The 108,315-nt window shown below is 39.8% G+C and overlaps 2 protein-coding genes across 4 annotated transcripts; one reads left to right on the top strand and one right to left on the bottom strand.

Annotated features, from left to right (window-relative positions):
* The first annotated feature begins 12,406 nt into the window (after nt 1–12,406).
* Nucleotides 12,407–72,735, top strand: VCL (vinculin). Of its 3 annotated transcripts, none has more exons than XM_005229746.4 (22): nt 12,407–12,895; nt 32,815–32,885; nt 39,652–39,802; nt 41,759–41,867; nt 44,294–44,416; nt 44,678–44,838; nt 50,736–50,826; nt 52,033–52,180; nt 54,752–54,905; nt 55,899–56,074; nt 57,276–57,466; nt 57,930–58,129; nt 58,636–58,764; nt 59,796–59,945; nt 60,540–60,648; nt 61,645–61,947; nt 62,506–62,630; nt 62,954–63,139; nt 66,128–66,337; nt 68,500–68,703; nt 69,321–69,425; nt 70,148–72,735. In XM_005229746.4, exons 1-22 carry the CDS (start codon nt 12,728–12,730, stop codon nt 70,292–70,294), a joined length of 3,411 nt encoding a protein of 1,136 aa, XP_005229803.1. In that variant the 5' UTR covers nt 12,407–12,727; the 3' UTR covers nt 70,295–72,735. The 3 variants fall into 3 exon arrangements, with proteins under 3 accessions (XP_005229803.1, XP_005229804.1, XP_027645742.1); XM_027789941.2 differs by lacking the exon at nt 66,128–66,337 and adding an exon at nt 19,655–19,854 and having other exon boundaries at nt 12,759–12,895; XM_005229747.4 differs by lacking the exon at nt 66,128–66,337 and having other exon boundaries at nt 12,411–12,895.
* Nucleotides 72,736–76,009: 3,274 nt separating this feature from the next.
* On the bottom strand, nt 76,010–103,073 carry SEC23IP (SEC23 interacting protein). The gene is given in 21 exon segments (XM_055804597.1): nt 76,010–77,076; nt 80,353–80,453; nt 83,995–84,157; nt 85,547–85,732; nt 87,086–87,188; nt 87,980–88,135; nt 88,809–89,015; nt 89,198–89,293; nt 89,736–89,906; nt 90,694–90,812; nt 91,493–91,701; nt 92,992–93,133; nt 93,768–93,857; nt 94,169–94,289; nt 95,557–95,646; nt 95,981–96,174; nt 96,666–96,861; nt 98,302–98,831; nt 102,582–102,753; nt 102,755–102,878; nt 102,880–103,073. Coding segments are annotated over 20 exon segments (3,345 nt in total). The 3' UTR covers nt 76,010–77,076; nt 80,353–80,371.
* Between the last annotated feature and the right edge of the window lie 5,242 nt (nt 103,074–108,315).

Below are 108,315 nucleotides of genomic sequence, written 5' to 3'. Positions count from 1 at the left end.
AGCTTGTCCCAGAGTTGAATCTTTCCAAATGCATGCCATCATTATCACTGTTGTCTTCTTTTCTCATCTTTTCTATTCCTTTTCTTTTCTCGTCCTTTCCTCTTCTTTTTTAAAATTAAATATATTGGCAGCTTTTGATGTTATCACAGAACAACCAAGCCTGGGACACTATGGACAGGTGCTGAGCAGGATTCTTTACATAGCTCTTCTGTGACAAGGGACCTCAACCCTTAGCCTCTGGCACCTGTTGTTCTTCTGGTCCTACATTTACTAGGGAGTTGCCTCTCTGTTCCCTGTACATCCACATTCCCTCTTGTTCTACTCCTGGGCCTCCCAACTTTTTGCCTATATTCAGTTCCCGCAATTCCACTCCTGGATTGGAGAGACCCTGAGCAGAATCTAAGCTATGCAGATTCAGCATATTGGGTTGTTTGTGCGTTAGGTTAGTGGTTTTTATTTGTTTGTTTGTGGATTGTTTTGTTTTATTTGCTGTTTTCCTAATGTTCTCTTAGAGACACAAGTCAAGTTCAGGCCAGAGTTGCAACTCTACTCCTTCCCACTTTGTGGGCGATGGTGAGAACAGAATGGCAGCAGGCAGGATGGGTTGCTGACACTTCTTCCTTCCCTCTACAGTGCTATAGATCATTGCATGAATCAGTATGAGCTGCAGGATTTCAGTGCAAAGGCCACAGTCTCCCACTCATACGGCATCTCTGAGCTTTTCTGCTTGCACCCGCTATTAAAAGCTGTATGAAAAAAGGAAACACAGGCCTCTCACTACTATAATCAGCATAACTGCTTTGAATTTTTGTGCTGTCATAGGTCATCTGTGATGATATTATTTCTTAAAGAAATACCCATGCTTTTTCTGCATTCACTTTTTTTTTTAAGAAGAGTAATGACACTTGTCTGCTAGCGTGGAATGGGACATAAATTTTCTTAAGTAAAGCCTATCAACAAATACAAACCCACAAATCCAAAGACCATGTCATCTGTTGTGTTCTGCAGCTGGTTAGTACTGTGGACATAATAATCTCTCACATTCCATGCAAGAAAGCCCTCATGCAATGCCATCTGTTCCTGCACTGGCAGGTTTACTTCCTACTATAACATGTGGCAATTAACATTTATATCTCATCTTGGCATTAGACATCTGACATGCAATCAAAAGGGTCCCCAGATTGTCAAAGCCCTTCCTGTTTCCACTTGAAAGGTACTTGCTTTTAGGGTTTGAGCTATGTAAATCCATGAACCATGATTCTCTTTGTACTTGAGATATTAGACTGATGTTAATCCCATATTTTGCAACTAGACAGCTAGAAGGAGAACCAGACTCCAGCATCCAGTAGCGAAGGTTACTGTGTTATCCCCAGGATTCTCTCAGTTGAAAGATTTGGAAAGCAACTGTGCCAAGATGATACACTTCATAGCCACGGAATATCACCACGAGCCCTCAGAACATTGCCTGTACAGAGCTTTACTGACAACAGCTAGCACAGCACAGGGCCTTCCCTGCTGATAGTCACATTTGGAGATACACTTAGTGATATTATTTTTAACTCTTCCTGAAAGCTATAGAAGCACTGGTTTCCTACAGGGGCTGAAGGAAGCTGACGTCCCAAGGGTTTTGTGCTGTAGATGCTTGAACTGTATCAACTCAGATGTGGGGGGATTTCTTGAAATGTTTTGCTTCAGTCTAAACCTATATTCTTCCTCTCCTTTATTATTACTTTGAAATTAAAATACAGAAGGTATGTTTCCTTTGCTAAAAAGGAAGTCTATCCTCACTATCATTTGTGGGCAGAATAAAATCTTCTCCTCCCTTCATGAAAGCTGTCAGATACTAAAGGTAGTCCTGTCTGTAGAATGCTGATATGATTTTCCCAAAAGAAACTTTCTCCCCATCTCAGTCTTTTGTTCAGGGACTGTTTTCTTTACCTCATTTTCAGATCTAATTTTCCCTGGGATTCTATTGCATTCTGTTCTCTCTGCCCTCTCTTCCAGGCTCCAAGAGAAATGCAAACCTAATGAAAGACACATGGAATTTTTAGGCTACGGTAGTTTGAGACAGTTAGAAATTGGAAAGAAAACAGGTTTGCATGAGGCCTTGGGAAGTTGTTTCCAGGCTTTTTTGGAAGAGAGATGCCACAAGTTTACTCCCAGGTTACTTGAAGGAGACACAAGGATTATGACACAGAGAGTGTCATAAGTACGTAAATAAGGTTCCTGGAAGTACACAAACAGGTATCTTAAAAAATTTTTTTCTTACAGATCATGTTTTGAGGGCTAAAAGCACACGTGGCAGTTAGAGGTTTGTCCAGCAGGCAGTCTTTGCCACGTGACTAGATGCAAGCCCACTCCATGACCTGACCCACAGCTGTGCCTCTCAGATCACTGTGTCCATGGCTGTCCATAGGGTCAGGACACAATGATGCAGCGTGCATTCTGTTTTCCCTCACATTATCACTGAATTTGAAATAGGAACAGTGCTGTGTTTATACAATATGTATTTTTGTAGTAACAGAGATGACTCTATTCTAGCAGAAGAAAAGCTCAGTCACACAAAAGAGGAAGTAACACCAACAGCAGATAACAAGTTACTTTCATATTCCACATCATCACCCTGAAGTTTCTTATTACTCTGACACCAATTTTGGTCCTTCTTTCTTGATGTGAGGTGTTAGAGCAGAATCATTTTACAGGAACAACATAAAGACACACAACGTCTGGCTGTATTTGTCTTCTAGCACACTATCCCAGCTGTAACAGTGGTCAACAGATGATGTCTATGAAGGTACAAAAGCAGGTCAAGAATAAAATAACAATTCCAAAGTACATATCCAGCTGAAAAATCTAAAGCTGAGGATCTTCTTGAGCCAAAAATAGTGTGTCTGTGTTTAATAGATGCTGATGGGATTATTTACTGAGAATTTGTTCAAATAGCTTTTGAACATTTTGGACTTTTGAACTTTGTTCCATATAAACTTTTGGAATCAATAACATCTTTTTATGATGATATAGTGAGAACAGATCTCTACTTAAGTTATAAGCATGTAACATTCAGAACCCCATATTTTGTCATTTACAGCTATGGACAGAACAACTATTTTATCTTTTTTTTAATCTCTAACTGAAGTCTGAGCAGTTTAAGCATGTACTGCAAGGGAAAGCCGTTTACATCTTTGCAAACTGATTTTCAGACTCTGTGATCATGTACAGGGATGGAAGGTGAAAAGGAGAACCAAATCAGGTGTTAGGGTTTACCTTTGGAGAGGTAAAATACATCTTTCAAACAGCAACCAAAGCAACGTCTTCTTACAGAACAAAGTACAAAATTTCTGCAGTTAGACAGAAATAACATTATCAAAGTTGCAACATTTCCTATTTCAGACAGTTCTGAAAGCTAATGGTGTAATTTAGTAGCACTCCTACTAAATCCTTCACTTGGTGGCACATTAGCTGAATCACTATGACTCAACTTTAACATTTCAATCCTAATTTGAGAGACTTTTGACTTGAAATTTAGAAGTCCTTCCCATTACAACTTGCACATGGTATCTTTATTTTGGCAGCAATGGCAGAGGAAAGGCATGAAGACACACAAGAAGTTGTTTAGAACCTGCAGAGAGAAACATTGATGCTTTTGCCTAATGACATATAAATACTATGCTGTCATATATGCCACCAGAATATACCACCCTAAAGAAACTCAAAATCAATTGTTCAGACAGTGAAGTCAGTTTCAGAAGTTTGAAACATAGTACATTCGAATGTTTTGCTAACAGAACACAGGATACTTCTTTTAGACAGTCTGAAAGAAAAATAGACTCTTCTACCTCCACCTTCACTTAAGAGACTCTCCCAGGACAACAAGCACCCTTTCTCTTCCACAGCCTTTCTTGCCTGAGCTATTCTTCTAGAAAATTCACAACTCTTTCACAATGAGTAAGGGAAAGTAGCCTACAAATTAGTTTCCTTCATAAAAAGCCCACCTCCCTAAGAGGGCTTTTCTAATGGCATTTCAATTTATAAGACATTGACTTAATTTTCCTTGATTATTTCTAAAAGCCAGATTTATCCTCACACTAACAAAAGATCCCAAACCTTGTCTAGAATGAGCCAATGAGGGTACCACTTACAAAGTGTTCTGTAAACAGTGGCTCACTAGAAACATGAACCACTTTGCAGCCTCTACTCTGTCAGACTTGCCCTTGCTGGTTTGTCTCTTTACTCCTTTGGCCTGTAGGCCACTGCTTCTCTCTGTGCCTGGCTGACACGCAGCTACCGCTACTTAGCAGTCAGAAGCCTCGAAATCTGCAACAGCTAAATATAAGTGAATCTACCACCTAGTAGTTGGAATCTGTTGCTCTCTACTTTGTTGGGTCGTTGGTTTTTTTTTAAAGGTCCTCCCTATGTTAAATGCATATTAAAAGCTCTTGTTAAGCCTTTGAATAAGGATTTGCAGAATGTGGCGTCTAAATATAGGTGAATTTAGTTGTGTTGAGACAGTTCTGGCAGAATTTCAACCAGATCTTGTAGCAGACCCCACTAAGACTTCTCACAAGCCTTCTTATGGGTCTTCCTGATAAATCTGCAAACGCAACAGATTTGTATTGGCAGAATATGGATACACATTTGGATTTGGGGTAAGTGCACTATTACATACTGAAAAAAAAATAGCTGCACTTCTGTTGTTCAGACCCTAGGCAGTTAACATTCAACAATGCTTCTTTCTGCTGTCACAGTATTTATATTTCATTCCGTTATTCTGACTAAAGCATTACAGCAGTTACCTTTCTGAACAATTTCCAAGAAGCTCGTGTACTCCCAGCTATTCTGTCCCTTGCTGTGCTGGGGATGGCTTCCCAGACTACTATGGCTGCTTCTCCCATATTTGGAAGTTGGCCTGCAGTACGGAGATCCCTTGTGGGTTTCTGTTTAGATTCCAGAGTCACTGCTGCACATTACCATTTCCTTCAGCTGATGTAAATCAAATACAATATGAGTGAAAAATGCGAGCACAGGCTTGGCTAACTGCTTTGTGAGGGGAAACTGTAACGAATGCAGAAAATTTGTCTCAGGAGAAAATGTTTCACAAGTGCAGCATGCTTTGCACAGTGTGACGTTGCTGAGGCTATTGACCCTCATTTGGCAGCAGTCTGCGCGCACTTCACCGCTGTGTACCACATTTAATTGGCAATACTGACACAGTATGCAACTGCAAAGAATGACACACTCACATGGAAGATACCGTTGCTTTTTCTAAACACAGAGCCCAAAACCTAAACAAGAATTTCATTTCACCCCTGAGATTCTAGGGCATTTGCAGCAAACTTAGTAACCCTTCATTTTTGCTTCTCATCTTCCAGCAACTCCAAGATGGCAAAACCCAAATATCTGCTAGCTTCAAAAAAAGTTAATTTTTTTATTGAGTGTTATTTTTTGTCAGTGAACTGAATAAATGATATCATATGGAATGTAATACTTTAAATAAGAGTGATTTTAAAATATTTTAACAGAACTAACAGTTTAAAGCCAAGCTCCTCTAGGACAGGTTTATGAACCTCTTGTTCTTATCCTCTGAATACTCACCTGTGTAACGGGGTAAAAATCCAGCCCACTAACACTTAACCCCTAACAGGAAAGCAAGGCAAAGGACAGGGATCTTCTCTATGTGTAAGTAATTCACAATTTTGTTCTTAATACTATGAATCTAGCTATAGAAGAGACTAAGAAAAAGATGATCATGTTTTCAGTATACTTCAAAAAGATTATAAAACAAATCTTAGGGGTGCAACATGTCACAAGGACAATTTTTTCAAGCCACCAAGTGTCACATGGATCAGTGTTATTCTGGATTTTTCCCTTTGCAAGAGGGCAAAACTCTCACTACAGTCCTAATCATCTTTAAACCTGTGAGAGGCACAGTGCTGAATACACTGTTCATTCTGTGACACCACTGCCTTTTTATAAGGAACAGAGAACAAAATGTATACATTCACAGAGCAATCTTACAACGGTCCTACCAAATTCTCTGCAAGTACAAGGTCCAATTATGTGACACTAACTGTAGGTTCAGGATCTCAAGGCAGGAAGAAGGAAGTATTTTTGTATTAGGTTAATTTTCTTTCTTTACTGTAATTACTTGAAGCTCCTCTGAGATCTGAGACACTAGAAGAGTTTGAGTCAAGATGAATTAATGCATATGGCACAGACATGAAAGTCAAAAGTATGTCAATGTGACTTATTCTGTGGATTTATACCTCCACTGTACATGGAAGAAGTTTACACATATATACAGAAATTTGGTGCTATCTAGCAACTTCATTTTTAAATTATTGCCTAATGTGGCCATTTAGTTACTTGCTGATTGCAGTGAACTCCTATATCTACTAATAAGGTGCTGCAAGTCTTTAGTATGCATGCTAAATAAGATAATTATTTAAGCCATAAAGAATCTATGAAAGAGTTAAAGACCTTCATGATTATCCAGTTAAAAAGCAATTGCATAGATGCATGTATTCAAAGAGTTCATTATCACCAAATACAGTACTATTTAATTTTAGCCAGTGGCCTTTCCAGAAGTCTTGGCCAGTCTGAAGGCTTTGGCTTTGTGGTGAATTGGAATGTACACAAAACTGCAGAAACTCCTGAGCATGTTCATTCTGCAGTAGGGATATATATAATTTATACGACTCCAAAGCAGCAAAACACTTAAAATTTCAGACTAATCTTACACTTACCAATACACACATGCTTTCATACTTCAGTAAATCAAATCCACTATGAGGAACTACTAGGAAAGGAGTTGATACATACAAACATCTAATATTACAGGGTGAGGTGCTGGGAGGGGAAGCCTGCAGAGGCACTGATAAACGTATAGGCAAGAGAATGCAAGTATTGCACATGTCATCTTACAGGTTGATTCGGATACAGGGGTCCTTGAAATTGAATTGAACATAATTACATGCAAAAATACTTAATCAAGAACTGAGTATCAAGATGTGTTTTTGCAAGGCAGATAACAAATTTGAGAACTTACTGTAGGCATCTCAGCTGAGGTACATCTGTGCATTTCAGTGCAAAGTAAAACAGGGAAGCTTAAACTTATCAAAAAGAGCGATTTAAACCAACCTTCCCCTTTTTAAAGAAATGCGCAAAGAGCATACAAGAAGTCAGTTGCCACATCTCAGCTAGTAGATGCAGTACCTCTGTGAACTGCTTGATCACAAGAATCTTACTGCTCCCAAAAAGCATATTTTTCGAAAAGAATCATGGTAAGCTGAATGACAGCATCCACATAGGTTTAATATTCTTAGCCCAAACACGTTTAACATCTTCAGTTTATTTGCCTCAGTTTCCCTGTGTCCATGTGACCATAAATATTAACCAAAATCACTAGTGGTAAAATGAATGTTTAGACTGGTAAAATGGTCACCTACTATAAATAAAGCACTTAGATTGTTTATCAGATAGTCAATTATATTGACAAGGTCTGAGCCAGCATACATACACTCAGAACACAAGTATACATCTCTCATTGCCTAAAAATGCTATTTCAAAGAACACTTCCATAACAAATGTGATATTTGGTGGAATATATAGGAAGAGTTTTAAAAATTCTTTTTCCTGAAAACTACCTGTTGCTTTTTGAAAAACTAAAGTCTATCATAGGTTCATAATAATGTTGTCACAAGACTAGAAAGGCTTGAAGGACTATACAAAATCATACATGCTTTACATATACATGATAATATATTCTCATCTGGAATTATTTAGGAAAAGTAGGAAAAACTGTTTTTTTGAGCCTCATTCCTAGTTAGCAGTTTCTAGGACAAGCATTAACATATATATGCACACATATGTATTTAATATGCTCATCTTTTCTAGATGATTTATGTTCTTGAAAACATTCCTTGAATTGTTTTTACAGTTGTGATACTTCACAATAAACCACTTAGGAATGCAGTGTAGTTAATAAAATGCTTTGCGTTCAGCGCAGTTGGCACAGTAACTTAAGATGATGAAAAAATAAACTACATTTGCATTCTTGGTTTCTCAGTAGATACTACATAGCTGTGTAGAACTACTAGCAAGAAACTCCTTGACGGAGATAGTGAATTAGTAGCAGCATTCTCTGCAGATCTAAGCCCCGCTGCATTTTAACAACACAACACACCTACAGAAGGGCAGCTAGGAACCAAGCAGTGTTGTGTGATGGAACAAAGTTCATATTTGGGAGGTGGCTGACAACAGTGATTTAAATTTTCCAATCCTAATAGGCTGCTCCCATCTAGCTCTGATAGTGACTGATGATGAGTCATTACAGAAAAATCCTGAAACATTGGTTTCTTGCAGTTCCTAGAACACAGCCAGTCACTACCCAGAACTAAACAGAACCTAACCTAGTTTCATGGCAGGACTCATCTTTATAATGGCAAGGCACACTGACAGACTGTTATGGTGAAATTAAACTGTCATACCTCCTTGGTAATCTGTTCTTTCTTTCCTCTAGGTTGTCATTTATTAGGTGTGAAATGTCTTCCTTTTGTGCCAGTCAGCTATGAGTATAGTACTACCATTCCACAACAAAACCATGACAAATGTAAAATTTATGTTTAAGGCAGACATGACCACAGAAAGGGGAAAAAAAAAATATTTTTTGTTTTTTAACTTCACTCATCCATTGCTTACTCCCCAGATTACCCAAAGTCAATGCTTGATGAGAGGAAGTGCAGAATGCACGGACCTTACAGTCTATGTCCACTGATCAACAGTAGCCTCCAATCCTCCAGAAGCTAAAAAGAGACTCTAATCCCTAAATTTCAACATATGCTTAAATCTTCTTCATAGGACCAAGACAGTAATGCAATTCAGTTTATGCAACATATGAATACAGCTTTTCTGTAAACTTTCTCAGGCAGCTGATGAGGTGTTACTCAGAAAAGTCAGGAGTTGGTGCAGCCAAGGAAAATCAGTTCATTCCAGCGAAAAGTGATTAATCACGGACAAGTGCATCTGCCTAGAAAACCAAATCTTTCTCTGCTGTGGTAGCTAACACTGAAAATAACCACTGTAAAACAGGTTGGTGCTTAGAGCTAACCAGACACATACCCTTCAATGAGGTATTCATACTAGCAAAACCACCTTATAATTACAGACACCCGCAAGTTCGTGAAGCTCTTTGAAAATAGTTCTGTTCCACTGCTCCTACCACTTGGAGCTGCAATGCCATGTACCCTGACTGCAGGACACAGAACTCTCTGAAAGATACTGTTGGAAGAAGCTGCATTGCAGCTACATTGTTTGTAAGCGCAGTGTTCTCCCTTTTTCTATCAAAGCCTATTACCTCTGTATCTGTACATCTCACTTCAGTGGAAGCAGAGGATTTCTTTGCTTCATTAAAGACTTCATTACGTGTGAGAAAAGGAGAATTCATCTGATCATCTGGGACAGAGACACATTATGGCCCTAAAGTCAATGTAGATTTTCGTAAGCAGAAGAGTCTGGTGACATCAAGTTCTCTGCAGATATGGATTTTACTGGACTCAGCTGAGTTCTTATGGAACAGTAAAAGGCATGGAAAGAGCGACTTAAAAGCTAATCCTTTCATTCTAACCACTTTAACTTACTTGAGATGCTAATCACCACTGTCATGCTGATAATAGATACTGCTTCTTAACAATACTAAGATTTTGAGCCCGTGGAAAGGAGGTTCAGCATCTCTTTTTTTCCTCAGTGGAGAATCTATTGTCGCATGTGTAATACCATACTTGAAGAGGACAAAAGAATTCATACATCGCCACGCTGGGCTCAATAAATGGAAGATACTGGGATCAAATCTATTGTTACTTTCTAACCATCTGTTACGACCTGAAGAGTTAATGAAACTGTATAAACTGGAGATGCAATCTCACAGTAGTAGCTCAATTAATGTATAATTACAGACAGAATAGTGCAAAGGGCAAAGGAAACTGATTTTTTCAAAAAAGTACCTGCTGCATAGCTGTTACTCATATGACATCAATGTGACATCTGGATACTGCAAAGGAAAGAGAAAACACTGTAAATGTGGTACTAAAAAAGAAAAAATCCCCCCAAAAGCAGTGCTACATGTATTGCTGTTAGTTGCATGGAATTTTGCTGGATGTGGCTTCAAAAATTAGGTAGCCACAGCAATAGCAGGCAGAGAACTTCAGGGATGGGCCTGCATTATGGTCATGTACTACAGGCAATAAAAATTGATTTTTGCAAAATTAGGCAGAAATAACACCAATTAACCCAAACAGTGAAACAAACTTAATACCGACACAGCCCCAAATACAGACACACATATTTTGGCCCTGTAGATGAGTAAAGTTTCAGAAGGTTACCAAAGTTGTCCATCTGTTCTATATTTTATTTTGACTGTAGTAACTATACCTATTAGAGCCATCAAGATGGCCTTTATAATGATCAGATAACACTTTTTTCTTTAAAACATATGCATGCACATGCATATTTCAGCCAGAACTGAGCATCAAGAACAAGCATACAAGATCCCAAACTTAAAGCAATTAATTTTTAATCAGAGAACTTAGCTTATGTGCAAGTGCCACAGATGACTAAATACATGGTTTATTAGGTTCACATACTTTCACAAAACAGAATTTAGCAGATTATTAGTTCATAACATGGGCTAATTGCTTTCTGTAATTCCCAGCTGCTGCACATTACTATCCAGAAGGATTTTTATGCATGCTCATTATTACTGATCCATAGTATGCTAAAGAGGCACTGCTGGGAACGCGTGTACCAGAAATGGTTAACTACACGCTATTTAGCCAATAGCTAACAATGTAAAATACTCTTACAGTGCATAGTTCAAGTGACTTGCGACACTCATCACTGCTGAGAGGTCAGTACTTTAAGGATGTTTTGAATGCCAATAACATAATTTGGCTACCTGTTATCAAGCCTCTTTCCAAACAAAACTGGATTGTACAAGATGGAAATTCATCGTCTGACTTATACTATTGCAGATTCAATAAATACACACAGGTAAACACAACTCCCAGCATACTAAAAGAAAAGAGAACAACAAAATACAGAAATTCAGAGCTAAAGGCATTACAAAGATTTCTAACCCTGCACAAAATCTGTTTTTCTTAGCTCTTCAGGCCTACAACCTGTAACTACCCCTGTAGCTCCAACTATGGCAACTCCGGTACTAGAAGCCATAGACCAATCCTTGCACGGACCAGAAGCCTTACTCATGTAATTGCTCTGTCTATAGGTCCCGGTGCCTGCTGCTGGGACCAGCTGCGTTCAAAGGCTGCCCAGAAAGCATATACCGTTTGCTCCGGAACACTGAGGGGTGAAAGCCAGGCTGACAGGAACATTGATTTATAGCTGAAAATAGCAGCACCAGGACAGAACAAAAAACTATCTAAGAGCCAGGAATAATTTTCCAAATCTAATTCTGTGCTCACATTATCATGGAAGAAGCACAGACCTCAATCCCTTGCTCCTATGGTTTATTTTATTACTGTGAGTGCTCCCAATGTCACACGAGACACCGGGCAAGCGATGCCAGAGAGCAAGGGCGGCCCAGCACCCTGCATGAGCTCTCACCCTAAGTTTTATTAAGCCCGGCTACGACATTTCCAGGCCTCAGGGCTGTGCTCCTGCCTCTACCAAGGCGGGAAGCGGGCCACTGGCGGCGGTAGGCCGCCCTGTACCGAGCGGCGGGGCCCTGGCCCCTCACCCCTGCTACACCGGGGTCTACAGGGGTAGAAACCTATAGAAACCGCCAGCCGCCACTCACTCTCCCCTTGCTCGGCGCTGCCGGGCCGCCTGGCAACCCCGCCGCCGGGGCGCTGCCCTCTCCCCTCAGGAGGGGCGGGAAGCGGCTTCTCCTCAGCGGGGGCGGAAGCGGCTGGGACCGCGCCCGGGGCGTGCCGGCCCGGTTGTGGGCGCCCTGTGGACAGGGCGGCGGGGAAGAGGAGGCGGGTGACGGGCGGCGGGCAAGGGGCAGCCTCTTTCCTCAGCCACCCCCTCCCCGGACACAGCTGCCACACGCACCCGCCGGGGCAGCTCGCCTCAGCCCAGCGGACGGCGGCGGCGGGGGCGGCGCGCAGGGATCCCGCCACCCTCGTACCCAGCTTTCATCGTCTCCTTATATGGACACCAGAATGTCTGATGTCACCTCAACGCTGGGAAACCAGCCGCCCGCGCAACCAAGCTTAGTTGGGAAGGCGGGAGGATGGTGCGGGAAAGACTGGGGGGGTGGGGGGCGGAGGGAGGTGCTGGAATGCTGACGGACGCGGCGTTGCGCCACTAGGAGCGGCGGTGGCGGCTCGGCCATTGGGTGAGGGCGGCCGAGGGGGCGGGGAGCTGTGGGAGGGGTAGGTTGTGGTGGTTGAAAAGCCGCCGCCGGGCGGAGGAGCGGTGCCAGTGTGGGGTGGGCACTACCAGGGGGAGGCAGGAGGGCAGCGAGTTCGAGTCCCGCCTCCGCCAGCCTGAAGCGGGAGTCGCTGCTCCGGGCTGCTGCGATCTGCTGAGGGACGAGGGGAAGGCCCGCGGGGGTGGCTGTGTTCTTCTTTTTTTTAAAGTTATTTTATTATTTTTTTTAATCTCTTTCGCGGAGGCCGCTGTTTTCTCTGCGGGGCGTCAGCCCGCAGGGACAGAGTTTGCCAGGAGTTTGTGCTGACTTCGGGCCCCGGCCCCCCGCCCCGCCGCCGCCATGCCCGTCTTCCACACACGCACCATCGAGAGCATCCTGGAGCCGGTGGCCCAGCAGATCTCCCACCTGGTCATTATGCATGAGGAGGGAGAGGTGGACGGCAAGGCCATTCCGGACCTCACCGCCCCCGTGTCGGCCGTGCAGGCCGCTGTCAGCAACCTGGTGCGGGTGAGTAGCGGCGGCCGGCCCGCCTCCTCCCGCTTTGCCTCACGGCAGCAACTTCGGCCGCCGCGGCCAACTTCGTGGTCCGGCGGCGCCGGCCTGGCGCCTACAGGTGTGGCTCCGCCACCTCACGGCCGGCCGCGAAGGGGTTAACCCGGGGAGGCTTTCTGGACCTCTGCGGCTCCTGTCTGGAAGCCGCCGCCGGTTGTTCCCGCCCCGGCCGGCGAGGGAGCTCGGCGGGGCAGCGGGCTCCCACCGCCCTCCCGTCGGGGGAAGTCCGCCTGGCGCCCACCTGAGGAGCGGCGGCAGGGCGGGGGGCGCCGCTGCGGTTCGTACTGTCCTGAGGCGCCGCGCAGATGTCTCTGACAACGCTCGGGGCTCTTCTGCTGTCTTGGAAACACCTATTTTAAGTGTATGCGCTATAAAAGGCAAAATACTTGCTGTGATACTCTTCTTAAAAAAAAAAAAAAGAACAACTCCAAACCTCCCAGGCATTTGACTGGGATTTTTATCTTGTGAAGGCAGGCAGCTGGCGGCCGGCGCGGGAGGCGAGGCGGGACAGCCCTGCCGTTTGCAGGCAGGCGCTGGAGTTATAATTTTCTCCGTTTGTTCCATAGCTCCGGGTGTCGGTTAACGGTTAGCTTGTGGGGAGCTAAAGGTGACCGAAAATCGAATCGGCTTGAGTCTCTCCACTTCTTGAAAGCAGCTGTCCGTAGAGTGTGTCTTGTAAGGCTGGAGTATTGGCAGTACGGGCTTTCCAGTTTCAGGTGCAAATGGCTAATAAATTGGAAATGTTTTAGTTGTGTTATACTTTTGTACTGCCTCAAAAGAATAGCAAACTGTTGCAAGGCAGAAATGTCTTCTTTCACTGCAGCATTGCATACTCTTCGAATTCATGAAGAATTACCTGGTAATACTGAACTTGTACTTCTGTTAAGTTCATTTAGTGCTACTTGGAACTAATTTCTGAACATCAGATGTTACTTTCTCACTCTGAATCACGTAAAATTCTTAGTCATTCGTGGCAAGCAATAACCCTTGCCAGCGAAATTTACCTTAATGAATTGGCTACATATAGTTAAAATACTGCGTCAATGGTAACTGATGTATTAGTGCACATTTGAAATAATGAGGCTTGTGGGTATAAGAAGCTGTCAGGATGACTAACGCACGTGATGTATTTATCAGCTTTTGGCCTGTGGAACTTGCTATTGCTAGAATAACATGACACTTCAAGGTTTCACAGTTTACTAGAGTGTAACAACTCTTGGTCCCCATGAATTTTACAGGATGTACCATCTGGAATGTGTGCTTTCTACTGACTTTCACTGAAACTCTGGTTTGGGTGAAAAACCAGTCAGTCTGCAGCAATGAACTGAGGTAATAGGTGTGTTGGCTGTAAGGGTGTGAAGCCTGAGTGTATGGAATACTTTTCCTTGAAAGGAAAACTTTAAAATAACCTTTTGCCTCTCTGGCCTCTCTGATGTTAGCCTGTATCACTGGATTGTGTGGCTATTCCACCCTGAAACCTGATCTGATAAAGTAGCATTTATTAGAGAAATGTAGAAACAGAATTAATTTCTTTGTACAGCTTGCTAATGCCAGCTCTTATTTCACTTTGGACTGTTTCGGAAGCCTCTGCTAGCTAGGTAGAAGGAAAGGCTGTTGAATCATTTTTCTGTGTTAATTCACAAAGAACAGATAGAAGTGGTGTAATCTGAGATGGTACTTAGGGGGAAGATTCCCTGATCTGGTAGAATGCAGCTTTGACTGCATTAGGAAAAATAAACTAAAGTTCTGTTTACTGTCTGGAGCAGTGTTTTCAGGGTGTCATTCTGAAGCGTAAAGGTGATTTGTGAAACTGCAGTGTCACAGGAGCAGGAGTATTTGTGCAGATGGGTTATCTAATTGCAAGCCTTCTGGTGGCTTCACAGGTGACAGCAAGGATGGATTTGCCAGTACCACCAAGATGGTGATGTAGCTGCTAGCTCTTTCTGTTGCTTGCTGTCTGCTCAGGGCTCTTGGCATAGCATGACTGTCACAAAGTAAGTGACAGTAAGTACTGACCAGCAGAGAAGTTTTTAAGATATAACTTGACACACACAGCAGCACCATTCTCTGGCTCCCCAGCCTATAGTAAGGACTCCACAGTTTGGGAGGTGGAATATTTGATTCATAAAACTATTCCATCTGTAAGTAACTGATGGTAGCAGCTGTTCAAAGTGCTGAGACCCATTCCTGTGCAAGGCCTAGGAGATGGGTTGTGTGGAGAAATGGGGTAGGAAATGAGAAACCATACTGACATCTTTCTATATCTCAGTTACTAACCACAACTAGCAGGTCAGGGAAATCATCGGTAAGGATTCTCTTAGCTTATAGATAGCCTGTCTGGTAGTCATGGTTTATCAGATGTTTCCTTGAAGTAGAGCACTTTCACTCAAAGTAAAAAAATGTGGTCTAGAGTAAGATTAAGATTAACTGGGATCACACTTGATGAGAACAACACCCTGTAGCACTAGGTCAGTCATTCGTGTCAGAGGCTTCTGTTGCTTTCTAAAGTTAAGTCTCTTAAAACTACCATCACCTGAAGCCTACTCCACCTAGGGACAACTAAAACAACACAGGTTACTCTCAAAACAGGTGAAACTCCATGCTAGTATGTAGGCAGTGACATAAAATGTAAAACAAACCAACGAAAAACCCCACAAAAACACCCCCAAAACTTTTGAAGGGTTGCATTTGGTGTAGCTGTAGTCAGCTGCCCTATCTCATCCTAGTGGATGAAGTAGTAATCACCTGAAGCAATCTGCATGTTCTGGGTGCATATCCATGAGCTTCTGTCAAGTGAGAGGTTGCCTGGGGTTGCAGGGCCATGCAGAAAGAGCTGTGTGTTTTCCCTGATCAGGCTGTGAATTGCTGACCAACACCTGCAAACAATCAGCTTGGAAATCATCTATAACAATGAATTTGTGAAAAATACAGCCTTCCTTGAAATCCCTGTGATGATTGCAGCAGCAGAAGTCAAATACATGGCTAAACACTTAGAATGAGGAGAAATGGTCAGACTTGTGGGGAGTGGGCAGTAAAACAGCATCTTCATCCCTCAGTTTTCTTCTGGCATAGCTGACTTGCCTGTATCTCATGGTACACAAGAGGAGTGAGCTGTTGAGGGCAGCTGAGTCTTTTTCTTGTATTGAGAGAAAAATTAGCTTGCAGTATTTATGTATCTTGGAATGGGATGGAGAAAGAATTTTCTGCATAGCACAAAAGATGGCTCTCAAGGGATCATAGCAATGTTCTGAATTTTTTCTTGATGTTTGAATCTTGTCATGGGATGTGTATAGGTCAGTGCCTCCCCATCTCCAGGTCATTGTACTGGAGTTTCTTTAAGCTGAAAGAAATGGGTTGTTACAGCAGTTCATCTGAACTCTACAGAAATCAAACTTAGTGACAAGTGAATGGGAGTACTAGACAAGCCCTGATGATCTCATGAGAGAGTAGGTCTTTTTGTTATAGGTGTCTAGGTCTTTTCTGTATGTACTAGAAACTTGTGGTTAGAGTTAGGAGAAACTGTTTTTAAATAATAAACTTCCTTCTTTCTTGAAATAGAACATTCTGCTTCAGTGGACCTACAATTTATTTAGGGATAATTTAGGATATTGTGTGAACTGTGACCATATGCTCTGAGAAAGGGGATAAAAACCCATTAGGGTGTCTGTGTGGGAGGGACAGGAAAAAGATAGATTAATTATTAATTGGACAGAAAGCAACTTTGTAACAACAAAAGACCATCACAAACTTCTTTCTTGCGTTTATCTGTTAAGAATCATCTTTACACAAGTGATACATTAGCTTCTGAATTGAATGGAGTAATCCTTGTTTTGTTGTTAGGCTCGGATGCGTAATTTATACTAGTCTCCTCCATGAGCTTTAAAAGGAATATTTCATTCTTTGTTTCTTTAAATGTGCATCAAGATGGTGAATGCCTCCACAGGCAGCTTGCTTTTTGGGCATAAAAACTGAGGATACCCTTGTGGAATGGATAACCTTAAAGTGGCATTTGGACTAAGAAGTCCCATATGCCAGCAATATGGTGTATACCATTCCTGCTCTGGAAAACTTGACCTATGCTTTCTGCTGCATGAGTGAATTACACTAGCGAGGGAGGAGTTGTTAAACCCATATTAAGGTTCAATGTTTAGCGATTTAGTCTTGTTCCTGACTTTAACTTAAGAGTGTCTTGTAGTTTTGCTTTGTGGTTTGGAACAAGATGACACCCCCCACCCCCCCCCGCCCCAGTGGTATTGAATTGTGGACATGAAATTCCTTTTATAGAGTTTAATAAAACAATGAACCAAATACATGTTTCAGTATGTTCTAGGTTTAGAAATGTGTAGCTTCAGAACATAAGTGGGGTAATTTTCAGGTGTCTTCCCCTTCCTAATAGAGTTGAAATTTGGATTGATGAAGCAAATCTTTGAGAGGATGTATCTGTAGTTAAGCAGTGATTTTAAAGATGCAATTGCAAGCATGTGGTGTTAATGTTAAGTTACTGGAAGTGGTGGCTGAAATCATTAACTAGTTGTTGCAAATGGTAGGGTCTGTCTCTTGTTCCAAATCTGCTAGAAATCTTAAATAAAAACCAAATGACGCTTTTTTGCCATTTTCCAAAGGCAAGAATAGGCCAGTCCTAGTCAGTCCTTGCCTTGAGTGTTGCTTAATTTTGGTAGTGGCTTCACATTTAACTAAGACAAACTTGTTATCCCCACTTCTCTGTTGTACAGCTTGTATGTGTTGTTCCTAAGCTCTTGTTTCTGACTGCATTTTTTTCTATTAAATCTTATTAGCTTTGTATTTCTTCACCTCAAATATGAAGACTAAGTATCAGTCTTCTGCTGACATTTCTCACTTTGAAAAGCAAGTCAGATTGGCACACTAGACCTTTAAGAAACATTGCAATGTAATGTTTTCTTTTCAACAAAAATTCTGTTCTACCACTTGCTCAGTCAAATGCTGAGAAGCAATTAGTCTTATATAGAACTTGCTGCTGTGGCCACAGTTCTCAATTTCTGCAAAATGGTAACCTTCCTGGAATTAATCTTTAAACACAGTGATAGGAGTTCTTGCTGAGGAGCATTGTTGTTACCTAATTTGAAGAGTGAAGTATCTTTTTTAACTACTTAAATGTTATAAGTGCATCAACTATATTGTCATGTTAAATTATATAATTTTGTGATTTTTATGACAACAGGCAAGAGAGAATTAACCCTAAATCAAGCCCTGTAGTTGGAGTTTAAAACAAGAACTTGTGTTGATGCGTGGCAATACACCACAGATTAGCAGCTATTGCAAGTACCTGCACTTCAGAAGATAGTTTCTGGATACAGGCTGACTTGCTGCATGGAATGATGAATTAAAGGCTGGATCTTTTCATTCACAAATATTTCATCAATAGATATCTATTTAAAACATGAGCCTAGCATGCTAGCAGCTCAAAACTGATGTGGTGGGGAAACTCCATGTACATAATATTTGGAAGTAGGTCTAGTTTGTCCCTGTATTAATTTCAGGCTCTAGTGCATCTGTAAGAATATGAAAAACTGGATAGAGAATCAGTGGAGAGAGCAAACCTCGCCTTTGTTTATTTTACCTAGTAATTCAAGTCTACTGAGGTATGACTTGTACTTGCCCATATCCTGAGACTAGAACCAAAGTTTTCTGGGAGAATATAAGGAACAACTCACTTTGGAACAAATCTCTTACTCTGAAGTAAATAATATTCTGATACTTCAGAATAATTATTTACATTGTTATCCATTGAATAGTATGAATAATACTGACTGATGAAAGGGGAAAGAAGGAGGAAAAAAAAAAACACCCTCAACTGCTGAAGGCTTTCCATGATGACTGAAACTGTCAATTCATATTGACTCTTAGTTGATGATGATCTCTTTCTCACTGAGAGAGCACATGTTGGAACAGTTTCTCAGTACCCTGACTTCATGGGTAGGGTAGGAAACTGGTGATTCATGTCAGGGTTATCCAGTAAAGAGCAGGAAAAAAGAAACAAGTCATTCCTGTAGCAAACTTCTGTGTCTTGTTGCTGTTGGCTTAGAATTCCTATGAAGAGACCTATTGTAAGAAAACTGCATTGCATTTTCCATGAATGGTTACACCCACAGAACAGAGAATGTAAGCTGATCTTTCTCAGAGGATCAGTTTTCTTTGTGCCAAACTTTCAGTGTGTCTTGGGGACCTGGATTTGCCGAAGGCAGTTTTTCTCAGTTAAGACTGAGGTAAAGAAGGTACCGAGTGTCAGCCTTTTCTGTGTTGTGACCACCCCCACACCTATTCAGCAGTGTGAATGAAAAGTGAAAAAAGGACATTTTACCTAGTCATGATTTTGCTACTGCTGTACTTCCATAAGCATTTTTCATTGTCCTTCATGTCCCTCACCAGATTTAATTCTGTCTAGACTTTGAAATGGACTCCATTGCTGCATGCTCAGACAGTGTCTCTGTATTCCTCCTGAGTCACCTGCATCATCCATGCAGGCCTCCTGCCACCTTTGCTTAGCTAACCACTTATCAGGGCGAACCATCCCTGAGCTTGGAGGAGGTGATCCTTCAAAATCACCCAGCTGTCCAGAACCTGTCTTATTTCTAAGACTGTATCCCTTGGAATCTCTCTCTCCAAGTAGATCCCTGAAGAGGCTGAAGTCTGTCTACAGCTCAGGGTCTGATTAGTCTTGTTTCTTCCTTTCAGGATTCTGAATTCCACTGTCTCACGGTCACTGAAGCTAAGGTTGCACCTGACCTTTGCATTCCTGACAAGTTCATCCTTGTTTCTAACAGCAGAGTGCCTTCTATCTTTGGCTCCTCAATTTTTATCTATTTGCTGATGAAAGATGATATTTAGGGCTTACAGTATGTGATAGAAGTACAGTATTTCTCATGGCAGTGAAGGTAAGCAGTTTTCATATTAAACTGATTTTCTGTCATGGCCTAAGAAAGTTTGACTTGGGCAACTATCATGCTTAATCCTTGTCCTCAGGTACATGTCGTGCATAAATGAAATGATGAAAAACAGAACTGAGGAAAAAGTACTGATTTGGCTAGTTGAGAAGCTTTATGCTCAGATATGTTTGGGTATGCTGCAACTGTTCTGGTCTCGTTGCTCTACAAATTAAAGTTGTAACACTTTTCAGTCACTTGAGTAGATACAGTAAATATTGTATGGTAATTCCAAAATTGTCTGAATTCCTTAACTGTTGTAAAAGGTAAAGACTACTTCAAGGTGGTCTGAGTTCAGGCTAGCAGTAGGCAAAGACCAAAAGCCTTGTTCTGTAATGAATGTAAATATAACCTGATTTGCAGTTCATAAGGATATTCAGAAGTACTTGGTATTCTTGTGGTGGTGTTTATCCAGCAATGCATCTTTTTTAAAAGGTGATAGAAAAGATGGCATTTTGTCTTTTCTTTTTAATGGGCACACACTGATGGCAGTACCAGACTGTTCTTTTCAATGTTTATTTTGTTTGTGGGAATAGTGATGTACAATGGTATTAAACCTGAACTGCATTTTAGTAGCCAAGTCTTTACATGAATTAGACAACCCTGTCCCTCCTTAAATGCTGAAGAGTGCACAAGGAAATAACTATAAAAATTAATTTCTTAAATGGGTGTAGTCACAGAAGTGCCAGAGTAGCAGTATGAGAAGTGGTGGTTGTTTTTGTAACCCCTGAATTGATGAGGAGCACTCTGGACTGTACTGGATAAGTCGCAAATGTCACCTTACTAAGCCAGCTGCCAGTAAGCCAGGCAAACAGAAATGACTGTTCTCTTCCATCTTTAGTTCTTTTAAATTCTCAACAAATACGTGCTATGTAATGTGGGGAGCAGGTGCATCAAAATGGGAAGCTTATTAAAGGCTGAGCCAGGAAAGTCCATATCAATTTCCTTGCCCATTCTAATCTCCCAGCTGTTTTCTGGCTATCAGCTCTTCAGTTGCAGAAAAGTCTGAAGACTGCCCTTGTCAAGCAGGGAAGCTATTAAAAGCTGTCATCTGGAACTTGAATTATTCCAGCTGAGTTGCTTCCTCTGCTGTCTTGAAACATTTTCCTGAGTTTAGAAGAGACTGTATATTGCAACTGTTTTTGAGGGGGGAGGCATTAATAAAACTTTCTTTTATGCAGGCCTTGTTTTGTTTGGCTGCACAGATCCTTCCATGGAAGGAACAGAAACAGACTTCAGCCAGAATAATAGTCAGTACTTGTGAGAGCCAGTAACTTGTAAGTTGCAAAAGTTTTTGGATTAATTTGGCTCCTGATGACCACAAACTTGGTTATTTCTTGAACAAATGGACTTCTCATGAGTAAAGTGTCTGTCTGTGCATAGGCAATGAATGGTTAAACCGTTAATCTCAAAATGGGATATAGTAGTACATAATTGAATAAAGTGATTAGTGCTAAGGTTTAGTAGTGTACAAGCTGGCATGCTCAATCTTCCTATTTAAACTCTACAAAAACCTTGTCAGTTGCTAATGTACATCAACATAGTCATCTCAGCTTGCTTAGGAGAGGTTTTTGTTACCAAAGTGTGTGATGTACTGAATATTTATATTGAGTTATCACTTTAAAAAAATACATGCTGCTTCAAGCATACAGTTAGAAGTTATTGGGAAGGTTACTTGCTTTGTCTTTTGGCTTTTTAAAAAAAATCTTAGTTTTTTTGTAACTTTGCTCAAGATATCTGATGTTTCCCATTTCAGCCTCTGAATGTATATACAGATGTCTAGATATCCTAAATATCCTTCAACTGATTGAAAGAAGACCCACTCTCAAATATAAAAACACTTACCTAAAAACCTGTAAGAGTTATGCAATAATTTAGGTAAGTAAACAGGTTGGTAAACTGACTGGTGTAGAGGACTACACTAAAAGTCACTTTGACAAGACTAGCTGTCTTTGCAGCTTTTACATCATAATAGTTGTGCTGAGTAACAGAGTTGGACAAATGGAGTTTCTCTCGAACTCTGGAGCAGTAATGAAAAGGTCACTTATTTAGCTTGCCCTGACACAATGACAAAAAAACCCCTGGATTGTGAAGGGCTTAGTAGTTGCCAAACCACGGACTTAACTGTAGCAACTAAAGAAGTGATGCCTGATTCTTTGCAACACTTAGAAAAAGTTCCTATTTTCTCAAAAAAATCAAGGGGTGGGGAGTGGGAACCTCAGTAAGTTTTAGGTAGGTTTCAGCCTGACTTTCTCTGAGGAGGGGGAAAAATGTAATAGCTTGGCATTTCTTTTATTTCTCTTGTTATTGCTGGAGAAAACCTGCATTCCTTCGCCCTCTGAGACTCCACTGACACTTGGGCTGTCAGCCCAGCCAAGCCCACCCCACCTCCCCATGCAGCAAGAAAGAGTGTATTTTTCTGTTGATCTTCCCCCCACACCCCCCTTTCCCAGCTTGGTATCAGTGATTATCATACTTCAAAGCTATAGAATATAAAGTGTTTTATCCCTCAACTGCAGGCTAATTTCTGGCATAAGTTGTGCTGGCAATTTGGGGTGTGTGTGTGCAGGTGGAATGTCTAACCGTTCTCCAGTTATTCAGGACAGTGAAATGCTGAAGAGACTTTGCAACCCTGAAGCAGTGACTGTTACAAAGAGTTGTTTCTTAGCCTTTGTTGTGTCAGACTTCGACTTACTTGTCTGGCACTTTTTTTTTTCTTGCAAAAAGCAAACTTGCCTGCCTGTGGCTTACTAGTTTGAAAAATGTTGGTGATTCAGATAACTAACCTTGGTACTGTGTGACAACGAAGGAAGTAAGCTGTGGAGGGGTTTGTAAGCTTAATGAATCTAGCTTCTGCTTTCACAGTTCAGAGTAATTCCTTTCTTCAGACAGGTTTTCCAGTTTGCTTGTTAGCTGGCCCAAAAACATGTATTTTCTGTTAAACATACTATAATGGCTGCTCTGAGGACTGGTTCTCTTCTATTCCATTGCTTTTAAATGTGGAGCAACTTGCTGAAGTAGGACAAAATGTTGGGAACAATTGTTGCTGACTGTTACATAGGAGATAATTTTAGTCAGATTTGCAGCTGCTGTTTCTCTTTTCAATCACGTTCTCATAGCAGGTAAAGGACCTGCATCTCTAAATGTGTTTACCTTACAAAGATTTAAAGGATTTTTCATTAATTCCTGTTAAACTTCTAAAACTATTTTAACAGTTAGACATGGTACCTATAACTTCTCAAAGTGGTAGTAATGATACTATCAAGTGTTGGTGGCACTTAAATATCCTTTTTCTAATGTGGAGTTGATTTGTCAACCTTTCAATGTGACACAGCAATGGTTTGTTCTTACGTCAACTGGATTATATGTATTTGTACAGTGGCTGGCATAATGGAACTCTAAAATGCTAACAAAATACAGTGGAAATAACTGCTTCTGTTCTGAAGAAGTTGAACTTTCTGATATCTTTTCATGATTTAGTGTAAAACTTATAAAGATTAATTTTGAATACAAGTTTATAGAGGCTTTATTTCCCTATAACTTCAAATTAACAGTGGTTAGGATTATACCTTTTGTGTGCACAAGGTGAAGCCAGGCTTTGGCCAGCTTTGCCAATCATGGGAACTTCATGAAATAAGCAGTTGTAACCTAGATATTTGTATGCACTGGATTGTAACCTTTGTTTGCTTAATTACCTAATTTCCCCCCTTTGCTTTTAATTGAACGTAGTAGTAGCTTCATGTTACAGAGGTACACTGACAAAAGTCTGTGCAACCCCTCAAGCATGTTCAGATGCTACTGTCTACAGCAATAGGGTTAACCAACTCCATGGTACAAAGACATGTCCTGCAGATTTTGGTATTATATAAACTAAGCTTTCCAGTAGGAACAAGAGTAAGAGTAATGTTTTTATAATGCTCTGATTGGGTGAACATGGAAATATAGTTTAATGTATATTGTTAGTCAAAAGCACTGTTTTAGAAGTAGGCTGGCACCAGCACTGTTTTGAGTGGAAGTAGGTTTTAATGACTGAATGTAGACTGTAAAAGAGTAAAAAAGACTGGCTAAGAGTAGGTTCTATTCTAGATGGCATGGGAGATAATTTTTTCTGAGTGAGAAATTAGGTCTGTAGAATTAATCAAATGATTAAAAATTCCTAAAGGAATCACTGACAAGTAGGAATTGGATTACTCTTTATTGGTTATGTCATCCTTTAGTAGGAGATGCTGACTACATTGGTAACATCTGCTGCTATGCTATGGTTTATTAACTTTTACCAGAAAAACATTTAATCTCTTCAAAGAATACTTTTCTTTTTCAGGAAAATTATATATATAATTAAAGCTTTTTTGATGTGTCAAGTAGTTTGTTACCTTACCAAATAGTAAGCTTGAGTTTTATGCAGCTGTTAAAATTAGTTTTTAATAAGTCTTCATTTAACTTGCTGAGTGGCTGCTTTATAATATTTGCAAATTCTTTGTGATGATTCCCCACATAAGTGGGCCATCTTTACATGCTGAATTCCTTGCAGAGCTGGTATAAGTGGTAGTGAGCACTGAAGGCCAAATCAATCTGAAAATAATCACATAATCTCAAGTTTCTGACACACTTAAGCTTTTAATGGTGCTATAAATGAGCATGTCCCTTGGAAAGCAGCCCACTATTTCTGGTTCTTACTCTAATATAAGTAGATATTGTAGCTAATTAAAATGTTGCATTTAACATGTGAGCAGTGATTTACACCACTAACTCATTGTACATTTGAATTAACTGTTAGTCAAGTAAAATGCACAGTTCCTCTTTCAGAAGACTCTCACAATGCTACAGAAGGTAGGTGATAACCATACAATACCGTGTTAGTATGTATTTTGCTGGTGAAGAAACACTTACCGTGGCAGGCCTTATGCCAAAAGAGGAATGCTGTGAGTTTCTGTTGCTTCATCTATTAGTGAGCACACAAAGATATTTTTTAATACAATATTAAACTCAGTGAAAAATTTTACTTTATTGGTAAAGGTAATTATAGATGAGTGTGTTTTGTCTAAGGGAAACAGCAGGATTGAACAAAATCAATAAGGGACAGAACTTTGTCTAGTTCCTGCATTTGCAGATGGACTTAGTAAATAGATAAAGGTAGCCTATCTTACATATTCCTTCTCTGCCTCAATAAATTGTGTAGTGCTAAACCCATTTAGCTTTTGTAACTCACCAAGGTAATGGAGGTAGATACCTGCAGTCTTGTCAAGCAAGTAAATGAGCCAGCACTGATAGCAGGCAGATGAGAACAAGTTCAGTAATTTGCAACAGTGTCATGGGAAAGGTGGAGGGGGTGGTGGTGGTGGTGAAAGTTTCAGAATTGCTGAGAATGAAGGGTGGTATGACAGTGGCTTTGGCAAAATGGTTACATTTAGAATGCCCTAAAAAGCAGGGTCATGTAGTGAACAGACTTCTGATTACCTACTGATAAATGCTTTGCCTCTGTCAGGTGCTAAAAGTGAGTATTCTGATTTGTTGTTTCTTGAAATCAATGATGATTGGTATTCCTCCTCCCCCTGCTATCAGAGGTGTTCAAAACTGCTTTCCTTATATTTATAAATTTTGTCATCCTGCAGGAAACTGTTGCTGTCTTGAACTTAAAAAAATAAAATAATTCTGTTACTCTGGAACCACTGGTGCTAAAGGCAGGAGCTCATAAGGGACAGTGCTCCCTTTTCTCTCTATGGAAGAGGGAAAATCAGTGTTGTGCAGTCTGGTATTCAGAATTCAAGTTTGCATATAACAAATAGAATATCTTAAAATTCAGTGCCTGGTAGCCTACCTACACCTTGGTTTGTGTTATTACAATGCCTCATGTAGTTAGTACTTGTCAAATTAGCAGTGCTTTCAAAAAGTTAAATGGGTTATCAAAAGTAGCAACAGATCTTGTAGTTGTTACTAAACTAGTAGTTTAGTTACTAAATATCAAAGTAAAATTATGGCATCTCTAGTGGACATCTGCCTTGCATCTGATTTGGTCAGACATCTTAGAAACTTGGGAGGAAGAGACTTCTCTACTGTTTGCACCTGAAACTTACTAAAGTAACAGAGAATAAATTTCAAATGAATTTTTTTTTCCTCCCAGTTCTTTGAATATTTTCTGGGCCAACACATGGATAACCAAATACTGATTTAATATTGTTGTTACACAGACCACCGCCAACTCAACTTAATCTTCTGGTAAAGGAAACAAAGCCTAGGAAGAAAGTCTGTTACTACCTATGTGAAACTACAGCTTGGGTTGGTTTAGAGACTGGCTGTACAGTACAATATTGATCTATATTAGAAGCACAGATTTTCACAGGACAGTACTGTACCTAGAAAGAAATCTTTGTTCCACTTGATAAAATTTCTGAACTTCCTGTGGTGAGGCTTTTTGTTATTACTCTGTTACCAATAAAACCAAAAAGGCTTAATCTTAAGTAAACTTTCTAGATAGTTAACACTTGGAAGGCTGGGGTGGATCAGGATGCATCTCAGTTACTGAAGTGGGGGGAGATCCTAATCAAATAAAAATCTCTCCAACATACAGATGTAAGCGGATTGTCAAAGATAATGCAAACCTACCACCAGCATCATGGTGTTTGGCTGCTTGCTTTTCAAACAGGCATCTGAATAATGAGAGAATTTAGTTCTATCACATGTATTATCTTTCAGTATGGTACTAATCTGTGTATACATCATCAGCAGAATTTGTGTTAAGAGGTGCTTTGAAACTTGGTGGTGATTCACAGGTGTAGAAACGAAGCTTTTGCAGTCTGCAAGCTTTTTTGGTATGAGGCACTTAAACTTCCTTGTAAGATAAAAGTAGCTAGTTTCAGCTGTGAATCTGTTGTAGAGGACAATTGCTGTATCTTATTCTTCCAGGTGAGTTTTATATATGCTCTAAGGTCAGAGCTGACTTACTTGACTGAAGTGGTGCTATAATGTCTTTAAAGTAGCTCTAACTCAGAAGTACTGGTTTAGAAGAAGTAATTCTTTCCTTGATAAAAGAACTAATTTTGCAATTATAATGGTCCTGTAAAAAGTCTCACAAGGAAACAAAAGCACATACTGTTTAAGTTGTGCATCCTGTAATTAGTGAAACCACCCAAGCCTCAGCTCTGTACTGTTAGCAGCATGAATAAAAGTATTTTTGTACTGGAATGATGTCACTTTGTTTTCCATATGGTTCTTGTTACATAGCTACGTATTTTACTTGGACAGCAGGATTTCCTTAGCCTCAAGCCAATTGAATTTGTCTTAATCGCTAGTGTAGACAGGTAGGTCAGTTTGCTGCTATTAGGGACCAGATGGCTGGAGTGTTCTAATTTAGTTTTGCTATGCCTGGAATGTAGTCTCCAGGGTAATCATGAGAAAACCAGAGCCTGTGTACAGTTTCCATATTAACTAAAAGGCACAGTGGATAGGCTCTGATTCAGCAGTCTCTTCAGGTTCGTGCCAGGCTTGAAGGAAAAGTGGTCTTGTTGACTGATGTCACTGATAGTATAAGTGTGTTGCTCATTTGGCATAAACTAGAAGCAGGAAGAGAGTTCAGCTGCGTATTTCTTTGAACTTATTTTTCAGTCTCTAATTGCATTGGCCTGTACCCTTCCAGAGAAGTAGAAAAACTTAAAGCTTCTTAAACCAGTGTTAAACTCACTAATTGCAAGTGATGGTATCAATCATGTTTTTAAATCAAAACAAGATGAGAGTGGAATGATGAAGAAATGGGAAATTTGCTCTGTTAAATGCTTCCAAGAGAACCTTTTGAAGGAAAAAAAACAACCAGGTTTGTGTTAGTTATATCTTGTGACAACGGACTTGTTTCAGTAGTACTTAATAAGGATTAGATTGTGAGGAGTGGTGACCTGTAAACCTGTTCTCTTAGACTTTTCTTAAAACACTTCAACACTGCTTGTCTCTTATTCAGTTTGCAGAAAGTTTTATCTTTACTGGAAGCTGTTTGTCATCTGATGATAAATTTTCTGAGTCACTTGTGAAATCTAGGTGCAATCAAGAAATGTTATGTTGTACCCCAAAGCTGTTTGACTTGCATCTGGCAAAATTTTATTCTTTGCTGCTGTGCCAGGATGTATGCAATTATGTTTTGCTAACATCTGCTGCATGGATTATGGTAGCTGAGGGTCGGGGCATGGTAAAATGACATTCACTCCAACAGTTGTATTTCTAAAGGAGCTGAGCAAAATAGCTTGAAACACCAACTGGATCTACTTGATACTGTAAATAAAGACAGAACCAGGGTTGCAATCAAAATGCTGTGACGGACAAGAGTAAAGGTAAATAGCCAAGTCCTGCTTTTGCTTTTGTGCTACCAGAGTTCCTTCCCAAAAGCTTTCTGTGTAACTTGGCTCCAATCACTGATTTTGTAAAGAGGAAAACAAACAACTGTGAAGTAGTTACTGAGCCCTTGCCCCTTATGAACCCACTGAGACGAGCTGTCTCTGAACTCAATTTGAGATAAAGCATCTGCTTTCTAGGCCTTCAGTGGACAAATCTTTCAGAGTTCATCCCACCCTACAAGGCATAGGATGCACAACTGTACCACTAACACTAGTTGTCATTTTCCTTACATTGTCATGTGTACTTGAGTAAGACCCCTCAGTGTGTAACCTGAATTCAGAATGCTTTTGCAAAGGCTTAATTCTCTGCCCATTTTGTATTTTTTAGCCTGGGCTGAAATGTACATAATCTAGGCCAGCAAGGAGTAGCCATAAACTTGGTGTAGCTTTGGCTTGCTTTGACCTCTTCTTCATGGATTGTTCATGGTCTTGACATCTAGGTCAGTTTAGCTTTCTTAAAATGCAGGATGGGGGAAGGATGGGCAGCTTTGTTTTAAAAAGGATTTTGGATATGGCTATGCAATGTAGAAAGTGCTAGCAAATACTTAAGGGTTTTTTTTCAGGACAGACATCAAAAATTGAGAAAAGTTGCAGAGCACTTCATGGAAATGCACTGATGTATAACAAATTTTTAATGCTCCCATTGGAGCATTGTATAACAAGATTTAATGCTCCTGTTGCCTTGTCAATATTCTTCCTGGAAGCTTGCAGAACATGTATGTGTAAACCATCAACTGGATTTTACTGTGAGATGGCTTATGGTAAAGTTGCTTTTACAGCATATAGACTAGATCACTTTGAGTGGTATTCTGATTTGTCAAGCTAAATTCATACTGTAGCTTTTTTCTTGGGAGAAACTGGGGTCTTGGCTAGTGTTAAAGCTAGGGCTGTATGTGTTCACTTGATGATGTGGGAGTATTTTTAGGCTCCTTGCTAAACTGACAGATGTTTTAAATCAGCTTCTGGAGCATTGCAAGAACTAATTCTTCTAAGGTTATCTTGCTTTTTTAACTGGGGAAACCATATAAGGTGCAAGGAAAAGTCTACTTCAGACATCTGGCAAATTGTCAAATTGGTGTTGTCAATATAAGCATAGAGAAGAAACTTTGTGGGTTTATTTTTTTTTAAAACAAACACAACAAACCACCCCTAAACAATAAGCTTTGGACTCTCAGCTGAAATATTTGTGTGTTTTATTCTATATGATACATGCAGTTGGTACTCTCAAACTTCTAGAAGTTAAGATAACTAGCTATTACTGGGTGTTTGTGGTGTCTTTGTTTAAACTTGGAGAATTGCAGGTGCTGAAACTATATCCTCTTCTCACTGAACAGCTATATCCAGCAGGCTAAGAAGATGGGCAAAGGGACTTGGTAGGGTGCTCATGTCTCCTCTTCCCTGCAGCAGAAGCAGACATGACAAAAAGCTGTGAAACTGGTTATAAGGGAAAAGATCAGCCCGGTCAGAAAGTTTTCCTTTTGCTTTTCCATAGAGGAAAATACTCCCCTGCAGAAAGCTTAAAACATACTGATCTGTCAGTCAGTGGCAGATAAGAGTGCCAAAGACCTACAAGCGAAGTTGAAAGCCAAAAGCAGTAGGAAATCTCAGTCTCTTGGCTCTTCTAGCTGTATTCCTAGAAGGCTTCTCAGTGGCCATGTATGTCCTCTGACTTGTGTGTCCCATTTCTTTAAATTTCTAGAGTTGCTTGCCTCTTGCTCCCTGTTGTTGAGTGGCAGGGAAGCAGCTCATTCTTTATTCAACTAATTTGCCTCCAGTCTCCCAAAGAGCATGGAAATGAATATGGATGGGTAGAAGTTGTGACTATGTAACTGTCTTGGTAAACCATTTTACTTCAGAGCTTGCCTTACTCTGTGCTGCTCTGAGCAGGTACGGTGTTGAAGTTCTGATCTCTTTACTGTGTTAACCAGTGCAGTCTCTTTGGAACCATGAGTAATGGCCACTACAGTATTACTTAAAAGCAGGAGCTTTATTTCATGGAGACAAAGATTAACTTAGCAGGTAAGAATATCAGAAACCCAAGTAGGAATCCTGGGTTTTTTTTCCTTGTGTGTGCTGCTGGATAGAAATAAAATACAAGTCTCTCAGATAATTGTTCTGTATTGGCATGAAGCTTGACAAGCCTTCTGTCTTAAATAGGTAATGTGTAGATATTGCATATTAATAAAAAAATCTTTGTTCCCTTGATATTGGAGTATGGAGAAGGTAGTTGAATGACTCTCCATCTTGTCTTAAATTGCAGCATGTCTGAAAACTGCTTAGGCTATAAATTTCAGTCTTGTTTTGAGACTTCGCCTGTTAAATGGTCTGTGGAGCATGTTTTTTTAAATGTCATCTCTATACCTTGGCTACAAAGGCAATTTCTGGAAAGGTTAATAAGTAGCTATGTAAATATTAAATGCTTTGAGTCACAAGGTTATATATTTAAACAGATTCTGTGAAGAGTGTGCCGTAATGGTGCTTAAAATATGGTTAAGAGCTAGTGCTGAGGCTACTGGAGGAATCAGTATTTCTGCTTTGTGATGGACTTAGAACTGTCTGTGGAGTTTAGGACAGTTTTGATGTTAAAACTCCCCACATAACACAGCATAAGAGTTTATTCCCATTTTCACTTTTTCATTTGAAGGCTAAAGATCCTGGCTAGTCATAGAAGGAATGTACATATGTATGTGTAAATATATATAGTGTGTGTATATATATACACACTGATAATTAGTTGATAATGCTTCCTTGAGTTGTGAACCTAGGTATATCCCCTTATAGAAGAGTCCTGTGATTTCTAGGCCGAATAAAGAAATGTTTCTGGTATGGTCTAATAAAACTTGAAGTAACTCTTGATGCTTGATGCATTGTAACTTGAGCAGAAGCTGTTTCTTGCTTCCTTCTGACTGATGAATATAAAATAACAATGATGAATGTTAATGACCTTTAAATTGAAGCCCCACCGGTTGTAAACTTATTTTCATGTGTTCTTTAAAAACTGTATGTACTCAGATATGCCTTTAAAAAATATACTGGTGCATATGCAGATTGGTACAGCTGCAAGAGACAAAGTCTTGAGGACATGGTTCTTTGGAAATGAAGTATTACTCTCCACTTTCACCTGGTAACAGCCTTCTGTCTGAATGATGTGTAGTCCAAAGTTTATGCAAATTTACTCCTTTTCTGTGTCATCTTTATCATGCATGTGTGCATACCAACATGTGAGAAATACAAAGAATGTTTCATGAGTGCAATGGGAATAAAACAAAGCAGGCATATGGTCATGTAATCCTGTCTCAAGTAATGGGGTATGAGATACCTCAAGGAGTGCAATTATAAATGTATTTCCTTGAAGTTTAGGAGTCAAAGCAACACTGCAGTGCTGTGTTCTAGGAGGGGGCATGACTGTTGGTGAGCCTACAATGAACATAAGAGACAGAAACCTGTCTTAAATTTTAAGACCTTTAACCTCCTCTCTTCCCTTTTTTACTTAAAAATAATCTGTGTGGGTACCCATGAGCCTAGTACTAATAGATTTTAAAAAAAAGTAGGCTAGGTTGACTTTGTGTTTGATTCAAGTAAAATACTTGGGCCAATGTACTTCTGTAAAGCCCCTCCAAAAAGGACCAGACTAGGGAGATCGGTTTTGGCAAGCAGCTTAAATTTGCAAGGAAATGGTGCTTCTGGAATGCTGTACAGCATGAGAATTGGCAAGTGCTGTGCCTGCTGGCACACTACAACTTACGTCCAGAACCAGAAAAGCTTTAAATACCAGCTGATAGGGATTTTCAGGGCTATCTTGTCTAGCTTGAGCAGGCCTGGCAGCTCTTAACACAAGCTAGTGTCTGGGTTAAAGACCTTCTGCTTTGTGATGCCTTCCTGAATAGCTTATTCAGCTAGAAAGTACAGTGAACAAAGGAGCTGGAAATATTTTGTCAAGTTAGTGATCTCACAGTTCAGAGAGCCACTGCCAATTATAAAGACTTCTATTGTGTAACAGAAGAGCTAGTGCATAGAAAACTCCAGATCTTACTCTATCTCTTCCTTTATTAGCTTCTGTATAATTATTTTTGCCTAGAGGATGCTGTGGATGTGGGGTGTATTCTCAGTATTTAACTACATATTTCTGATAGACTGTTGAATAGAAAAATGGGGGTAACTTTTTTAACTTGGAACACTGTTTTTGACTGGTGGGGATTAGGGAGGAAGGAAGCCTACAGAGTTCACAGTAATTAAGTTTTTACAACTAAGTGCAGCAGACAAATATATTGCTTCTGGGGAGAGTGGGAAGAGGGAAAAGTGTGTGTATCCCCCAGTTAATTTAGTAGACATGTTGGCAGGAAATGGTGTATGATTTCTGAAGCTAGATAAAGGTAGACTAACCACAATATACGGTGGTCTGAAAAATAGATGCAGCAAAAGCAAACCCAGTGAAAGGAATTAGTACAATCATTAGTACAAATCAATTTCTAATTGCTATTTGTTTTCATCTAGGCTTTACAGTGAAATTAAGTATGATTTCTTTCTCCTGCAGGTTGGAAAAGAGACTGTGCAGACAACAGAAGACCAGATCTTGAAAAGGGATATGCCACCAGCATTTATCAAGTAAACTCATTTTATTGTAAACCTTCTATTGTAGGTACATTAAACCTATTCCAATGATAGATCATTGTTACTAATTTCTGCTGTACAGATTAAAAAATACTGTTGTTACAATAGCTCTTTTGGGTCTTGAGGCTGACCTTTGTCAGGAATGACCTTTCTGTCAGCAGTGAGTTTTCCTGTTAGATTTTGTATATACAGCTACATATCTAGAGTATGTGTTCCTCTAAAAAAAAATAAAAAATCAGATTAACAGTGGTACTTACCTGTGTGCTCTTGTAGTTTTGTCCAATGGTGTCAGAAATAACATGATCAATCTTTTTTTCTATTTACTTGGTTGGTGGAACAGTGTGAATTTGTTAGTATAGGCAGCTGCTGCATGACATAACTGCCTGGAAATCTAAGACATTTGAGGAGTGGTGACTGACACTTAATTCCATGGCTCTGTGTCAAGGACAACTGACTTTCTCCTGCTGCTGTCTGAAGTCTTAAGTCATAACTTCACTACTTGTTGTGGAATTGCCAAGCTTCTTACTGCCACCTGACAAACTTTCATTGAAGTGACTTTGTCCTACAACCTACTAAATGTAGTGACTTCATTAGTGTTGTCCAATGTGTACAGAATGACTGGATATTTTACTGTATTCCCAAACACATTTGATGGGTTGACTTTGGCTGGATGCTAGGTGTTCACCAAGCTGCTCTATTGTTCCCCTCCTCTGCAGAGTGGTGGTGGTGGTGGTGGGAGAAAATAAGATGAAAAAAAACCTTGTGGGTCAAGATAAAGGCAGTTTAATGAAGCAATGGCAAAAGTCACATGCACGGAAGCAAAGGAGAACAAAAGATGTTACTCTCTACTTCCCATCAGCAGGTGTTGTTTGGCTACTTCCCAGGAAGCAGAGCTTCAGTGTGTGTGTAGTGGTTGCTCTGTAAATGAAGAATGCCCCCTTTCCTCTTCTTTCTCCTAGTTTTTACATCTGGCCATATGTCATATGGCATGGAATATCCCATCCAGCTTACTGGTTTGGGGGTGGAGAGATAGCCTTGATGCTGTGAGAACACTGTTTAGCAGTAGTCAAAACACAGGTGTGTTATCTCCACCTTTCCAGCTAACAGTACAAGCACAGTACTCAGGGCTGAGCTAGATCCAGTACCACAGAACAGGCACATACTCAGAACAAGAAAGCATCGAGGCAACTAACAAAATGCTAAAATGGAAAACAGAGATTATGTCTAAAATTAAATTTGTTAGGCAGTAAAAAAAGTATTTCCTTTGTTGCATTGTACATTAACAACATGAATTAACAAAAATAATGCCTAGGACCAGGCACTACTGGTGTAAGAGTCACAGAATGAAATAGCTAAATTTAGTGAGGTACAGTTTCCAACTTGAGACCACCCACTATGTCAGTCAAGATGGTGCTACTGATTGGGAAACTTTCTAGGGGACTCTGAGGAACAAGAGCTTTATAGGTCTGACATACCTTTTGAGCAAATCACTAGACATTCTATACTAGAGAATTAACAGAACCCAAATGCCAATGCTTTGTTTTGGGTGAATTGACAGCATTTCCATGGAGGGAAATTCTGCCTTATAAATCTGTTGGTGTTAGGAATACCATAACGGGGATAGGGGTGATACAGTATACACAGGTTTCTAAACTTTTTGGCAAAGTCTGAAGGCTTTTGGGAAAATTAAGTAGCCACAGGGTAATAAGAAGGGTTCATTCTTATTAGTGGAAGGAAAAATTCCTTGGGTTAACCCTGACAATAGTAGGAGGTAGGCAGTAGGACTGTACAGGTCTCTGCTAGGATTGTGCTTTTCACCATGTTTACAAACTCCCTGGAAACAAGCATGAGCTATGAGGCAAAAGTACTTGCTGAGAACTTGAAGTCTACACAGGGCAGTGAGATTAATGGGTGACTGAGAAATTACAGCAGGACCTTATTAAACTGAGTGACTGGATATCAAATGTGAATTAAATTATTTTGAAAGTTTGAAATAATGAACCTATGGGAGAGCAGCAAGTCTAGTATTAAATAGGATGATTGACTCTGAACTGACTGTTACCAATAGTGAGCAAGGTCTTGGAGCTGTGATATATTGGTGAGAGCATCCATTATATGCTCAGTAGTGGTCAAAAAGTAAATGAAAATTAGGTTTATTAGCAAAGGACGAGACCAACATGTCACTATTTTTTGCTCCTGTAGCTTGAATACTGCATGCACTTGAGGTCCCTAAATTTTAGAAAGGCTTTAGTAGAACTGGAAAAAGCTCATGGAAGGACTTTGAGAACAAAGGTATGGGATTACTTCTGTATAAGGCAAAGCTTAAGTAGGCTGGAACTCTTCAGCCTGGGAAAGGTGACAGGGGGACCTGAGACCCTGACAAAGGTCTAAGGAAGTATGAGTAGCATGGAGGAGATGGGGATTGGTACTTCTTTTGCTGTGCAAGAACTTGATGGGGGCATTGCTTTAAGCTGATAGTTTGTAAACCAATAGGGAGAGCTGCTTTGGACAGCAAGTCACGTACTGTTGAAATTCTTTACATAGGTTTGGAGGTTAATAGATAAGCACTTAGAGGAATCCGTTGTGGGTTATCAAATAGACAAGCTGCAGGAAATCCCAAGAACTGAAAACAGTTGAAGGATGGGAGAGCGCCCAGAGGAAGTATGATAAATGCTTATTCTGTGCTTAACTTTGTTCAGGCATCTACTTGCAGCTACTTTTGGAGGCAGGATACTGAGCTAAATGGGGCCTTTGAAACAATCCTTGCAGTATTTATTATGCTGTCTTCCTGGTGTGTGATCTTGTTTGGCTGTAGAGGGGGTTGATTTTTTTCTTTTAATTTTTTTTTTTTTGAGGGGAGTGTTTATGTATTGAAATGAGACCAAAGCTTTTTTCTTGCCTCTTAATGAGTTGTATATAAACATATAACTTTGATTGTGCTAATTTTCTGGGACGTGTGGAGGTTTTAGTTAAATTCCAGCTTCTTCTTCTTCACCTAGACAAGTAAGGGATGAAGGAAAAGAGATGTTTTTTAATTGCTGTCTGCATCCAGCCTTTGATCAACACTTAGCAGTTTGTGGAGACTGAAACAGTTAAATTACTGTAGAAATGTAATACAAGCACTGCTGAATAGTACCACTTCAGGCGGGGTGCAATAAATTTTTCCTGCAGTAATTCATGACTGCTTTTATTGTGACATAATGAAAAATGGGAAACAAAGCTACCTGTTACAGTAATGTAACCTACTTCACATAGCGCTTACTATTCTAGATGCAATAACGTGAATTAGGAGTATTCGGTGGCCTTTTATGAATTGTATTTGTTGGGTTTTAAGTATCTGGAGTTTATATCGAAATAAACTACTATATGTTGACGGTTCCTTGTTAGTACTATGGAGTGTGTTCTCACCAATACCTTTGTTGTAGGGACAAGTGACAGTCACAGGTGAGGTAAGGGATTCTCACCTTTTCCAGTGTTGAAGGACAGGATTTGGATGCAGGAAGTGAAACAGATGAGGGTGGTGTGGTTTTTTCCTCTTCTCTTTCCTGAGAGGAGGGATTTTTGTTTCTAAACTGTTAGTTTGGGAACTGGCATTGCTCTTTAAGGGGGTGCTCCAGCAGAATTTGTACTGGCACGTGAATGATGGGGTAAGGAGCAGTGCGCATGCACTAGCGCTGCATTTCCCGATGGTATTTACTGCGTTCAAGAGGACCACCAGTCTTGACAGAACCACTGGTGGAGGATGAGGGAGAAGATCTGTTTATTCTTTTTAAAGACTTGGGGCTTGGCTTGTCCTAAGCCTAGTGCTGAGGTTTCATAATGAGCATGTATGATGGTAATCTGTATAAGTTTTTTGGTAGGAGTGTGATTGTGCAGCAAAATAGTTTTTTGGCTTCTGAGAAGCTATCATGCATCCCTTTGCTTGCTACTGACATAAACCACGTTGGAACTATTGACCTAGAGTTAAAAAATGCTGTTCTTTATCTTAATTGTCTTAATCACCAGGGAGTATGAGTAATGCATATAATTTACATCAGATGTTTTGCAGCGTGTTCATATTACTTGTTCTACTTCTTTTGTAAGGAAGGAAAAATCTCTAGGCAAAGAACAGAGTAAAACCCTATTTGTTTACACTGAGAATTTGTCTGTGCTTAACTTGCACACACAAACCCATTTAACAAATCAAGCAGTAATGCTCGTCTATATTAACATCATTTTGGTAGCCAAGCTGGGGCTGCGTTGCTGGTAATTGTATTAACAAATTGACGTTAATGTACAATATTTGCTTTTTAATTTGTATTTCTAGAACTGCAAGTGATCTAAACTGTAGTGAGTAAAGTCACTACAACTTAAGCGATTAGAAACTGAAATGAGCACTGTTCAAGCATCAAAGGCATGGTCTGGTGTTTTTGGGCAGGCAGCTCCAGGAAAAGTAGAAGTCAGTCTGAAAACCTAAAACGGTAGCTAAGCATAAGCTTCAGTGTTTTCCTCGCATTTCATAAGGAACACACTAACAGGAATGAAGCTGACTGACGACCAAAAGTAGTATGGTTGGAAATATCATGACCTTTGTCTTCTCCACAAAGAATTTGGCTGGTGTTAACATAGCTTTGTTGTAATCATGGCTCAAAAAAATATTTTTTTTATAAACGTGGGATTTTTTTAGGTTGTGATATAATACAAGGAAGAAATGATAGCAATGAACTTCTATTCAAAACTTTTGATTCTTGTGGTAGACCAAGCAGTTCATTGCAGTCAATATTTTTAGTGTTTTTTGATACGGTTTGGTGATTGTTGGTTTTTTTTTTTAATTTATGTAATTGAATTACTTTTTTCCCAAAAATCTGATCTTTTGTTTCTTAGCATGTACGTTTTGCAGAGGATGGAGTGTGCCTGGTTTTTAAACACTACTCTGCTTTTTTGTACATAGTGCACACTCCTGATGTCTTTCAAATGCCTTGGGAAATTTATACAAAATGGGCAGTGTACAAGTAAAATGCAAGTTCGCCTCTCAGAGCAAACTCTAAAAACTGTTAAAGAAAATGCTGAATCTTTAGAAACTTTATTTTTGTTAATTACAGAGATTTCTGGGGTAATACACATTTATGTTAATTCCCTTCTTTACAAATGAAAAAGCCAGCCTTGAGATAATTATTAGTGTTAAACAGATGACCATGAAATTGAACTGGAGGAAATGAAGTATTTCTGAGCCTATAGCTCTGAGCTGGCTGAACAGGTGATTTGTTTAATCCCTTTCTTGGCAGAGTTGAAAAGAATAAAATTGAGAAGCAAGCACGGAAATCTAATTTGGTGAAGTCAGTTGACTTTGATAATACAACTAAGTACACTGCATAGTAATGAGCAGACCGTTCCCACTTTCTGCTTGAAGTTCTCCTGTATTTTCTTACTCAGTTATGAGTTACCACCATCTGATGTGCTGAGCAGATGTCTCACTAATGAGCAGGTTATGATAGGGTCAGATGGCCCAATTTGATCTACTCTAGGGAGCCATTAGCTGAAAACTTTACTTTCTGAATAACAATAATGTTTTCCTGTAATACGTGTCTTATTTCTAGCATAGTTAAATTTAGATGTAACCATTAAGTTCTGCCATTTGTGTTAATAAGGAACATAAGGGAGAAAATGTGGTAACTAACTTACCAATAGTACTTAACTGAAAGTATGGTAAAAGAGTGTGTCCAAGTGGTCAGTAGAAAATGGGCTAGACAGTATTGCTTTAATAAAAGGTTTTAATGTTTGTCAGAACCTAGTGTAACTTGAATGAGCACATGGCACTCACGCATAGAGCCTATGTATTAGACTGCACTTAAATTTCTGTCAGAGAAACCGGAGAGAATGGAGGCAAGTCACAGTGAGGTCAGTAAGTACAGTCATGAGTAGCATAGCTAACGTGGAAGTGAAGTCTGAATGTTGTATTTCTCTAAGCTATCATGAAGCAATTACAACAAGAGAACAAAACCAGAAGCTTTTCAGTGTTCCAGTTCTTGGTATTTTAAAATTGTTGTGTTAAATGGCTTGATGGACTAATTTCAAAGCTCATTTGTTTATCATAGTACCTTCTGTGTTACTGTAATTGCATAGTGTAATGTCTTGCAAAACTCCCTTTTTTAAGCCTGAAAGTGCAAGCTGCATTTAAAGTTTATACCTTATCACTGAATCATGTGGCTATTTAAAATGCTGTTTCTGTCATGAGTTTTAATACTCTGAAGAACTGGACTACAGCTTCAATGAACAGGGCACAGTGTCTTGGTTTTCTTAATACTATGTTCCTTTGTCTTAATGCATAGCTATCATTTAATATTTATTAATAGCAATTGCTTATTGAATGACAATGGAAATATAAGGCTGATAAAGGTTAGCAAGTACTTTGATTGTGAAGTCCTAAAAGAATAATTGTTTTTTCCCCTGTCCTTGTCATTAAGAATGAAAGGTATTTTGCTATCTTGGGACCTCTCCCTAATGACACTGTATTGACTGCTGCACGTGGGATGCTTTAAACATTCCCTGCACTGGAAGATGGCATGACTTCTGAAAAACTGTGTCATACAATTGCTGGTTACTTTCTTGTTAAAACACGTGCAATGAATACTCTTGCTCTTTAAACTGTAAAGGTGTGGAATGATCCGCTTGCTTGCAGTGCTTTAAGTAGGAAAGTTGAAAACAAATCCAGCATTTTCTCAAGTGTGTTGTCGTACAGACCGAAAATAATCAGCAAGTTTTGTCTGATGACTTTCCACAGAGTGGAGAACGCCTGCACCAAACTTGTTCGGGCAGCCCAGATGCTGCAAGCAGATCCTTATTCAGTACCAGCTCGTGACTATCTAATTGATGGATCAAGAGGCATTCTTTCTGGAACGTCAGACTTACTTTTGACATTTGATGAAGCAGAGGTAGGAATCCCAACATGACTGACATAGATATCTGCGCAATAGTATTATAAATTCAAATATCCATATAACAGAATTAGCTAATCTCAACTATTGAGTAGATGAATGTGGGTTTGGTGGTTTCAGCTTGATTGGAAGCATATTTTGCATTGCTTTCTGTCAGAAGGAGCTCAGGCTTTTTGCTGTTTTGTTAAGAGCATCTTTGTTTGACATAATGTTTAGGCATTGTTTGTGATTGTTCTTTAAAAAGGCCAGATCCCATCAACCCTGTCTTAGATCTTCCTGACACTTTCCTGTATTCCCTTCAGCATACCCATTACTAATCTTTATATTCTCTGTATCCCTTCACTGAAAAGCCCTAGGCTACTGCCGAACATGTCTGTCTGACTCATTAGCTTTGGCAGTTTAATTGGCCTTGGGGCATGGGAGGTAATACAAACTTGGACTGTCTGGCTGGTCAGCCAGAAGATGTGTTCTGTTAGATGTTAACAGTTGCTACATTTTGGCTGCTGCACAAGCCAAAAAGTGGCTCTGAGGTGCTGTTTGTCCATCCTCATATGGACAAAAGTGCCAGAGTTGCAAGGAAACTTAAAAGAGAGGTTTTGTGTGTCTTTTGAAAACATTTTGAAAACGTTTCTTTGGTACAAGTCTTGCTCTTGTCATCGTCTTTCTGGGAATGTGGAGTCTTGCTTGTTTCTAAATATCATGCTACTATAAGGAAATTAAACTCACACTGTTAGAAATGCTGATGTTAATTCTAAACTGTACCCATGCAACAATCTGTTAATCTATGAAATTGTGTTGCTTTTCCTCTAGTTCTGAGTAGTCTAACATGGATCCTTGTCTCTCATTTAATCGGCTTATGGTGCTGTTAGCATGTCCCTCTGAAATGAGGAGAATGCTAGGGTTTCTCTGTTGCGCTTGTGATTCTCATTGCTTTAAGTGTTTTTTAATAGATACTACAAAGTGTTATGGGACAGAATTGCAAGGAAGTTAATAGCTTTTAATCTCTCTGCTTCCAGTGTTTAGGAAATGCGTTGACTTCCGTGGAGTTAATGGTTTATTGAACTAGTCTGACAACTGCATGTTAACTGAAAGAAAAACACTGGTCTGGAATGATTGACTTCTCACAAACACAGAAGTTGGCATGTCTCTGTCCTACCATGTTTCAAGATAACTAACATTGGGACAAAACTGAAATGAGTTTTAGAGGAAACTATGATCTGTTCTAGGGACTGAACACTGCATGTGGTTGATACAAATTAAATGGTAATTAACTCATTCTTCAACGAGAATTGTATGTGGTGTTGTCAGAAATAATGCTGTTCAGGAGACTAAAAGATTAACTGACAGAGAACTCTGTTTTGGAATCAAGTATGAACTGAAAAAGTTAAGCTGAAGCAGATGTCTAGAGGTAAATAAAGCACAGTCTTCACAGATTTTTCTGGAAAGCTTAAGATGTTGGAACTACCTTTCCCACTGGAATGCTGTATAATGCTTTATCCATATGTACAGCTGTATGGTGAATAATACTTCCTCTGAAAGCTTGGAGTCTGTTTTCTATGTCGTGTTGGTTTGTGATTTAAGTTAAATATTCTTTACTGATAAAATTGCAATGAAAAACTTTGAAATGAAAAAGCATACCAGCACACTGAAACGCACTTCCTTATAACCTAATTTCCCAATGCTATCCTTCATTTAACATACAAAGTGAAAACACTGGAAGCAGGATTTTGCATTTCTGAGTAATAGAATGCTGATTAAATACTACCTTTGTCAGTACAGCACTGTTGAGTAATGACATTTTGGGTAACTTAATCAGTATCCCAGACCTTTGTGATTGGCCTGTACGTCACATTAGCAAATGCTGTATGTATTCCATTCTAATAACAGGCTTGCATTTCTAATTCAAGTGTAACTTGGCTTCATCTAACAAATGATGGAATGTTCCTCTTTTAGGTCCGTAAAATCATCCGTGTCTGCAAAGGAATATTGGAATATCTGACTGTGGCGGAAGTAGTAGAGACTATGGAGGATTTGGTGACATACACAAAGAATCTAGGGCCAGGTTTGATTTGCTACAGCCTATCATAAACATACTAAGTATAGTCTTTTCCACTACCTTTCCCCCCCACCCACCCCCAGCACCTTCCTCACCCAAGTTTCAAGTGTTGGGACAGTGATAAAGCAGTTGCTTTGAATGCATCTGTTGGAAAGAGTTTTAAACTAGAGTGTGAATGATGACTATTTTCTGATTCACATTCTCTCTTTAAGAATGTAGATGAATCAAGATGTGGGTAAATACTACACAGATACGATGTGCACTGTGCTTTTGCTACACTATATTATATGAGGGAAGTAAGCATGCATTAGTAAGAGTAAAACAAACTGAAAAAGCTGTGTAATTAAGTGCTCACAGCTATAAAGTCCATTAAGCTGATAAAACATCTGTACTAAGTGAGATGGTTAGGCCTAGCAGGAATTTCTTGGAGTAGGCAAAGCTATGTGTCATAATAGCATCTTAATGAGGTTGTAGAAATAGCTGTCTTGCAGTATAATACAAAAGCCCAGGTACTACAGTTCTTTTTGTTCCTTTTTTGATGCTCCTTCACTACTTGTTACTACACTGTGTTAACTCACACTTTCACTGGTGGAAATTAAGTGAAGTACTGGGTTGCTACAGAGGAAACCTACCATTAATCTCTGTCATCTGCTACTCCAAATGCTTTAGTTTCAGCAAGCATAAAGTAGTTCAGGTACTTAACAAAAGCAATGTATAAAATCTAGATGTTGTGGTGGTATTGTAGGAAGATGTTGGAATTAATGTGACACTGAACTAAAGAATGCTTCTATAAACAGAGAAGGAACCTCGTTAGTACTTTGTACATATAAATAAGAATAAATATCTAGTGTAAGAATAGCTCATAAATTGACTAGCAGCTCATCCTGTTTTTGACATATGTACACTTTACCTTGTTTCTAGATGTGAAAAACTTTTAAGTTCTGTATGAAGGTATAGTGTTCTCTAAACAAACTTTTTTTTTGTCCCATGGGGAGTTACCTTCAACTAAATAGAATTTGCCTCATTTTGAATAGGAAAAGATGAAGCCAAAAGGGCAATCTTCTCTTTCCATGAAACTTATTCTTTGATTTGGTATATACAAATCCAGTTTCTCTGTGGTTATTGTCTTCTGTGTCTTTACAATGGAAGTTTCCCCAAACTTCAGACTGCTTTATTTGGCTTTCATTGAACCTTACAGACATAATTTGCTATTACATGCATACGATAGAGGTAACAGGTGATGGGCAAGTGTCTTAATTTCTGAGTGAAATGTAGGCTTGTACCTTTATTGCAAATAATCTTTTCTAGATTCTGCTGTTGTGAATAAGTAGCTAGTCTTGTGCTTCTGGCATGCTCTGGAAGCACTGTCTTTGCCTGAGCTAACCTGTAGCTCGTTTGCTCAACACTTACAGCCCAGGCCCACAAAACTTTTTATGCCTGTAGTCCCTGTTCCCTTCAACTGTATCAATGGACATCTGAACATAACTGTTAATGTGAGCTCTATATAAATAACAGGATTATGAGTATGTACACTTAAAATCAACAAGCTGCTTATAGGTTTTATGCTGGAAGTAGAGAGGAGAACATGATTACTTATTTAGGCTTTTGTCATTTGAAAGGAAAGGTGGTTCAGAGGACATACATACCGGGATTCTACTACTTTTCAGTGTTGCCATTAAAGCTCATTTACCCTTTTTCTTATATTGAGATGCCTAAGATGCTAACCAGCAGAAAAGTTATTCAGCCAAAGAGTATAGATCTTTCTTCCAATTTTGTCCCCTGTAGCAGAGAGAGTAGGACCACAGCAGCAGCAATTTAAATCAGCTGAAATTTTTATGAAGCTGTGTCTGAAGTTTCCACATGTGCTGTGTGGTAAACCTCACAAGTCTTAGCTATTGAAAACAGATTTGCTCTAGAATAAATTGTATTCTTTCCACACTTCTAGAGCACTGAAATATTTCTAGCAGAACTGAAGTATAAGTAGATACAATTCTTGAATTATGGTAGAACCTCAAGGCAAACAAGACCCTGATGTTTCCTTTTTCTGCCATTCACACTTAAGTCTTGGATCAAGTCTTAATAGATAAGGAAAAAACCCCAAACATTAGCTTTCAGAGTTCATGAAGTGACTTCATGTCCTAAAGCAGTCATTTCAGGTATTTTCCTATTCTATTGCTGAGATTTTAAATCAAGAATTTTGAGGAGACCATTCTGCTTTGCATAGTGGCTAGGTTTTGAATCAGTGGTTTCTCTGAAGCATCTGGAATGTGTTTTAAGTAACAGCTACTAATATAAAAATTGTTTTAAACTTCAGTATAGTTGTCATAACTCACTACACTTTGTTCTTGTTTAGAGAAAGCTCAACTGTTGCAAATTAGACTTAATATTACATTTCTTTATTTATGACTATGTTAAATTACTTTAATCTGTAGGAATGACAAAGATGGCCAAAATGATTGATGAGAGACAACAGGAATTAACTCATCAGGAACACAGGGTTATGCTGGTAAACTCTATGAATACCGTGAAGGAGCTATTGCCAGTACTTATTTCAGGTATTTTTGGCTTTAATTTTTCATATCACTCTGAATTGCTGTCCATTTTGAGCTGGAGTTCCAATGTCTTATGATTATTAAAAGTAACAGCCTTGACGCTGCAAATAACTGTGCTTCTTGAAATAAAACTACAATCTCTTTGAGATAAAACAGTCCATGCAAAAAAAAATGTACTGCCTCCACATAAATGCAGTATGAGATCAGATTCAGCATGGATCGTAACTTGCATGTACCTTTTTTGAATCTGTGGTATTTTCACAGCTATGAAGATTTTTGTAACCACGAAAAATTCTAAAAGCCAGGGAATAGAAGAGGCCTTGAAAAACCGCAATTTTACAGTAGAGAAAATGAGTGCTGAGATAAATGAAATAATCCGTGTATTACAACTCACTTCCTGGGATGAAGATGCCTGGGCAAGCAAGGTACGTTTCCCACCTGCATTTGTTTATAGAAGTCTAATTTTTACCTGCTGTGTCATATGCTTGTAAACTTGTGTGTTTGGAGACTGTTGAAGTACCTATTTGTGCATCGATTTTGTAACATTTGTATGATTATAATCTCTTCAAGGTCAAAGAACATTTTCAGAGATGATTGTATTAATGTATCTTTCAAAATTAGCTTTCTCTCAATAAGCTAAGTTAAAGGATCATGGCATTTGAAGGTGGCTCAGTGATTTGCTGCAACTGAATGGTCAAACAGAAGACAGATTTGTTCATTGTTTAGTTTTGACACTACTAGCAAATCCTGGAATACAGTGTATACCTCTCAGAGAAGGATTTTTTTTCCCTATATGTAGCTACCCTATATAACCATATTTGACAAAGTTAGGTATAAAAGTTATTGTTCTACATATTAAACTAGTTTTGTAGCTAGGCATTCATAAGTGAGATTACTTGAGATTTTTCTCCTGGCCGCTACTAAAAAGATAGGCTGCTGTCATATTCCTTGTGCAAAAGGCCTGAAGTTGAGAAATTTTAGTGAATTTTTGGGGGTCCCTCCTTGAACACCACTTCCTTTTCCACCTGCCTGACTTCTAGTCTGGACATGGGAGTAAATTTCAAGTGTTTGCCTTGTCTCAAATAAATATATGTTAGACTGAACATCCTTTCTGGGTTAAGTATGATGTCTGTGAAGCTGACACATGGACAGTATTTGTTCCTTACAACTCGGTGTTAAGTGACTGCAGCCACTTACCTGGAGTTAAATGGTGCTCTTAAGTGATACCACTGAAGATATGTCTAGGAGACCATAAAGCAGGTCTGACAGACAAAATCGTAAAAGTGTTGTTGTGAGCTTACAAATAAATGTAGCTGCATAACTGAAATTCCTACCTATTTTTTGGGTACCTTGAAGTAAATTGCTGAAGGGATATTCTGAATGGTTAGTGCTGTGAGCAGCAAGGAACTGTAAATATATATAAAGAAAAACATTGAGACCTCAAGCTGGATGTATTAACCAGTGAAATCTTGCAGAAAATCTAACGTTGATGTCATCTAGGCATTAAAATCACTTTGGCCTATATTGTTTGGCACTTGACCCTTAGTTTGCCTTTTGAGTTATTTTGTCACTATCACTTCCTTATTATGACTACTTTATGCATCTTTGTTTTTATTCTCCTGTTTCTTACCCTTTTCTCACCTTTAGAAGGTAAGCTTTCTTCCACACCCTACACATCTACCTTGTACTAAACCCCAGAAAGCATGTATGTGGGATTTTGTTCTGTGTGCAGACTGTGTGCTGTGCAAATTCTTATCTGTGTGCCAGCTGTGACACCATACTTACATATATACACGCAGGAGTTTTAAAAGGACCTTAGTAGCTCTGTCTAGCTCTGTGTAGAATCGGCTGTCGCTGAGAGAATGGTAACCGCAAGCTGAACTGGATTGACTGTCTTTATGAGCCTGATTAGAGTTACCCCAAGATTTCAGGGCACATTCTTGCTGAATGCTTTTGTGTTAATTTATGTTACTAGTCTCTGTAGCTACAAATAAAGGGTCCAGTCATGCAGGAACAAGCTTTCTGCATGCCCAGAAAGCTTTATTAAATCAGGAATTTTGTCCATTCCATAGTATTTCACCAGCAGGCTTCCTTCAGTTCAAATGGTTTGTGTTCTTCGGGTCTAGGCCTAAAACATCAGTTTTGTATGTGCATTTTTTCCATTTAGTTTTATTTTTTTATTTAAGCATTCCTGTATTTTATGAAATACAAATATGGTTTTATTTTACACAAGAAATTTGGAAATCTATGTGGTAAAAAAATGACTGTTGCAAAAAGCTGGCAATTTAGTCTTAGGAAATGCTTACTCCTCTTGCTAGTGAGGCAGATCAACAAAGGAATTTATTAAGAAAATAGTTGCTGTATTGGCAGTATTTCTAAGTGGAAAGTACTGGTCATTAGGCATCATGTATAAATATGTTGTGTGGACTAGTATAATCAAAACATCATTCTGTTCCGAGTTGAGAACTTCTTAATTGTGTTTTGGTTTTCAATTAATTTTAATTGACAATTTGAAACTGTAGCAATGGGCATTAATCAAACAGTTATGACAAAGAATTTGAGATTAAAATTGCAGTGGAATGAAGAAGCAGGAACTCATTTGCTAATGGCACCTATCACAGACCTTTTCCTGTATTTGCATATGTATCTAATGGTTGATTTACTCATTTTTTCTGGAACGGAGATGGAGGAGCTCTTTAATTCTGCTTGAGATTACTGCTGCATGCATTTTGTGCCTGGCGGTCAGGGGAAAGATAATTTTCCCCATGCTTTTCCCCAAGCAAAGTAAGGTGTGCTTGGGGATGTACAGCCTTGAATTTTTACTTGTGTGGTACATGCTATTGTTGATGTTGGAGTTAATTTTATGTTTATTATTTATCTTTATTTGTTTATACATTGAAGTATCACAAAATCTACCTAGGATAGTGGAGAATGAACAAGTGTCTGGAGCCAGAGTTGCAGGCTTTTTTGCAAACTATTTTGTTGGTCTTTCAGGACTCTGAAATGCACATTACTGTTAATGGATTGCAATAACCTCTGTTTGCACCAACACTGATTTTTTTAAAAATAGTGTGCTGATTTAGAATTGAAATACCGGGCAAATACTGATCTCTGACAAAATCTTGGAGAGGAAAAAAAAAAGTAAAAAAATCTGCAATTACTTCTTCTGTTCATAGTTTTGTTCCTTTTTTCCTTGAAAGTCTCATTTTACAAAGGAGTTTAGCTTACTTTGTATATTCCTAGTGTTTGTTTTTAAATAAACTTGAAGTAACACTCAATTCAAACATCTTCCATTTCTCTAGAAATGGAGGGAGTTTAAAGTTGGAGGAAGCTGAGAAGTATCTTGCATCTTGCAGCATTGAACCCAGGATGGTGACTAAGCTATCTGTTCTGCCAGAAGGCTGGCTTTGCCCGTTTCCTTCAACATTGCCTTGTTCGGTAATGAAATGCAGATATCAGTAGGCTAGACCACTTAATTGAGTCAGAGGTTGTGTTTTATATTCAACAAGGCATTGTGCAGGATTTATTTTGCTCCTTCTCAAAGCAGTGCCAGTCCCACCTACTCCCTGAATAATTTCAAAATTCTTGGTAGTGGCAGAAGTGATGCATAAAGGTATCTTGAATAAGTGCTTATTTGCTTTTGGGAGCTGATTTACAAAACACGAGCTTGCTCTTTTCCCTTCAGAAAACATTGCCCTATTGGTTTAACTCGATTAACTTAAGTTTTTGTCTCATCTGAAAAGGTAATACTGCTGCTTTTGTTAATGAAATTCCTTTTGCCAAAAGGGGAACTGTGGGGAGAGGACGGAAAGAAAGCTTTTTTACTGATAAAATTACTCTATATGAAACTTTTTTGCAGGATAGCTGTAGGTTTTGGGTTTTTTTTTCTTACTAGCAATTGATATTCTGCTGGCAAATCCCAGGGAGTAAAATTTTAAACATTTAGCTGTTCAGGAAGGAACAAGATGTTTAAACAGCTCCAGAAATCAGGAGTATCAAGACACTTTCAAGCCAGTAAGACCTTGAGCAAGTTGCTTTGTTTTGTTTAAATCGAGTATTTCTACTTTTATCTTCCTGCTTAACAGCCTGAATTGGTGGATAAGTCCAGACATTTCAGGATTGCTACACCCTTGTCACTTGCAAGGTATCTGACACCAGACACAGAACAAACCGTCCCACTGTGGCAGAAACAAAAGTGCAATGCCAACAAACCTAGCGAAGGATGTGTTCTAATTACCTATGTAAAAGCTGTCTCATTGCAATGAAAACTCCTTATCAAGCTAAAGCTGAGAAGGATTCCTTGCTGTCGTAGTTTGAGCTGTGAAGATGAGCAATCTATGCTCTAAGAGCAGATGTCCTCTAACACTGGGGTTTCACCAGATTTTTTTAAATAGGAAAAAGGGATGGTACCGTGCAAATGCAGAGGCACACAGGAGGGCAAGCTGTACGCTGCAGAGCAATCCAGTTATATAGCTTTCATATGATAGGGCAGATGGCTCCTGTTATTGCTTGAGAAGTCCTAGCAATTACAAAATCATGAGAGTAAAAGCTAAAATGCCCTTGATCTTATCCCCTGATAGACGAATTTAGGTTCAGAGGCTTCTGTCTAATTTTGCTGAAACTGCAGCTCTGTGGGCAGCTGAGACAACACAAAAGCCTGTTAGTAGAAAGGGAGGGGCAAAGACAGTTTTCCCAACACACTGGTTTGCTCAACCATCCCACCTATCATCTCATCAGCACATGAGGCAATAAAAATTCAGTTAGTTCTTTGTTTCGAATGATTTTGGGTAGACAGGCCTGCAGTAGACCATTCATTGCGAACTAAAGTAGCGTCAGCCCATATATAAAAAAACAGAAAGCTGTAACACCTACCTTCATAGCTAGTAAGGTTTTTACATACATTTGAATACTTAAGTGATTATTTACTTGTCTCATCATCATCTATTAAATGCATAATTCTCAAGCTATGGAGATGATGACTTTTAAAACAATGTGCCCACCTCCCGCCCCTAGCTGTGTATCCTACCCTTTGGAAGTTTTTTCAAAGAAGGTCCTGGCCCAAGCTCTGAGACCCAGTTTCTAGATTTGAGAACCAGCCATCCAGGTGAAAATGCTGCTGCTTTTGGTGATCTCTCTCAGGCTGTGATTCAAGAGCCCTTAAAAATATCCAGCAGAGTGTTTCATGACCTTTTAGAAAGTTGGTTGCTGAATTACAGCACCATATGGATAGTTGACAGACCAACTTGTCTGAATGAAAATGCCAAAACGTTTACAGTGATGTATCTTTGAGGCTAAGCATGCAGAATGAACAACTCCACAAAAATGTGGCAGTTCTTTAATGTCAGGATATCATGTGCTGTACCAGTTACTGACCATTGATGCTAGTAGGCTCTTTGTAAGAGTTGGACATGGACAGTTCAATTCAGTTAATGCAAGAGCCAGGCTTCTTTTCATCATCTGTACGCTAATCAAGGGACGTTAGATGTATTTCAAATTATTTTAATACCATGTGTGGTAAAAAGCTATTTTGGCTTTTTCCCAGCTTTCTACTTAAGGTACTTGTTATTCTTTGCATCGATAGAAAACTTCTGGCCTCTAGTGGTCAGATGACACATGAACAATTAACAGTGTGCAGAGAAAAGAGAACTGGATGGTTTTATCTCCTTCAGTGAAAGAGGTGTTCGATAATAGCAGCATAATAGTCAAAAGCAGCAGCCTCTCTGATGCTCCAGCAGAGAAGTTCTAACTTTAAACAACCACATGTGAATAGATGTGTTTGTCTCCTAAGACATGAAACTCCGTATTTGAGAATTCCAGGAATTAGCTGGCAGTTTGTTCCTCTGCAAACAGCAGTTGTTTGACTTTAAGCAGCAGAGCAGGTGAAAAATGCAGATGTGCAGCCTTTTACACTGAAGTAAGTAGTAAAATTCACTGGCCAATTTTCATTTTTTTAAAAAGTTTACTCATCTCATTGTTGCAACTTTTTTATGTGCCCTGCTGTACGTTAAGGAAAAAAAAATGAACTAACTCCAAGATGTGTGCTTATTAGAGCTCTGACTTTAGCAATTAAAACACTAGTAAAGGAATAGAAAAATCACTAAAATTGCATGCATATTTTCTGCATTTTGAGTGAAATTAAAATGTCTGTCTTAATTGGAAAGAAGTGATTTTGACCTGCTAGTTTGAAAATGGGTTTTGAGCTGCTTATACAGGTGTGTTTCTGTAAGCAGACTTTGCTTTATAGAATTTCTGTTTGCTTTGGCTGTGTTGACTGTGCTTTGATTTTTTTGAGAATCATTTTGGTGGTTTCTCTTTTGTGAAGGACACTGAAGCCATGAAAAGAGCTTTAGCCTTAATAGATTCAAAGATGAATCAGGCAAAAGGTTGGCTGAGAGATCCGAATGCACCTCCAGGTAATATTTTAAAAAAAGACCCCAACAGCACAAAGTATTTTGATTTTTAAAGGTCTGAATAATTGTGTTGCTTAAGCCAAAATTGCCTTTAGGCATTAATAACCCATACATAGTGGATCATGCTGTAGGAGCCTGTATTTATTCCTTTCTGTGGGTACTGGAGATGGACAAGTTGTGTCTAATGACCTGGAAAGTGTGGCTTCTTTTCAGTTGCCTATATAATATACTGTGTATAACATACATGGTTTTTCTTTGCATCCCACTAGTAAAATCAAAACCCTGTAACTTGCATTGAACAGTATTTAACGGCAGTCATTGCTAATACTTAACATTCCTCCTTTTGTATTTTCAAATTTGTGTAACCTCAGATTTGCCTAACAGAATCTCTTTAAGCATTTTTCTTTCAGTCTCGACATAAGATTTTTAACATGAAAATCTGCCACAAATACTGTAACTACAATCACCTTTACTTACATAAAGGTTTTTCGCCTTTGTGTGCCTCTTTAAAACATATAGAACCGGATATAAGTCTGTTCTATTTGGACTTTGAAAGTCTGAAAGACTCTCTCTGGAACTGAAGCCAAAATAATATAGTTGTAGAAGTTGGACGTGAATTATTGTTATCTGTCGAGCTGCCGCTTATACTACTTCTGACCTCATTCCCCTTGCCACACTCAATTCCAGAAGCCTCAAAGTTACTTTCAAAGCCTTCTGTCATCACCACTGACAATTCATGAAATCAACTATTAAAAATTCAGTAGCTAAGGACAAATGCAAATATATTTGTAGAACTTGCTGCAAATCAGATTTTACTGGCTGTGTTACTATGGAATCAGGGTGGGTTGCAAGTAAATGGAATGGTCTTGCATCTTCTTTAGCCAAAATCAAGTCAGATGCACAGCTGAAGTAAACTCTACGTGATCTTGCCATGTTGCTCTTCCTGAGTTACAGATTCTATGAGCTATGATAACGGAATGATTAAATTACTTCAAATACATGATGCACATTAAGGTTATGCTGTATTGTTTCAGAAATATTGTCACATTGTAATTATCACATTTGGTGTATATCTCATAGTTTTTGATATATGTATTTTCATGGCTGAACCTAGTGCAATTAATGTGATGGGACATGATGAGACTAGCAGTTTACTGATACATGTCAAGGAATGTCTTGCTTGTTTTACTAACTAACTCTGCGTCTTAGGTGATGTTGGTGAGCAGGCAATCAGGCAGATCCTTGATGAAGCGGGAAAAGCAGGAGAACTGTGTGCAGGCAAAGAACGCAGAGAGATTCTGGGAACATGCAAAACTCTGGGCCAGATGACTGATCAACTGGCAGACCTCCGAGCAAGGTAAATCTATTACTTTTAACACACAATCTTCCAGTACTGTTAAAACAGTTTTTCTGAACTTGCAGTTGTGTCACTCCCTCACCTGTAGGAGTGCAGGCCAGTAGCTATATTTTGCCTTTTTTTACTTCAATCTTTTCTGAAAATATTAATATGTTCTAATATGTGAAATCTTAATTATGTAATACGATGAGCAAAATTGCTCAGGTAGATAATTTGGAGTTTTTTTAATGTCAAACACATAACCTTCCTCCAAATTAGGCAGAAATGAAATTTTAAACTCTGTTAAATCTGTTCTCCAATGAGGATATACCCCAATAACTATAAGATAGATGAATATTCTAGTTTTTAGGTGTTTGTGGGGATGTTAGACTACAAGCAGTAGTTGTTGAAGTTGTCAGGCACTGATAAATTCTACTGAACTCCATGTGCGTTTCTTGCAGAGTTTTGTTTAACCAGAGCCTGTTATCAGTCTTCTGCCTCCTCATTAGAAATTGGTTATTCTTTCACAATGGTGTTTTGAATTTAAGGGGTTTTGGTTTTGGTTTTAGGCAGCAGATGAGTCTCTTTAAATGTACTGTATATTTTTAATGTTGGGTACTATGGCCTTTTGTTCTTTGGCCAGAAAGTAGGAAGCATGATAATCCCTTGTGAAGGCATAAAGGCAATGAGCTAAGAAATAACTATTCCATGTAATTTGAACACTATAACCCTTCCTTTGAGTATAAGGAGTTTTTCAGCTGCTTATCAATGTAGTAAATCGTTAAGCTAGAGTTCTCTAACACTGGTTTCTTTATTTTGTTTTAACACTTCTCCCCACCCCTCTAAAAATATAACACTCATACCCCAGAAAACTACTAATTGCGATCCATTAGGGATATAGGTAATGGTCTTGTGGTATTATATTTTATCCTAAATGTTAATGTGTCTTTCAATTAAAGAAAGCAATGCAAGTTAGGATGTTTTTATTTATTACAATAAAAATAAAGCTTTTAGGTCCTGCATGGCATCCTTGTCTCTAAACTGGGGAGACAGTAGCTGTGGGTGCCCCATCCCTGGCAGTGCACAAGGCCAAGCTGGACAGGGCTTTGGGCAGCCTGGGCTGGTGGAAGGTGCCCACGGCAGGGGGTTGGAACTAGAAGATCTTCAAGGTCCCTTCCAATGCAACCCATTCTATGATTCTATGAAAATAAGCAGCTTTTCTGACTTAAGGCTCTTGTGAAGTGCAGGATGTGAGCAAATGCAAAGTGTCTGGAGAACTGTGTTTTGAATTACCTTAAGAACAGATTCCCTGCCATCACTTTAAATCCATAGACTGCCAGGCTCGCAAGTGTTGCAATGATACGTACACAAGCTTGGAACAGTTCTATAACTTAATTCCATGAAGAGTGGTTAGTTTGCTATATAAATGCAAAACAGGCCAAAATTTAGGAACACTGGTTATAGTCATTAAACTGATGTATATTAGTTATAACAGTGGTAATGGATGGGAAGCTGGTTATAGTTTATCTTGGATTTCCAGCTGATTGATCTGAGAGAACGTAAGAGCTGCTGTGTACCCGTATTTGCACGGAGTGTTGGAAGTTAGGCTAAACTCTTGCTTTTCTTGTAAGGTAGCAGCTGGTGTCAGCTTCGTATTGTGTGAAATATTTGGAGGTGGAGCAAGAGACAGAACTAAGTATTACTAACAAAGAAGTTTATTTGCTGGTTTAATGTGTAAATAAATTCAATGCAGCCTGTGAGAAAAAAGATTATAAAGAAACGTATCTTGAGATTCTGGCCTGACTGTGTAAATACACCTTAGCATCTCAGAGGCATGCTTTTCATCCTTCCAATTACTATGGTCTTTTTAAAGTTAGTAGTTTGATAAGGTTAACACGCTCAAAAAGCTTTCCAGTAGTTGGGTTATTTTGGAATGAAGTATGAGATTTCTTATGCAAAACTAATGTTCTCAGGCATATGTATCTGAAGTTATCTTTCTATCCAGCGTTTAACTCCTAAGCATTTGAACAAACAGTGGTAGTGCTCAAATTGTTTTTTGCAGTCCTGTAAATTTGTATTGCTAGCTCCCTTTTCACCATTTTAAGAAGTTTTACTGACAGCCCATAACCTTTAATCTACTTTGTCAATGTGATTGAGGCAACTGAGGCATCTTGTTTTCACTTACGGACTTGCTGTCCTCCCTCAGGTATGGTGACATCACTCCTGCATGTTCTGACTGACTTGCAGCGATCTATAAATGAGGAGATAACAGGCCTTGCCGTGGGTACTTTAATGGACCTGTACCCTCAAATAACCTTCGTTTGGGACACTTGAAATATTCATTCTTCTGAGGATGCTATAAGTCCAGTTCTGGAAATGAGAAAATATGCTATTAGTTTTAAACTCTTCTTATTGTGGTGTTTCTCCTCAGTTATTTTTGTTTTCCCACAGAAAAAAAATACCTGATTGAATACTGTATCTCTTGCAATAATTGATGGGAAAGCTCGTAAACAGGTTTTGTTGCCTCATCATTAGAAAAGAGCTTTGTTCAATCCTGAGCTGAATCTGTGGTGCTCTTTTTGTCTCGGGCAGAGGGCAGGGTGCGACACCCATGGCTATGCAGAAAGCACAGCAGGTCTCTCAAGGTCTGGATTTGCTCACTGCAAAAGTGGAGAATGCAGCCCGCAAACTGGAGGCCATGACGAACTCGAAGCAGGCAATTGCTAAGAAGATTGATGCTGCTCAGGTACCACTAATGATTTAATAAATACATCAGAACATGATTGCATTACTGTTGTTAGAGCTGCTATACTGAACTATGGTAGTTGTTTCCAAGCACAACAATTACTTGTTAGGAAAAACGTATAGGAGATACTTGCTTTTACAAAGAAAAATCTTAAATTCAGTAGTTTACAGGGTGCTATGAGTTTTTCTACAGTTTATGATCATTTTTTTGTAATTTTTCTAGCATTGCTAAAAATTTCAAGGTTATGACATTAAAAAGAGGAAACACCTTAAATTTGGACATAAACTGATCTTTATTAAAGAAAAGAGGAGTTTCAGACTGCACAGATTTACCTGTGAGCCCTTTCCTTGGGCAATGTTTTGGGAGCAGAGTTCAGGATTTAGAACTTTGTACTCATGACAAAACCAAAACAATGGTAATGAAACTACTTTTTCTTTTAGTTGATCCTTTCTTTTTGTAACTCTTAAATTTCTCTTAGTGGTCAGCCTATTACCCAGGGATGATGTTGGTCATAAAATAATGAAATTCTATATATACCTTATCTGAATGTGTATATGTCTATATAATTATAAATATATATATAAAATACATTAATATTATTTATAATATTGAATAAAATGATGAGACTTTTTAGGAAAAGCTTTGTAAAGAGCATCTGCGTTTTGTTTTTTCTTTTACTGAAAGCCAGATCATGAGTCTCTAGAGCCACTCATTAAATTTTACTTCTGAAAAAACCGTTGGCGAATGTTGGAGAGAGAGAGAGAGAGAATGTAAAATCTTTCAATAGATACCATCTAGTTTGACATCTTTTTCAAAACATAGGATCTGTCAGACAACAGAACAACTTCATGGTATCTAATAAATTGTTTTTGAAATGTATTTTCTGTTAAATAAAGTTTTGAAAGCTGTATTGGTATTTATTTTTGTTTAAAAGTCTCTATAGAAATAATGTTACTATTTATCTTCACTCGTACGCAACTTCTTTCTTTTAAGAATTGGCTTGCAGACCCTAATGGGGGCAGCGAAGGAGAAGAATGTATTCGGGGAATTATGGCTGAAGCGAGGAAAGTCGCAGAATTATGTGAGGAGCCTAAAGAAAGAGATGATATTCTTCGTTCCTTGGGTGAAATCTCTGCTTTGACAGCTAAGCTGTCAGATCTGCGACGACAGTACGTATTATTTTATCACCATTGATTTATTTGAATTACTTTCATTTGCAGCTCAGAGTGCTGAGCAAAATCAGATGATTGAAGATTAATTGGAGAATATATTTTCCTCTGAAAGAGGAACTGGGAATGGACATCTTATACTTCTGAGTTTCTGTCCTGCATTTAGTAAAAACTGAATGTGAAGAATTTTACACTTCCTGGAGGGGGAAGCTAACTTTTTAATGTTCTTTAAGAAATTCAATTTATAAAATATGGTATCCTTTTTAATGCTTCAACCTAATGAATTCTATTCCAAATCCCAGCTTGCACTACCCTCCTCAAAAACAAAACAAAACCCCCAAACCCCCCAAAAACACCAAAGAAAGTAACCAGAGTGGTATTACATAGAAAATATTTTCTTGCTCCTACCTGTGGAATATTTGACAGGCAAACTGAAGCCGAAAGTGAGCTCCTTTGTACTGTCAAGGCAATTCAAAGGAATGAAGTAATGGGAAATTTAAGTTGGTTTATACAGACAAATGTCATCACTTTTTTTTGCTAAGCAGTTCACTAAATGGCACATTGGAATATCTACCACTTCAGTCAGTGTCAGTGTTCTAAGCTGCAACTGCAAACTATATATAAGACATGATATTTCTGTATCAGTTCTGCAAAGAGGATGCTTGAGAATGGAAGTGGAGAAACAGTTATTGTAGAAACTGTGATCTTCATCTATGACCAGCTGCAACATGGAGAAAATTTTTTCTTTCTTCACCAGCTGAAAACTTTAATCAAGATTTTCATGAGATTTAGCTGCTTGAGGCCTTGACGTGCTTACCTCTTTTCAAGTTTATATATAGCCTTGGGTCTGTTGCTGTATACTTTTCTGCTTGTAATATGTGTGGCATTATTGCAGTTGCTAATAAGACAGCCACGAGTATGAGAAATCAAAGTCATAAATCAGCATTATCAATGACAGTACCATGCCTTCCCCCATCTCAGGGCTCTGTTGAACATACGTAATATCCAGGTACCGCAGCAGAGAAACATGAGGTAGGGGTTTATGGATGACAGATCTGCGTTATTTGCTTGGAGACTGAAGTGTCAAATTTTACCTTATTTAAGCAGATGAAGTACCTTTCGTTGTGCCTTCCTGCTGAATTTGGGATAAGCTGTAAATGATCTTTATGTGACTATCCTTTTTTTTCTTTTTAATCCTTAGTGGGAAAGGTGACTCTCCTGAGGCCCGTGCATTGGCTAAGCAAATAGCTACATCACTTCAGAATTTACAGTCCAAAACAAACAGGGCTGTAGCAAATACTAGGCCAGTTAAAGCAGCTGTCCATTTGGAGGGAAAGATTGAGCAAGCTCAAAGGTGGATAGACAATCCTACAGTTGCTGATCGGGGAGTAGGTAAGTGCTTCTGCATGCTCTTCCCACCTTGGTTTTAACGTATGTTTTCTACTTGGCTTTTCTCCCCCTCTTCCTGCTCTTCTGATGACTTGTAATGATGCGGAGATGAATTGCAGTGCTTGGAATTTCCAAGTGCTCTCTATTGGAGTCAATAGGCTAGTTATGTAGGAGTACCTGACAGCCGTCATGGTTAACTCCTGTCAGACCACCCTAGTTCAAAAAGATGCATCTCTAGCCAGAGTTGCTGTAATAAGCAAAAAGAACATAATGAGAATTGAATTTTTCTATGGGTTTGAACTGCAGTTACTCAGTGATAAACTGCAGAAGATCCTTTCCACTACCTAGAAAAGTGTTCTTAAACCCAAGAATTCTGAAACATCACTTTCTTCATGGTGCATCCAATTTATGCTTTTAATTTTTTGTTTCACCGTCTGTTAATGCAACACCACTTCTTGCATTGTAGGCCAGGCAGCAATTCGGGGTCTGGTTGCAGAAGGCCGTCGTTTAGCCAATGTCATGATGGGACCCTATCGTCAAGATCTGCTTGCCAAATGTGACCGTGTAGACCAACTGGCTGCCCAGCTGGCTGACCTCGCGGCCAGAGGGGAGGGAGAATCCCCTCAGGCCAGGGCGATTGCTGCTCAGCTTCAGGACTCGCTGAAGGTAAAAATCTGCTCCTGTGCAGTGAAACACATGACATGCTGAAGTATTTGCACTCCTCTGATAAAGTGCTTGTGTGTGTGAGGCATCAATAAAAAACAAAGTGCAGCAAACCCCCAGTTGGTTCACCTGAGATGCTTAAAGCTAACTTTCTGCGGAGGCCGTGATATCAAGCGGTAATTCCAAATGAACAATTACAGAAGTAAAATTTAAGTTAATTTTAAAAGAAAATAGCATGCTAACATTGCAGATTTGAGGGGCAAGGTCTCAAATCGTGCTGTTCATAGCTTCTGATGCCACTTCAAGGAGCGGTACGTAAGCTTCTTGTATTTCAAATTACATAAAGAATGAATCATTGATCATGCTTTTAAGATCATTGTATCTTAATGGCTGCCATTGTTTTGGGCTCTTTTTTTTTTTTTTTTTTTTGTAGAAGAGGTTTTATGGGATTTGAATACCTACAAACTTAATATTCCTGTACTCCTTTTTTTTCTTTTTTTTTTCCAAAGGACCTTAAAACACGGATGCAAGAGGCAATGACCCAGGAGGTTTCTGACATTTTTAGTGACACCACAACTCCTATTAAATTGTTAGCAGTAGCAGCCACTGCTCCCTCTGATGCTCCCAATAGAGATGAGGCAAGTATACCCAGGTGGTCTTTCCCCCGTGTGAAACTTCAGTTATTGTTTAATTTTGCCTGAATTGGTCTTTTGAAAAATGAAGCAGTATTTTGAAAAATGGATTGATACTTTTTTTTCTCAAGCTTGTGATACATGCTTATTAATTCTGACAGCATAATGATTGCCATGCAAATCTCTCGGGACTCTTGGAGATTGCAAAGTATGCTGTACACCCCTGGAAACTGTATTGTCTCTGACTTTGGTAAATGTCAAAGATTTCTCCCTGTGATGTTTGTACCACGTTGCCTTCAGCAAGCTAAAAATTCTTGTGCAAAAATCACTGACATACCAGTTAGGGGACTGTATCTCTCAGCATTATATAAGCTGATTATAATAGTCAAATTTATGCCAGGATTGATCAACAGATTTAATCTGTTCTATTGCTGGATAATGTTGCCTGTACTTCAAAGCTGCTGGGTGCATAGGAAGTGTCTAAAACTCTGACTGGCAGCTCCGTTTGGCTAGTTGATTTAAACATGGTCACAACGATTCCTAAGGCCTTGGGGAATTTAGCTTTATGACAGGATAGCTTTTTGTCGAAGTATTCTGTGCCTTGAATAGCTAAGGACTGTGGAGGGAGGGAGGTTTTTTCCAATGCGAACCTTCAATTTTTTAGGGTAAAACCCCATATCTGTCTTTCAGATGTAGTTACTTTTGAATTATGGATTTGTAATGTCGGTGAGCTAAAATGGTTTTAACGTGGTATGTGTTAAAGCAGTAGTCATCAGGAATTAGTGACCTTAATATCTCGAAGCTATAAAGTGTGGTAATATGCTTTGTTGCCCAAATGAGTTAGTAAAGAAAGTCCAGTAATGTAAAGATTAAAAAATTAGAACAGCTTCAAAGCTTTTGTGTCCTCTTTCATCCTCTCAGGAGATGAATTAAGTTTGGATGTTACGAAGGTGTCTCTGGTATTTGATAATTTGAAGAAATAGTATTCTCTTAGGGAAGTTAGGCGGTTTTAATGGCTTTTCTCTTCTGACAACTAGGTGTTTGATGAAAGAGCAGCAAACTTTGAAAATCATGCTGCTAGACTGGGAGCTACAGCAGAAAAAGCAGCTGCAGTTGGAACTGCGAATAAAACTACTGTGGAGGGCATTCAGGCGACAGTGAAATCGGCAAGGGAACTTACCCCGCAGGTTTGCTTCCTTTGTCTTGAAGGGCTTATGTTAAAAGGGCTGGGAACAGCTTCTGTGGACTTTTCTTTATGCCTCTGTTCTAGAGAAATGTTAACACCAGCAAGGAACATAGTGCTGACGCCCCTAAAAGGGAATGGCAAATATTTGTGTATATGATACCAAGCAGAACAAACTGATTAAATGACATGCCTAACTCTTCACCTTTTGGACAGAAGTGTTACTGACTTATCCTTGAACTACTTTGAAGCTTAGTAAAATAAGTGGAAAAAATGCTCTTCAATTAATTTTTTCCAGATTAAACTTGCATCTCAAATTTTGGCAGTGTAGGAAGTATTATACTTTAGTGCTTTCAAGAAGTGGTTTTAAGATATATTACGTGTAATTGGAGTTCCAGAAAAAAAGTATTTGTATCAACAAATTCCTGAAGCAGCATAAATCTTTGAGCAGCTAGATGTTGAACTAGAATCAACGAACTAGTTTTCCAAATGAGGACCTACATGTGCAGTCCTGAAAAAAACCCAAGCATTTCCAAGACTGTGTGCGAAGTCATTACATACTGATACTTCTATAATTAAAAACGGTTTCCATTGGCAGGTAGTATCAGCTGCTCGTATCCTCCTGAGAAATCCTGGAAATCAAGCTGCCTATGAACATTTTGAGACCATGAAAAACCAATGGATTGATAATGTAGAAAAAATGACAGGTAAACTAAGAATTTTTGTTGAAGATTATGCTTGTGGCTAACTAGCTGGTATAGATTTTCTCCCCGTTCTGTTTGGATTGATGAAACATGCCTAAGAGTAATGACTGATTAAAAATAAAGGGAAGTGGGAATGAGCTCTCTAAATCCAGAAATATGTATATGTTACAACATAAACAAAATAGCTTGCTTCATACATGTTAATTTTGAGCTGCAGGGGAGCAAATTTGGCTTTAGTTCTTTTGTGGGAAAAACAGAATGGCGTTACTCCCTCCTGCGATTGCTGTGCTAGCAGTGTATCACTGTAGAAACTGGGGGGGGTTTCCTGCAGAATCTTGGTACGTTGAATGAGGACAGATAATTAAGTGGGGGTAAGAAAACATGCTCCGAATGATGCCAGCTTGATGAAAGCAGTGAATAAAAGAAAGCTGCTGATGTGCTGAATCTTGCTGAGGCACTTCAATGTTTCAGTCCTTCCAAAGTGCGGATCCTTCGCACTGGTCTGCTAATCTGACTGTATACTACCTCGTTCTCCAACCCCCTAATTAAATCGTGGGTATTTTAAATCTTACTGCCTTATTGCTATATATCACCCTTAAGTAAAACTGCAGCCGGAGGGATCTTTCCTTATGAATGAATGGGAGAGGTACGGAAAGTACTGAATATGCTTAAAGACATTTGGTGGGAGGAAGGAATCTCTGCTGCATATATGGTGTAAGCCAGTTCTTGACTCAAGCAGCATTCTGTGGTAGATGGGTAAGAGCTTGGGAGGTCATTGGTGGGAGCAAGCTTGAGCATGGTTACTGTGACAGAAGTGCCACATAATCACAAGTAAAACTGCAGTAATACATTTGGTCTGAATCCCATGACCCCTTCCGCCACTCCCCACCCCCTGAGTTGGAAATACTTACTTTTATGGCTGTGAACAGTCTCTGGAATACCAAATATCCCTTTCCACAGATGAAACCAGAATATTAACGTGTCTAACTTTTATTCTAGGGTTAGTGGATGAAGCCATTGATACTAAATCTCTGTTGGATGCATCAGAAGAGGCTATTAAGAAAGATCTTGATAAATGTAAAGTTGCAATGGCCAACATGCAACCTCAGATGCTGGTAGCTGGTGCCACCAGCATTGCCAGACGAGCGAACCGCATCCTACTGGTAGCAAAACGGGAGGTTGAAAATTCAGAAGATCCTAAATTCCGGGAGGCTGTTAAAGCAGCCTCTGATGAGCTAAGCAAAACTATATCACCGATGGTAATGGATGCTAAAGCTGTGGCAGGAAACATTTCTGATCCTGGTAAGGGTTCAGTCAGCTGATTTCAGGTGTGTTGTTTACTGGCTAAAGATGATGTGAAGTAGTGCTCCTTTTGTCTTCTACAGCTGTGTGTCACCTTTTACGCAAATATTGTGTACGCTCAAATCCCAGAATGGTGAAATCGGGGTTGTACCACTAACTGCTGAAACCTACTCTTTTAAAATGCAGTCAAAGACCTTTGGCATATTCAAGGGAAAAGGAATCAGCATTCTAGTTAATTATGTGATTTCATAATCTTCAGTAGAAGTTTTGTTATGAGTTATCAGCAGTACTACTTCATATAAGAAAATATTACATAATTTCTTTTATTCTAAAAGTTGTTTGGGGAATTACTTTGGCTTTATCTTATGCATGTTGCATATGACAATAACATTTCAAACATGTAAATTCATGTGAACAATTTGGTAGCTTTTAAATGTATTTTTTTCCCAGATATAAGTGTACTTGGCACGGTATGATATAGAAATAATTTTCTGGGGTAGTGTTGTAGTTCTAAATATTACAAGATGGTATTAAACTGGTAATGGGATTTTTGTTAAGGTTTGCAGAAGAGTTTCTTGGATTCTGGATACAGAATTCTGGGAGCTGTGGCCAAAGTCAGAGAAGCCTTCCAGCCTCAGGAGCCAGATTTTCCCCCTCCTCCTCCTGACCTTGAGCAGCTTCATGTAAGTGCAGCATAGTTTGTAATACAATACACAGTTGTCACTGACATGTGGATTGCATGCTGACACTACTTGAGTATATTTTTATTGCTTAGAAATAAAATGCATTGTCTGGCCAGCCATGCATACAAGCAACCTTAAGTCTAAAAAAATACCAATCCAGCTTTCAAAAGAAGAGATTTAAAGACTGTATTTCCTTTAACAGGGCGCACTTGAAAAAAATGGATGAGGCATGGGGCCACGCAATCACATCTTGCCGTGACACTATCCTTTACTCAATCTATATACTATTCCATTGCACTAAGTAACATTTTTGCCTTTCTTAGCTGACTGATGAACTGGCTCCTCCAAAACCGCCACTTCCAGAAGGTGAGGTTCCCCCACCCAGACCACCACCACCTGAAGAAAAGGATGAAGAGTTCCCAGAGCAGAAAGCAGGAGAAGCTATTAATCAGCCCATGATGATGGCTGCTAGGCAGCTGCATGATGAAGCCCGGAAATGGTCTAGCAAGGTAAGATGTTGTTACAGCTGTCTTGTGGCAAAAGGAATTTTCTTTTCTTTTCTTTTTCTTTTTTTTTATTTTTTTATTAGTGTGTTTGGTCCAAAGTCAGCTGTCTCAATGACAGAGAAAGCCTTTTATAGACCAAATAGTAAAAACACTGCTGAAGGAGGAATTGGAAACCCTTTCAATGTTGGAGTGAACTAGGGTCAAACGTTCTAATACTCAGAATTGCTCGAATGCTTCATTATCATATCTCTGTGAAGGCAAATATGCCTTGTACGCTAAGCTGTTTGTGATCCTTGGTGCTGGTATTGCCTAGAGAGCCACTAATACTTACGCCTTTCTCGGCTGACAAGCTCATTGCTATATCTAAGTGACTTTGAAAAGTCTGTATGGATGTTGCAGATGCCAGCTGCAGGAATCGTGAGCTGGTTTGTCTTAATTCCAGAAGGAGCTGCAAGTTACTTTGTAGTTAATCTGGTACATTTATGATTGGAAAAATGACCATATATAGATAGACTGGTCTCATTCTTTTTTGTAGTGAGTCACACTTGCTGTCAAGGTCAAAATCGAAGGATTTAATTTACCATTTCAGTGCTATGACAAAGCAGCGCGAACTCATCAGTATTATAAACGCTAATATAACTTTTTTGCTTACACTCTTTTTGTTCCCCCAAGAGCTACATTCTACCTCTGGCAACAACTGAGTAAGAACTCCCAAGATTTAGGCTTCTGCAGGTATAAATTAAAGGTCAAAATTTGGCTTTTACAAATCTCCACTTTTTTTCTCTGCCAAAGTAGGCGGTGAATGAGAAGATGAACTTGAATGGCTTACAGCATCAACCTCAGTGCTTTGTGCTTTGAGAACATCTCTTTTGGAAGGACAGATAAAACACTATGAAGTCGTCCTGCAAATCTGTTTGAGTGTCCCTTCCATAAAACAAAAAGCTCTATTTTCCCCATACTTCTGGATATACCAAATACCTATTTATCTTACTGAAGGGATAGTACTGGAACGTATTAGTCATCTCAGAAGGTAGTTTTGAGGCCAAAAGCCTTAATTTCAGCTTCCTAAAAGTGTTTTGATGTTTGAATCATAAAATGGTAACAACAATACACAATAGGTTATAAAATGCTTTTACTAGATACACGCTAAATTACTTACACATACTATACACAAGCTAAATTAAATAGCACAACTGTTAAAATATTTATCAGAGTCAAGCAGCAGACCTTAAAACTCCTTGATTATGAAAGCTCTAAGCTTAGTGCCTTTACTTTTATGAACCACTGTTTTCATTGCTGTTTCTTTGATTTGAGACCTACGTTTGTCCTTTTAATTCTTTTTTAGAAGTCCCATTTTAGTAATGAGTACAGTTACTCTGACAGTAGTTTTGGGGGAAGAAGTTCTTTTTAAAAACATTTTTGTAGTCTCTGAAGTCACTTACTGGGTGGAAGAGGGACTGATGGACAGTGGTGCTGAGGAGTATGGGTTAGACCTGGAAAGACGGAAATGTAAGGTCTTGCTCATACTAAATCGCACCAGACTGTGTGTCAACTGTCTTCTACTTTTTTTGCCCAATTACATTAGTCTGCTGGGACTTCATCATGTGTTACGCTTATAGTGGGGACGAACAAGTGCTTAGTCTTAAAAAAAAAATTGATAACATTCTTCATTCTTGTAAGATTTAAAATGGATTTAGTTTTTCTCTATCTTTACAAAAGCTCTGCTGTGTGGATTCTGGGCTTTTGTGTACGCCATGTTTCTCCTGGAGCACAAACTGAACACTGCCTATTGCTTTAGCTTCCCCTGCCTTTCCACTCATCCGGATAAATCACAGAATGAGGGATATTTGGAAACTTTTCATTAGATTAAGACATAAACAGAAGTTGTCTTTGAAGATGGGTGAATTTGGCAGTATGTAAAAGTTACAGCTTCCTTCCAAAGCTTCAATGTGTTTTTATTCGTGTAGATGTTTTTTCTATAAAAGGCCATATCTTAAGCAAAACACAGCTGAAAACACGTAGTTTTTGGTAGGGGTAGTTTGACTTCTATCGCTCTTGGCTTTAGTCAAAAGAAATACAGTTAGCAAACTTGTAGAATGTTTTTGTATTGAAATGTTGCTGTATTATAAATGTCTGTATTGTTATAACACTTACCTCTTCCTTGGGATCTATCCTAACACAATATATTTAATATATTAATATATTTTATATTTATAATATACTTGCATCCTCTTTTTTCTTTAAGGTAATGGATACAACATATTGTGGCAAAACAGTATCACATGCTTCATAATCCTCTTATTCTACTGATTCTGTACCAGTCTGGTTTTAAGAACTGTAATATCTACAGCATTAATAGCATTCAGCATCACCTCCTCTTCCCATAATACTTTTTTTCTTTTCCATATTATCTGCGGTAGTTCAATACTCGCTTCTACAGTGTCCCTTGTCCCACCTTTTTTTCTCTTTTTTTTAAACCCTACAGCAAGCAGCGTCCGTGTTTTTTCTGTTATCATGCTGCGCTCTCTCCTTGCAACATACACATGAACGGGTTTCCATACAAAGCTTTATATCGGCACAGATACCACAGTCATCGGCTGCTGTGCCTGCTTCTATGCAGTCGAAACGGCTTTCATGGAAACGGAAACTCCATTCATTTCACCATTGTCTTGCCAGTAAAATGTTGTTCTCCAAGCCAGCCTCTGTCTGTAGAAGCTGTACGCTCTGATGAAAACTGTTGCTGCATCTTTGAACTGTAACTTCTTAAAATTTTTGGTAACTTCGCTTCACAGGTGAAATGTTTGTTTCCTTCCACTCATCTTGTATTCCTTCCCCTCCTCCCTCTGACCTGAACAGAGAGCTGCCGTATCAGATCCTGGGAGACCAAGAGGATGTTTTGGTCACTAAAACAGCTCAGTTCATGCTCTTCTACCAAATTCTGCTTCTTGTACTAACTGTCCTGTTTCTCCACCCTTGCTGCCACCTGCAAAGCCTGATGTGACTGTGATTAATGAAGCGGCTGAGGCTGGTGTAGATATAGCTGAGGAGGATGATGCAGATGTTGAATTCACTCTCCCCTCTGACATTGAAGATGATTACGAGCCTGAGCTGCTGTTAATGCCAACCAATCAGCCTGTTAACCAGCCCATTCTGGCTGCTGCTCAGTCTCTACATCGGGAAGCAACCAAGTGGTCTAGTAAGGTACTCCTGAGTCTCCCCGGGGACTGATCCGTGTGCATCCAGCCATTTGGAACGCTGACACATTTGCATCACTCTTGATCCCTGCTGGGCCCGGCCATTCTGAATGAATAAGTGTGTCTGCACTTCATTCTAAGGACTGAGAGTGGCTTCACAAGTTGCTAGATCTGTTTGTCAGTGCCGGATTGAAGCTTGATTTGGGTCACTTATTAATATTCAGCGGCTTCCTCTCCCTTTGCACCTGCCTGTTCTTCTCTGTTATGGCAGTTTTCAGACTGTTGTAGGGGTCGTCTTCCCTCCCCCTGCCCCGTTCTTTTTTTCATTCGTTTGGGCTACCTGGGAAGCCATGGTTAATGGTTTCTTAATGACTTCCAGATACAGCAGAGTATACAGCAGTCAAGAAGTCATTTAACGTGTCTGTTGTGCTTTGCTTCCATTGATGCCAGCAATTAAAATACCTTCCAAGGAGGAATGGCTTTGTGTGGCAGTGTTTATGGAGGACGACTGACTGTCTGCTGGCTTGCACTTGGCTGTATTGCAGTTGCTGGTCTTGAGAGAATTCTTTTATGAAGAAGCTGCACTGAATGCTGGTAGCTGCTGAATTGAGGGTGTGTTTATATGGAACCCGTGGAAATCTAACTGAGGTTCAGACATTCACAAGTAGCCTGTCTCTTCTGTCTGAACACAAATGTTTGCAAGACTGGTCACTTTTCATATAGCATGCTGCAAAAAATAAGGTTGGTGTCCCATAACAAAAAAGGGTTAGGGATGTGTGTGTATGTATGTGTGTATGTGCGTGCATATGTTGACGTAGATAGACATACTAAACTATTCTAATAAAAAGGGCTTTAAAATTGTTCTTGTCCTTTTCAGATTCTGATGCTTGGATAACTTGTTAGAGGGCTTCGTAAATGACACTGGTCCTCATTTCTTGGTCCTCCTACGTGAAAACATGGAAAAGCTTTGTGTTATGTCATTTGTATCCTGTCTGGTTACACTAGCAAACTGTTTAGCTTTTAGGTCACGGTAACAAATAGTTCAGCTTTTTGTCGCCTGTATTTGTAAAATATCTGGGATGACTTGAATTTGCTGGTAGTGAGTCAGGGAGGTATGTCCACAGGGATAGAGAATACATGTGCTAAGCTGGGTTCTCACTGTGTACTCGCTGCTGCGAACTGCATCGGTCATTAGTTGTGCAATTATGCTGAGGAAAGAGCGTGCTAATACTTAAACTCACCCTGCTGATATTTCACCCACACAATAGGGATGCTTCATGGCACCAAAGAGTTCGCTTTTGTCCCTACATACACTAACAGACTACTAACAACTGATCCTCTGGGTCTGCTTGTCCTTGCACTAGGTTTCTCTCTGGAACAGTGTAGAAGGAATGGTTTAGCCTCAGTCCTACTTAATCTCTCAGGAGTATTTCTGTGACTGTAATTTTGATGTACAGGAAACCTGGATTTTAATGAAGAAATGTCTCTAGATTATCTTTTGAGCGCCTATGTTCTTCTCCCCTGGAAGCTTTATTTTAAAGGGGGAGATTTTGTCAAAAAGGAAGACTTACTTTCAAGAAATAACCTTAAAAAAAAAGTAATCGTTGCATCTCCCTGTGACAAAAGTTTTTGTATGTTACAGATTCTCTTCCATTTGTCCTTTAGCATTATAGCAACATAGCTCTGATGCTTTCACTGCTTCAATTTCAGATGTCACTGGAAATTTTATGCTTGACTGTTATGACTAATTATTTAACTTAATTAGTGCTATTTAGTTTAACAAGCTATTTAGCACCTTTTTTTTTTAATTGAAAAAAAAGCCTTTTATGGGAAATCTGGAATTTCAAATGCTAATAACATGCTTTATCTTAAAACCTAGCCAGCAGAGCAGTAACTCTCATTCCATGGACAAACTAACACTTTTTTTTTTACCACTTCTTTTCCAGTTTTGAAGCGAACCTTTTTTCCTGAGTGTTAGAAAGAAAAATGTCAGAAACCTATAATTAGTACAGATCTTTCCTGTTCCTTGAAGAAACCTCTTCTGTCACAAATGGTTCTTCCATCCTTAAGTTCTTGAAAGGGTTGCTACCAAAATGTACGCTGCTGTTGTCGTGACGTCTGTGAAGCTTCTGCCCCGGCATGAACACTAACTCGTGTTGTTCTCTTCAGGGTAATGACATCATTGCTGCCGCTAAACGAATGGCGCTGCTAATGGCAGAGATGTCGCGCCTGGTGAGAGGAGGCAGTGGAAACAAGCGCGCCCTTATTCAGTGCGCGAAGGATATTGCTAAGGCGTCGGATGAAGTCACTCGATTAGCCAAAGAGGTGGCAAAGCAGTGCACTGACAAGCGCATAAGAACAAACCTCTTGCAGGTAATGGGTTGTAAATGCCTCAAATACTTTTTTCTGTGCCTTAGCGTGAGCGAGCACAGGAGTTGTGGCAGTACATCGTGTACATCCTGGGCTTGTAAAGCTTTGTCAGGTTCTGTGTCTGTTTTTAGATCCCATGGCCGTATATATTCTGTGAAGTCAGGATTTGTTTACAGGTGAGTGGAAGATGCTTGTGTCCAAAGAGGTTTTGAAAAATACTGTGCTAGGAACACTGCTCTGACCTAAGCCTGTGTTGCTTTGTATTTCATCTACTCACTCCTTCGTGTCAAAGGGTAGTAGCAGAAATATAACACTCCTTAGTTTTGCAGTCTTAGCTAAATATACGTCATCCCATTCCTAACCAAGCAGACCTTGGAAAGAATATCTTGAAGAAAGGAAAAAAGTTGGCTCCATCCCAAAAAAATCCTAAAGCATGTAAAATCAGATTCAAGTATCCTACCAGTATTTGTCAGACAGTCTTAAAGGTTATAAGGTTGCCTCCGTGCTTATTCCTTATCTGGTAGTAAAACAAAACAAGAAACTATATCTGAAAACACAACAGATAATGTATGGCTTCACTTTACAATGCCAAGTGGTTTTTATCCCCATTCCTTCCTTAGGTCTGTGAGCGAATCCCAACCATCAGCACACAACTGAAAATTCTCTCCACTGTCAAAGCTACCATGCTGGGCAGAACCAACATCAGCGATGAAGAGTCGGAGCAGGTAAGAAGTGTAAAAATTGATGGTAGCGTGGAATTGCTGATCAGTTTTATGGGGAAGAATATACAACACGTACTATCAGCTGTTCTGGGAACTCGGTGTTTGGAAGCTTACCTCACCTGTTCAGTGAAGATAATTTTAGCAAAGCACCTTGCTTTCTGGCTCAAAAGCTACAGTTTAATAGAGGAACACAAAATCCTTCCCAAGCCAAAAAGCTTCTCTGGTTCAAACTTTTATACGAACAGTTGGTTCGTCTCCTTGATTTAAGTAAGAGTGAAAAGCAAGCCAAGGGGAGAACTTGCCTTCCAGAGCGGGTTTGACGAGGGAGGCGTAGCAGCACGCTCTGGTGGGTCGTACTTCAGCTGATTCTCCAGCAACATGGCGAGCGCTTGCCGTGCACTTGTGTTACCTTCCAAATGCGTGTTTTCCGTTGAAATCCTGCAGTTTGGGCTTCTGAGGGAGATGATTCCGCTTTGAGACACTAAGCTCTTATTCAGATTTTGAACAAATACACAGTGAGAAATGGGGAAGTCTTGTTCTGAGTCAGGGATAACACTTGCTGGTTTCCAGAGGCTAGTGGTTTCATTTCCTTCTTCACGGTTTAAATCGGCAATAAACTAATTTAGATGTTTGTACTGGGAGCCCTCGTGCACAGTGGGTGTCCATGCTGCTGTCCTGCACATGGCATTCACTGATCTACTGGCGAGTTTTCTTTTTCTTGACAGGCAACGGAGATGTTGGTTCATAATGCCCAGAACCTCATGCAGTCTGTGAAGGAAACTGTGAGAGAAGCTGAAGCAGCGTCCATTAAGATAAGAACAGATGCTGGATTCACTCTTCGCTGGGTCAGAAAGACCCCTTGGTATCAGTAAACACCACAGGAGTATCGTTTTCTGTAACATAAAATGCCTTTTTTTTTTGGAAACAGAAGAGATACAGTCACGGCAGCAGGTGCTGTATACGTGAGCTTAAGATTAGTTTATGCTGATGCCCCATTCTAAGGGTGTGAATTATAAGAGAATGCATTTCAAATGTCTTCGGAACGCGTTTGATATCAAACACCTCAAAACTGCTTCCGACAGTAGACAGTTCTTATCCTTTATCTTTTTTTTTTCCTTTTGAAGAGTCTCTTCATGAGTTCCGTACTCCCAGAAGCACATTTCATTTATGCACTGTGTATTCCAGTAGTTCCCACATGATGATATAAAACGTGGACCTCACTTTAAGCTTAGTGATGAGAGTCTAGGACACGACTGGTTACTTGGCAGGTTTTTTTAGGGACGATCGATACAGAAACATTCAACTTTTCCACAGGATTTTAGCTGGCTGTTCTTAAACCATGCAGAAATGATGGAAGGTGTGTGTGGGTTCATTTAAAGGAGGGGCAGCAGAACAGTTGTAAACCGAGGACTAAAATTCCATGTCTGAAATGGTATTTTTTTGCTTTTGATTTTTGCATGGCAACAGTACTTTTGACAAAAACTGGAGCTGTCTTTGTCAGCCCCCCATCACCTTGTGGGTAGGCGCTCCAGGGCTCTTGGTCCGTACTGAAATGCGTCGCCAGGGATGTTGGTGGCACACTGTTGGCAGCTTGAGCCTTACAGCTGGAGACCTTAAATCATGGAACTCTTCCCTTCTTGCTCAGTTCAGCAATGCATTGAGCTGAAAACTCCTGGTTCCCTTAAGGTAGCTGCATGTCCAGGACCAGAATATGCCCAATGCTCCAGTGCTGGCTCTTTCCTTTTGAAAACCAAATGAGCACAAGCAGTTAATTCTTTTTTAACTCTTCCCTCCATCTAATGTTACTCCAGCCACTCAAGGCGGGAATCGAAAGATCGTCAATTGAAAAAGAGCTTTTGCTTCACTGCCCTTGTTTACAACAATGCATGAGCTTTCTGAAAGCCAAGCGCTGCAGGGCCATGAAACCCTTTCCAGGTAGTCTGATGGCTACCAGCAAACAGTGGTTCCTAGGGCTGAACGTACTGGGGGATTTTTACTGGTCTTGACAGCGGGAGTTTGGAGGCTCAGAATCTTTATCAAGTTCTATTAATAGTGAATCGAACAAAGTGTTTACTGTATCTTTAAAAAACCCCAGACAAAATGACAATAAAAAAACCCCAAACAACCCTCCAGTTACTAAAATAGTCTTGGGGGGTGTTCTTATCCTTCCGTAACTGAACATGCCTTCACACATACGAATATATATTCACACACACATTCTTTTAATTGCTCTGCAGCCTCTTTTGGCATTTGACAGAACGGAGAATTATTTTAGCACGAGTCTCCGTACACGTGCGAGGAACGCTTTGCCCAGACCCGCTGCCCTCTGCATTCCCTGGCAATCGTGGCACGATCAGACCCACTCTTAACAGAAGTGCCCTCGTGGAAAAACTGCTCAGTGGCAGCAGCTGGAAGGAAGAGCCACCGGGCAGGTGCCTGTCCTTTGCCCCTGGCAGTGTCACTCTGCCCTGGGCTCGCTCCCTGCCCCCGCCTCGATGCACTGATGGCTAAAAAGGGAAGTTAAAGCGATTGCGATAAATCTGCCTCAAACGGAGCCGGGCAGGGGCAGTGAGCGCCTGTAACCGGCTCCGTGTGCTGGCTGTTAGGGAATACGCGGTACCTGGGGTCTTCCCGTAGCGTTCCCTTCCTGCGGTTACCTGCAAGGGGAAGAGGGAGGCCGGGGTGCCAGAGCCTTAACCTGAATGTCTTGCATTTGGTTGGTTTATACCAGCTCTCTAACAGAATGGTGATCTAGTAATTTCTATTTAATAGTAAATAACACTGAATAGGTAGAGGTTATTTTGAAGGGATTTTCTAAATAGTCTTCCCGTATTACTTTTCAATGCTCCTCATGTTTCCCTTCCCCGCCCCCAATTCAAGCTTCTCTGTGAGATATTTTTTTTTTTAGCATCACTGTTTAGTTGCTTGACTGATATTAATGCAATATTACTAATGCCTTTAATACATAATTTTTTATGCCAAAGATCAGTTTTTGTTTCTTGAGGAATGTTTGCAGGAAAGTTATGAATCATGGTTGCCTTTGATATTCTTCCAGAATGTTTGCTCTAAGTTCTTGAACTGTTTTGTAGCAGCTAAGATACTTGTCCACCTTATGCAATTACTGCTTTTTTGAACACTATTGGTCTTCAGACCTGAAATGCAGCAAAAAATCGAAAGAGACCATGAATGTCACTTAGAAATGTTTTACCACTATAAAACTTTGTTTATAAACCAAAATGTATTGTATAGTCTAATGTTTTCAACTTTTCTTTGGTTCTGTTGAAAGAATAAAAATGCATTTGTACAAATGTCAGCTTGTGACCCTTAATGGTAATGGAGCAGTGGGTAACGGTGTAGAGCAGCAGCAAGTCAAAGCAGCAGAAATACTAAAGCAAAACAACAGTTATTTCTGCATTTTTCTGAACAGGAAAAAGTGCAACATTTCTCAACCAGAAGATTAAAACAAGTTGCTTCTGTCTTTTGTGCCTGTAAAACTGGTCATTAAAAAACTTAGTGGAAGTGGTGGTCCAGGAGGAGAAAATGGGAGTTTGGGCTTTGCCTGACCGGGTCGGTAAGGGAAGGACGGCTGCTCTGGCCAGTGCCTGGCTGCTCTGAGTTTTACTTCACAAAGAGAATGCAAGGGCTGTTAGTGGGGAACCAGTGTGCTCCTTCCCTCACCCCCTCTGTACGGAGCTCTTACAACCACTTCTCACTGAAAATTCTACCAGCCCGTGTAACGTTCTGACTTGGTGGAACCAACGTTTGTTGGCACTGTAGGGCCAAGCGTAGTCCCCCGGTGCCGGAAGGCATCTGGGATTTAGCACGAGCAGCTAAAATTCAGGTTTCATACTGTTGAATTTCATCCGTGTTCTAAAAATGACACGATGCAGTGAGACTGGGAGCGATGAGAAACCATCCTGGAAGCGTTTAACACACAAACATTTAGGGCAGCTGTACTGACAGAGGTAGAATAGGTCTTTGAATTTCACTGGAGCCTTCAGGTCGCTTTTTTCCATGAGTGGTTTTCCTGTGTTTCCGTGCTTACCATCGAAGTACCACGAAGCTGCACTGCATCTGGGGACTGGGTCCCTTGTGCGTATAACCTCCTGATCCACCAAAGCTCAAGGAACACACATCTGAGTAATTTCAAAGTAATTAAACCTTTTTCCACATCTTGGTTTATTAAGAAGATGGCAATACAGAAGATCCATACTATGATTGCCTGATGGCTGCAGAACTGAAGCACTACAGTATATCTCGTTCTCGCTACCCAACACGTGGGCCAAGGCTCATGAGTTTTTAGGGTTCAATTTGGAAGTGTTTCTATTTTCTAAATTAATATATACAGAATATATAGATCATTCACATACGCACACACATATATGTATGTGTGCATATACATACATGTAATATGTACATGTACATCAATGTATATATGCATTTGTACCTAACCATTAGTCCTCTGTTGCTACTATCTCAGTTCAGTTCCTGGTTTCTGCTAACAGCTCCTTTTTACTATTGTCAGATATCACTGTTTTCTAAGCGGGTTATCTCCCGAGAGGATTTTACACATCATTCCCTACGAGATGTAATTTATCTTTTCCTCTATTTACCACAGCTTAAGGACTGTCTTGGCTTTCCCACTGAAGAGCTTAAAATTAGCAGCAGAGATGAACTACGTTTTCCAGGGGGAATCCTAGAGCCCTTAGCCTAGGAGCACGGATGGGAATGCTCTAGCATAGCAAGCACCAACGACAGAGCAGAATGAAGGACTTCCCCGCACCACCCCCGCTGGCCCGTCCCCACTTCCACCTGCTCTTCAGCCTCCATCTCTTTTTCAGTAGTTATTTAGACAGTTCCACCTTAAGCTTTTGATCCTGTTTTCTCCTGCAGGGCTCCAGGGCCAGGCCACAAGTCTGAAGCAGCACACTTGGGTTTTTTTGAGGACACTTTTGTATTGACAGGCACAGAGAGTAAGAAAAGCCAGGGCAGAATGACAGTGGCAAGGAGATGGTTCTAATTCTCAACACTACGGGGTAGGTGAACTAATTTCGCCTCCTCTTCCTGTGCTATTATGCCCTGCCACTCACAGATATTCTGATTTAAAAACCTTCTTCTGGACAATCTTTTTTCTAAAAACATTCACAATCACTTCAGCACAGGTGAAATTATTGTATACGGATTACCAAATTGAAGTTTAATTAGCATTATCTATTTAATTATGGACTATAATACCTACTGTAACTATTTAGAAAAGTCAAAGTAAGTAAAACCAACAAACGTACAGTGACATGTATCAGAGGCTGCACTGTATACAGTTGCTGCAGCATGCCAGGCAGCTTTCTGCTGATGATGTAACACATACATCTGTAGCAGATACAAATTCACTCTGTAAATCCCTTTTGGTTTACAGTTTCTCTTTGTTTTATACAATCATTGGTTAAGCTGTCATTTTTCCTTCATTAACATCTGAACTTCCATTTGCTTTTAAGATGCAAGAAGTGCTAGTTACTGTAGTTGCAGTCAAATTTTCATTTATACAACAAGAACTGATTTTCATACTATATTCCCAAAACCATTTCTCAGCCCCACATGGTCCCTACACACCTGCACTAGGCTCCTGTGCATCCTTACATTGCAAAGTAAGCTCCTAGCCAGCCAGGGCCCCCGTGCAACAACACTTCTCACACACCCATAAAATTTTACTCTTCCTTGGTGCTGCTGTTCCCCCCCGCGGGGCTGTATCGGAGCCCCTCGGGCTTTACAGCAAAAAACAGAAGTGAACAAGACACCATCAGAACTATTAAGCATTTTCATCTTGTATTTATCAGCTTTGTGCAACACTGAATAATAAATGTATAACCTCCCACTTTATCATATTTACGATGTTGTGGTTTATGGGGTTTGTTTTGTTTTGTTTTGTTTAGTTTATTTGTATTCTGGCTAACAAAGCAGCCCATAGAGCTTAGAAAACTTTTGTCTTCAGAGATTAATTTACAAAGATACAAATACATTTGCTTTGGATAAAAAGTTTCCTTTGGCAAACTTGCTTCCCAGGACAAGACAGACTTTGATAAACAAAAGCAAGTCCAGTGAAAAGTCCCAAGATTAAGTACACTATCACAGCACATGGCCTGCGAGAAGATATCAATGAAAGCGTTCAGTCTTGAGAGCCAAACAGGAAAATCTTACTGTATCGTCACTTTTAGATAACTGAGGACAAGAGAAGATGGAGACATTATTTTTAAGATGCAGAAAGGGCAAGAGGCAACAGCCACAAGCTCCATCCAGCTGGGAAATTCCAATTGTGTATTAGAACAATTGCAGTCACAGCAGTCAAACGTTAGAATGGGCCCCAGAGGTGCAGGGGCTCCGGCCCTGAACATGGCCCTAAAAGTCCCCTGCCTGAGGCAGGAGTGGCTAAGCAACCTCTCCAGAGGTCCTTTCCAACCTATTTTCTGTGATGAAAAACAAAACTTTGCTGTGAAGACCTGCTTGAAGTAAGGAATTTTTAATTATAATAACCAAAATATATACACAATAATGTGTATTTTACATACACCAAGGGGAAAAAAAACCCACCATACTGCATTTCAAAATTCATTTACTGCAATAATAGAGGCGAACAGTCAGTAGTAAGGTTAAGTCACTAATATTAAGAAAAGTCACAATTTGTATGTAAGCCAGAGGAAAGCCACAGAAGCTCAGTATTCAGAGACATGAATTCAAAGGATTTCATACTACCCAACTCATCTCAACTTCATTACACGAAAATGGAGTCTGGATCGCAGATCTGGAACTAGGTTATCATCCAGCACCCATAAGCTTCAGATTCCTCTATTTACATCAACTGCTTTGAGATATTAAACTGCAAGGTCAAGGTAAATATTTTAGTTCTCACAACTGCAGCCTAGTTTCGCTAAGATTACCTTAATTTCCAGACCAAAATGTTATTTTGAATTGTTCTTCATTTCAGGAAATGTGAACACTGAATTAGCTATAACAAACTTCTAACAGTTTCAAAGTCAAAGGTTCATTTTTACTTCAAAAAACTCCATAATAAAACTCTTAACAGAGGCTTAAAAAGGTCTTTACAAAATAATCTCCATCACACTTACAATAGTAAGAAAATTATTCTGGTTGCTAGTTTTTAGTACATAGGAACTGTTTTGTGTGATCTGCATTAAAGATGGTTATAAAAACAGTTCACATTTTATGTTTAAAAGGTGGACCAACAAACATGTCAAGAAAAGCAGATTATTGCTGTTTCTCAACAAGTCCTTTTTAATAAGAATATGCTGCCTTGACAGGCAAAGCGTGTTTGACAGCCAGCTGGGACAGGATAGTTGAAGGAAAGAAGTAACGATTTGCATACCAAAAAACCCCACTTCTTCGGCGACCACTTTATACGTGGCAACTGTACAATTAAAACTGTTTTAAGATCATGACTGTGTCATTCCATCCATCTCTTGAATGACCGTGCTGATCATCTGAAAATTTAAGTTTGCTTGAAGTGACACAAGAAGGCAGAATCTGAGCAAGTTCTGGACTGACATAAAACAAGTCTAATGCTTATCCTGTCATCTGTAACTATGAAAATACTAGATGTTCTTCAAAGCGTTTTTCACCAGGTCTGTCGGAGCAACAGGTATGGCTGTACAGAGAAAACAGAATATGTACACATGGGAAATACAAAATATATCGAGTTTTCTATTCTTAAGAGTAGAAAACAAAATTAAATATGCCAACATTCAGTTTCAAGAGGACTCAAATAGATCTAAACATCCATACACATTTTTTTATAATTTTTTTAATACATTAAGCTCCTGAAATATATTCTTTGTGGACACAAATTGACAAGTACAAGCAAAAGGAGCTCACAACTGCTCATAGGATGTCATTCACTATACATTTTAATTAGCTACTGATTCTTTAACTTATGGTAATACATTATCCTACACTAAACAGAGATAAATAAAATAAAGCAGCAATAGTTTATATATCCGAGGTTTAGTATGCTGGTTTAATATGCTGGTACATTCTCCTCCCGCCACCAGGCCCCTCTAAACAGAGCTGTAAAGTAAGAATAACAGAGTGCTTAGTGACTTAAAATCTTCTAACCAACACAGTGAAAGATACTCCTGCCAATCTAATAAAAAGAATAAGATGCTAGAGGTGGCTACGCTTTACTAAAAAAGGAAAAAATTCTTATTTGCAAGAGTCATTTAAAAAAAAAAAAATCATCGATACAGGAAATGAATTTTTCCATTTCTGTGTTAAAATTGTCCCAAGCACTGTTGTACATTGTTTACATGAAACCCTGTATTACTGTTTCACAAAGAACAGCTTCAAGGTTATCCAGAAGAGCTAAATCAAGTCACTCATACAAAACAGAAGTCGAACTCAGGAGGTTTTAATACCATTTGTACTATTTTATCAGTGAGTAGAAATAAACAGGTTCTGGTAGCTACTCACCAATTTTAAGTGCAACGAGTTCTTCTCGTATGTAGTTTTAACCAAGACAGTTAACACTACTGACTTGATTTAGTTAAGAGTAAGTTACCAGTAGATGTCAAGAAAAACCTCCCAAGACAGAACACTACACAAACACGCTATGCAGCAGATGCCACGTGTCAATGGACCCTCTTTGCTTTCAAAAATTCATCCCCCGTATGATGAAGTACAGGGGCCACCTGTGCTCTTCTGCTTGTTTTAAGAACACTGTTTTCTGTCTGAGGGAGTTGGCCAAACAATCAGCTGGTTCAGACCAGAGATAAAACCAAGCATCCAGTTCCTCCCTTAGTTTGCCTCTGCTGAATTTTTTATCCACTCCAAAATTACCACGAAGTTAAAGGGATCTGCACTGGCCAACAGCCCCACAAAATCAACACTCCTGAGCAGAGGCATGCAGGCCGGTAGAGCCGGTCTCTTTCCCTGTGCTGACAGCAGGTACCATGAAACTGAACTGGACAGCAAGAGATAGCTTTGCACATCAAAGCAGGAAGTGGTGAGGTCTCAGCATTCAAATCAACTAACATGGAAAGTATAAAGAGGACACCAGAGCTACACCTTTGGCATTTACTCTTTCCTTTGAGCAACCCACAAACAGAGGTGGTTTCTTCAGATAATCTACTCTGGACAGGTAAGTGGATGTTTCTGTCATAGGCGCTGCTGGGTAATCCGTTACCATCACACTGCCACCCTTCACATTTGAAGGTCTTGAAAAAAAGAAGAAAAAGAAAAAATCCACATGGCAACCCTACCTGACTGCTGTCTAACACTGGGAAAGACTTTTCCTTTTCTCTGCTGTGAGACTTACGTGGCAATATTTTACACAGCATATGTAGGGACATTTCTTCTCATGTAAAAAGGATCCTGGTCTTGTAGTGCGCAGCCTTCCCAAAATACCACTTGTCATTAAGTGCATCTCAGTGGGCCTTAACTGCCCTCCCACTTAAGCCTCTGGGATCTGGATCCTAGGCTCAAATGCTGTCGGTCACTCAGGTGTCGAGAGGAGTTCTGAGCAAATCCGAACGGTATTACAATCACATAGACTCCCTTGACTATGCTTTGTTGCATGACATCCTGCTAAAACGTCCTACGACTGTGTAGTTCTCAATAAAAAATACAGTTATCCCAGCGTCTGCTGAAGCTAAGCAACAAACCCACTTTGTGGTTATAAATTATCACATCCTGTTCCCCCCACAATGAGATTGTGAGTTACTTCTGTAGCCATAAGCTTCATACAATTTCGCTCTAAGCAGTCATAAAGAAATAAAAGCAGAGGAAAAAAAATCTGCACCTATGACTCGAGACTCTGCATAAGCCATCGTGGTAACTGATACACCACTGTCAGAGATATGCAGCCAAACAGTGCCTTTTTCCTATTATTTGGCCATGCTAAAAAAAACCCACCAAAAAAACCCACAGAAAAAAAGGCGTTTGATCAAATACGACATTTCATTTTTAAAAAAGATGCTATCCACTGCATTCAGAAGCATTCTGTTACAAAAGACTACTAAAACTTTACAGTAGCAGCTAAAGATATCGAGAATATTCCTCTGAAATGTCAAGTACTTCTCTTCATACTGGGTATTTATGTACCTTGACACTACGAGTTCTTCCGAAAAATGGAGAAATATATGAGAAACTATCCTGATGAACGATTCCAAAAAGGCAAGATGCATATTTCTTCCTCCTTGCCTCTCAAAAGAGAATACAGTCTCTTCTACAACATCCAGTGGTACAATACAGATCCTCAGTTAGGAAATACTTATCTTAAAATAAAAATAACTGCAAGTATATTTCATATTTAAGATACTCAATTATATTATGTATTTAATTTCTTTTCAAAGTGAACCAACCTCCATGATATACCGTTTCATTTGTTCTACTGAAATTCTTAAGCTATACAAAGATGATAAAATACTGGCATATAGAGAGGTTTTATTTAGTAATTAATCAATACCAATGTTTAACACCTTCTTAGAAGACAATAAACTTCTTCCCTGGCATACACGTGCACAATTGGTCAAACAATACAACAGGGGAACACTGTTCATGTTCTTTATCTACTGTACTGTAAATGAAGTTTCATCATATCCAGTATCACTAAGTTTTCCTACACTTGAACATTCACTGAACAACTGAACCAGGGGAGAAACACGATAGAGTCATTTTTACATATTTGCACTGACAATTATTACCCCATACCAAAAACTCTAACATCAGGTATCTTTTGGGAACAAAGTGGAGAAGAACTTGATGACTTCCACTGCTTTTAAGTCTAGAAATTGGTTTTGCAATCTAACTGCCACTTTGCGGCTGCCTGCTCCACAATTTAAACTTCAGAGGAAGAGAGGAAAGTAAAGGCATCTAAGTTGCAGCTGAACTTGATATAAGTACGTAAGTTATGTTAGAATCAACTTACAAATTCATGTTTCTATACATCAATGCTGTGGCTGCTCAGGATTGATATTCATAGTCCTGTAAATTTCTTTGAGAAACAGCAAGGCAGTGTCTTCAGATCCCCTATGAAAAATGTTAAAAACATAATTTCAAAATCATAATTAAAAAGCATTATTTTAGTATGGTCCATGTTCTAATTGTTTTAAGTCACACTTCGTCCCATTCCAGCTCTCTTAAAAAGTTCACAGAACCAATTGTCCCAGTACTTAATCTCTCAGGCGCACAGCCTTACCTCTACTAACTTCAAGTTACAATTCATCAGTTTTGCATTATCTCTGCTCACAGCCCTAGCTTATGCATTTACCTTTTTCTACTGCCTTTTCCTCCCCACCTTACTACATGGCAACTCAAACTCCCCTTTTCTATACACTTTGACATTATTCATTTAGCTTAAATCTCCTCAAATAATCTGTCACTTTTTGTCTGCAGAGAGCTCCTGATTATATTCAGCACGGAAAACATTCTGCTTGTCAAGGCTTTCTTCCCTTACTTGCTCCGCTACATCTATTAGCTCAATGTTAATTAGCCTTGCAAGGTTTATCAGCAATATTCTAATTCTTCTCTCCTAAGCAGCTGGCGCTTTCTTGTAAACAAACTGTATTAAACACCCATAGCATTCCTCTCTTCCTTACCACTAGGAAGTAAGGAAGTTCTCAGATAATTCTGGTATTAATATAATCGAAGTGCCATGATTCCACCAAATTGCTGTTTTCCCTCCTCTTTCTGAAATCAAAGATTTAGGCTATCTGAATGTAAATTTAACATGGACATACTTAATTTTCTTATTCATCTATAAAATGTTATTTAAATACAAACAAACAATACCAAAATGTATCAAACAAACAACCACTGTAAAAATAACAGAGTTAAACAGGTGAATTGTAACAAAGTTCCAAATCTGGAATTGTTGGATAAGGGTAGCTCCTGTGCTTTTTAAAAGAAATGCCATAGGAGACAGTAAAGAAGATTTAGATGGTCAGAACTGTGATCCTTTAAACGTGAGGAACAGCATCCACAGAACACGAGTACAGACTGAAACGTGCAAGCTAAGATACCACAGATACATTCCACAATTGAGCTTAGAGATAGCGACCACATTTTTCGATGGCCTCCACTACTAAACACCCAAGCAAACAAGCAAGCAGAAGGATCAACACGGAAGCTCCTATATTCTCTCTAACACACAACGCGTTTCATTTAAGGCTTTCCCCACCACCCCCCTCCAAAAAAAACCCAACAAACCCACATTCTCACATTTGGATCATTAAGCATAAGCATCGTGCTTATCTTCCTTGAATGACAAAAAAAGAAAGCTATGGGTAAAAAGTTTTTAAAAACCTGGGCACGATCAGCTGCCCCTTCTGGAGAAGAACTCCCTGTGGCTCCCCTTCCACCTGCACAGCAGCACTGGCACCCTGGGCCACCGAGCGCTCGGGGAGCCCTGCCAGGGCTCAGGCTCGGCCGCGCGGGCACAGCCAGCACTGCAGCCTGGATAATCCCTTGCCTGGCAGCTACTGATCTTAAACAACGTAAGCAATATCGACGTTATACGATCCTTCAGGTAATGCTTTCAATTCCGTATTTTAATACTCTGGAAAAATGCCTTCTTCTGAAAATTATTAGGTATTGAAAATCAAAACCTTCAAAAGCAGCGTAGAGCACCACTTGCCCGGCACCTGCTAAACTCAAAACAAGACTAGTCGTGCCTCCCTTGCCCAGACTGTTCTGCACAGCTCAGCAACTGACACCCAGCTTGTCTATCATAGAACCACAGAACGGTTTGGGTTGGAAGGGACCTTAAAGATCACCCAGTTCCAGCCCCCCACCACAGGCAGGGACACCTGCCACCAGACCAGTTGCCCCCAGCCCCATCCAGCCCGGCCTTGAGCACCCCCAGGGATGGGGCACGTACCACCTCTCTGGGCAGCCTGTGCCAGCGCCTCACCACCCTCAGGGGGAAGAATTTCTCCCTAGTATCTAATCTCAGTGTCCCCTCTTTCAGCTTAAAGCCATTCCCCCTTGTCTTGTTGCCACACCTCCTTGTAACAAGCCCCTCCCCGGCTTTCCTGTCGGCCCCTTTAGGTGCTGGGAGCTGCCCTAAGGTCTCCCCGGAGCCTTCTCTTCTCCGCGCTGAGCAACCCCAGCTCTCCCAGCCTGTCCTGGTAGGAGAGGGGCTCCAGCCCTCCGGTCATCTTCGTGGCCTCCCCTGGACTTGTTCCAACAGGTCCATGTCCTTATGTTGGAGGTGTGTACATTATTTATATATAAATATAAGGTGTGTTGTCATTTTGCCAACTACAGTTTACACATTCTTTGCCCTACCATTCCATATCTTGTGTATTTTAATATGCACTTAATTTCATGACAGTAATAAAACTTATACAATGACATACCGAAAAAAAGAAAGAGAGCAACTAATAAGGGCAAATACAACCGATCAATAGTTACTGCTATTCCTATAAATGGCATTATATCTCCATCTAAAACATGTAAGTACTTTTTAAAAAAACGTAGTAAATCCAGATAAGGCAATGGTGTACTACAGCTCTCACTATATGATGACACTGAACTCTGCTTCTTGTTCTAAAAATTGTTCTGCATATGAGCACGGTGAACCATAACCATCCAGATCTACAGGAAGTTCCACTGTGCCTTTTTTCTTCCTTTTTTTTTTTGTTAATGCTTGAGAGCAGAGCATCAATATCCAGCAATGTCATTCCAAAATGAAGAGGTAATAAAGTTTTACTACACACTGTAGTCTAATACAACTGCTTCATGAATAGTTTTATTTGAAAAACTACAGGTGTCAAAATGTTCACAGAGCTCTCCTATTCTGCAAATAATTGTAGCTAAAGCTGTGTGTGTGTCAAAGTTTAAGAGACTAGTATGCAATGTCTTTACAGTAAACAGGACAATAGATTTGTTTACTTCATGCTACCACAGAATTTTGTTTTGAAATTAGCTTAGCTAGTAGTGACATCTAGATACAACACCCAGAGACTGACGTTCCTGGGCAGTCATTATGTCCTGTTTACCTTAATATTCAAACCATCTCAATTATGTAACACTTGAGCATCTAGAGTGTAACAAATTTGTCTTTACAGTATGCTTGTGTGGGAAGGCAACATCTTTTCAAATGAGAAGCCATTAAGTGGTGAGGATCTTGCATCCAACTCAACAGTCATCTTTTCCAAATGCTTCAAAAGATTACAAAGAACCAGAAAACTCAGGTCTCTTAAGTGATATGCATATCCATCAACCACTGCAGCAGCTACTGTTCTGGTAGCTTTGTAATTGGTTGGTCCTTTGGCAATGTTTAACTTCTCAAATCAGTAGCCTGAAAAAAATAGATCTGCGTATATAAACTCAGTTATTTTTGTCAAAACGTACTTGAAGGGAAACACTAGGGTGTGATTTTTGACAGAGATCACCTGACTTTTCCTTATAAAACACGTGAGGCAGGAAACATGATTCTAGCTATTATATTGGTCACAGATAAACAACAGGCAATAGGACTAATATAAATGTTAGTAATGATTTGTTTACCACTTCAGGACATACAGTTACATCAGGAAAGCAGTATTTATAGAGTATTTCCTCTTACCAGTAGCACAAATGACTCTGTAAAGCGAAAAGATATTCATTGAAGCTTTCTATTGGTTTTTCTTGTAGAACATAATCAATACGACGTCCTCCATTTAGCATTCCAACCTTCACTAAAAAATCCTCATCTTTTGGAGGGTCTGGACTTTCAGTGATCTTTTCAGCTAAAATTGAAGAGTTTAAATCTTAAATCATTTTCAAGCACGGCCTGCTTGACTATAATCAAGAAATATCACCGGTTTTCCCTGCTATAGTCTCCAGGTGCTTGCAGCAAGGCCTCAACTGACACTACTGCATAATTCAGAAAGATGACTGGAACTATAGGCTTATTTCTTTCCTAACAGTTTAAACAGAGTTTGCTTGAAGAATAGCTCACAAAGTAGTAGCTGAGCAATTTTAAAAACAAGCCCCACTGTTTATGCATAGACAGATCCAGTCTTCCACAAAGCAAATAACCCGAAAAAATATATTTTTACAGCCCCCTTGCATACAGTCAGTCACTACCCCCTATTTAAACTGGGAGGAATGTTTTGTCTCTGTAAGTATAGCTAAAGCCAGCACTACTAAACACCAACAGATAATTCACTGCCAAGAAGCTTGCCCTTGGTATCATTAGAGGTAATATTTATATCCGACTTTTATTTTTCTCAACAGCATTTTTTCTATTAGGGCACATACTTAAACATGTCTTAGCTCACCCAAAAAACTCAAAATACTACTGAATAAATCTCACAAATATTTATTTGTATGAGTTTGCCCTGAGAGGAAAGGAAATAACTGAGCTGGCAATATACCCTTCCAACACAAAGCTGAAAGGTTATACAAACTCAAGCCTAAAATATCCTTTAATAAAAGCTGTTAACTTTTCCTTTCCTAAAACACAAAACCCCACAGAAGCAGATCTTGCATTTAATGTTAATACTCCTGTATTGGGTTTGCACAGCAAGATTTTGGTAGCAGGGCGACTACAGGGGCAGCTTCTGGGAGAAGCTGCTAGAAGCTTCCCCCATGTCCAGCAGAGCCCGTGGCAGCTGGCTCCGAGATGGACCTGCCACTAGCCAAGGCCAAGCCCATGGGCCACAGTGGCAGCACCTCTGGGATAACATATTTAAGAAAGGGGGTGGGGATGTGTGGAAGTCTGCTGTGGAACAATAGCAGTGGAGAGAGGAGTGAGAGCAGTGAGGGACGGTGCTGCAGGCACCCAGGGCCGCGCGGGGGTGAGGCACGGTAAGGTTTAGTTTGATTTCTCATTATCTACTCTGATTTGATTGGTAATAAATTAAACTAATTTCCCCTAGTTGAGTCTGTGTTGCCTGGGAGGGTAGTTGGTAAGTGACCTCCCTGTCCTTATATCGACCACGAGCTTTTTGTTTTATTTCCCCTCCCTTGCCCCACTGCGGAAGGCAGTGACAGAACCGCTTCTGTAGGCGCCTGGCATCCAGCACAGAGGCCTCCTTAACAGTGTCAGGAAAAGCAAATGCAAGCAACCATTAGTATACTCAAGTTTCTACTAATCTGAGATCAGTAAGTTACAAAAAAAAAAGTCCACAAACCTTCTACCACTTGCTTTTCTTCTTCCTCTTTAATTTGGTTAGCTACTTTCTCCAGTTCTGCTTGTAGCTGAGTTGAAGATGTATGAGCACGTGCAAATTCGTTAAGGGTCTGCCATGCACTCTTCAAAGAGCTAATAAAACCCTGTTTCAGATCAGATCCCATTCGAGAGAGAGAGTCTTTCAACTCTAGGGAAAAAAAAAAAAAAAAGGAACATGTCATAGTAGAGGAATTTAAAATGATAAACTAAAACCAGAATGATGAAACAGTGCTCAACAAATATCCCAACTGTTAGGAGAAACAGGTCTGCTATGTCACGAATGTGTGTTTTTTTGGTTTTCTATTCTATTCAAAAAGATCAGGTGAAATGTAATTAATACAGAGTTGATTTCTCTCTGAAAGAGTCAATGAGTTAAAACCTACTAGCATATGACACAGTCCAACCGCCTCCAAATCCAGAAGCGTCCACAAAATAGCTACACCAGCCAATTCCTCAACACCACCACCACCCACAATCACTCTTAACACCCTACACTAAAGGAGAAGTACAGCAAGACTAGTTTCAAACTCCAGCACAGCAGAAGAGACCAGAAGAGCTGCTCATGTCTCCTGCAGTAGCAGTGAATTTGAAGAAGCTCTCTCAGACAACTCCAGCCTGTAATTCTGCTACAGCTCAGTAACTGTGTCACTGGTAACCAAGCTGCCATTCAATACTGGTGGAGAAACTTGGAATGAAGGAGAGCTCTTAACAACTGGTTAGAACCACATGGGTCTGTTAGATCCAGGCTCATGGCTATTCCATGGAACATTCACCTGCAAAGGAAAACTAATCAAGAGCAACAGACCATATTTTTCTCCTTTACTATATACACTTTTTGAGAGTTGTAACCTAAAATATTCCTTAACAAGTACTTTGTCTAGTCTAGGAAAGCAGACTCGTTATAACATAACATTCCAAACTACAGATGCTGCAGAATTGCTCCATCCAAGTGCCTGAAAACAGGCTTTCAGGAGGGCTCTGTGAACTTGTACAAGAGTAATATTGTCAACTGAACAGCAAAACTGACTCTCCTTATCAAATATGCAGATTTAAGTATAGCACATTAATCTCATGTGTACTTGTGAGCAACAATGCCCAACAGTGGCTGTGGAACCACCTCTTTCCTCAACATTTCCAATACTGAACAGATAATGGTTAAACACTTCATGGTGGTCACTGGGGACAAGATAAAAGAAATCAGTACATTTACTTTGTTTCACTTCATCCTAGAAATTAAGGTGAACAGGTGATGTACAGCAATTGTTAAATGGAACTTTGATAATTAGAAGCTCAAATCTAGAGAAATTAGGATTAGTACATGTGAATGCAATTGCAAATGCCCAGCTTATGGGGCTGGGAGGAATGCCCTCTGATGTTTAGGAAAAACGGGAGTCAGATATCCAGGAATATTCTCTAGTTTCTTGAAACTTTACAGCATCCTAATGCATCAATTGAGTAAATTAGGAATGAGATACATATATGAAATAAGTTTTCTTTTTACCCAGATGAAGTCTTTTTCTGCCTTTATGATGTGGAATGAGAACTGGTTTTAAATCCGTGTCTTCAATGATCATTGGCTCTAACCTGTAAGCTACTGGATCAAGCTGTTAAGAAACAATACGTTGACATTTAGTTATCTTAGAAATTATTCTGATTATCACATTTCAGTTAAAAAAATCCCCACTTATGATTAATAGGGAACGTTTTTTTAATTCTGTTCTATTTAAGTTTACAGAAACTCAGTCCATGACCATTTAGTTTAATTGCAAAATTAGGTAAGTTCATTAACTACCTAGGTCTTGTTCTCCTACACACAGATTCTAAAGAAGAAACACAACCGTGAGAGCAGCAAGATTTTCTTGCACTCCAATGACCTCTACCAACATGTCACTGTAATTGTTAAACAAAATGGGGAGAGTACAAGTGTAGTGGATGCGCTGCAAAGCCTGTAAGGATTCCTACGCATCCCAAAATCTAAACTGGAAACTCAGGAAAGTCCTGTAAACAGCTTATATACACTCTATAAAAATCTACAAGAGTGGCTTGAAATTAATGGGGGAGGGGGGGGGAATATCAAAAAAACCCAACACAAACTCACCCAAAAGTTCTTTAAGCTCTGAAAACAAACAGGGCAAATATCGTCAAGCCAGCCCATACCTAGAATGCTCGGTATGGAACCTACAGCCAGCTCTACCTCACTTTTGCAGTAAAGATCACAAGTATTTGAAACATGTATTTCAGTTAGGGTTTGTTTTTTGTTTTTTTTTAAACAGAGGTGTTTTGGGAGACGTACGTAGGGGAACAGGAGGTGGAACACTCAGTTTAGAACATAATATTCTGCATTGTTGTCATCTGCATCAACTAAAATCAAGTCTCAAAAGTAGTGCTTACTCACTGGATGATAGATATTGAAGAACCCCTTACAGGTAGGAAGCCTGTAGTTTTCATCAATCTTCTCCACACCTCTCACAGTAAGGAACACACCAATAGGAGAACCAAGAGCAAAGAAGATATCTGGTTCAAAGTCCAATGCACTGTAAACCACAGAAACCTACCAGACAGAAGTCAGATAGATACATCATCTCTCAGGTTAGTTAATATAATGCTAAGCTAGGAAGGAAAAACAAGTTGTGTATTAGATCAACCACATGCTTACAGTACTTCCAGGAAGCTTCAGCTGCATTCCCCTCTTCCATAACACCATAGTACTAGCACATATTAATACTAAAAATACTAAAAAAATTTTAAAGAAAAATTTAGAAGTATGAAAAACTAAAAAAACAAACAAACATACATTTAAACCAGGAACTCTTTGAGGTTTGGGTTTTAAGTTAAGCTTGAAGCAAAACTTAAACATAACAGAAATGGATCAATTTAGGCTACCATGTTAACTGTAGTGCCACAGAACCATTCAATATTATGGCATTCACATAGTTCTGCTTCTGGAACAGAACAGTGTTTACAGCTCACTCACTGATGAAAGGTAAAAAATGATTTGTAGTAGTGTCCTTGTTATAATAAGTTTTGCTTTTCAGTAATCTAACCCACTCTGCCAGCCCTCCCTCCTGCCAAAAGGGTGAAGTTCTACATAAACGTAACTTCTGTGCTACTTCCCTTGATTGTTGTACAAAGTCAATTTGTAATCAACATTTAAAAAAAAAAAATAAAACCAAGCAAAAGGACAAATGGTTCATTTGGAACAATGCTAAGTTATGTATTCTCACCTGGCCAGTTCCAATTTCAAAATACTCATAGTCAATGTTCACAGAAGAAACAGATGCACCAACTGGAAGCTTCCTCTTTGACTGCTGCTGACCAGACTCTGAAGGGGAGACAGAACTAACTGTCTCTTTTGCTTTCTGAGCATCTTCTTGAGTTTGGAGTGTGGCAGTTAGCACTGCTTTCTTCTCTGCTACTGTTTTCTTTTGTTCCTTTTGAGAAAAATTTCAAAATCGGGGGGAAAAAAAAAAAGTTTATTTCACAGTTGTTAACATCATGGATACATTAAAAGAACTTTGACAAGTGCATTCAAGAATAAAGGTTACTCCACAGTAAGGAAATCAGATACATTTACTTAACAACTTTTTATTTCATTCCTGAAAGATGTATTTACCTGCTTGGCTGCTCTATCTTTTACAAAATTAGCTATTTTCTTTCTTGGTCCAAGAGGTATCCCCATTTCCTTCAGGTCATCAACTGTACACATGAGCTAAAAAACAAAAACAAAATAACACACACACCAAAGTATACTTCGTAGCTTCTCTAGTAACATATACAATCTTTTATTGGCAATGATTAAGAATTAGGTAAGACATTTTACAAAGCTAAAGTTACAAAAAATTTAAGAAGATATGATACAAAGTGCCTTACCATAACTGAGGGTGCATGCACTGTGGGAACAAAAAAAAAAACAAAAAACACACCAACCACAACAAAACAAAACACACCCACACCCCAAAAAAAGTCATGTAACATTTAGTCTTCATGTCAGGCATTTTCTTGCCTTTGCAACTGCTTTCATGCTTCATGGTACACTCACTAAACTCAAAGAAAAAAAAACCAAAAAAACCCAACCCCCCAAAAAAACCAAACCCAAACATAAGCCTCCATACCCTGGGGAATCCCCGTAAGTCAAGTGAATATTATTGTACCAGAGACTCCATGTCAATTCGCTCCTTCTCAAATGTGCTTGCATACTCCGACAAACTAAGCATTTCCAGAGTCTTCTGCAAAGTAGGAACATCATCATCTACTTCAGGCTCACAAAGGTCATCACCAGAAGTAGTAATTGAGGAGCCCAAGGAACTCGTATCTTCAGTCATCTTAACAGAACAGCATAGAAACAGAATCACATAATCTAACGGTGAAAAACCAACATGCAGCATATAAAAGCAAGTTTAATTGCTTTCTCTTAAAAACATTATTATGTAAGCTTTGTAAATGTATGCCCATTTTTAGCACAGCAGGACACAGACCAGGGGTCCTCAAACTTTTTAAACAGGGGGCCGGCGCGCAGATGAAGTGGCAGGCAATCATCTGCGGCTGCTTGGTTTCCCCTGCCAACCCCCGGCGGGGCGGGGGCGTTCTGTAAATACCAGGGGCTGGACTGAGGACCCTGGGGGCCGTATCCAGCCTGCGGGCCGTAGTTTGAGGACCACTGACAGACTTTCCAGTAGTAATAGGCCAACAACATATATATTTAAAAATTAAGAGATGCAAAAGGTTTCTTGAGCTTTTCAACACTCAGGAATACTTCCTTTTACTCATCAAACTGGTCACCATTTCTAGCCTGAAGACAGACAGATTCTTTCCCTCTTACACATACCCCCTACCATTCAGATACTGTTAAGACCAAGTTACATGTCCGTAAGGGTCAAAGCTGATGTTCACAATCAAATCCCATTACTGACCTACCTGGAATTTGAGAGAGAAGCAAACAGTTTGTCCTGAGAACTGACAATATTTACAAAACTGCACATTTCCATTAACACGTTAAAATGTACTATCAGGACCCACAGCTGTGTTTCAGCTAATAAATCCTGAAAACTTAAGGAAAAGCTGCTGAAAATATCAGATCTATTTGCCTGGAAAGACCAGCATGCAAATTACCTGTTTATCATGAACAGCCATATCCTTTACAGTCCCATTAACAGCAGAGAATGGTCCCGTATTTACTGATGAAGCCAAGTCTTTCTGGTTAGACAATATGTCAAATAGAATTAAGGAACCTGAAAACAGGAATTAAAAGTTGCCTTGGGAAAAATATCAGATTTTCCTGTCCCTAAATCCCAAGCAAGATTTATATGCAATACTAATATCAACATACAGATTGATCAAAAAAGATGGTTGAATTGAAACTAAAATGCCCATATATTACCTTGAACACAATCATTCTCAGCAAAAGCCAAACTTTTTTTTTTTTTAAACCCCACTCATGATTTCTGTAGTTGCCACAATTAAACTGTCTTTCCTTAAGTGTCTTAGGCTGCTTGCCAAACCGGAGGAAAAGTTCCAGCCTAAACCAGTATGTTGTATGTTACAACACTTATCTTGTGTTCCAAAAAATTATCTTCCTTTTGCTAAGTGATGGTTCTGAGACACAGAGGTTACCAACCTAACAGGATACAAGATAACCTGTCAACTTGTAAACACAAATTAGACAGTAAGTTTTCATGAAGGAAACTAAAGGGGGGGTGGGGGGGGTAGAGGGAAATCCACACATTCACGAAGTACTACTCTTCTCTTGGAGCTTGATAAACTTAGCTATTGAGAGCTATTTGACTTTTAGTCAACTATATTTTGAAAGACAGCCATACCCTACCAGCTAATTATGCTTCTTAAAGAAGGTCCCATTTCCCTAAGCGTACAAACACTGGTTTTATCCCAAATCAGTTTGTAAGATGATTACCTAAACTGTGTCCAGCCACAGAGACTCCTCCTTTGAAGTCTGGGTTGCGACTCATGAACAGTGCATACAAACGATTCATTTCCATCCCCACTTTATCCACAATCGTCTGACAGTAGGTGGGGCTATTGTAAAACAGTATGTCAAGGAGCGTTTCGTTGGTGAAGTGGCGCAGACGTCCAATGCTCGGCAAAGTGATCTTTTTTATGTTCCTAGTAACACAAAATCATTAGAAGCATGAATGCCTTTAAAGAAATGCAGGTAAGAAGTTTCTTAACTTTTGAAATAACAGGTAGTAGTAGAACTGCAATGTAAATACTACAGATATGGTCTCTACACCCATTAAAAAAATGAACATACAGCCTTTTGGCCTTGTTGCATATTCATACATGAGCACGATCTGCTGGTTGTATGTACCAGAGAGATACAACTCCTCTTTTTCTCTCCAGGCTGAAGGGATGCCTGAAATGATCTCTCCTCTGTTCCAACACTGCTCTCATATAGTAACAGGGAAGTTCCATGAGCAGATTGGTCGAAGTGGAAGAGAAAAAGAACTTGCATATAAAAATTGAAGGTGAATTTGAGGTAACGGGCAACGTAATACTCTTTTTGAAGAAAAAGCTTGGCATCACCATCCGCCTGCCTGAAATTAAGACAGCTGCAACTGAATTGCCAGAGAACTGAGACTGCCTTAGTTAGCATTGCCTGGTTTGATTAACAGAATAAGGATCCTTCCTCATGATAATGCAGCATTCAAATGCAAATAAAAGACAAAGTCTAGGAAAGCAATATGACTTGACTGAGCTAGATAAGCGGTACAGGTTGCTACCCTCACAATTTCTACTTCCCCATCTTTGAGCAAGAGAAAACAGCTTGAAATGTCAAGTGACAGCAAAGGGATAGGCACCAAGAAGTGATCTTAAAATAGATCTTAAAATGCCTTAATACTCCTACCCAAATGCAGATACTTCGTTTCAAATAAAAAAAAATTAAAAAAAAAATCTTAGCTCAACTGCCTAATGGTAATTCAAGTACTACTCTAGGACTGGAGAGAGGGCTCAGTGCCTTTCTCAGAAAGAAGACACTGATGTCTCCCAGTGGGACACTCAATCGGACTGCAGGAAGGTACAGGAGAAACTCCATTCTAAACTACACACCTGTTGCTGGACAATACATCTCCATGCTCACCACCTCATACTTAAAATTGCTATCTCTACATACTCACTCATCATCCTGTATCAATGCAGTACTGAAAAATCATGTGTGGATATGTATCCCGTCACTCAGTGTCATGAAAACAACAACAACAAAAAAATACTCCACATGCTTTTCCAGCTTCCCCTATATTCCTCAAAACGTTAAAAAAAACCCAATTATCTTTTGTAACCCAGTCATACATTTATCTAGCCTAAAGAGCACATTAACTGCTCTTTTTATCCACTCTACAAAAACTGTTAAGATGTAGCTTGTATAAAGTTCTCAACATTAAACAATATACTCACCTGTCTACACCTGTTGCATCTCCGTGCAGAGAACTGTGCCAGTGAACTGGGAGGAATTCCACCCTGCTCACTTTACGTTCCTCTAAAGATTTCTTAAAGTGAGTTTGCAACAGCTTCAAAGAAACAGTCCTAAAATCATCAACTGCAGAGAAAAGTAATGGAAATTCAATACTAGCAGTACTCACGTAATACACAATTACAATTTTTTTTTTTCCTCCCACTCCAATTTCAGACATAGTCAAAATACAAACGAAGGAAACTGCAAAGTGGAAAAATCTTTTCATTTATTACTCCTCTAACCATAAGAAAACATATTTTTAAAAAAGTTTATTTCCTAGCAAGCTTCTGTTTCTCTCACAGTGAATGCATTTTTACTCCATGACCAGACATGGCCTTATTAATTTACTCTGTTGGACTGGAGTGTATTTAAAAAAAAAACCAAAAAGATAAAAGGAAACAAAACCACACCCCACACAAACACCACCACACACACACACCACACAACACATACAGCCGCACCACAAAAGACAACCACACCACAAAACCCACAGCATTCTGCAAGTCTGATATTGAGGACTAATTAATAACAGTTAAAGCTGTAAGTCTGACAAAACACAGATTCAGCTTTTAGGAAAAATTCTACCAGAAATTGAACTTCTTAACATTAGAGACTTTTTTTAAAAAAAGAAAAAAAAGAAATGCTTATCTGAATATGATAGAGACTGACATTTAAACAGTTAAGAATACAACTGTTAATTAAACAAATGAAAATTTACCACATTCAACAATGCTTCTAAATCTCAAGTCACATACGGGACCTATGCCATGAACCATAAAGACCAGATGGTCAATTTGGGACATTTCTCCTGTAGAAAAAGAAGAGGGGGAGGGTGGATAAAAATATCAGAGTATCAATATGTACTGCGGTGGTGAGGTTTAGAGTCAAGCAACTTTAAGATATACTTGTTTTATAAAGCCTATTACATAACATGGTTCAGGAGAGAATATAGCCCACAGGACCCCTTTGATATAACAAAAAGCCCCAAAACAGCTAACCTCTTTCAGACACCTTAGATGAAATCAACAGTGCATTGCCACTCCATCCACTATCATCCAACTTTTGCACAGAACCGAAGCAAATGCTCAAGGTGCAGACCCATGTACAGTAACCACATACCATCAGGAATTTCATCATGGTCATCATCAATTCCACGTTTTACAACCCTTGGTCTTGTCTGACCATCTTGACTGGTGCCCCATTCATCTGGTGTGGCAGAAGGTTGGAACTGAACTATGACCTGAAAAAAATACATTGGACAATTATAAACACAAAAACCCTTATGATCCATATCGTTAATCTAAAAGCATCACATGTATAACATACTCCTTGTTTGACCGCTTTACCTTGCATCTGAGACTCAACTGTTTCCTTCAGTTAGCACATACGCAAAAAACCAGCCTTAGAAAACCCGAGGGCTCTCCCCTAGTGACAGCTTCACTAAAACTAGACTCCAAAATAATGCAGATGATTCTCATTAGCGTGAAAAGCAACCAGACATCTTGAACAAAAGCAACTACTAGTTGAAGAATCTGGCCTACTCAGTAATTCTTATCACTTTTAACTCCTCAGACAAGTATTATTCAAGTTCCTCTTTCCTAGACCCCAGTATCCACTCTTCCCTAGCAGATTACTGTTTATATGAGGAAACTGAATGCTACCCCTGTCTACAATTATTCTATCGGGGGGGGAGCAGTGCTTTTCAGGGAAGGACAATGACATTCAAAGTAGCCCAGAAACCCTAGAAAGCAAGTTCAGCGGTACAGCTGTTTACAAGACTGACACTGACTCTATAGTCTCAACTCATATTTATGACGCCAAGTGATTTAAGCATGCCTTCTCCAGCTTTTTACTGGACAGAACTCCTTCACCAGCATTAAGAAGTACTTAGAGTAGGAGCAACCATGATCCTTTCTGGCTCTTGGATTATTTTATTTATTAATTACTGCATCTGTGATAAGTGAATAATTAACAGCATTAGTCAATAAGGCTGAAGTCCATGTTTTAATCACAACAGACTGTTAACAGAGTATTTAGAGTAACTAAAGCTTTTTTAGCTATACTTAACTATGGCCTAAAAATAGTTGCAGTGGAAGACTTCTTATAGCTTAAATACACAAACTAATTACCTTATAGTTAGATTAATGCTCTTCTCCACATGAAAGGTCTTAGTTTAAATTACCTTCCATTTGGCACAGACTGTCTGAGGTTAAACTAAATCAAATTGCCTCCCACTCACTACCAGTTACACTTAGTTGAAATATTTACTATGCAAACCCTTCTTCTTTGGTTTCAGAAAGCATTGCTTTTTAATCACGTGACAGCACATTGAAGCAAGCAGGAGTTCAGTGTTCTATAAACTTTATCATCTTTAATGCAGACACATCCAAAACAATCAACAAGTACATTTAAAGCAAGACTCCTAGACTGCATTCAATTTATGCTTCCATCCATCTGCTCATTCACCCTTAATGAATTCTGTGAGAACCAATTGCCAAAATTATTACCTTGGGATTATGCATAACAATTGTCTCCCCATTTGGGAATTCAAGTCGCCGATGCCACTGATTTGTAGTTACAGCCCTTTTATATTCTGCCTGAAACAGTGAAGAAGTTACAGAAAATCAGCATGCCTTCTCAGGCAAACTATTTTTTGGCCTTGTGCATCACCTGTAATATTAAGGTTATAATTTACATAACTTATACAGAAGTGTCATGTGAAGCACTACACAAGTTGATTTTAGGTCACAGTGGTGCAGGACCTATGCATGAGTGGCCTTCAAGCCACTCCCCTTTCAGGATTTGCTGACTTGAATTCCAGAAAGCACACTCTGGAAATCATTTTAATGAAACACAAAGAAGTATTTCCAAGGTCACACACACACGAAGAACTTGAGAGTTCTTTGAAGTTTATGTAAACGTAATACTAACCTCTAGCTTATCACTAAAGTCCTCAGTGTAAGGCACAAACCGGCTATCCTTGTCTCCCTTATAAAACCACATGCACCGTCTCACTTCAGAAGGCTCTTCTTCCCAGTAAACAGCTTTCCTTATTCTGTCATACAGGTATACATCATAGCGTCCCCCATCAGTGCTTAGAACCACACTCTCAGGATCAGGCTGGACTACGACACAAAAGTCACACTCGGTTACAATACCAACACATACAATTCTCTCTTGCCCCAGCCCCTGTCACTTCCGTGATGACTATTAGGCCAAGACAGACAGTTCTACCGTGGAAGAGAAGCTTCATAATATCACGCAAGCATTCTGTTGCTTCTAAAATGCTTCCGCATACTCTGTACACAACAAAAAAAAGCTTTGAACAACTTTCAAATATGAATACTTGTTCCAGAGCTGACAGAGTTTAACAAAAAGGCAACTAAGACACAGATAACTAGAAGTTCTATGTGAAAATGCGATGGTACATTTTAACACTGACAGCATCAAACAGCAGACAATGTAAGTGAAATAAATGAAGTGGCACAAAGTAAATCTTCAAGATATATTTTAACATTACTTATTACTGCCATACCACATGCTCATAAGTGAGAGGCATTACTCTAGTATCTTCTTTCTAGTCCTTCTGTTTACCTCTGAGTAAGATACAACTTACCAGAATTATAGACTTCCTCTAGTTTTGCAGAATCCAGAATGCTGAACGGCATCCATACTGGCTTGTCCTCCACCTCCTTACAGAAGAACCAGTGCGGCTGAACTGGTTCATATTGGTTCTGCAGCAAAACTGGAGGTGCCTGGACCAGTGGGCCTGCAGGCCTGGGAGCTCGGACCTGTGACTGAGGCTGTGGAAACTGAAAACACATGCAGGCTCATTACCTCAGTCTCACGTAGTTTTTACAGAACTGATCTATGTTTTGCTCCAAGAGAACACTCTGAGCCTTAATTCCTAACATTTTTACCTCCTCAAGAACATTGCCTATAACATTTCTAGAATGAAAGGTAAGTTGTCCACTTCATCATGTTTTAGAAAACTTATACCTTTTCAATTTGAGACAGGATGTTAATTTCATTCCTACAAGTACTGGTAAAAAACGTTATGGTCTAAGACATTGACTATCTAAAACCAGTAAGATTTAAAATATTCTCTGAAATTTTCAAAACATAGGCTGAGTTTATTTCTTACAGCCACCAAATCTGGCATGAAAATAAAAACTCATTCTTCTCATTATTCATTTAGACATAATTACATTTTTGCACAAAGATTGTCAATTTCAACAAGTGGCCACTTCAGTAATAGCTGTCTTCCTGCAAAGTTATCAGGACAGGCAGATTTCAAATTCAAATGTAGCCTCAGTGATGCAAGAAAAGTAACAGATTTTGAAAGGGACTATAGCCTACCTAAAGCTGATTTCATGCAGATTATACAAAGACCCCAGCACAACTAAAAGCAAGTTATGTCAGCAGCAGCAACTGCTTTGGTCAATACATTTAAAAAAAGAAAAAAACTAATATATTGTACAATATATAAAATCAAGCAAACAGAAATGCTGAAATTCTTTAATATATAAGCCAGATTGTTTAGGTTCTACTGCCTTTCCTATGGTTTTTTGTCATTATATAATCTTTCTATTCTTTATTCACAACAGCAGCAACATAGCAATAGCTCAGAGAAAATAAAAACCATTTTTGTTGTTTTCAAGGAAAATTTATCAGGTTATTTACTAACCCGTTCACACTGTAATAATGCTGCTGTGAAGGTAAAAAGAACAGAGATTAATGGTTTATATCACACAAAATCCTCAGCTGACATGTTTCAAAGGGTTTGCTGACAATTTAATGTGACTTAGATGATAATTTCAAAAAGTGCTGGCTTCACCAGCAAAATCAGCTTGAAAAGAGATCTTTAGCCCATATCTTGCAAACAGCTGAATGACCCAATTTATAGCAGAGGCAGAAACAATGCAGCAGCACAGCTGAAATGGCAGCAAACTCAGCAAGAGACAGAAGAGAGCAACAGAAGTTTACAACCTGGTTTTGTTTCTGACACCAGAGGCTCAGGTAGCTACAGCCTCAGGGTACACTCACTTCAAAGATCAGAAAGTTTTCCCAATGCAACAGCTCTAGGCTAGTTCTAGTGAAAAGATTTTGCTATCAGAAATGGTTCAAGTCTTTTCCTGGGGTTTTGTGGTGGGAGAAGAAAAATCTTCAGAAGATACAACATGCAATTCAAAGAGGAAAGCGACTTAAATCATTTTATTCTGGTATCGGGACATTGGGAATGATTTACATACCTGTGTCAACGACCCTGGAGGTGTCTGATACATCTGGACAGGTGGTACAGAGGATGGGGGATGAGCAGGCACATGGCTCTGTTGCAGCTGTGGTGGAGTAAGGTACGGGTTAGCTCTGCTGCTCAGTGTGGTGTGCCGATAAGGGTTATACCCCTGCTGAGATGTTCCCTGGGGAAGAGTAGACACATTTGCAGGTGGTGGAGAACTCTGCTGAGGAGTCTGATAAGCCGTGATTCCCACCTGTGAAGTAGGTGGTGCACTGTAAGAGGACTGCGACTTAGGAATATGTGGTGAAAAGGCATTTTGCCCATCCTGTGACCCAGATACAAGTGGAAGGGAAGTTGGAGGCCTGGAGAACGGTGGTGCTCCGACTGGTGGTGCAACAGTTGTTAAGGGTGGCTGCCCAATACTTCCAAATGGATCACTGCTACTAGGTACTTGAGAGAAATAGTTGAAAGTCTGTGGTGGATTGGGGCTGGCAGAAGTCTGACCCAAGAAGCTGTCCTCTTCACCAACATCTGCAGAATCATCTGCAAAAACAAAGAGATCACTACTGATACTGTGAGAGGTTCAAACCAGTGAAGTCTGTGTAGTCAAAACGTTCTGTAACACTATCAGCCATTATCAAAACCCTGCTGGCTCCCATAAAGCCGAAAGGATTACAAAGCTTACGTATCCTTGATGATTAAACACATCACAAAATGAAACAAAAAGATAGAGAGTCTTCAAGACCATTTTAAACAGACCATAAAAGTTACTCAGTTTACACAAATAAAGCAACAAAAATTAAAAATCTGACATTAGACTGAAGTATGACTGACATCAGGACGCTCCCAAGCCAGCCTGGCAAAGATCCCTGCTTCCAAGGCACTAAAATCCCTTCCAGTTTCCCTTATGCCCACTGAATGCAAGAACAGCCTTGGTTTATTTCCTTTCACCATGAAACAGGGTTCCTAAGCATATGGGTTTACGCTCTAATTTTTATACTTCCAAGATCAAATTCAAAAGCAGAGCTTAAGGACATTCCCAAATAGGCCAAACCTACTACTTAACCAAACCATTCTCGCCCGCTCCTTCAGCGGAGCCCTCACAAGGTTTCTCAATTGATTTGCAAGGCAGCCATAATTCATCACTCCAAGTCATCTGGCGAGCAGGACTTACTCCAGTTCTCTCTAAAAATCCGATTCTAGACTGGCACAAGAGCTAAATGTCTGGTGCGGAAAAATAATTCCCCGTTCTGCATAACTCTAGGAGAGGGCTTAGAAAGGTACAAGGCCATGACTGCCTCTTCACATTGAGAAAATATATAAACCAGGTCCTGGGCAATCAGAGCTTTCTGCTTTGCAGTGACCTAGTAACAAGTGGAAAAAAAGTTGTTTGTCATCATCATAAGTCTAACAGTAAGCTCAGCTAAACCTGTCATGCTCTGAGCATCACTGTCTGCCTGCTAAGGGAACAGCACCTTGCAAGCAGCCAGTGCAATTTGCAGAAGTCCTAAGTGTATTGTTATCTATTCTGGCAATCAAATAATCCCCAAACCACGGGGAAGAATCCAGAGAGCTATCATTGCTTTTCTCCTACTTAGTCCCCAGCCAAAGAGAGAGATCAAGCACCTCTGCAGCTACAAGCAGCCGTTAACAAATGTCTTTATCCACAGCCAACATAACTAATATAGAGCATCAAGGGAGCACAGGGGAATCTACAGAGCAATCTCCCTAGGAAGCTACTGTTCTAATTAATTAATCATAAAAGCAGCAGCTGCCATGACTATTTTAACCATCTCTCATTTAGCAATTATTTTCAGACAGTGTCAATTTGAGGCATCACCTGTATTTATCAATTTCTCTTACTTTCACCTATAGCATTTCATCCCACTTTGAGGAAAAAAAATCCAAAATTTATGCATGTTAACCAACGCGTGGAGAATACTAAAGTCATTTGTAAGCAACCACTGTGAAGTCAGGCCTACAGGTTATCTCCCAACTACAAGCACAATAGCCATTTATACTAAATAAAAGGTCTGAACTTCTAAACAGTAAAATTGTTCTTCCTTTCACATTTCATAACCATTATAGAATAGAGAGAAGCATACTGCATACCACACTGTCAATTCTCAGCTTTCCTGGTAGCAGAGCAAGCAATTCACCCCACCACCATCTGATCACAATAAACACATCACAACATGCTGAAGAGCTTTCAAGGCCTTTACCAACTGCATGTTCACAAAACACCTACTATTCTCCAATTTCAACTGCGTTTCAAAGATTTAGTCTAACTATCTTTCCTTGCAAAACAAGGTTGACAAAGATTCTGCCAAAACAAAAATTATACAGCCATACACACACACTTCTCCAGCACATACATTACTTTCTAATTTGCCTTTTTCTAATTCTGCAAAAACTATGTTCAAACATAAGCACAAACCGGCACAAAAACAAGTACTTCATACAGATTCAAAAATATCGTGAGTCTGCAGCTTTGACATACAAAGGTAGTACTCTTCCCACATACAAAACAGTATTTTTCAAAAGTGACTGTGTGACAGCCTCCTGTACATCTCTCCTTATGTAAGGCGGAATCTTGTCACTCACAGATTGTCACCTGACAACCACAAGTGACATTAGTCCACTTCCTCATTAGGAACACCCCGCTCTATCTACAGTAAGCATATCTGTTACCTCACCCACACCTGAGCCACAGAACGTACCTTCTATCATCAAACTGCAAAGCACAAAACACTTGCTACTTTCTCTTGGAGATACAAGAAATTTATGGCTGCACGAAGCTTCCTAGTGTTGGCTGTCAGATGTCAAACAATTCCCGAGATGAATTCCTATTACATTTTAGACAATTTAAAATTCAAACTCAAGAGCTTCTTCCTTCTTGTTTCCGACTTTGATTCCTGAACAAAAACGGTCCTACCCAGCCAGATCCCTATGACAGCTGGCTGGACAAATGGTGAGTTCAATGGGCCACAGAAATGGAACATTGAACAGGACATGGGCCTTACTTGGACAGACATGGAATGTGGCACAACCTTCGGCACTGAAGTTCACTCCAATTGCAAAAGTATGAATCTTCATCCAATCAAATCTTGAGTGAGATGAAGAGTATACTGTTCACCATATCAATGAAATCCCAGCAGATTTTCTCCCTGGCTAGCTTTGAAGCCTTCAGGAAATTGCCGCATGGCAGCCATCTGTGCTAAGCTACTAGCCAGGCTAGCACTTAAAAGTTACTTTTTTAAAAAAATGAAAACCAACATAGATTCTCAAGAAAGAAAAACAGTAAGGATTGCACAATGGAAATAGTAAATGTATCAGATACCTAGATACCTCAAGTAAATATAAATATTATTCTAATGCTTTTAACCCTCCCCCCAAAGACAGGCAATCGATCTAAAGAAACATTTCAGAGCCGTACTTGGCAAACACTTTATTAAACTTACAGAGAGGTACTCCACCAATTTCCAGCTATATTAACACTTCTCTTAGCTGACAATTGTCAGCTCAGAAATACAACAGTGTTGGATTTGGGACTCAACATGCACAAATGCAGTAAAGCTTAAAATATCTGATTTCTAGATGTACTTCTAATATTCAGGGCTTTAATCTCAGACTGAAACGAATGGATTTTGCTGGAAATGCTCTATCTGAAATTGTTTGAGCATCAGATTTTAAGCTGCACATGCATGTACCTGCAACCATTATGGCTTTAGAATGAAAGTATGTTAAAACCACAGTTTACTTAGACAAGAAAATTTAAGATACCTGCTTAACATGCTATTTTCACACAAGCGAAACAGAAGATAACATGGAAAAGGAGTTTAAAAAAAAAGTGAAAACACTAAGTACCTGAAAGGAAAGTTTAACTGCTGAATCAAATACGCTAAGCAATGAACCGAAAGCACGATAATCACTCCCCCCTCCTCAGACACAGAGCTAGACCCCGAAGCCGTAAGCATTGCGCACACGCCGGGAAGCGGCCCGCAGGCCTCCCGAGCGGCCGGGCCTCCCGCAGCACCAGTGCCCGGCGGCGGGCAGCGCGGCCCGGCCCAGAGCCTGCGGGGGATGGAGGGTCGCACCGGCACGTAGCGGCCCAGGCCCCGGCCGCACCCGCAGCACCTTCGCCACGCCCCGGCTCAGCACCCCAGAGGTCCCACCGGCCCCGCGGCCCGCTGCCCCGGCCCGGAGAAGCTCCCCAGCTCGGCTCGGCCGGACTGGGCTCCGCGCCCTCCTGCCTCCCCAAGGGCGCCCCTCGGCGCCCCCCGCCGTGCCTACCGGCTGCCAGGAGAGCGGGGCTTGGCGGGATAGCTGGGGCTTGGCTGACCGGGATGAAGGGCACGGTGAAGTTGAACTCGGTAGCGGAGGAAGAGAAGAGCAAGTTGGTGCTGCCACCGGTAGCCCCCGGCTTCGCCGCCGCCATGGCTGCACCCCAGCCACGTCCCTTTCCCCGTGGCAGCCCGGCCCTTTCCGCCCTCACCGCTTTGCCCTCCCCTAAGATGGCGGCGCCGGCGACACGCCCTGTCGGCCTCCCCGCGTACGAGCGAGGAGAGGGCGGGCCCAGCCCTGGCAGCACCGCCATTGCCGCAGGAAGAGGAGGAGGAGGAGGAGGAGGGCGGAAGTGGGGAGCCCCCGTGCTAGGCTGCTGAGCGGGAGTTGGCGGCTGCAGGGCGCCGGCCGCCTGTCCTCGTCCCCTGCGGCGAGGCTCGCCCCCGCCATGCCGTGCGTGGCCGACTGGCTCAACAACCCCTTCAGCATCGTGCAGGGCATCTTCGGTAAGCGCGGGCCGGGCGCGGCCGGGCTCCCCTCAGCAGCCACCCGCCCGCCCTGAGGGCGCCCGTAACCGCGCGGTGGCCGGACGGGGCTTTCCCTCACGGGAGGGCGGCGGGCCGGGCCGGGGAAAGTGGGGCCGGGGAAGTGCCCGGGCGAGCTGGGCATGGTGGTGAGGGCGAGTGGCCGCTTCCTCCTTCCCCGCCGGGAGCGGGCGGGAGCCGCGTTCCCCAGGCCTCTGAGGGGGCGCGCGGCCGCGCCGGCGGCGGGGGGTCCTGCCCGAGGGCGGTGCGGGCGGCTCAGCCCGGGCGGCGGGGTCTGTCTCGCCTCGGCAGGCCGGTTATGGGGGCGGGGGGGGAACGAACACGGCATGTTTGGGGTTTCAGGAACAATGCACGCTGGCTACGTGCGTTACCAGTGGTAATATTGCTAGTGACATCAGCTGGAGTTGTTGCTGTACTAGCCTTGATCTTAATTAAAAGCATGTTGAAATAAAAATTTCCTCAGTGAACATAAAGCTGAAAGTGGTACCTCACCTCCTCCACTTTCTAGCTAGGTGTGCTGCAGCGTTCCACAGCTTTTCCGCCCTTCCCAGAGTGGCTGTGTTCATTTTGGGCTGCCTGAAAGGGTATAAAATGCAGTCGGTGCAATTATAAGAAGCATAAAGTAGTCTAAACTGCAGTCATTTGCCCACAATATAAGCAAATGTTTAACTCGTTTACTGCGTTAGGACAATGCTGAATAAAAGTTTCGTTACTTGATGCCAATATGCCCATAAATGTGTTTTGTTTGTAGCCCAAAATGTTCCAAACTCTGACTGGGAGAAGAAGGTAACCGAATACTTCAAGGAAAAATTAAAAGAAAATAATGCTACTAACTGGGTAAGATTGTTTTATTCTTTTAGAGTTTCAATAGAGTTTACATGAAATGTTAAGTTTCATTCCTTTTACCTCTTAGTTATTGCAGTGACATGTTTTTGCAAAGCTGTTCTTTTTCCTGATGAGTACGCTTCCACATGTTAGGCCTAGGCTTTGTGATACGTAATTTACATCTCGGTTGCTTTCATCTGTGTGTAAGGCAAAGGAGTAAAATCCCGACTGAAACCGGAGAAACCGATCCACTTGGCTTCAGTGCACTGTTGTGGCCCGGGCCGTAACTGCTGATGGCTGCCGGTTTGTAGTACAAGCCAGTAGATGGCAGGAGCCGACAAATACTGTCATTTTTGAAAGCGTTAATGCCTGCCCTGGCTGCTGTGGAGCTGCAGTGTTGGTACACGCCAAGTTTCTGAACTGCTGTTTATAAACCCCTTCTCTCATCATCTTTTATCGTGGTGCTGCGAACTTTGTGTGGGGTGAATAAATAGCTGCTTGGGCTGCTTCAGGTTTTAGGAAAAACTACTGTCTGCTAAAACTGCCTTATTGGTCTGGATCAGGCCTGCTTTTTGCAGTTCAGCAAGGAAGCTGTGCTTTAGGTTTAAAAATAAAGCAGCGTACTTGAGTTCAAAAGCTGATATAGTGAAAACGGCATTGTGGAACACTGCTAAATGGCTTAGAAACTTACATCAAATCTGTTCCGATCTAAAAAAAAAGAAGGGAAATTCTTGGGTTTATTATTTCTCTGTTAGTGAGAGTATTCTGTAATTAATATTTCTGTGCAGTTTAAATTGACATGTAGGTGGCAAAATAGTGTTAAATTTACAACACTAGGAGGAATTCAAAGTGCATTTTCTTAGAGATGAGAAGCATGAGGGAATGTTTGTTTGTTTGTTAAAATGATGTTTCCTGTAGGGCTGCTTCTGGGTTTTGTTGTGTTTTAATGTTGGATGTGGGGGATTTTCAACAGAGTTTATCTTCAAATTCAGAAAACTGTTGTTATTGCAAGTCACATTATTTAAAGTTACACCACATGCCTCTGCATTGATTATTTTTTTTTCCCCTTCTGTTTTTCCATTGTCATGTAAACATAGGTCCAATGCGGACTTGGACATTAACACACAGGTTTCCCACAGGCTTTTGTTACAAGAAATTGTGCATGCAATTGCTATGGTACCACTGGTACATAACAGTAGGAATAAGATAAGTAATACATTCTATTTAATACTGCAGCAGCATTAATTCCCAGTTTAAGAGTTAGTTTCAAATGTTTTCATATGTTTTCAATGACTGAAATGCATTTATTTTATAGTCCAGTATCAGGACTGAGACATGAACAGAACTGGTGGCTTTGGAACTGGAAGAATTTGGGAACTGTTAAGTCTCTGATAATTGCAACTGTTACCTGTAACAGCTATTGCAGAAACTTTTGGCACTGAGATGTGCACATTTTGTTACTGCTTGGATTAGGGCAGGCGATATACTCAGAAAATACTACATACATTACCTGATGAGGCACTGAATTGTCAGAGGCAGTTAATCCTATCAACAGCAATATGGGGGTTGAGGCAAGTAACTGAACAGTAGGATATATCAAATGATCAGGGGGTAAGTTGGTGACAGCTTTTCTGTTGGTTTTGGCTTACTTCGGAGCATTTTGTAATATGTACCAGTTGTTTAGAATAAGATCTTTTTTTATAGGTTCCATCACTGAATGATGTTCCTGTACATTACCTAAAACCCAACAGTTTAGTGAAATTTCGCTGCATGGTTCAAGATATGTTTGATCCTGAGTTTTACATGGGAGTATATGAAACAGTTGACCCAAACACAAATGCACGTGTAAGTGAAATAATGATTTATTGTTTCAGTAAATGTTCATCATCTTATCCGTTCTAGTCCTCACGTTTCTCTAGTTTCTGAGTTAAACCTACAGAGTCTGTACACTATTTAAAAGCAACCCTGTATGGCTCAAATGGCATAAGTAAGACATCACTTCTTACACTTCTGTTGAGGAATGGAAACTACTGAAATAGTGAAAGCTTTGGCAGTATGTCTTTGAGCACTTTTGACTGCATTGATTTTGTTGCAAGGAATTAATATTCAGGATGCTGTCAGAAACTGAATGATTGCATTGCCTTTCCCTTCTTGACAGGTTTTGCATTTTGGTAAATACAGAGATGTGGCGGAATGTGGGGTAAGTTATACAAGTTATGTGAATTTTGAGATTAAATACTAGACAGAAAGATGCAGTTTATACATGCAGTATAACTTATTTCATACTCACCAGTGAATTCCTGGAGATACTGCTCTTAGAATGCCCATGAGCCTGAGTTAAGGATACTGCTTTACAAACCCGAAATTAATTTTGCGTTTTAAGAGCAGTAGGCTTCAAGCTGTTTCTGTTGTATTTAAAATTTGTTTTGCTTGGGGGGGGGGGGGAGGAATGGGGGAAGTGCTCTTAATCTTGAAACTTTCTGCTGTGGAAAACAATTTGCTTCTGGTGGAGCAGCGCAATTAGAATTAAAGTATTTGAGATACAGCCTGATTGGATTCATTGTTTCATGAATATGTAGTCTTGCGTGTTTGTTATAACTTCTGGCTGAGTAACTGAATCTGTGGGATTAGTTTAAAAAAAGAAAACAACCTCTAATCAGATTTTTAACCAAACTTCTATTGGTATTCTAGCCTCAGCAGGAAATTGATTTGAACTCCTCACAAACAGTCACCTCAGAGAGACAGACTTTATACTGCGTTCCGGTGCCTGGTGAATCAGCGTGGGTGAAAGAAATATCTTTTTTTGGTTGAGCTAGTGCTCTGTTACACAAACAGTGATGTCCAACTAAATCATTAGCTTTAAGGAGATAAGTTTATTGAAAGTTTCTTTTATTTTGAGTGAATCTGGAGAGGTGGTAGGTGTAGAAAAAGTAAAAAGGAAAAATTAGTCACGTGCTATATGCAGAAAAGGGATGCAAATTAATTTAGGAGCATTGCTTTTTCATCTGTTAGGGATTTAGACTAGATTTTCATGTTTGCTTGGGAGGGTCTTGAAAATTTCTGTTAATTTCTATTTGCAAACGTTTAGAAAAAAAGAAAATTCAATTGAGCCATGGTATTCCATTGGCATTTTCTGATTAAATTAAGACACACAGAGAGATTCTCCTACAAGAACCTGTAAAGGTGCCTGGAACTGACCATGTTAAGACAGTAAGTCCTGGAAAATTGTAGTTATGTGGTTTGACCACAGTATGTCACTTTCTCAATGAGTACTTAAGACATTACAAAATGGTAAAAAGATAAGAGTTTGATGGTAAATCTATGATGATTTGATATTTCATATTTTGAGTTCAGAAAACCGCTACTTGTCAGTGGCACAGAATGCCAATGCAATTTTAAAACTAAGTTAACACAATTTTTGTAATAAAATGGTTGATAAGAGTTAATCTTTGAGTGAAGCTTAAGCAAAGTACTGCAGCAATGGAAATTTAAAGTGAGCCAGACTATTATGAAAACACAATTTCAGTGTTTTGCCCATCATGCTAAGAAAAGAAAAGGTATATTAGCTCTTTCAAAATTCATTTACAAGTGTAGTATTGCTAGTATCTTACAAGTATGTGAACGCTTTCTGTGTGTTTCTTTTCAGAGTAATAACAATAATTGTATCAGATATCCTTTGAATATTATTATAATGTCTGCTCTTCAGGGCTGAGATGTGGGAAAGAAAAAATTCTTGAGATTTTGAGTTGTACCTGACCACAAGCATGTTCTGTGGCTGTAAAGAAACCTCCTTTTTTTAGGGATTGATAATGGGATAGTACTCAGTGGTTTTTAGTTTCTGTTTTCAACAAAGCCAATGACTGCTGTACGCTTAAGCAGGTTATTCACGTATCTAAAGAGATGACATCTAGATGACTCTTTGAATCACTGTTTTAATGTCTTGCTCAAAATAGGATCATAGCAGTTTGTTTAAGTTTGTTTGGTTTTACTTTGCTTGAGTCTGTCGTTCTCCTTAATCTGCAATTTTACGCATACATTAGTGCAAGCCAAGCACGGGTTAGTCCTTCAACTTCCTACACACCAAGTCGCCACAAGAGGAGCTATGAGGAAGATGAGGATATGGATCTACATCCATCTAAACAGAAAGAGCAACATATGGGTAATAGTAGTTACTGATAAATAGTTATTATGATATCTTTCCAGAATTTGCAAAAATTTCATTTTCAAAACCTGAAATAGTTTGAATCAGTAGTGTTGTTGCAGCCTTTGTAACTAATTTGGTAGCTTTGTTGAAGTCAGCAGTGGTTTAGATTAGAGTAGCATAGAAGAGCCTACAGTGTTGCATGTGTATTACGTGACTTGATACTGTCTTC

Source organism: Falco peregrinus, chromosome 1, assembly GCF_023634155.1.
Source record: "Falco peregrinus isolate bFalPer1 chromosome 1, bFalPer1.pri, whole genome shotgun sequence".
Lineage (NCBI taxonomy): Eukaryota > Metazoa > Chordata > Aves > Falconiformes > Falconidae > Falco > Falco peregrinus.
This window is presented reverse-complemented; position numbering and strand designations above follow the sequence as displayed.

Coding starts and splice junctions, on each gene's coding strand:
- VCL (XM_005229746.4), top strand. CDS start 12,728: ATGCCCGTCTTCCACACACGCACCATCGAGAGCATCCTGGAGCCGGTG. Junction 59,946..60,539: donor CAAGGGAACTTACCCCGCAG/GTTTGCTTCCTT, acceptor TTCCATTGGCAG/GTAGTATCAGCTGCTCGTAT. Junction 60,649..61,644: donor TAATGTAGAAAAAATGACAG/GTAAACTAAGAA, acceptor CTTTTATTCTAG/GGTTAGTGGATGAAGCCATT.